This window comes from Mustela nivalis (assembly GCF_964662115.1).
Source record: "Mustela nivalis genome assembly, chromosome: 2".
Classification (NCBI taxonomy): Eukaryota; Metazoa; Chordata; class Mammalia; order Carnivora; family Mustelidae; genus Mustela; species Mustela nivalis.
Window position 1 is genome coordinate 173,918,429 of NC_139021.1, and position 144,179 is coordinate 174,062,607.

Genomic DNA, 144,179 nt, shown 5'->3' on the forward strand with positions numbered 1-144,179 from the left:
TCCTGTGATCCCACAGGCACCTGTGCCTGTCTTAACCAGACTGCCCCCTCCAACCTCCCCTTCTCCTCGGTCTAGCACAAAGTGTAGAGGACTACAGCATACAGGGTGGGGCCAGCTGCCTCCCCAGTCCTTTTAGGAAAATGCCAGGTACCTACCTGGTCTCTAGTGTCCCCTGTCCAGGGGGACATGCTCTGGCTGGCCCCAGAGGCCCAGGACCCTGCTCCCAAGTTCTGAGTCCTAGGCTCTGGGGCTGGAGTCTTCTGTCTCCTCTCCTACTGGGGGGGTGACTGTGGGAGGTGTCCCCTTTCCTCCTGTTTCCCCACCCCAACCTGAGGGGACCCAAGGACCTGCCAGTCAAAGGTTCCAAGTGGCACCCTGCTTCATGCTCCCCGGGGGAGAGGAGAGGAATGGTGGGGTTCTGAGTGGCTTCCCTGGAAAGAGATGTGTCCCTGTCTCCCAACACCCTGTGACCCCTTTCCCTGGCATTCTCATCCGGCAGCCTTCATGTTCTCAAGGCCAATCTCAGGGGCAGTGAGTCTCCAAGAGCAGCTGCAGCCCCTTCCTGGGGGTGAAAGCTGTAATCTTGGCTCTGACCTTAACCTCAGGACCCTTGACCTCTCGCTCTGGGGCCCCTGATCTTCTTCCCTTGGCTCCCCGGCCGCTTCACCCAGGCCACCTGGGATGGCCCAGACGCAGATCCCCGGAGGCCCGCGCAGGTCTGGGCGGGGGCGCCGAGGCCGGTTCTGGAAGGTGGCGCCCTCCCGCCCCCAGCTGCCGTGACGTCAGAGCCGGACCGGGTAAAGTGAGCTGCGGCGGCGGCGGCGGCGGCGGCGGGGCGCTGGGGCGGAGACGCAACCGGGAGCCGCGCGGACGGACGGAGCCCACGGCACAGGGCGGACAGCCGCAGGCGACCCCGAGGTAACGGGGGAGGCGGCGCGGCGCGGGGACAGCGGGGTCCGGCGGCGAGCGGGGACGAACGCCAGCGCCGCGCGGGGGTCTCCGCGGCGAGCCGGGGCGCCGGACGCACGGGGCGCGGGGTTCCGCGGCGCCTCCCGAGCGCCCGATGGGAGAAGGGGGACCTCGGGGGCGGTGGACAGCGGGGCGGCAGCCCGCGGGCCCCAGGTTCGGGCCCCGACGGCGCCCGCGGGCGTCCTGGGCGGGAGGGCGGGTGCCCGGAGGACGCCGCCGCCGCAGGTGAGCCGAGAGTGGGACGTCGGGGACCCGACGGGGCGCGCGGCTCGGGGGCCGCTCCTCCTGCCCGGACGAGGTCGGAGAGCTGCGGGTGCGGGGACCCCCCGGCCGGCCGCGGCCCCTCACCGCGCGCCGCGCCCGCAGCCCCGCCACGGAGCCATGGCCCTGAGCGAGCTGGCGCTGCTCCGCTGGCTCCTGGAGAGCCGTCACTCGCGGAAGCTCATCCTGTTCATCGTGTTCCTGGCGCTGCTGCTGGACAACATGCTGCTCACCGTCGTGGGTACGTACGGACTGCGCGGCCCCCGCCCCGGGGACCCCTTCCCTGGGTGTTCCCCGCCCCACACTCCCATCTGAGCGCGCTCCGGGAAAGTCGGGAGGACACATTTTGCAAAAACCTCTCCTTCCTCCCCTTCCCGAGTCTGCCGCCCTGCAGCCGCGTTTTGTGGCTTCGTTTTTCTGCCTTTTTTTTTTTTTTTTTTTTTTTGTGGCTTCGTTTTTCTGGTGGTCAGGTCAAAGAATGTGGCATCTTGTTAAGACCCAGAACTTGTGTTTCCTCCTGATAATTTCCTGCTTCCCCCTGCCTACTTAGACCACGATGAGAAAGATTCCTACTAAGAACCAGCCAGTCCCTGGTGTTCAAAATAATGTTAAAGTAATTATTCTGCCGGCCCGCAATGTGGGTTAACAATTCAACCTCACATTTAAAGGAACAAGTCAACATCCCTCTCTGCAAAGAAGGAAGTGACACATAAATATACCTTATCAGTGGGTGGCTGGAGATTGGAACGTTTCAGGATCTTTTCAAAAGCAATTTGAACAGTGTTGGTTTCAGTCTTTTCCCTATAGTGGATTTTTTGATAAACAATTAAAATCCAGGTCTCTTAATTAGCCCCATTAATAGCAGAGTGTTTGGTGCATTTTTCCTTAATGTCCAAATTTTTAATGAATATATATATGTATATTAATTCATATTCTCAGGCGTGGGTTATTCCACTCCTCTCCGTTGCCGGTTCTCACCTTCAGGATTACCAGAGTAGCCGGGCTCCTCGGAGTTCAGTAACAAGGACCTCGCCTTTCCTTTGTGTTGAATGATCTGTTGTCCTACACATGCCCACGGCTGCTTTTACATCAATTTTCCTTTGCCTTTATAGAGGTCTCAGGAATTTTTACACTTTCCAGGTTGTATGAGAAATTGTGGACTCCCACTCAAGTCGTACATGAAGCGGGCCTGTTGCAGAATTTCCAAATTATTACTTCCTGTGGGTTTATCTTCCCCTAAGTCCCATCATGAAATTTTGATTTCTATTTCCTGGATTCACGGACTGAAAGGTCTTTCTGAGCCTCTCTCGGAAGAGCTCGCGTTGACCCCCAGGTCAGCCCTGAATAGACTTCAGACCCCGTTTTGCTTTCCTAACCTATTCCTGGAAGGGAACCCCGTCAAGGAGACGTCCCACATTGGCGCAGAATCCCAGGCAGGTCCCTTCTGCACAGGAGCTGGTCCCGAAAGGAGCCGGAGCTCTCACAGCCTCCTGGGGCTTTGTTTTCTCCCCGGAGCTCAGCACGTGGGGGGGGGGGCTCCCAGGGGCAGACCTGTCTGGGCCTCCTGTGGCATTCGATGTGCCCGCAGCTTTGCAGCCCTTTGACCTGGGGAGGGGGGCTTCCTTGCAGCCGCAGCCTCCCCGTTGTGTTTTGTCCACAGTCCCTATCATTCCGAGCTACCTGTACAGCATTAATCACGAGAAAAATAGCTCCGAGGTCCAGACTGCCAAGCCCGTGCTCACGGCCTCCACCTCAGGCAGCTTCGAGAGCATCTTCTCTTACTACGACAACGCCACCATGGTCACGGGAAACAGCACCCGAGAGCTTCACAGGGGGCTGCTACGGCCGGCCGCCACGCAGCACACAGTGACGAACACCTCCACTGCGCCTTCAGACTGTCCCAGCGAGGACAAGGACCTCCTGAACGAAAACGTGCAAGTGGGCCTCCTCTTCGCCTCTAAAGCCACCGTCCAGCTCCTCACCAATCCCTTCATAGGAATGTTGACCAACAGGTAGGCTCCGTTATTTTGGCCAAGGAGGGTTTTTTTGCTTTGAATTTTTAAAAAAGATTTTTATTTATTTGAGAGCACACGTGCGCCCATGTCGGGAGGAGCAGAGGGGGACCCGGGAGAAAGAATCCAAAGCCGACTCAGCACTGAGTGCAGAGCCCCACGCGGGGCTCGATCCCATGACCCTGAGCACGATGCAAGAGCCGGAGCTTAACCGACCGGGCCACCCAGGCACCCCTGGCCAAGGGGTTTTATATTTCTATCGTTCCCAGGTTATTTCTCCCTGGGGTTCTGTTTCTTGTTCACTCATCAGAAGGTAGAAAAGCAGCGGTGGTGGGTGAGCCGGGGAGAGACCATCTCCTCTTCCTTTTGTTTCTTTCCTTCATCACGATTGCGCATTTGTTGCCCCCTCTGTTGGTCAGAAGGTAAGAAACCTTTGAAGGAAAATAAAGGGACCCTCCCCAAGTGGGAGAACTTGGATTCTGTCTACATGCCGGATTTCATTAGTGCAGTTGCCAGACTCGCCCCGGGGCAGCAGGAGCTCTGCAGACGCCGGGGCATCATCATTGGATTCTGTATGTCACTCGGCTTTGTCTGGTCTTCTCCCTCGGGTCATCCACTTCCCTGTAGAGAGCGAGGGTGGTTTGGTTTCCAGCGGACGTGGTGAAGCCTCAAGATGGGGTGTGGCATGTGGGGAATGTGGAGAAAGACCAGTATTCCTGCTAAGTAGATGGAATCTTCTAGAATGCTGAGGCCATGGGAAGTGTAAACAGCTCCCCGGCCCGTTACTGAGCTGGGTCCACATGCACAAAGAGAAAAGCGAGGCTGTTTTCTGGATGAGTCAAACCAGCCAATAATGCCCAAAGTAATACCCCAAGCTAGCTTTAGGTTCATCTGGATGCTCTGGACTTTTTTTTTTTTTTTTTAACCATCTCCTAATTTTGAATAATTGTTCCCATTTCCACTGTCAGTGGCCACCTGGCTGGGCCATCACAGCCAAGGTGGCCCAGCTCTGCCTGGTACATTGGGGGCTCAATGCTGAGGACGGGGGGGCTTGCTGAGAAAAGGGAGAGGCAGCCCCTGCGGACATTGGCTGCAAAGAGGGGGAGCTGGCATGGTGCGAGTGGGGGCCGGTGGGTTGCCATGTGCTCACCGTGGCCCTCAAGGCAGTAAAATGGTAGAGAGGGGGGTGCCCGGAGGCCTGGGGGTGGGGGTGGGCTCTGAATAAGGAAGGCAGGGCAAGCGGGATGGGCTAGGGCAAGGTGGGAAGAGACTCCAAGGGCCAGGCCGAGAGAGGAGGGGGGTTTTGTTCAGGGTTAGGGGACACTTGGGAGCCACTAGAGGTTCCAAAACCAAGTTGAAGAGTCTGGGAGCCAAGCCCAGGTTGCAGTAGGTCAGCCTGGCACCCTGTGGAGGCTGGGAGCAGGGACATCTTTACCTTGACCCAGGCTCTGGTCTGCAGTAGGGGAAACAGGCCCGGCTTTGTTACTCACAGGACTCTTTGTTCAAATATTATTGAGCATCTCGAGACTGTAACGACGGCATTAAAGCAAGCACAGGGCCCTTGTGAGAAGGGGGCCTGCTCTGGGACAGAGAAGAGGAGGTTTGTTGAGTGGGGGGGCCGTGGGGTGGTGGCAGAGGCTCAGAGAGGCGGATCTGACTCCCCCCACCCCCCACAGGTAGCCCCGAGACGCGCACACAGGTTACGGTCACCTACTGGTGGCCACTCGGCTGGAAACCCATTTTAAGCTTTTGCAGCCTGACTCTCTGGGCAGGGTAGTGGTGCCCCTGAATAAATTTCAACAATCCCAAGCCCCACCCCCGCTGTCTGTGTCAAGCAGCGTTATGAAGCTGCGGGTTAACACGGGCTGAGCACGGGAGCCTCGCAAGGACGGGCTGACTGGGAGCCCACCTCGAAGCAGGGTTATCAAGGCGCCATTTGCAGGTGTCCTTCTCCTTCAGGAGGAAAACCAAACAGCCATCGCAGGGTTGTTTTTCTCCACCTCCAAGAGTGCTTCTTAAAATGCATCTGGTGTAATTGCAGAACACGTCTCCGGGTTTTGTGTTCCGAGAAAGCGAACAGCTCAAAGGCTATATGAGCAAAATTGAAGACATTACTGTAATAATGCCTTGTCAGTCACTTGGGCACCAGTCGTCCTAGCTGAGGAGTGTAACACAGTGTTCAGAAACTGGCATGAGCGTTCAATCATCCACATGCAAATGGCAAAGGAAAAGTTTTTTTTTTAAATCCCATTTTTGTTTTTAATGCTTTGCTTACACCCTGGGGAAGAAGCTTGTTTAAAGCCGGTGAGACCTTTTCCCCTATTAAATACTCCAGAGGCTTTGAGACTGTAGCCACCCAAGGCTCCTGTTTGGGGCTCAAAAAAAAAAAAAAAAAAAAAAAAAAAAAAAAGAAAAGAAAAGAAAAAAAGCCTTCCAACAGAAACCTAATTTTGTTTTGTGACCTGTGAAATTCGGTCTATTCTTATGATGGGTAATCCACTTTACAATTTAGAGCAAACCTGTAATCCCTAACGGGTTCCCCCAGCTAGTCAGCAAATTGAAAAGCTTCTCTCGTGCTGCCCTATGATATGGAAATGCAATCGAGTTATAATATTGATGTAGTGATTGTCCCTCCAAAATGACCCTGGTTTTTGTGCATTTTTCAGTATTTTCCAAGCCCGGTAGATACGAATTTTGGGAACTTGCGGCATTTCTGGGTGTCCCACAGCTCTGCTCAGAGACGGATCCATTCCTTTTGCTTTAGAGGACTTGCCCTGGTGAGCGCCTGCAGAGGATATAGTCTTTTGACGTGATTCGTGCCAATTGCACTCTCAATTATGAACAAGTTGTGTCACTCCCACTTTCAGGGTTGTGAACAAATGTGTTTAATACAGCATTTTACGGTTGGTTATTATGTTTCTGATTAAGGAACCAGTGGTTAAAAGCCTGGAGCCTCAGAGCTGGAAGGGACTTGATCGAGGGCTTTGGGGCCGGTCCTACCATTTTGTAGGGAAAGGAGTTTACCACTCGGGAAGAGAAGGCATCCGCCCTGGGCAGCACAGGGCAGAGCCAGTGCCCAGACTCTGTTGGGTGTCTTCTTCCCTTCCTGTTCTTTCCACCTGCTCCATGATTTACAGTTTTTACAGTTCACGTCTCAGGATCCACAGTGCCCGTCAAAATCTGTCCTCCCTGCATCTGTTGGGGCTCTCTCTGATTGTACCAGGCTGAGCCGGTGAAAGTAAAAGCCTAAACAGTGAGTTGTTGATTGATACTTTTTTTTTTTTTAAAGAGGTTTAGTTATTAGAGAACATGTGCGCATGAGCTGGGGGAAGGGTAGAGGGAGAGAGAATGTCAAGCAGATTCCTGGCTGAGCACAGAGCCGGACCTGGGACTCGATGTCAGGACCCTGAGATCATGGCCTGAGCTGAAAGCAAGAGTCCAGACACTTAACCAACAGAGCCACCCAGATGCCCCATGATGGCTGTTTTTAATCATCGAGTGGGGAGTTTAGAAAAAATCAGTGTGGTTTTTTTGGACGTGGAAGAAATCTTTTTCTAGCCCCTGGTGGGATCTGGCACTGCTTGCCAGCATGTCCGCCGTGGGGACATGTGGGGACATGGGGACATGTGGTGACGTCTGACAGTGGGGAAACGAAAGGCCTCCTACATCCCCAAAGACTAGGGAAGCTCCCGCGAGGCTGGTTGGAGCCTCTCCTTTCTGGAGCCCTTTGCTGCAGCTGGGACCCACCCCTCACACGTGTCACGGCCGGACCCTCCTATTCACGGTCAAGATGCCGCTGTCTGAGTGGCTCTAGAGGCCAGTGACACGGGAGGCGGGCTGCCTGTCTGCTGTTGTAAGTATTGGCTAAGAGTCCTCCTTTCAAACCCTGAAAGTAACAAATGACACTTCCTGAGAAATGTTTACTTGCCCATTGGGTTGCTAATATGCAAGTTTTATTCCTGTTTGATTTCATCTTCAGGTGTTAATATTTTTATTGAAAAAACGGGTGCCCAGAGAGGGAACGGAAGACCTTTGATTTTTGGCAAGGGTGGTGCTTGCATATCCACCAGCACACTTTCCAAAGCTCGCGGGTTCCATGCGCCTTGGTTGACTTGATTTTTATCTTTGAGGCTTGTGTGACTTCTGATTCTGTTTATTCATCTCACGACAGCAGCTGTGCATCTAGGGAGGGGTAGAAGGAATTCAGCTGGTAGTATCTGTTGTCCTCTAGCCCCGTGAGTGAAACTGAGGCATATGCAGACCTACCAGGAAAGTTCCAGGTAGACACACACTGTAACAGCACTTTTATGTCTCTCCCCACAAATCGAGTTAAGAACGGGGCGCCATGGTCTCCCCTCGCTTCCGTAGTAGCTGCCTCTCGAGAACCAAGAGCTATTCCAGATGCACCGGATGGCTGGGGAAAGCGTTAACTTGGGGTGCTGGGGCTCAGCGCCCCTGGCTTCCTCCCTCGGTCCTCCTCTGCTCCCTGGTCTGCTTTTTATCAAGCCAGCATCAGTGGCTTATTTCCATAGTTACCTCGTGTCTTTGAAAGCCGGTTATTTGTCCTCACAAATCTTAGCCCACATCTGAATGACAAGAAGGGAGCCGCAGGGCACAGAGTGGCCACAGAAGGCGGGTGATTCTTTTCTCCTTCGCTTCAGCCGCTGGTCTGCAGTTGGCTTTACGGGAATAAGCAGTGACCTTTTCAGTTCCTCCGCGGACAGGGAAACCAGCTCTTCTGGAGAGGAATCTCCTGTCCTAGATGTTGTTAGGATGGGGTGATCGAGTCTTCGCTTCTGAAATGGAGAGAAGCTGCCTGTGAAATCGGGGGCTTCTCACGGGAGCCAATCCCCCACTTGAGCTGTGTGGCAGGGAATGGGGGTGACCCCCACAAAAGTCAGAAACCCCCGCTTGCACCCTCACTCCGTGCATCTCCTAGCTGAACATGACAGACCTAAGGGCTAAACCTAAGAATTTTTTTTGCCTATGAAATGATGGACGTCAGCCGTCTAGTGCGTTTCAGCAAATGTCGGGAGTCCCTCTCTTTCCTGAAGTTTGCTGTGCCACCTTTCAGAAGATCATTGAAAAGGGAGATGCCACGTCTTGTCTCATATGACGTCGTTTGTACCCTTCTGGGTCCCCTACTCTGTGTCAGGCAGAGGGAGCCCGAGTTTTAACAGCCCTGAGAATTGGGCTTGCATTGGTCTCTATGGCAAAGATAAGCTAGTTGTATTAAAGAAAAAGGTATTGATTTTCCGTGATGTTTTAGGGACTGTGGAGTTTCTCCACTGGTGCGTAGGTATATATAATGAACAGAACTTTTATTGCTTTGCACTTTTTCCTGGGGATTCAATATATGACTCTTAGTCTTATTTCGATTGGATTAACTGCTCCCTGATGCCCTACAGAGGGTGGCCGTGGGCTGGGATGACGCACAAGGGGAGAGTAATGGGATATTTCGCCAAAGGTTTGCTCTATCAGATGTAGCTCTGCCGAGCGCTGAGATGAGAGACTGACTCAGATCTTCATGACTAATGTCACTTGAGTCTCTGTTTAGGAGACATTGTGGGGAAGGAGAAAGGGCATTGGTGATCGGCCCATCACTCAGTGACCCTGGGGCCTTGGACAACTTTCCTTTGGAGGTGGGCGTTGGTTGGGGGGGCTGGGGCAGAAGAATCGGAAGGTGGAGGGCTCCAGGATATGCCCATTGTGCCCTGCTGACTTGGGCCTGAGCCCCGGGGCAGAGATGCTGCCTAGTACTTTCTACTGGGTAGCACAATCAGAGGTCTGGTGGGCACTGAAAGTATAGGGGGCATGAGTGTCTGGTAATGAGAAGGAAACGCGTGAGCCCGTGGTATCCGGAATGGTTGGCTCGATCTGTCACCATGGTGAGCCACTCTGTCTTTGAACCTCTGCTCTGTCATCCAGCATGAGGGTTTGGAGTGGCCAGCCTCTGAGTTTCTTTCCAGTTTGACCATGTGGTTATTCCCTATGTGCTTATTAAAATGCCAAAGGGATTAAAAAAAAAAAAACCAAGAACAAAAAAGGCATAGCTGCAGTGGTTTTAAGGCAAATGCAGCACCTGGGTTTGGGATCAAGAATCCTATATAAGCACATACCCCTGTGGGCATGGAGCTCCCTACTGTTGAACGATAGACCAACCATATGCGGTGTGATCCCACGCTCCTGTAACGGACGTCCCCATGTAAGTATATGCCAGCAGGACTGGACACATCCCAGGCACTCAACATAGGCCTGTTATCCTGAGTTTGGGGCAAGTTACTTAGATTCCCGGCCCTCAATGTAGTCATCTGAAAAATGAGGGTCCTGCCAGTGGGAATCACAAGGGACCCTCTCGCTAGCTTCCTACTTATGGCCTTGGGAATGCCAGAGCCTCCTGGTAAGAAGCTACTCAAGATGTGTCCTGCCAGGTGGCCCTGGCCAGTTATCAGGGCTGCAGACTGAGTGTCATGGCCCTGGTATTTCCACCAGCTTTGACAAATACATTGTTTTCCAAGGAGTGTGTTGAAAGGGGGAGAGAAACCTGTGTTTATTCTAGGGCAGCTACGAGCATTGCCATATTCCATTCTTCCCCCAGGATGTAGAGGAGTTGCTGGGAAAAATGAACTGCTTGTGAGTTCTCTTCTCTGAACCTCCTGGAAGTTTTTTAATTCAGTATCCAGCAGAGCTGTGTAGGGCTTGGGATTGTAAATGGGGTTCTTTTGCCTAAGTGAGTAAAGAGCACAGAGCAGCCAGCTCTCAGCTAGCTGAGGTTAGAGACCCTTCCATTTGATGCCCATCTGAGCTGCTGTTGGAGCTGGCATCCTTGCTGTTTGCCTGGTTGGCTCTGAGCCCCACCTGGTGAATTACAAGCTCATCTCATGTCATAGTAAGGGAAGTTTTGCATGGGACAGTAGGAGGAGGGCTGTCTGGGAATCTGGCATGATTTTGAGATGCTATTTGTATTTTTGCTAGTTTCTGGAGCACATGAAGCAGTTAAAAAAAAAAAGGTGTATGTGTGGGGGGTGAGTATGACCAGGAACTTTTGGAAAGATTCTATTTAAAGCCACATACGCCGTTTGGCTTCCTGGGGAGGTGGTGAAGAGAAGAGCCCTTCCAGGCTGCGTGGCTGCGGACTCAAGACTCCTTGGTCGTCACTTGGCTCCTGTCCAGGAGCGTCTGGGGGTGGGAAGGTTTGGGGGTGGGAGGACACGGAGCCTGGAGATGTTCTGGGCTGTTCTTCCTCGAGCATGGCTGCTCAGCCAGCGTTGAACCCCCTCCCAAGGCAGCAGGGACCAAGAAGCTGCCTTCACTCTCCGTTCCCAAGCCTAGGCAGGAACCAAGCGGTCTGCTTGCCTGCCGGCACAGAGAGGAAAGAAGGAAGAGAGTGAGGGAGGAAACACTCTCTGGAGCCTCTTCTGTGTCCCCTGGTAGCAGTTGCTCATCCGTATCTCATTCTGTCCTCCCTCCTGTGCAGGCAGGTGGGCGGTGGCCAGCTCGGCTCCCATGGGTGGGCCGCTGTGATACCCAAAGACCAGGCAGGGTTTTCCCACCACCCCTGTCCACCCTGGGGGTAGAGCCCTGTATGGATTGTGGTCTTTGTGAGCAATCAAGGTGTTGAATTTTTGCACAGAAAACGAGGCCTATTTTTCTAGGCTGGTCTCTTTGAGGTCAACGTGGAGATAGACTCAAATATTTTCTTGCATCCCAGCGCCTCTGAGATGTAGTCCCATTGTCTCTGCCGCCAGTTGAATCACTTGATGAGCTTTTACTGGACTCATTCGGTTGCCACTGTCCCTTTGGAGAATCTCTAGCAAAGACAGTAATTAATTAAAGAATTGTTGTATATTTTAGACATGCTCTGTGTTACTTGCCAATATTGTGTTAACATTTATTGCAGAGAAATTTCTGTTCAGAGTGGCAATCGTGAAATGTATTCACGGTCGAGGTAGTCAAACAAGGAAAGGTCACACAGGAAGCACCAACTATATGAATTTTCAGAAAAGTTGACCAAACACTTATCCGCCTGATCCCAAAGGGTAGGCAGGAGAGACTCCGTATAAAGCCTTAGAAAAATACAGAAGGTTGCCAAACGTTCCCCATGCTTCTCTTTTGCAGAATTGGCTACCCAATTCCAATGTTTGCGGGATTCTGCATCATGTTTGTGTCAACAATTAGTAAGTGTCTGCTGTTTGCCTTCTGTGCGCGGGTCATGGGATGGGCTCCGAGGACCCCACACTGGGAATCGAGGCTGCAGCCCTGGGTTTAGGGTGTTGTGTATTGGCCACAGTTGCAGAAGGGGGTCAGTCGAGCAGTTCATGGCACAAAAGCACCATCAGGTTAAGGACTGGCTTCACATGCCCATGCGAGCTGGGGGTGGGAGGTCCCGGTGTCAGCTTGGCACTGACACGCGGCCGGGCCGCTCCCTCGGCAGTGTTCGCCTTCTCTAGCAGCTACGCCTTCCTGCTCATCGCCAGGTCGCTACAGGGCATCGGCTCCTCCTGCTCGTCTGTAGCCGGTAGGTGTGCAAAAGCCCCAGTAAGTCAGGGCCCCGGGGCGGGGGCGGGGGCATCAGCCTTGCCCCGGCTGGCCGGCCCCTTGCAGAATTAGCTGGAATAATGTAGGGAATCATGAGATTCGCGATGGTGCCTGGGGAGGGGTGCTTAGGGAGGGTACTGGTTTTTCCTTGGCTTCGGCTTGGTCTTCCATTTCTGTGAATCTGGCCAATTTGGGAGATCACAGGTCTGGGTCGGAGAGGGAGGGCGATGAGTCACCGATGATTTATTTGGGTGCTCCCCGGAGAGCTTGACTGCTGACCGTCTCTTCTCCTGTTTAGGGATGGGCATGCTGGCCAGTGTGTACACAGATGACGAAGAGCGAGGCAATGCCATGGGCATCGCCCTGGGAGGCCTGGCCATGGGAGTGCTAGGTGGGCAAGGGCACCTGGAGGCCTGTCTGCTGTGGGAGGAGGGCCCCAGTGCTCCCCAAGTCCACTCGGAGTTCATTTGCTTGTTATCCCCTACGTTCACGGAGCCTGTGAAAACTGGTGGGACCTTCCTGACCTGGGAGGGTGTGGGCTCCCCTGCCTCCACCTCCCAGCCTGCTGGGTGACCTTGGGCAAAAAAAAAAAAAAAAAAATCCCAGACCTTCACCGGTCCAGATGTAAAATGAAGGCTGAAACAGGACAGTCTGCAAAGCTCCTTTCTCTCGGGCCTTCTCTGGGTTAGCATCCCTCCCGAGGACCTTCCCACCGTGCTACCTTCCAAGTCTGTCTCTCCCCCGTCCCGGCTGGCGGAGGGGAGTCTTGGGTCCTCTGCCTTCTCTGTCGCATTCCCGGGCTTCACGTGGGAGCCCGAAGTTCTGCCCATGCTGGTTGATAAGGACCAAGGTTCTCGCTGACCCATTTTCCTGTGCTCCTTAAGCAGCACAGTTGTGTGACCTGGGTCTGGTTTCTCTCTGGTCTTTACTTTTGGGGTGACCTTGATATGCTCTTGCCCATGTCTTGGGTATAGTACCGCTTGGAGAAATTGAAAGGGCAACTTGACCTGAATAGAATGTAGGGTGGCCGGCCCAAATAGTTTTTGGAACAAAGTACAGACTCAAACTCAAGGAACAAATGGATGGTTCTGGTGGAGTGGGTGCGGAGGGGGGGGGGTGCGGGGATCAGTCCCAGGGCCTGGCGCCAGCCTCTCTCTCTTCCTTGCAGTGGGCCCCCCCTTTGGGAGTGTGCTCTACGAGTTTGTGGGCAAGACCGCTCCATTCCTGGTGCTGGCTGCCCTGGTGCTCTTGGATGGAGGTGAGTCCATGTGGGCACCTTGGCCATGACCTTGGCGGCCGTGACCTGTGTCAGCAGGTGACCCACTTCAGCAGGTGCTTGTGCCCACACCTCTTTCTTTTTTCTTTTCTTTTTTTTCCCCTCCCCCCCCCCCGGCCTGTAGCTATTCAGCTCTTCGTGCTCCAGCCGTCCCGGGTCCAGCCAGAGGTAAGCCCCTGGGGAAGGAGCGTGCGGCGGTGGCCACATCCACCTTTCTAACCCCTGTTTTCTGCTGACAGAGCCAGAAGGGGACGCCGCTAACCACTCTGCTGAAGGACCCGTATATCCTCATCGCCGCAGGTGAAACTGCCCTCCGTCTCCCCGAGTCTTCTCCACCCAGGCGTGGGGGGTGGATGGTGAGAACCAGGGAGAACCAGAACGCTGGGCCGTAGAGAGTCATGAGCAGCCCAGGGGCTCTACCTGCGTCACAAGGAATGACTTTCTTCCACCATTAATCTCCGACCCTCAGCCAAGTTCCTCTCCTGGTGTTCATTTGCGGCACAGACGTCTGGGTCACGAAGATGCCCTGACCCAGAGTTTTGTTTGTGTCGGTGGCTGTCACTGTTGGGCCTTGAACTTCAGGAGGGAGTTGGTGGCCTCACTGCAGGCATCGTGGGCGGGCGGTCTGACTGACCTGGCCGTGCATGAGGAAGGGCTGACGGCAGAGCCCCAGGGGACAGCTGCCTTCCCGTGGAGCCGTCACGCTGTGCAGCACTGGCCAGGCTGTTAGGAAACCCCCTTTGTCTATAGAAGGTTCCAGCTTCGGGGGCTTGGCCTAGATGGGCTCAGAGGAAGCCCCGGTTCTATGGTTTGTGGGAGGATAATGGGCCTCATTTATCCAAGAAGCTGTCCTGCCAAGACCCTCTCCGTGAGGCGGGCCTGGGACTGCCTGGCAGGCGGCTGGCCTTTTGCTGCCTGGGCCTGCACCCTGGTCGGCAGCGGCCATTGGGGTCGGCCAGGAGAGGGCAGTCCTGAAGTAGCATCAGATGCGGTTAGCGTGCAGTTGGTCTAAGCAGCGGTCACAGGCGCGGCTGGCGCTGAGCCGGACGGTGCCCTACCTGCGAGCGTTCCGGTTCAGCCTCGTCATGCCCCAGGCCGGCTTCCTGGAGGCCTTCTGCTGCTGGATTTGGTTGGGGGGCACCGGTGTCACCCTGGTCTAGACCCTCTCCATCAGGCTAGCTGGCGCCAGTGCTGCGAACCTGGTGTGACTTCCTTATGCAGGGGATCTCTCTGTGTCCCTAGCATGATCAGGGGACCGTTCCAGTGCCCAGACACCTATGGAGCCCGGGCTGTCTCGGGCGGAGTGAGGAGCTGTGTGGTGAGAGCAGATTCCCTGCAGCCCAGCGCCCACTGCCTGGGGCTTTCTTCGACCCTCACCGCCTCACCCTGGCTCAGGGAGGAGAGAACCATCCCGCACTATTGGGTGACCGCATCTCCAGGCAGCCTCGGCAGAGGGAGCCGGGGGTCAGGCTTATCTTACTTGTTCTGGTGGGATTTTAACTTATGAAGGTGACTGAGCAGTGACCCAGAGGGATCAGTGCTAGTGAAAGGAACATTTTATTACCATGCCACTCAGGGCCCCCTGGGGAAGCAGCAGGTTGCCTAGGCCAGAGGTTGGCGTGGGATGAGCAAGGCGGGGCTGCAGGCTTTGGGGCTTGGGGCCGTCCCCGGGTGCCTGGCGCCTGGCCCTGGGGAGGTTTGGGGCCGGGGTGTCAGTTTGCTGTGTGAGAGGTGGACAAGGAGGGATTCAGAGTACGGGCCCTGGGTCACAGGGGAGACATAGCAACACTATCAGTTTGACCCTACTTCACAGACAGCAAATAGACCAGCTGCGAATCTGGGAAGACAGCAGACGGGTGACGGGAGCCAGTCATGTCCGCATCCTTTCTGTGTTCCATCTCTAACGTCAAGATGCATTAAAAAAAAAACCCTTTCTTCACTATGTGAGCTCCTTAATCACCGTTGCACAATGTTCTTTGACTCAGGATTCTGGCAAATTAGAGGTTCCCAGGGATGCGGCCCAGGAAGCTCCCAGCACCGCAGGGGAGGTTTCTTCCCTGATGGCTCTACCTTTACCAAGGGTTCTGGTTAACAGGGTGGTGATGGATAGTTGCAGAAATACCCTATAGGGTTAGTTGATTTAAAAAAAAAATCCCTCAACAGCCCACCTGTACTGAACGCACTGGGTTTGGGGACATCCCAAGCATCTTTAGAGATGTCTGTGTTCATTGCCCAGTAAAACAGGCTCGGGGGCCTCCAGCTGCTGGGGTCTGGTGTGGTCTGGGGGTGGCCCACACTGGTGGGCGTCCTTAGGCAAGTTACTTGGCTAATGAGTTAGAACTCCTTCATCAATAGGTTGAGATGGGTAGTCAGAGGGAGTCTGAGACTCCCTCCAATTCCTTTATGACTCTGGGATTCTAGTTTGAAAACAACGTTTCTTAATACTTTGTTTAAATTTAATATTTAATTTTAGTTATTAGTATTTCATTTTAATAGATTTAACTTAATATTTGATTATTATTTAGTAACGGTGATGATGGTAATAATAAACCCAACCTCCTCACTCTCCCCTTGACCTGTTATTTATCTTTTCCTCACAAAAGTAGAAGTTCTGGGACTCCAGAACTGGATTATTCTTTTGTGGGCATATGGGGTTGATTTATTTATTTTTAAAAGAGATTTATTAATTTATTTAGTTGACAGACAGATCACAAGTAGTCAGAGACATAGGCAGAGAGAGGGGAAGGGGGAAGCAGGTTCCCTGCTGAGCAGGGAGCCTAATGCAGGGCTTGATCCTAGGACCCCGGGATCATGACCTGAGCCGAAGGCAGAGGCTCTAACCCACTGAGCCACCCAGGTGCCCCAGCATGTGGGGTTTAACTGTGTTTGGCATCAGAGATGCTCAAGACCCCAAACAGAAGCACACTAACCCTCCTCCTCCCTTGCAGGGTCCATCTGCTTTGCAAACATGGGGATTGCCATGCTGGAGCCAGCCCTGCCCATCTGGATGATGGAGACCATGTGTTCCCGCAAGTGGCAGCTGGGTAAGGACCGGAGTGGGAGCTTCTGATTCTAGAACTTTTGTCCCCAGGGCGAGTCCTATCTTTGTAGCCCTGTCAAGCTGCAGGTATCAGGATGATAACATGGTGGTTTCTGTTTGACACTTAATGGGGTCTGTGCTTAGGATAGCAATGCCTTTTGGGGTCTGTTTCAACTCCAGTTTGTTTGTTTGTTTTTTGTTTTGTTTTTTAATCATCCCTGACGGATGCAGAATTAGCGTAGAGGCATCAGATCTGGGCAGAAATGAGAGCACAAAAATACATTCAGCATCTCCCCATGTTTCTGAATTAGACTAGTTAAATGTATGTGAACAGCAATAAAATTTATGTGAAAGAGGCTAACAAGCAGGATTTAAGAGGATTAGTTTTTTTTTTGTTTGTTTGTTTGTTTTAAGAGGATTAGTTTTAACACTATTTTTTTTTTAAGATTTTGTTAATTTATTTGACAGAGATCACAAGTAGGCAGAGAGGCAGGCAGAGAGAGGGGGAAAGCAGGCTTCCTGCTGAGCAGAGAGCCCGACACGGGGCTCGATCCCAGGACTCTGGGATCATGACCTGAGCCGAAGGCAGAGGTTTTAACACACTGAGCTATCCAGGTGCCCCTAGTTTTAATACTTCTAATTTAGAAAGTAGTACATACTTTATTATTAAAAAAACAAAGTATATAGATCAAGGAAGTCGGTCTTAAAATCTCATGTTCATCTTTCCTGCCAGCCCAATCCTCTGTGATATTCATCGTTAATAGTTTTGTGTCTTTTTCCAAATGGTTCTGCATTTATCGCCATGCGTGAGATGCTTAAAAGCCCAACCCAAGTGGGATCTTTCCAATTGTATCACTGGGTGACCTCTTGTTTGTTCATATTTTCATGTCAGAATGGGTTGATGTAATTTTCAAAATTAATTACATTTAAATTTTTATCAGTTACACATGTACTTAATGTTTAAATAAAATAACATTATTAGAATTATAGTGAGAAAGCCAGCAGTCTTTGCTCCATGCCTCCCCATCTCCAACCCACTTTCTCAGATTTGATCACCTTCAGTGCTTTTAGATTTTTCTTCTGCTAATTTATTTCTCTAAATAATATGTGTAACTCCTGTTTTTTTTTTAAGTTGTCCAATATCTGACATTGTCTACCAGCTCCCTAACGTGGTAGATGGAGATTTAATGCCATCCCTGAAAATATCAAACAGCCAACTCACCTGTTTTTCTCAACTTCTGTTTTTTTCAAAGTTATATTGTTTGTTGTTAAGATTAGCATTCAGTATTTCCATTATTGTGACTAGGTAAATATTCAAAGAAGAGCTGCAGAGAGTTTTATGGTTATTTCTTTTTACAGACTTTATGTCCATAAAGACTACATTGAAAACTAAGAAAATGGAAAGACTTTTGTTTTTCCTAGAGTTAGTTATTGCCATGTCTTCCCGTTTTCTTAGTTTTCAATGTAGCCTTTATGAACATATTCCCAGACTCTCTGGCAGAGGGGAAAGGCCCTTTAAATATGGCCAAGTACATCAGCAAGCCCAACCCATTTGTGTTTTCTTGTTTGTGGAGATTTGTTGCACATTACTCTGTGTTGCTCCAGTCTGGACTGACTTACTAGGTCATCCAGTATTTGAGTATCTTTCCCTCTCTTCTATTTCCTGTATCCTTCTCCTCTATATTCCTTTCTCTTGGTTTACTCTATCATTATGATGGAACACATCCTCTAGCTGCTTTCTGAGAGATGGTGAATAGCAGGTAAAGTTTTCAGAGATTCTGCATATCAATAAACATCTTTATTCTCCTATCTGGTTGACTTAGTCTATTTGAGTGTATGATCCTTGGTTGGAGATTTCTTTTCTTCAGTTTTGAGGCCAATGACCTATTGTGCTCTGGTGTCCAGGGTTGCTGTTGAGGAGGCTAGTGTCAGTCTCAGTCCCTATCCTCTGTAAGTGCTGGGAGGCTCTCTTCCTCTCCAGGTTATGTAGGTCCATGATGGTTTTTGCAGTGGGATCTTTTTCATCTGCACTGGACACTTGCTTGGTTAGCCTGTTCACCAGAGAAGCTGCTCCTTTCTGTTCTGGGAAACCATTTTGTATTATTTCTTTAGTTAATCCTCCCCCCTACTCTATTTTCCCTCTTCTACTATTCGTTTTTTTTGATTCAATGTTGGACCCTCTGTGTTTTATCCGTTTCATTTATCTTGCCTTTTCTTATTTCCAGGGATTTCTTTCATTCTTTTTTTTTTTTTTTTTAAGATTTTATTTATTCACTGGAGAGAGAGAGCTCACACACAAGTGAGGGGAAGAGGCAGAGGGAGAAGCAGACCTCCCGCTGAGCAGCGAGCCCGATGTATGGGGCTCGGTCCCAGAACTTGGAGATCATGACCCAGCCGAAGGCAGAGGCTGAACCACTGAGGCACCCAGGTGCCCCTATGCTCATTTCTTAATTTTCATTTTCTAAACTGTCTAATGAATTTTTATAATTGGTGTCTTCATATCTTAAATTTGAAGAGTCCTTTCATATTTACTCTGAGTGGTGTTGTATGTGTGGAAGGGCCATTGAAATAACAACGTCTTACCATTTGGTAGGAAGACTTCCACTCACTTCCCGCCACAGCGTCTCAGGCTATCCCTGGTCTCCATGCTGCCTGGGGCCCCTGGGCTAGTTGAGTTTGGTTTCCCTAACGAAGCGGTCTCCTGCCAGGGTGAGCAGTTGAGAACTGGGGAGTCCAAGTCTCTTAAACTAGCCTTTCAAACATCTTTCCTGTTGACAGCCTCCCTTACATTCATAGTACCTGGAGCCTTCATTTTTCTGAATGTTCTGGGTTCTGAGGCACAAAAGCTGTTGCTTCTTGTTGACTGCCCCATGTGCAAGTAGAAGGTTCCAGTGTTTTCTGCTGTGTCCCTCACTGGTCTCTCTCTGCTTCTTTCTTCTTCTCACTGCATTTTCTCCTTTTTCTTTTCGTCTGTTTTTGGGCATTGAGGGGGAGGGTGTGGAGCTTTCTTTTGTTCCTTTATTAAAATTAAAACAATTTGGGATGGGAATGGAGGAAAAACCTATAGATATAATCTGCCCTGTTTAGCCAGAAGCCTATCATTCATCTTAATGATTGGATATTGTTCTATTTTAAGGTTATACCATAAATTTTCCACCAGCTGCTATCATTGACCATTTAGGTTAGTTTTGGTTTTTGCCATTTAGAAACCATACTGTAGCAAAATATTCTTACATGCATTTCTGTTCATGATTGGAAGTGGAACTGTGTGCAAATTCCTGAAAGTGCAGTGGGCTTTCCGGAATTAGTAACGCTGCGCTAACATAAGAACTGTCAGCCTTTCCTAGTTGCATATGTGAGAAGGTTGTTGGGTGGGGGTGTCTCATTTTGATTTATTTTTTACAAATTCTTTGAGTGCAATTGAGCATCTTTTCATGTGTTTATTAGGCATGCCTATTTCCTTTATTGTGCATTTCTTATTAAGATAGGTTGCCCATTTTTTCTTTGGAGTTGGGTTCTCACTGATTTTAAATATTCTTTGTATGTTTATTAATCCTTTATCAGATGTTTCACAAATATTGCCTTTATTTTGTTGCATGTCTTTTGAGTTTAGAAATGTGTTTTACCGCGCACTCAGAACCTCTAAGATGCTGCTGGTCAGAGTTAGCGGTCTGTCCCCTTCAGGTCCTTGTCATTTCAAGGGAAGCTCCGGGGAGACCTTCCCCACGGGAAGATTATTTTTGTGATCCATATTTTCCCCTAATTTATGATTTATTTTTTACATTAAAATCTTGGATTTACATGGACTTAATTTAGGCGCATGGTGTGGAGAAGGACCAGGGATTACTGTTTGCTGTGTGACCGGCCAGTTATCCTAAGGGCACACCCAATATTTCCCAACTTTATCGTCCTTGAAATGACTGTGTGTCCTTGGGTCTGTCTCTGGGTTCTCTCTTCTGTTTCATTTGTCGGCAGAAATTCCCGTGTCTGTGATTTCCTGTTTGATTCCTGGAGCTTTAGGACATTGTTGGATATCTGGGCAGCTGGTCCCTGCGCACACACCTTTTTCTTTAAGAATTTATTGATTATCCTTCCTGGGGATTTCTTTTCTTTTCTTTTTTTAAGATTTTATTGATTTATTGGACAGGCAGAGATCACAAGCAGGCAGAGAGGCGGGCAGAGAGAAGAGGAAGCAGGCTCCCTGCTGAGCAGAGAGTCAGCCATGGGGCTTGACCGTGGTGGCAGAGGCTTTAACCCACTGAGCCACCTGGGTGCCCCTGGGGATTTATTTTCTATTCATTGTTCTCTCGGCTTCTAAATGTCCACCTTTGGGTGGAGACTCTCAGTTCCAAGGGAAGCTGCCATTTTTAGTGCCCCCAACCTTCCCACAGGCAACTTTCTAGTCCCTCCGGGTGGCATCTCCAGCTTGTCGCTACCTCAGTCCTTCTGGATGTGCCACCGAATCTCTGTGTTGTTTCATCAAATACTCCTTCCTTAAAAAGTCCCAAATTGTTTAGGCGGGGCAGGATGATGTGGGCTGCTGATGGGTGTGGGGTTCGTCTTTGGGGTGATAAAAGTAGTTTGGAAATAAATAGGGCTGATGGTTGCACAACCCTCCGACTCTTCTAAAAACCACTGGACCCTGCGCTTGCAAAGGGTGAGTTTCAGGCATATAAATGATGTCACAAAACAAAATCAAAACCCAGCCCCAAACAGCAGGAGACATTCAGCGACAGTAGAAGGACCGAAATTTAGCTCCGAACCTCCTGGCATGGGAGTTACCAGAGGAAACCTAGAAACTCGAAGCTCCCAGGGAAGGCGCAGCACTTAGCAGAGGGAAGAGCTTTTTCTAACTGGGGGTTAATGGAAAGCAGTTTTCTAAAAGATGAGAAGACGCTCTTCCTGTCTTGTTGCCAATGCTGGCTGTCAACACCGTGGGCGCCTCTTCTCCCCGTGGTGGTTTGGGCTTCCAGGCGTTTCCAAGAGGCGCCCCTCGTCCTGGGGGCACGTGGCTTGCTCACTGTGGGGTCCGATGTCCCCACCTCATTGACTTCTTTTCCTGACCAAGTGCATCTTGGCCATGCGTAGGCTCCTCGGCTGGTTCCTCTCTGGACACAGCCTTCTTTATGAAGTCCTTAAAGCTCATCAGAGGCTCTGGGCCTTCTGGGTCAGATAACAGGCTGGAGGCCTCCCCGATTTTATCAGGAGGTCCTCTCCTAGGGCTTATCTTCTCGGCCAGATGTCTGACGGTCACCGCCCCTTTCCACTGTGCCATGGCCCCCCTCCTGCCTCAGACAGAGATTTGTGTTTCTTCAAGAGAATCTTGTGTTTCTTCAAGAGAATCCCGTAGCTCTGCCATCCTCCCCGGTGGGAGCGGAGCACAAGCCCTGCAGCTTGTGGCCCGGCTCTCCCAGAGCCCCTCAGGCCCTGGGAGCCTTGGGGTGAGGAGGGCCCCGTGGGGGGTGCCGGATGAGGACTGCGGGTGGTGGGGAGAACTGGCTGGTGGCAGGGGGCACTGCCGTTCGCAGGGGGCCCAGGCAGCCTCCCCTCCCTGTGCGAGGCCATGTGTGAGCTCTCCCCAGTCCAGTGTGAAAAGGGAAGCCCTTCTGTCCCTCTGCTTCCCTCAGCATTTCTGGAAAAAGACCTTAAGGCTTGAAGTCAAAGCACATGAGCCTTGCCAGCTCCCTGGGTGATCCATGGTTGTTTTGTTGACGCTGTGGTTCGGGCCATGATTTTTAGAGACAGTAGATGTTGGCTGCCGATGTTCTAGAAGGCTCCCTATGAGCCCATTGCCCAGACACCACTGCCGCTTGGGGTCGGCCCTGAGATTGGGTTGGAAGGGGAGAATGCTTTCACGGCATCTCTCTTTCCCTCAGGTCTGGGGTCAGATGACCTCTCCCTGATGCCAGGAGGCTTAGGGACCCCATTCCTGGTGAGGCCTATAAACACTGAAAGGGAACGTAAGCTCTGGGCAATGCAGCCCAGAGAAGAGTGGAGCCAGACTCTTCTGGTTCTTTAAGGAGGTGTCCTGGTGCAGTGCAGGATGGAGGCTCGGATTCCGGGCTGCTGGGCAGGGGAGCCCCTCCACTCCCAACCGGCCCTGACCTTCAGGCATGTTCAGGGCCAGCCTGGCTGGGTACCCAAGACAAGAGGGTTGCTCATATGCTGTCACTCTGGGATGTGAGGACTGCAGCCTCCTGAGCCTCCCAGGGAGGCCAAACCCGGATCATTGCCCCGCTCTGGTTCTGGACCAGGCCCTTGCGGACCTCAGGACTAGGTGATCGGGAGCTCAGAAGAAGCCCACGGATGCATCCCCACCATCCCTTCTGGGGCTGCATGTCCAGCATTGGTTCCTTGGGGGCTTTGTGGCAGGTAGAGCCTCACCCTCTTGTGCCCGGCGAACCTGTGGTCAAAGCCAGGCTTTCCACGAAAGCCCAGGCATGGGCGGACAGTCCCTGTGGGTACACTTTCTCGTAGGTGCAGGGGCAAGTATGGAGGTACAGGCACCCCAGTTAGGAGAGCAGGGGCCCAGCAGAAGGAGAGGCTCCCACGTGTGGCCCCCACACTGTGTGCAGGCCGGCCGATCCACACGTCTCTCCTGTGTTGGGAAGATGCAAAGACTTCTGGTCGCATTTGCACAGCATACAGGTTTGGGGAGGGTCAAATTGACCCGTTCGTGACAGATCCAAAAAGATCTTCCTGGGCAGAATGAAGGTCTGAAAGGAACAAGAAGGACTCTCTCTGGTGAGAAGGTAGAGTCCTGCCCTGGGGTGGAAAACACCGCCTGGAGGGCGGCGGGGGTGTGATGGGGGTGCGGGTCAGTGTGCATGAGCCCCATGAGGGCTGCATGAGTGGTGGCTCCCCGGGGCCAGAGCAGGTGTGACTGCCTCCGGAGCCCAGAGTGACCCAGGGGCCGGATGGTGGAGCCAGCCCTGTGAATCGTCCAGACCTTCCTCAGATGGTAGTGGTCACTGTTGGGCACCCAGCAAGGAGCTGGGCGGGGTCAGTCCTGGGCACCACGTTTCTAGGTAGAGGAGTTACTTGAACTTGTACACAAGGGAGGCAGCTGGTGCTCAGTCACTGGCCACGACCCAGAGCCCTGGTGGTGGTTCATCAGGGAAGCCAAACCGTGCTGGTGGCCAGGCTGGGGGAGGAGGTGGAAGGTTCTGGAATGCACAGCAGGGTCAGCGGGTGGAAGAGATGGGAAGCTCTGGGCTTGGGGTTAGGACACCAGCCCCTGGCGGGAGCCGTCCTCACAGAGCTGTCTGGAAGAGCAGTGGGCTTCCAGCCCGGGTCTCTGAGCAAAGCCAGGTGGTCTCTTGGGACACCCGGCAGGCTGCTTCGGGAGGCACACTGAGGTTTCTAGGTTTCTTTGAGTCCCTAGAACGGGTTGTCGGTTGTGTGCTGTGCTGGGGCCCTGGCCATGCCGAGGAGGCCGAAGCTGTGGTAGAACAGCTCTCGGGGCTTGGAGCCTGACGTCTGAAGCCGGAAGTCAGAAAAAGAGGGTTCTAGCTCCAGACCACACCGCCGCCTCTCGCCCCCAGGATGCTGCACAAAGGGGGCTCTGCCTGCGAGGGACAGTGGCCTCCCTCAATACCTTTGATTCTGTGAAGTCCGTGTCCTCACACGGGCTTTTTCCCCTAAGTGCTCAGCCGTGTTCCAAGCGCCGCCTGGTTGCCTCCCGGAACAGATGACGTGGTCCCCCTGCCTGCTAGGACCTCGCTGCAGTCTGGGGCCGGCCAGGCCACCAGGGTGAAAGGCCAGTAAGGTGCCCACAGGGAGGGACAGGGCAGGGGGCTCAGACGGGGAGGGTGGGCTGCCCTCTGAACCTCAAAGCCTTCCGGTGAGCTGCGTGCTCTAGGAACGGTCGCTGTTTCCCGGGCTCTGAGAGGTTACGGTAACCTGCTGGAGCCTCCACCAGTCTGTGAAAGGGACATCTTGTTTCTTGCCTGACTTCTGGTGCTTTTTCCTGGAGAGCCATGACACTGCAGTTTGGGGCCTGAGAGGTTCTGCTGTCGGTGGAAAATAAGGGGCGCCCACGTGTGGGTCCCACGGTGAGCTTAGCACCCCACTGGCAAGTCAGGAAGCTGTAGCCTATCTGGGGCTTCTTCTGGAGCTCGCTGGCGACCCTGCCTTGAGGCTTGGCTCCTAGAGTCAGGATTCACCAGGAAGCAGGGCTCCTGGCCGGGTTCTCTGCAATCTGCTTCCACTGGCTCCAGTTCACGGCCATGTCTGTGGACCAAGTTCAGTGCACAGGTGTTCAGCCCTGGGGCGGGGAGCGGGGGCATTGGTTGGCTGCTTCAGTGTCAGTCTGTGAGGGCTTTGTGTTTTTAACATTTAGTCACCAACATTTATGCATCCCAAGAGGTTTCATGTAAGAACCTCGAGTTGAGGCTTTTCTAGAAAAATCAGATATTCCAGTCTGGGACCTTGGTCCTCCTGTCTGGGAAGACGAGCAGCTGCCTTCTCTGAGGGGCTCCAGGCCCTTCCCCCCATGTTTTGTTTCTCGGACACCGGGGCCCAGTGTCGAGGCTATTTCTCACGGCACCTGTGCTCTTACGTGTACTTTGCTCCTCCCGTCATTTACAACCTCCCCAGACCCCACAGACACCTGTCCTGAGACCAAGGCCTTCATGGTTTCTTTCTCCAGACTAACTCTCTGACGTTGTGTTCAAGGTTGGGCTTAGTTAGGAGCTGCTTTGGGGAGCTTCTGGGTTCCGTACCTGTACTGTGTCCGTACCTGCGTCGCTCCCTGACGTTGCCCCGTCCCGGTTCAGTCGTCATCTGATTCCTTCCTTTGGAGACGTGCTCATGGCGACCAGAGCCACATTGTGGCCACTGGCTTCGCTGTAGCCCTGAGCCGGGCCCATGCTCTCAGTCGTGTTTGCTGAATCTGATTGTGCCCAGCTGTCATTTCGCCACCTGTATGCAAGCGTGGTGGAAATGGTTTCCCGGAACACAGCAGTGAGATCGCTCTTTATTCTCATTTCCCAGATCACCAAGGCCAGGATGATTTGGTTTTGGATCATTTTGAAATCCAGCCTGTGCTGGCAGGCTCAGCCTCCTGGAGGGTTTGACGGCCTTCGTGCTCGCAGAGCTGCAGGGAGAGGCTGCTGTATGCTTGACGGGGGCCAGATCCCACCTGTCTGTCTGCGCGCTGCTGAGCTGCCGAGACGAGAAAGGCCGCGGGCCCTGTGCGTTTCGAGAGCAGTGCCCACCTGCTGACTGTCTAGCATCTGGCGTGTGTGCTGGCTTGTTACAGTCGTGGGATCGGGGACAGAGCAGCGCTCACCATTTGTGGGCAAGGCTTAGAATCAAACCTGGTATAACTGAGTCCAAGAAGAACACCAAAAGTATGACTAGTTTGACAAGCCATCTTTCGAGAAGAGATGGTCTATTGTGATGACAGATGGGGACCACACAGAGCTGATCTGGACCAATCCCCGCAGCCAGGCAGTTGGGACTCGAGGAGGCTTTCTGTTCAACGCACAGACGATGTTCAAGGCAACCACTGCCACCCGCAGCTGGAAATCGGCACAGGGTTGGCCCCAGGAATGCCAGGTCTCTGGGAGAGCGTGGAACCTTGGACATGTCAATGTCTGTCACGTGCCTCGGTCACAGAAAAGGACCACATGGACATTTCTTTTTTCAGACATGGAAAGATCTTCATAATGCTAGTCGAAAGAAGCAGGGCGTAGAACAATAACATAAAGCCACGTTTTGTTTTGTTTTGTTCTTACAGTCCCGTGTGGGCGCATTTATCTGAGTGTGTGCGAACTCGTGGGTACAAACTGTCGTGCGCATCCTCAGAGTGAGGGGGTTTGGGATGATTTTAACTTTTTTCTTGGTCCTTAATGTTCCCACGTTTTTCCCCTAATGCCTGTGTCTTCCTTCCGTGGTAAAGTTACAAAGGGGTGAGGCTGGGGGCACGCGTGGGGTCACAGTGGCCCCACTCCCGCGGCGGGAGCCGCCCGTGTCAGGTCGCACGCAGCCACCAGCAGGCACAGATGGAGGGAAGATGGAGCTGTTGATAGAGGAGCGGATTTCATTTCTGGAGCGTCTCAGCAGCTTTGTGAGGACAGATCGGGCCCATGGGGTCCAGTCTGGATCCGTCCGCCACCGGATATTAGCTGCTTGCGTGTAGGTCCTGGGGCTTCTCTCCTCGGTGCTCATCAGCATCGTGGTGTCTGACAATTATTACTTTTTCTAACAGTTGACTGATGATCAATACTGATAAGGTGTCCTTTTCATAAATTTACAGGCATCGCTTTCTTGCCAGCTAGCATCTCTTATCTCATCGGAACCAATATTTTTGGGATGCTCGCGCACAAAATGGGGAGGTAAGATGATATGCGGACAGCGCCCACTCTCTTAGAAAAATGTAGCTCTTTGAGGCAAATTCTGCATGATTCTGCCTTACTTAGCACAGGCAACTGCTTTGATTTCCACTGAAGATTTGACCTGAGGAAAAATTCGAAGTGGTCATTTATTAAAGGTGCTTTTTTATGTTTTGTTTTTTGGCAGGTGGCTTTGCGCTCTTCTAGGAATGATAATTGTTGGCATCAGCATTTTATGTGTGAGTAAAAGATGATATTTGACAAGGGGTAATGCTCTGTAAATAAAACTATTGCTTTGGACTAGACTCCCTAGGAAGCCTTTTATAACCATTTAAAGTTTGTTGATATTTGGTTTTATGACCTCTTCCATTTTCCTCTAATTTTTTTTTTTAATCTTCTTAAATGTTTTGGACAAGATTCTCCAAGGAATAGATTTTTAATTTGAGGTTAATCAGTTGGAGGTCATGTAGCATGTTTTTTGCATACTGTGTATGTTAGTGCCCAACTCCCCCCAACATCTTAAACACTGTGAGGTTTATAATGTATATTATAAATATATTTATAAAATTTTCAAAAAATATATTTATAAATTTATACTTATAAATTTATTAATGAATTCACTTATATTTATAAATTTACCTATAAATTAATTCACTTAAATTTATAAATTTATTTATAAATTCACTTACAAATTTTTTATAATTATATAATTATATATTTTTATATACAATTCTATATTTTTATATATAAAATATAAAATTTTATATAATTGTATATGATCATATAAAATTATAGATTTATTTAAAGTTTATAATAAATATAAAGTTACATACATATAAATTTATATATGTGTGTGCATGTGTAATATATATGTGTACATTTATATATATATCAATAATGTATATAAAACACTTTCAGACTACCAGCCGAAACAATAGCAAGATTGTTTCCTAGAATAAAACACCTTCTACCAATGGCCAGTATCCACCGCAAGTGAGGCCTCCTGGTCCTTGTCAGAAGTAGAGTGAGGTCCAGGCCGATCTCGACTCCGGCAGTCAGCGAGTTTTCCTTGGTGGTCGCGAAACCCATTTCAGCTTCAGCTTCTATAGGCTTGGAGGTCCCGGTTCCCCCCAAGCCCCGTCCCCTTCCTTCTTCCCACTTCCCTCAGAAGGAAACAAGCACACTAGGCCTGAGAAGGCATGTCCTGAAGATTTTCCTGGAAGATTTACAGTTGGATATTGTGAATCTAGTGTAATGTTGTTTCCTCTTATAGATTCCTTTTGCAAAAAACATTTATGGACTCATAGCTCCTAACTTTGGAGTTGGCTTTGCAATTGGTAAGTCACATAACTTTATGCCGAAATTTGAAACTTTGTTTTCTCCATGACTAAGAAAGGTTTCGTCTGATTTGGGCAGAGTCTATTTCCTCAACCTAAAATTTCCGGAAGCCTCAGAGGAGGCTGTGGGCAGCCTGTCGATTATCGACAGATAGACCTGCTTCTGCCTGCTGGTCATTTATTTCCAGAAAATCAGTACGTTGAAAAGCCTGATATTTACAGAGGCAAACAGCTGCTCCGTGGCTGGCCTCGGGCAAACAAGAAAATCCCTCACTCAGAGCCCGTTTCTTAGGGCTCAGGTCTGTGCACGGAACTGCTCCCATGAACCCGGTGTGGGCATAGACCTCACCTGTATTTTTTATAAGGTTTAGTACAGAAAAGAGGAACGGAGGCACTGATCACCACCGAGCTGCAGGACTTCTCGCCTTCAAAGGGACGAGTCTTTGTAATGTGAGGGACAGTCACCTGTTAGGAAAAACCTCCTGAACATTTTTTTTAAAAGATTCTATTTATTTACTTGACAGAGATTATGCGTAGGCAGAGAGACAGGGAGAGAGAGAGAGGAAGGGAAGCAGGCTCCCTGCTCAGCAGAGAGCCCGATGCGGGGCTCGATCCTTGGACCCTGAGATCCTGGCCTCAGCGGAGGACAGAGGCTTAACCCACTGAGCCACCCAGGCACCCAGCACACTTTTGATAAATAGTATACATTTGTTTCTCCTTTGTAATATACACATGGGGCCTAATAAGAGTAAATGCTAAATCTGTCAAGAAGTGAATCTTCAGTGCAGTGGGAAGAGAGAAGGGAGGCTCTGCACACTCCCCAGGCTGGGTCGGGTTTGTCCTCGCGCGGCACCTCATGGTGTCAATGACAACCGTGATGCATGTTTCAACTCCCTGTGGCCCCTCCAACCTTCCATTTCGCTCACCCCATGGCCTCAGCACCCTCCACAGGTTAGGGCATGAATACATACTCACTGAATGAAAGAAACGTCCCTCCCCTTCTTGCCGTTAGTACTTGGTGGAGGGGAGGGAGCGAGCGCTGGAGCACACGCTGGAGGTGTCCACAGACTGTCTCGTCATAGCCGACCGTTATCTGCACCATTTTACGGGTGGGAAAGCCAGTGTTTGGAGAGATAAGGCCGTGCTCACCCGCCAGGGCCATGAGCCCGGGCCTCAGCACACATGCTCTTTCTTTAGGCTGCCTGTCCCTGACTGATGAAGGAATAAAGGATTCTAATACTGGCCTTGGTGTTGGTGTTAGAGCCCCAAATTAGCAGATCTCTTTCAGTCTCTTCCGAGAGCAGGGCAGGGTAATCCCTCAGACAGCTTCATGTCCTGATTCCTTCCCGTCTTTCCCGATACTTTCCAACTTCTTCTTATGGTCCGTGTGTGAGGCTAAGGTGTGAGGTCTGTAGGTGTGACCCCTGGGTGAGGGCAAGGGGCCTGTGGACCGGAAGAGAGTTAATCTGGAAAGTACTGGAAGCAAGTGAGGGGGTCCACACGGCTGGTAGCCGGCAGCCAGCAACCCCCCTGGATGTGAAGCCTGGTCTGGAAGTCACCAGAGGACTGGAGCTCTCCCTTGGAGAATGGGCCCTTCAGACCGTGGAGGACAGGTGAGGTAAGGTGGAGAACAGGCAAAGGTGGCCTGGGTTCTAGTCCCAGCCTCCACGACTGGCTGTCGGTCTTCAGTGACGGTTAGTGACCACTGGGGAAGAACTGGTGAGGCTGTGAGGTTCGGACACGGTCCCTGATATTCCCTGCGTTTTCGGGGTATGTCCGTTCTCCATAGACCATGTTCCCTGACTGTCCGCAGGAATGGTGGATTCATCAATGATGCCCATCATGGGCTACCTGGTTGACCTGCGGCACGTGTCCGTCTACGGGAGTGTGTATGCCATTGCCGATGTGGCATTCTGCATGGGATATGCCATAGGTAAGGGCTCTGGCTTTTCAAAACAACGTTTCAGCTTAATGCATGATCATGGTTGAAAATTATTTAAACTTTTGTGTCTTTCTCTCTGTGAGACATCTGGAGAGAGGTTGATCTAATTCTCTCTTTCCTGAAAGGTCCTTCTGCTGGTGGGGCTGTCGCAAAGGCAATTGGATTTCCATGGCTCATGACCATTATTGGAATAATTGATATTCTTTTTGCTCCTCTCTGCTTTTTTCTTCGAAGTCCACCTGCCAAGGAAGAAAAAATGGTAAGAAAATTTTAGGATGCAGTCAAGTGTTTCTTGATCATTTTAGCATGGTTTTCTGCGTAGTTTCTTCATGGCTTAGTTATGAAATACATTTCTGCTCCTTTTGGGCAGAACACTCAAACATAAATGGTCAGAGTTCTTTTTGAGTGTATACCACATGGACCATATTTCTTTTGCTGTCTCAAAAGTTTTGTTTATAAATGTGAAGAATGAAATGATTTTTATACATATGTTAGCAGTCTGTATAGCTCTTTTGCCAGCCAGACACGGGGTAAGGTAGTTCAGTGTAATTTTCTTCAATTCTTCAAAATCTTGAACATTCTTTCTTTTTTTTTTTTTTTTTTTTGCCTCTTGTGCCAAGTCCCAAGATTAGCCATTTTTGGTGCTGTCTGCTTTTCTCCTAAGCCTTATAGCTTTCAGTAATAGTGTTTCAGTCCTTATTGCAAAAGATTCTGGAGATAACAGAGCATTTTGGAAAACTATCATATATGTACCTCTGGGCACACAGAAGCATGGGTAACCTTTAAATTCACAATTTCACAACCACAGTCATATCCAGATGAAATATACAGAATTGAGTATAAGCTGTTCCTCTTCTGAACAGATTCACGTATTGGTTTTAAACTTGAATTTTGAAATGCAATAGTCATGTTAACCTGACAGCCCTCAGACCTGGTGGTGGGAGTTTTTAAAACCTCACATGGTGACAGATTCATCCCGCTGGAAGAAGAGTGGTTTAGGTTAAGAATGAATGAGATCACCGAGGCGGGGAGAGACGGTATTTGTGATTATGAGGGTCACTTGTGATGCTCTCTTGGGGATACATCAGAAGTTCTTTCTGATGGTCGAACTGAAGTGGGTATTGATGCTTTGGCATTTCTCAAACTGCCCTTTTATGAATTTCCCCAAAGAGTGGGTTTAAAAACAGACGCAGATTCTAAAGTTAGGCTATGGGCGCCTTTATTTGTTCGGAGCATTCTTTCTATTCATCAATTCCTTCAATGTATTTAAGAAATATATTCAGCATTGGGCACTGGCCTTATGGCCTTTATTGAGGTAATTTTGAATCGCTCACAACCCGTTTGACAGAAAGAAAAGGAATGGAAGTTGTGGAAATATCCCGGAAATATCCCGATGGAGACCCCCCCCTTTGTTTCCTTCCTCTTGCTGAGAACCCCCCCCCCCCCGCAGTTCTGAACAACCCGTAGTGCTTTGTTGATCTTCCTACCTGTCTTCTGGCCTGACCCAGGCACTGTGCCTTGCCCCAGCCAGGGTCAGAAAGTTCTGACACTGCAACAGCTAAAAACTGTCATTCTGTTGCCATTGTATCAGTTTAAGGCTGAAGGAAGGTTATTCCCAACCCTTTTTTTTCCAAAACCAGACCTACAAATGCTCCTGTCACCCAAGAGGCTGTTTAAGATTCTTGGGAGATGGTGAAGGGCTGGAATGGCCTTGGAGCCCAACTGTCCCATGGGGGAAATGAAAGCATCTGCCTCATTGCCGTGCCGTGAGGATTCAGAGAAGAATGTTACAGGTTGCTTCGCCCTGTGCTCAGCACACAGTAAATGCTCAATAAATGTGTTATTATTTCCAGTGCCACCCCATACTTCTTGCTTTTACCAAGTGCTCTGATTTACTGTCCACTCAGAGGTCCCCTGCTGTCCTCCCTTTGTCCCCTCTGTGAGGTGAGCACTTCCTTTTGCTACTGAGACCCCAGGATTGCTGAATGGTTTCCTTAGCCAAGCAGTGGACGTTAGTGGCTGTTGGGTTATCTGTGTGTCGGCAGCAGTGTGATGGCTTATCTGGGGCGTCGGAGGAAATGAGCGAGGGCTGAGGATGAATGGGGGATCAGCCCGCCCACCAGCTACTGCTGTGGGGTCCCCATGAGGCCCTGCAGGAAGCAGGCAGACGCCTGGAGCCTCTTCTCTTCCCTCATGTAATTCTGTGCTTTAGTTCACTTTAAAATGCTGAGGGAAGAGGAAGAGACAATCTTGAGAGGCAAAGCAGCAAGCATTGCAGGCTTCCAGAAAGCCACTTTCACTGTAAAATGTCAGAGTCCTCGATACATGCCTAGCAAGAGGAATCATTAAAAACTTGGGAGGAACGTGCATCTCGCTGCTCGTAACTGCTGCCCTTCGTTGAAGGTATCACACCGGGTTGCATTTGCCTAGTGGAATGGTAGCCTTTGAGGGTGGCTGACAGCGGCTGCCTGCTCGCGGAGCCGGCAGAGCAGGAAGAAACCTCATGATCGGGGGAGTGAGGCTGGGCTGGCAGTGTCACTGAGGGGACGGAACCGATTACTGTCCACTTGAGAAAATCCAGTCCCGACCAGTGCTGGCCTTCAGGATGAGCAGTTACCAAATGCAGGGGACGGGAGAGCCGGAAAATGGCCTAGAAACGGGAGCAAATAATTCTTCCATTAGGCAGTGTTCTGATAATGAGACGTTTGGACTTAAGCCGTTTTATATTGGAAGATCGAATGCCGTTTTCATGGGTCCCCAGTCACAGAATCATGAATTAGTTTGTGAGCACTTGAGTGTTTCTTCTGTTTGGTGTATTCGATTTCCTTCTTTCTTTGTTTCCCCCTCCCCTCCCCTCCCCTCCCCTCCCCTCCCCTCCCCTCCCCCCCTTCCTCTTTCTTTCATCATCAGTTCAGTGGAGGAAAAAAAACCTGTTTGCCGCTCAGGTCCCTCTGCAAGTGTAAGAAATAACCACTCTGCCATGTGAGGACAACTGTGTGGTTTTTTTTTTTTTTAATATTTTATTTATTTATTTGATAGAGATCCCAAGTAGGCAGAGAGGGAGAGGGAGAGAGAGGAGGAAGCAGGCTCCCCGCAGAGCAGAGAGCCCGATGTGGGGCTCGATCCCAGGACCCTGGGATCATGACCTGAGCTGAAGGCGGTGGCTTTAACCCACTGAGCCACCGAGGCGCCCCGACAACTGTGTTAGGTACATGACAATGACATGCAGCCCATGGCTCTCAGAATATCTGGCTGAGAATAGCTGTGTGCTGATACGGATATTTTTTCAGATTGAAAAATTATTTTTGAAGATAGGGCACGTTTCTTGCGTCTTACTCTTGAAGTTTCTGGACTCTTGGCTCTCTCATGGTTGTTCTAGGGTCCTTCCAGGGGACTCTGTTTCCTGAATGCAGGGGCCAGGCAAAGACCTGCTTGTATTAATCTATTTATAGAAATATATCCCTTTACAGGACATTTACATAGTGGATATGCAAAACCATCTCTATTTTTTTTTTTTCCTATAGATATGGTAAATAAAACTTCCTAGCATTCAGGCCTGACACCTCTCAAAATTGCCCAGCCTGGGTATGCCCTCCAGTGCTCTGCCTGTCTCAGTACCCCAGCTGGGTATTTAATTTATATACTTCATTTGGTCCAACAAAGCTTTTTGCCACTTCGGAGAGCCTCATTCTGCTCTGTGTCTGATAGGAAAACCAGGCATTTGGCAGAGGTTCAAATCTCAGGCTCTGGGCTGTGCTGTGAATTCATACACCCTCCTCTTCCCTCTCGTCTTCGGTGGAGAGTCAGACACTGTTTCCCAGCAGACCACTGGCTTAAATTACGTGGTGGCTCCCTGAGCCTGGCTCTTTGTGGCCTCTACATACTTGACTTTCCCACTGGATCCTGTTCGCTTCTCTCTGTCCCTGGAACTTTGGGAATATTACATTATGCCATCGGGCTTCTTTGATCACATATAACTTGTTATAAAAGCAGAACTGTCACACTGCCTTTCAAAAGAGGTTCAGAAGCCAGTAAGCTAGGTTGTGAAAGAAATGAAACAGTATTTTGAGAAAAAAACCTTATCTATCTGGAATAGGCTTTGTGTGCAAATATGATTTTTTCTGCATTGGTAACTCCTGACCACTGAAGTCTGTTCCATGCCCCCGTCATCAGTATGACTGAACTTCTTCCCTTGCAACACTGCTGCTTGAGTCCATACTAGGTGCCCAGTGTTAGGTTTCTGGGATTCTTAAGAAGTCTGCATATATGCAGAGTCAGGTCTAATGGAGCGGGGGGGTTGAACCAAGAGAGAGAAGGCAGTTACGAGCAGGATAGAGCGATGGCCATCCTTCCCAAGGCTCTCGGGCCTGTGGTCAGGGATCGAGGCCCCTTGCCTGGCATTCAGGGCCCTGTGGTCTCGCTGTGGTTGGGCTAATTAATGTCCGTGTACCTCATCATCAGAACTCTGTGGCAGCCACGCTGGCTTACTTAGTGTCTTCTGTTTTTATTTTTATACTTATTGTTTTTTGAGAGCACAAGAGTGAGCAAGTGTGATAGTTGGGGCAGTGGTTGGTGTGGGAGGGGGAGGTCAGAGGGAGAGGGAGAGAGAGAATCCCAAGCAGATTCCATGCTGAGTGTGGAGCCCAGTATGGAGATCATGACCTGAGCCAAAAATCAAGAGTCCGCTGCTTAACCGACTGTGCCACCCAGGTGTCCGTGTCCCTCTTTTACCTAGTGGCTTGTCAAGTAGATAATTCAGGCTGTGCCTATAGCTCCTCTGCTGTGCCCATCCTTTCCACCCTTCAAGGTGCTGCTCACATCCCATCTCCTCTGTACAGCTGTCCCTGAGCACGTCACCCATGGCCAGCGTTCCACCTGAGTGTGGTGGGACCGGTCCTCCCCTAGAGGGAAGTCACAGAGCTGCTGCGAGGGAGAGGATGGACCTGGGGGGCAGGGCAGCAGGTGCCAGCCGTCGGCCCTGCTGCGGTTCCGGATGATACCGTGTCACTGGGCTGGTGCTTCTCATAGCATGTTGACACCACTGCCATGAAGGGTTAGGGACCTGAATTTCAGGTTTAACTCCCCCTCCCCACAAGCGATTCCTGTCTATATATATTTTTAAAGATTTTATTTGACAGAGATCACAAGTAGGCAGAGAGTGAGGGGGAAACAGGCTCCCCGCTGAGCAGAGAGCCTGATGTGGGGCTCGATCCCAGGAGATCGAGATCATGACCTGAGCCGAAAGCAGAGGCTTAACCTCCTGAGCACCCAGGTGCCCTCCGTACATGTTTCTTTGAGGATCGCTATTCTGAGGACACAAGACGTTGAGCTCTTTGGGGGTTAAACCTTTCGTGTAACAAGGATACATCCATATGGGGAGAATGGTCCTGATGGACAATGTCTGCTGCCTCAGTGACTGAGGTTTAGAAATTGAGCTCTTTATTAAATACATGTATTAAGTCACTTGGCACGAAGCATTAAAAAAAAAAAAAAATTGCAGCAGACACTTTGAGCTGACAGCCATAGAGGGTCAAGGAAGTCGTTATCTTAACATGTCACCCAGGCAGATAATTTTAGAATTTTTCAGCAAATGATAAATGGGCTGGCACTGAGTGGAGTCACAGAACTTATCAGATGTATGGGGCAAGACCTGGGGGGCTGACAAACACCAAGATAGGTTGCAATAGGCCAACATGAGATAAAAATTTTAACGATGAATGCTTCCATGTAGATTTTCACGCTGTACACAAAGATATTAGAATAGTTTATGTGGAGTAAGACTCTGAAAGGCACAGCTGGTGGGAGAGTCCGTTAGTTGTACCCGGTGTCCTGCCATGCAGGGCTGTTGCCCCCTCACTCCAGCAGGAACAGACTTTGGCACAGGGCTGTCTGGCGCACATCTGCCCCGTTCCAGTACGTTCCTTTACATGCAGTAAAGGTCATGTTCCCTAATTACTGTGCATACACACAGGGTTGTTGGCCCACCTCAGAGAGTGCTCGTGAAGCGGAGGTCTTGCAGCGGGATCGCCTGGCACGGGGCTGGCAGGATAAGGGGGAGCTGTTTGCTCAGACAGCAGGCTTGGTCTGCACATGTTCAAGAGGAAACATGATTACCAGGACTTACTGAGGATGTTTTCCAATTGAGGATCAATGGACTGTTTATTTTTCAGTAACAATGAGAAGGCACAAGATTTTTCTGTTCGTGAGAGTGTTTTTTTGTGTGTGTTGTTTTAAATCCTACATTTGAGCAAGAGGAAGACACCCAGGATTTGGGGAGAGGTGCTCTGGAAATGCTGTTTATGAAAACATATGGGCCCGTGATGTTCAGTGTAGGGAAACCTAAGGGGCCATGGTGGTGGTCTTAAAATACCATAAGAGGAGTCTGTGAAGATGGCTGGAATCAGAACTGGATCCACGTCGAGAAACAAGGGACACAGGTTAGCCGCAGGCACACGTCCAACAGGAGTTCACCTCATTAAGGACAGCATGTGCCCTTCCTGTGTTGCCACAGTGAAATCCGTGCACAGCAGATGGACTGGGTGACCTCCAAGATCCCCCCGAGTCCCAATTCCAAGATTCTAAATAGAACTCTTCCTGAGCGTGACCTGCCGTAGCCCTTGCCTCGCGGCTCACAGGTGGTCCTGGCTGGACCTCACAGCCCGGGCGGAGACCAGGTCCGCAGTCTCTCTTGCCCGGGCCCCTCCTGGTGGAACCCCAAGGCTTCTGGGCCAGGCGCCTGGCAGTGGCACTGAAGGGCTGGTTGACCGTGCGTGGTGCTAGACACAGCTTTCCAGCTAGTAACCCTTACAGATGGTAGGTGAGAGCCATCTTCTCGCTGTGACAGGTTAACGCACCTGCACTTTGCTCTCTTTCAGGCTATTCTCATGGATCACAACTGCCCCATTAAAACAAAAATGTACACCCAGAATAACACCCCGTCGCGTCCGATAGGTGATGATGAAGAATCTGAAAGTGACTGAGATCCTCAGAAGTCATCAAATTTAATTGTACAAAACCGTGTTTCCAGTGAAATGGCTCCTCCGGAACTGTCTTAGTCATACCATTCATCCCTGGTGAAAGCAAAACAACCAAAGGTTATTCATTCTTCTCCGTGGTTGTGATGGATTGCCAACAGCCTTATAAAGAAAAAGCAGCTTTTCTAGGGGTTTGTATAAATAGTGTTGAAAACTTTATTTTATGTATTTGATTTTATTAAATATTATACAATATATTTTGACGAAATATAGTGTAAATCTATAAATATTTGAATCCAAATCAAATATAATTTTTAAAAAAACTTACATTCATGAACACTTGGGCAAAAAAATCTTATATTTTTTCTGAATATTGGTAATGAGTGTTTAAAATTAAAGCACACATTATCTCCGAGACACTTCCAACACTGAGAAACTAGAAGGAAGTCTGAGAAACAGTCAAATAAGACAGCATATGATGTGACACTGAGGGCGGTTACCTTGTAATTACTATGTGTGTATTTATGAGCTAAAAGCTAGTATTCTCAAATGCAGAGGACAGGAACTTGAGTCCATCTCTTTTGGACTTACCCATAAATTGTAGCTGGCATTAGTTTTCTATGCAATCATCTACCTGGAAACAGATGGTTGTAAATTATAAATTCACATGTCATGTGGCCGGCAGCAGATACTAAAGGCAATAGGGAAAAATAGTAAATGTTGTGAAAGCAGAGAAAAGCACCCAGAAGTATGGTTATGAACAACTAGCTTTCCCTTTCCAATATATACTTGGTTGTCTTAGGATGAAAGAAAATTGAGGGTAGCTACACCTTGCACTGTCAAGGTTTAAGCGTGATAAGATACATTAATGTCTAGTTCAACTTTTAGAAATTTAAAAGCCTAATAGCTGCTGTGAGGTGAAAAAATCTGACTATATCTTTAACCTGTTAAGAGGTTATCCAAGTGTCTTCTAGCAATCTATTAAGTTTTGAATCGCAACTATTATTTTTTAGACTTCTGAAGGTTGTTCACATCAATGTGAAAACAAATTTTAAATGAAGATGGAGGAAGAATGAAATTATCTTGAATCATGTTAGGAAAACAGGTAAAAATAATAGGTCAGGACACATTCCCTTCAGAGACAGAAAAACCCTAGAAACATCTAGAAATGTCTGTGTATCCTTCTATCATCTAGTGCTGTGTATAATGTGGTTTTCCTAAGCATGACAACATTGACGTGCCTTTTCAGTTCATCAGCAAATACTGTGTTAGCACTGTCAGTTGTCGTCATGTTTTATGCGAGATGTGACTGGAGTGTGCGGAGTGTAGAATGTCTCAGATAATACTTGTTAATTCTGTAGCTCTGCAATCAACAAAAATTACCCATGTCTGTATTTTGTTAAGCTAAAGTTGTGTTTCTGTTAACTTGGACAAGGAGCAAGGAACTTTAGAACAAGGACTTGACCTCGTCGTTCTCTAAGAGAGTAGCTGCTATTTCCCATCTGCTTTATGAAGCTTCTTGGAGTGACTGGAAATCTGGTGTTCAGGGGCAGTGTGGTGGAAGCAGACAAGTTTCCTACTCACACATTTGCACTGGGCAACTTGCACGAGTCTGTGACTTTGAAAGATGGCTCTAGAAGCATTCTCATATGGCTAACAGCAGGATTGTTTTCTACTCCCACAGGGGAGCGACTTTGTGGCTCTCCCTGACCACAGTACTGTACGATTTACTCCAATTTCATTCTTGCCTTTGAGGCTTCAGTCTCTTCGAGAATGACTGGCAGAGGCATGGCCACTGTTGATCTCTAAAACTGAGCATAAAAAGACATGTGAGGTTTTTCAGAACTGTTTTGGGGAGCAAAAGTATCAGTTTTATCTGGGAGGGGGAAAATCACAAGGTCTTTTATAGAACTAAAATTCTGGGGTTAGCAGGACTGTGAAGTGAGGCTTTTTTCCCCCCTTTTAACGTGTGTATCACTTTAACCGTGAATATACAGCTTCCTGAATGTTTGAGCAAAGATGGGTTTTTATGTTTGTACCTGGCAAAGTAGATACAAAAACACTGAAGTAGCAAAGAATATTCAGTTTTTTCTTTTGACTGCTAAGTGTATGTGCATACATGTTTTAGCTAGTTTCCTTAATAAATCTTCTGAACACTACTGTGCCTGTTTGTATTCCTTTATAAACCAGACATAATCGCTGGAATAAAATGCGTAAGGTATTGACTGTGAATATCTAATTAAAAACTATTCTTCTCTGCTTGCAGGCATCAGGTAAAGTTCAGGTTAGTCTGAACCGTACATTTTGGCTTTGCAAAATTGGCTTGAATTGCAATCTGTAACTAGTCCCATGGTGTCAATGTGGAAAAGCCCAGTAAGTTGCCCCTGCATTTCTAAAGTCACGTTGTTTTCCTGATTGTCGTGAACAAATAACCATATCTGACGGGAGTAACTAAGCTCTTCTGCACGTGAGCCCACAGGGCACAGGGCCCTGAACTCCAGACAACTCAGGGTATGTGCGTGGGTCTCTTTAAGGCGTGAGACTCACAGGTGTGACAACTGCAGTTCTACTCAGATCCTAGAGGGGTTCTAAACCCTTCTCTTGAAGAAAAGCTATTATCTCAATTTAGAAAGAAAGACAATACATTTTTAAAGTGATTTTAAATTTATTCACTTTTAGGGAAATTAAGATCTCATCCTTATAATCAGGAGCCAAGTATTTTCAACCTGCCTTTCAAAAAATCCAGATAAATTTAGGGCTTGACAGAACCCTCCAATCTTCACCTTGTTTCCTCCTCTCAAAATCATAAAATGGCCAATAGTGTTTTAACTATTCTGATCCTCGACTATAGGGCTCGATTTTAGGAAATGTAGCATATTAATTCTGACTCAGTGCTAAAATATTGTTCAGCTTGATTGTTTAACCTAGTTTTTCACCGAAATACCAGAAATACAGAAAATACAGAAAATTCTTAATAAGTAGCAGGGCTGATCCATACATCTGAGATTTCAGTTTAGAAAAACAATAGCGAAACCAGAATTTAATGCTTTTAGGCAAATTTCAAAATAGCAACTTGGTTTAGCGCAAGTGGACTTGGTGAAGAGCTTGTATGCACGGCCCAGCTCTACCAGGCGGTCACTCCAGAGAAGGCAGCAATCATCTCTTTCAGATGGTAGCAAAGGAAGATATTCTTGTTTTCTGTGGTAGTTCTTTTTATTATTTTTTAGCTATTGATAACATAGCATGGCAGCAAGATTACATCAGGAATGTAATAGAATACAACTGTTTCCACGGAGGCCTGAGCCTCACGATCCCCTAGGCTATCTGGAGTGATCCCCCTCCCCTGCACTAAAGCACGGCTGTGAGGCCTCTACTGCCTGTCCCAGTAGATATAAAAATATTGCACTACATTAAAGGTAGATCTTACAAATATCATTAGCAGCATTACTGAGCTTTTCATAATTGTGGTTCTACAGAGTTAAATACTTTTAAAACAGGAGATTTTTATGAAACCCAAATTTTGCGTTATTTCTGCAGCTCTTTCAAATACATCGGTTTCAGCAGCGCGCTCGGATGTCACTGTACCTTCTGTGGTGTCATCCGTCACACGCCAGCCACTTACAGACACTGGCCTTCCAGGTCATCACCGGTAAGTTATTTTTTGTTAATATAAAAGTTGGTGATTACATTGGGCAGATTGTTTCAAGCACATTACAAAACTTTTTTTTTTTTTTAGCTTTCAGAGCCGTTGGTGTATACAGATTTCTGTAGTAGTGTTCTTTCAAAATGCAAGCATGCTTAACAACAAAAAAGGGGATACACAGATCTATTTTTATTATCAACTTGGCCATAAAGGTACTTTCTAATATTTCACTAGTAACAGAAGAATAACTTTTCTACCTTCAAAAATGTTTTTGTCCCCCATTTGAGTCATACCTTTTGTTTGCATCGCTTTTTACTCTTCAGAGAGCTTCTGCAGTTCTGTTCTCCTCACAACAATCCTGTGAGGTAGTTACTGTTTATTCCTACTTTGGAGCTGGGGAGACTGAAGCATGGGACCTCCTGTGGTTATAAAGTTCACTACTGGCCAGTGGAAGAGCTTGGCTTTAAACTCTTGTCTGGAGTCTCCCTGAGCCAAAATCCTATCACACCTTAAACTAACTCTGCCTCTTCCCACCAGCTAGCGAAACTGTCCCATCTAGCTTTAAATTCATGTTAATCTTTACTATATGCCCATTATCACAGGAGATACCTATAAGAGGAAAACAGACATATAAAAGGCCAAAACTTTGATGATACACCAACAGAGGTCATGCTCACATGGTTTCCTTTAGTCACATATCACTGGGGTCCACACAAAGGACCGAGTATCAGAATAGATCTTTATTATCAGAGAACTGATCCCAATTCCTATGTATCTATACTGTTAATTTTTCTTTTTTCTTAAACAAAAGACTGAACTATAAATGGGTTCAGAATGACCACCCTTCCTTCAACCTGCACCATGTAGGAAAAACAATAAATCTATCTTGCGTGATTCCTTTCCTTTACATCCTCCTGCATGAAAATGTTCCTAAAACAAAACAGCCAAACCCAGTTATCAACACTGGGTCATTTTAAGAACTGGCCCCTTGAAACTTTATCCTTGACATGCTTTATTTCCTATGGGAGAACTGAAGCCAAAAAAAAAAAAAAAAAAAAAAAATCAAATGTTCAGAACTTCCATTTGAAAGGAGAAAGCATCAACATTTCAAAAGATTATATTTCAAAATCCTACTGATTACTGGTTTTTTAGTAATCTTCTCTACAAAATTCTTGACCAAATGCATTCTCTATTCCCTATTACATTTTGTTTTTCAATGCAACCTCTTCAAATTAGTAACTATAGTCTCACTAAAACTAAAACTGCACAAAAACTAGAAAAAAATTCACAGGATAGAAAGCAAGCAATATGCGTAAATTATTATTATTATTATTTTTTACTAAATCAGTGTAACTGACTAAAGGTGCAGCACCTGCTTTTACGTTACATTTGGCAAAAACAAAAAACCATCCCCGAAACCCCAAATTAACAAAAACTTCAAGCAAATAGAGATGACAAACTTCCTAACACAAAGATTCAAAAACCTGTTCCCTCAATGATTGCCGTTGTCAATTTGGGCATGCAGCAAACTTGTTGTAACCGTGATGGAAATGAAAAGATTTCAAGGATCTGGACAGTATCCTATTTAACACTCCTTCAAAAACTATGATGAAGGAAAATAACACAATGAGATATCACACGTACATAAACATGGAAAGTTAGCTTACATAATTACATAATTAGAAAAAGTTAAAAATAAATTAGTAAAAATAAATTCCCAGTATAAACCTAAAAAGCAGAGCTATAAATGCAATCTGAAAACAACCAATTTAGTGAGCTGGTCATGTTTTTGCTGGAAAACAACCTTTTTTCACTCTTGTTTTTACATAAGCAAATGGCTGTGGAGAAGCAGGCCGAAGTGCATCAGAAGAGGGCTTACACACGGGTTATCTGTGTTCCTCGAGATGTAACTTTTTCGAAATCACTCGAAAAGTTCAAACGGGCTGTCTGTTAAACAGACTCAGATGGGCCAAATAAGTCCTCTGATATGCTGCTGAATGGCTGGGAGTCTATTAGTTGGGTGATTTCATTATCCAGGTCTTCTTCTGTATCATCTGTGTACTTGCTTATTTTTTTGGAGTGCTGGTCTAAAGACAGACTTTCTAAAGATTCAAGATCTTCAATGCCCGCTCTGTAGTGGATCATGAGAAGTGTTAGAGCTTGTAGTCTTTCACCTGATTTAGACAAAGCAGCAGAAAGAAGGGATTTTTTCCTTGATTCAGTTGCTTCTTTTTCCTCTCTAACAAGGGAATTATTGTGTTCCAGCTCCTGGTCAATTTCGTTCTGCAGTTTATCCAGCATGAACTCTAATTTCTGGATCCTCTCTTCTGTAGGCAAGCCCCTGTAAAGATCACGGCCGATTTCTTTAACTGCGATGAAAACGCTGTCGTCCAGACCTCCCTCCTTCCTCACCAACTTTATTCCTGTGTTGTTTCCTCGCTTAGAAGGACTGTTCGGACCACAGACCTCTGTGTCACTGCCTTCATTATCTGATGTGTTGGGTGTGTGTTTTGGAGAAGGTTCCACTAGATCAGTTCCTGGTTCAGAGAGGCGAGTTTTAGAGACTTGGCGCAAATTTAACAAACGAGAGCTCGTATTGATAATGTGTCTTGTCAAACCTGTTGTTTTATTGACTGACTTGCTAGCTTCAGCATCAATACGAGGAGGCAGGCCTAAGAAGGTTTCTTGTCCTTCCAGCCTGAGGTTTTTCAGAGTCCGGTCTATCCGCCTCTCAGTTGCTCCACAAAGAGGCGTCTCCGCTAGACATTTTTCCTGACATTTTTTATGGCAAACATAAGCACAGAACATACACTGGGAAGCAGCTTTAGTCCACACTTTTTTCTTACAGTAATCACACCAAGTTGGGTTCTGGAACTGAGTATCCTGGAAACTATGCTTATTTTCTGTTAAACCCATCTGTCCAACTAGCTGCTCCTCTTTAGGTAGGGCAGAAACCTCTTCGACCAAATGGAGTTCTTTTTCTTTCTCTGAGTTAGTAACTATCGGGTGGTCTGGTTCTCCTTCTTTCAGGTATTTGAAGTGAATGGTAATGTCACCAAAGCAAAATTTGTCATTGAAGCCCTTCTGCATACTCAGATTGCGCAGCGCGGTTCTCGTCACCATTGCCTTAGGTGAGGGGGCTTCCAGTCTGAACTTGGAGAAGTATTCCATGTTTGATGTAGCCAGGCACCCCAAAGCCACCTCTTCAAGTTTTAAGCTGACATGCCCCAAACAGATAAGACCCCCTAACTTGAAAGGATCTCTGCACCATAGTGCAACGTTTAAGTATCTGTGGCACGCTTCTATGTCAAAGAAACAGGTTGCTCTGGTTCTTGTCCATTTTCCTAGCTTGTTACGGTAAGGAATTTCCGATGATTCCCACGTCTGTGGGTCATCTGAACTGTCCTTAGGAGGGCAGGAGCTTTCTGAAGTAAAATCTCTCGTCACTTCTTGCTTTGCTAAAAATGGCTTAGATGGAGCTACATCTTCTGGGTGATCCATATTTTTCGCTTGCTTTTCAGCAGGTTTATCTGCAGGAGGAGGAGGCAGCACCTTTTCTGGCTTTTCAGGGAGGACCTCTGGTTCTGTCTGATTTGGGGTGTCAGCAGAAGGCAAAGGAACTTTCACTTGTGGTCGTGGTGGCACGGGTGGTTTGAAAGTGGATCCTTGGGTGGGTTTTGACACTTGCGTTGGGTCTGTTATCTCAGAAGCTTTTAGGGCCAAGGGTTTATTTCCCTCTTTACATGGAGGTTTTGGTGGTGGTGGGTGACTTCCTACAATTAATTTACGGTTTAAGACTGGTGATATTGTTCCAAGGGGTTTAACGGAAAGTGTTGTTGGAGTACGTTTGGGGCTGTGACTTACTGATGGAGCCTCATCTTTGAGCTCATTTTGTGCTCTGACATCACTTGCCAGGTCTTCAAATTCAGAATCCAAATCTCTATTTTCAGCATCTACTGCCAGCCCAGTGGTTTCCTCTTCATAATTTGGTTGGCATGAGCTTGACAGAAAGTTTTCTTCCAACTGCCCAAAAGTATCTTGCAGCGCTGCACCTTGACTGCTCTGGCCAACAGGCCTCTCGTAATACACCAGCACTCGGTCCCCCGCCTGCTTGATCAGCTTCAGCACTTGCAGGGTAGATGTGATTTTCACACCTGGTGTAAGATTTTAAAAGAGAAAACATGTAAATTACTGCAGTGAAAATCACTTAAGTTTGCTGGATGCAACTGCCATTAGTTATTATGGAAAAGCAAAACAGAAATGTGGTGAATGATCAAGTTCAGAGACCCGATGCTTGAAGTAAACTTAGCAAAATATTGTTGTTATGAATAGCGGACTCTTTTACATACTCTTTTTATTAGCCCTACCCATCAAACTAATCTTTTTATCAGGACCAGAAAGAACAAGGAAAGCATAAATTGCTTTAAACAAGTTGGTTATTATCCACATTGATAATATCAGCTTAAATTTTCATTTTATTATGTTCTAATAGGTGGCTACATTAACACAGTTTGAAATTCAAAAGGTAGAAAAAAATGTAGAGTGAAAAATCTCCCTTCCACCTGTATTTCCCAACCACTCTGTCTCTTCCCTGAGGCAATCAGAGCTAGCAGCTTCATGGTGGAGTCTTCTAGAGATGCTCTAGGTGTTATCTTTAAAGGCTCTAAAGATGTTTAGATGTTTGTTTCCTGCCTTCCCCCCGCCCTTCCCCCAGTGGTACTTACCCAAGCTAGCCCTTTCTGTAGGACTTAGAAAAAGGTGAGAAGGGGTCTATGTTTTCCAAAGGTCTTAGGGCCACCCTAAATAAATCAGAGTAACGTCAGCCCCATCTAACAACCTGACTTCAGTGTTCCTCAACCTATATCCCCCCCCACCTCAGTTGCCCAGGCAAGATCATGCTTTAGACCCAATTATCACTTGGAATTTTCCACATCAAAGGTCTTTCACTTGCAATTAATCTCTGCTCACAACCTCCTATTTCGCACCTCCTCGTTACAATGCTCTCTGTTACTGAATCTGTTCTGTGGTGATGTCCAGGCCCAATCATTCCTCTTTTGCTGTCCTGTCCAACTGGTCTCCTGACACCACTTGCTTTTCTCCCCAGCCTTAGTCTCAAGATTTCACTGATGTTCTCTTCAAGATTTGGGATTCTTTTGCCCTGGTCCTTTCCTCTTCTAACTACCTGGCTTTCCGATCCCAGCTTGCCAGCCCCCCCTTCCTTGGGCCCACCATCCTCAAACCCTGAATCCCACCCTCCCGACTGTCTTTTATTCTGCAGGGGATCTCTCCTTATTTGCTGGAGATCAACAAGCAGCCGCCTTTTCTCCTAGCCAGTCATTTTTACTGTGAATCTATCTCTGAGGATGAAGTAGCCCTTTACTTGTACTTTGGATCCTATTCCCCATCTTCCTCAGGGCTTTGCTCCATCAGCTATCCTGGCTCATATCTTTATTCCCTTCCTTCTTCTCCTTTAAAACCTTCTTCTTGGTTTTTCACATCACTGTGCTAATTTGGTTCTGACCACCTCTGCTTTCTTTTTCTCCATCCATATCTGCCCCTTGTACCAAATGTCCCCATGGTTTTTTATGTCCTAGTTCTCTAGATCACAACCACCTCAGTGGTTGCAACTGTCAACATTTTCTTTGGTTGGTCTCCCCTCTTCATCCTTTTCCTACATCCGATTACTTCCGGAGATCAGCACCTAGATGCTTTCTCGAAGTAACAAATTCAGCTTAGTTAAAATCCCTTCTCTGATCTTCTCCTTCTCCTGTCCTCAGTATGTGAATCAACTTGCCACTCTCCCAATTAACCCAATCCGGACCCCAGAGACAGCTGACCCTCTAGATCCCAGGATCTCTTAGTTCTGTCAGAGTTCTAGTCCTTTTCCTCCCCTGTTCAGATACACCTGATCACTGGCTTTGGTTACAAGAATCCACAGCTCCTTGCTGTGACCCCTCCGACTGTCCCTGTTTTCATACTGCTCCCCAATTTCCCCAAAGCTTTGGCTCAGAAACCTTTCGTGTTCAAACTCATCTTACTGGAATCCAGAGTTTCTAATGTGGCTCTCTCCATGATTCATCGAGCCTGCTCTTTTTCTCTAGTTCCACAAAACTGTAGTCTGACATATATACAATGAAAAGTAAGTCCCTCTACTGAGCTGTAGGAGAACTTCAACTTAATCTAAACTCGTTCTTTGTGACTTAACATCTGGCCTCATCTCTTCCCCAACCACCAGGAGCTTTGTGGAGACAACCACTGCTCCTCTCAGAGCTAGTTGGCCAAATCTGGGTTCCTTTTCTTTTGCAATTTTACAAATATATACAAAAATAGAGGAAATAGAAGAAAAGTGAACTCCATCATTGAGCTTCAAATATAATAAGCACTATATGCTGATCTTATTTCAATTACCACCAATCCCATTACTAAATATTCAAAATATTATATACCGGTACAAATAAGTTACAGGTATAGAAAATATTATACCTGCTCCTTATCTCAGTGAATACTTTGTTTTTATAAATTATAGCTATAAAGGGGTGACCTTTAGTTTTTCCACTCTGTACACATTTATATTGCTTTCTTTTTGAGAATAGATATTTATTTTGGAGAATATTTACTACATGTGTAACTAAAAACAAACAAACAAACAAAAAAACCTTTTATAAAAGGTCATAAAAAAGAAAATATATCTTGTAGGTAAAACCAGAACAAAGGGATAAGTGGATATAAAGAATTTATACTGAATTCTAGTTTTTAGCTGAGGGGGAATAATTGCTGTGTTTATTTGAAACAACCATGTAACAGTGGGTGTCTGTTTTATGGCTCTGCCATTCTCAGTGCCTATGAAGAGCAGCAGCATCTGGGGGCTTCTGAGAAATGCAAAATCTTGGGTCCCTGTCCAGGTCTGCTGAAGCAGAATCCCTATTTTAACACCAAGCCTGGATGAATAGAATACAGTCAGAAGGTTTGAGAATCACTATTTATGACCCACCAAAGGGATTTCCATGTGAAATATGGACTTAGTTGAGTTTCCAGGTGTGCAACTAAATGTCATTATTTTACTGTCATGATGGTTTTGAATCAAAGGTTCAACATGTTGGCAAACTCCCTGCTTTAGGAACTGATCTACCTTCTTTATTATCTTAGCTGTGAAAGAATATACCATATTGTTTTGGGAAGCTCGACTGGACCAACCATATGTTTAAGAAATCTCTTGACAAGCCTAGAATGGGGGGTGGGAGGGCGGGGCAGGTGCTACAAAGGTCTGAAAGGTTTGGTCTTTTTTCCCTTTGGTGTGTACAGGGAATCCTACTGCTTATTCATAAACATCCAAGCAAATAACCTGCCTATTACCAGAATTTATGTAATCTATCCAGCTGACAAGAAGGCATGCAGGGGACACATTCTTCCAGGGTAATAGTGATACGGGCTGTACTCTAGTGACTGCATGTTACCAAATGGCTGGTCGATCAGGGACAACACAGAGCCATCAGTACGGGGCCACACGACAGTTCAAGTGTACCCTCTTGGACAAGGAATATTAGTCTCCCTCCTGTTCATTATCTAATCCTAAGTGATGGGGGTCATAGTACCAATATGGTCAATTTTGGGCCCAGAGTGGTACAGTGGTTATACAGAAGGAACTACTGACCACATCCACATTCACCAAACACTAGAGGAGTAGAAGGTGGGATGGAAAGGAAAACAAGAGAAGTTTACAGAAGAGTGGTATAAAGATGAAGTATTTTACAGATTGATACCTAAGGACTAAAAATGGCATATGTGTTTTAAATTAAGACTCCCTTCAGATTTTTATTTTTAATAAAGTTATTCTCTTTCCATTATAAAAGTAACATGTGCTCATAGAAAGAATGAAGACAGGGAAAATTCCCACATTTGCTCACTGATTTCTCTGTAAGTGTGAAGTGTGTTGCACAATTACCTCCAATAGCAATCAGTCGGTCTCCCCGCTGAAGATCTGCAAGTGCAGCAGGCGAGTTTGGGGCCACCGTCTCAATTATGACATGCCCAGCATACCCGTCAGTTGACTGGACAAGACGAAGTGTAAGTCCGACACTCTGTAAATTCCCCTTTATTAATTCAACCTTTGATAAAGAGAAAAAAATGAAAACAGTCAATGGGTTCATGGTAGGTGAGTGAGAAAAGAGCTCACTGAGAACAACTGTAGCTGATGCTGACTTTTGTGCCATGATGACTGTTTTTCAGACAAATAAAAGAGGGGGAGATTTTCACTGTGACAATATAAGTTAACATATGCTCAGACTACAAATTGGGGTTCAGAAACATTAAATACTTTCTTATCTTCAGTGTGTCTTATTTAAGATCCATTTAAGATCACTGTAGAATATTTGGAAATAGAGAGGTAAAATGAAAAGAAAACACTCCTAATCATATCATCCAGAACTGCTGTATATTATACCTCCTAATATATGTATTTTAACACAAAATTAAGATCTCATTGTGAATATAATTCTGAGTCTTGCTTTTTTGAAATATAATGGGAAATATCTTCTTTTTTATGATGTATTATTAAATTATCTTTTGGGGAGCAAAGTAAAAGAGTTTACATTCGTTTTGTTAACAGGTATCTTATTGAGCTATCCTTCTCTAACTCATCAAGATCATTTTGTTTTCTAAACAAATATCACCTAATTTATCAAAATATGTGTCCCAGATTCACATCGTCTGTGAACTAAAAAGACAACACATGTTAGGTCCTCATTGAAATTACTGATTTTAAAAAACGGATTAAATGCTACATTCTTCTTGATGAGAAGAATTCAATCTGTGTTTATTGAGTTAAACAAATTACAAATCAGTCTAATTGTATTATCATTCAGCCCATGTTTCTTAGTTCTGGTCTTTAAGAGATCTCATGAGGGACTCCTTCAAATAACTTGCTAATATCCTAATATATCACTGTCTGTATTGCTTTAATAAATAAACCCTACTTTTAAAAGCCAGAAATTTTTATTCTCCTACCTAATGGTGTTGGCCAGTAAAAGAGACCTAACTAGAAATTATTTTTTAATATGGATGTTACTAGATTTTGTAAAGTTGCTTTTAGATTAAGGAAAATCTTAATCACATTATACTCAAGAAATGGGAAATGTAGTCAAGTTTTTGATTATCTAAAGGTTTACAAACAAAAAACCCTTCTAAAAAACATACATATTTAAACCTCTAAAAAACCTCTGTCCAGTCTTGCCTTATGATATAGTAAATAATCACTGTATAATGTTAATAGTGGTTTTCACTTTAAAAAAGCCCTTAAGAATACATTCTTTCAAATCCACAAACATAAATATATTCTTAACATACAGAATGCCAAATCTAAAACTTACAACGTAACATTTTTTAATATGAGAAAGTTAACAGTACCAGATGGGCAAAAAAGGAAACTGAATGAATCTGAGAACTGTAAATTTAAAAAACTAACACTTGGAATGTACTTTTTGTGATTTACTCCTTGTTCTTAACATGGAATAGAAGTTGGGTGGATAAGGTTGAGAAGGGAATTGAGGCTCGTACAGGTTTTATGTAAATGACTTATTTTATTTTCTATATACCAATCATACTATTCCCTTTGCTTTTCTTATTTCAAATGATTCTTGAAGTAAACATTCCAGATGGAAAAGGCTAAGGGTTTTCAGGAGGAACGGTAGTAAGGGTAGATAATACATTACTGCCTGCCCCCTTTTTTACTACTGATTAATACTAAATGCTATTGATTTCATAACTTACACAGGGAACCAAACAAGACACCATTTCTTTTGCCTCTTGTTAAAATTATTTTGTTTCCTTCTAAACTCACAGTGCTGACCTAATTTTGGGATTATAGGTACAGTGGTCTCTGAAACAGAAATTTAAAAATTTAAGTTCTGACAGCAAAAGTTTTAAGAGTATAAAAACACTTCATAATTAAAAACCTGAGAAAACACTTAAAAATGAGTATCACATGGGGTGCCTGGGTGGCTTTGCTGGTTAAGTGCCTGCCTTTGGCTCAGGTCGTGATCCCAGGGTCCCGGGATGGAGCCCCATGTCAGGCTCCTTGCTCAGCGGGAGCCTGCTTCTCCCTCTCCTCCCCGCTTGTGCTCTCTCTTGCTACCTCTGTTACTATCTCTTTCTCTCAAATAAATAAATCTTTTAAAAAAAAAAGAGTATCACACAAAACCTTTTAATGTCAAATTTATGATAAAGTTTACAAGACTATCCAAATGATACCATGACTTCTGGAACAAAACTGGTATCTCCATTGGGATGAACTATTTTTAATTAAGAATAGCCAAAAATAAAAAATTCCCCTCCATACACAGGTATCTGTATTTTAAAATCATATATATGACTACTGGATATACCATGCAACACTAAAACATATGCCAAAATACAATTCTTTAAATGATGAGGTGAAAATAAAAATCCCCAATATTTTTTATATATCTGCATGTGGCATGTACCCCCTGCCCCCAAAATAAGGGACACCTCATTACCTGAGAGGTTTTGGTTTTGAAAATTTTATTATAGAAAATTTAAAATGTATACAAAACCAGAGAAGAGGTAAAATGAACCCTGTGGTAGGTTATAAAATATGGTCACAAATTACTGTCCTCATCGTATGCACAGCCCTCTGCAATGGTTCCCTTACGCAACCTACCATTAGAGGGTTAGCTTGTTGCTCTACCCTTCTCTCAGCAATCCATATAACCAGAAAAAAATAAGGAAAGACAAGACGTTCTGAACATTATCACTCCTGATATATGTGACATTGAAAAGAACGTGAGGGGCGCTTGGGTGGCTCAGTGGGTTAAAGCCTCTGTCTTCGGCTCAGGTTATATTCCAGGGTCCTGGGATCCAGCCCCGCATCTAGCTCTCTGCTTGGCAGGGGGCCTGCTTCCCTTCCATTCTCTCTCTGCCTGCCTCTCTGCCTACTTGTGATCTCTGTCTGTCAAATAAATAACATATTAAAAAAAAAAAAAAAAAGAATGTGATGCCTAGTAATGACAAATACACATTCAAGTGCACATGGTAAGTTCACCAGGATGTGCTAGGTCATGAAGTAAGTGTCAATAAATTTAAAAGACTGAAAAATGGAATTAAATTAGAAATCAACTAACAATGACTAGGAAAATCCCAAATATTTACAAAGTAAAACAGTGTGTTCCTATATAATTCATGGCCAAAGAAGGAATCAAGAAAAATTAAAAAACATTCTGAATGGAATGATGAAAACACAAATTATTAAAATCTGTAGGATATAACTAAAGCTGTGTTTACTACTTTCAGTGCTTATGCTAGTGGCAAAAAATCCAAAATTGGTCATCTTAAGTCCTACATTAAATCAGAAATCTCAAAACAGAAGGAAAGAATAAAGCGCAGAAATTAATGAAATATAAAAACAGAGAAATCAATCATGAGAGCTGATTAATGAAGTAATAAAAGTGATAATCCTCTAGGCCAGACTCATGAAGAAACAAAAGACACATTACCAAAATCAAATAAGAGGGACTATCACTACAAAATCTATAGATAGTAAGAGAATAAGGCGATTTTTAGACTATTTTATGCCAAACCACTTGACAATTTAGATGCATTGGAAAAATTCCCTCAAAAGATACCCCCAGAAAACAGAAATTTTGGATATTGCCATATCTACTATTTATATCAAATTTATAATTCCCCCATTCCTCTTCCCCCTAACCCCCAGACTCTAGGTCTAGACTGCTTCTTTGATGAATTCTCAAGGAAGAAACAATAGCAATCTTATCGGAATCTTTCCAAATTATGTGTTAGGGCCAATGCTATCCCCTAATTCCCACACCCGGACAAATACAAAAACAAGAAAGCAGAACTACAGACTAATATTTCTAATGTTCGAACATAGAAGCAAAATTTCCTAAAAATTTTTTTAGGGATTTCAACCTAACAATGTGTAAAAAGGACAATAATTAAAAACAAGTGGAGCTGATATCCAGGAATTTAAGTTTGATTTAAGCAGCCGAGAATCAATCAACATAATTTACCATATTAAGAAAATACAAACAAAACAAAAAAAGAAAAAAAAACCCAAATCCATTCATGATAAAAGTTCCAAACAAACTAAAAATACAAGGGGACTCTTAAAACAGATTATGGGCGTCTACAAAAATCTACAGGTAACATAATAGTCCATGTTTTCTGCCTGAGATCAGAAATAAAAAAGGATTTCTGCTTTCACCATTTCAATTCAGTATTATACTGAAGGGTACAATCACAGTCATAACACAAGAAAAAGGGAAGCCATAGAGATTGGAAAGAGAGGAGAAAAATGGTCTTTATGTACAAATAACATGATCTTATAACCAGAAATGAGTAATCCTATGAAGGCTACAAAACAACTATTAATAAGTGAAATCAGGTCACAGACTCCAAATTCATTTACAATAACATAAAAGATTTTGGGGTTAAATTTAATGAAAGAGGTGCAGGATCTGTATGCTGAAAACTATAAAGCACTGCAAAGGAAAATTAAATTAGACCAAAATACATGGAAAATAATACCATGTTCACAGATTGAAAAACTCATTACTGTTAAGATGCCAGTTCTTCCCAATATATCTACAGATTCGAACAGAAATCTCTGCAGGCCTTTGAAGAGGCAAACTCAAAGAAAGGTGAAGGACCTGGAATACCCAAACCCATCCTTAAATAGGACAAGGATATACTCTCTGATTTCAAGGCTTACAATATATAGCACACACAACATAGATAAATCTTAAAGACATGTGGAGTGAAAGGAGTTAAACACAAAAGACCATATGCTCTATGATTCAATTTGTATGAAGTTCTAGGAAAGGCAAAATTATAGTGACAGAAAACAGATTAGTACTTGTCGAGGACTGGGGGTTGGAGACTGCAGACTGAGGGCATAGAGTATCACAAATAAAATTTTCACTGTGATGGAAATATTCTATATCTTGATTGGGGTAAAGACTATATGATTGCATACAATTACCAAAATTCACCAACTATATACTTAGTGAATTTATTGCATTTAAATGATGCCTTAATAAAGCTATTAAAAATAAAGCAAAAACAAAACTGCCAATATACCATTTTTGTCTTAAGATAGTTAAATAATTTATTCAGATAGCTCTTAGTTCTCCAATTTACTTAATTTAATAAAAACAATCTGGGATGAATTTAGATGGTCCTTAAGTCAATCAGGAAGGAGAGCAACATTTAGATAGTTTTTCCATTTATGTCAATCAAATGTTTCCTCACTCTTATGTACAGATAACTAGAAATACGACATTGTAGATACTGGATTAAACCAGACATAATTATAAGAAGAACTGTGTCTGAAAAAGAAACAAAATCACTTGAAAATGTATTAAAAGAATATGAATAAACTTTTAATTTTTATCAAATACTTGCATGTGGTTAAAAAAAATCAAATACATAAAATAGCTTATACTAAAAAGCAACAGTCCTCTTTTTCCAAGCCCCCCACTCCTACACCACAGCAACTACCTAGCTGCTTAGGGATTACCTTTCTTCCTGTAGGGAAAACATTATTATCTCTTAATGTATCAAATTTTAGACAATTTGCAGACTTCCTACTGTAAGAGACAAGGATTAGCACCATCTTCCTTTCCCCAAATAGAGTAGAACTCATCACTATTTTTAGTTCTCTTACATAAACTCTTTATAATTTTAACTAGTACACTTATAGTTCTATTTCTTTTTCATCTTTCTTGATATTAGGACTTCTCTCATTCCCTTCACCTCACCTCTTTACCTTCTAAATTCTACTGTCAAAGTTGATAACTATTAGTTTTGTAACTCTAATTATCAAGTTTGGTTCTAAAAGCTAAAGATCAGCAGTGTTTACAACTATCTCAATTACATAAATATTATTTATTGTAAAGCTGAGCATTATTGAAATTTCTGTCTTGTAGAACCTTTAGCTTTTCTTGGGAGTTTTTTTTTTCTTTTTCCCCTCAAACAACATAGCTTTCACTTCAAATGTAGAATTTATGTAAGTATGGCTTCTGTAGTCAGCTCTTAAATTCCTTTATCCATTCGTTTACATATTATTTAGCACCCAGTTGAAGGGTTTTCTTTACCCACCCTGTGCCTCCTGCCGAAAAGCCAGTTAATAAATGTGTATGAAATTATAAGATTACAGAAATCACCTTCTGGGAATACCACTCCCCACAAAGGTGGAGACACTGTTTTAGATTAAATAACAAATAAAACAGGACACAGAACTAAAGAGATGTCACAACCCAATGTTATGTATGAATCTTGATCTGATACCAGTTTAGAAAGAAAAAAAAGGCTACAAAGTATTTATGGAACATTGAGGACATTTTAATTTGGACTATTAGGTAAAATTAGGGAACTATTAATTTTCTTATTATGTGTGACTATTTATTATGGTTATGAAAAATGCCCTGTTCTTAGAAGAGTCATACTGAAATATTTAGGGGTGAAGTATCTACACATGTTGATGTCTATAATAACCCTTGACTATGACTTGAGCAGAATGTTAACGTCTCTTAATGTCACTGGTAAGATGAGATAGCTATCTCAAATGTGGAGCTCTGAAAAGGTTCAGTTGTTATTACTGTTACTAGCAAAACTTAGCACTACTAATCAAAAATGGTAACACAAAAGGAAATTCAAAAACCAGTCTGCGGGGTGCCTGGGTGGCTCAGTGGGTTAAGGCCTCTGCCTTCAGCTCAGGTCATGATCCCAGGGTCCTGGGATGGAGCCCCGCATCGGGCTCTCTGCTCAGCGGGGAGCCTGCTTCCTCCTCTCTCTCTCTGCCTGCCTCTCTGCCTACTTGTGATCTCTCTCTCTGTCAAATAAATAAATAAAATCTTAAAAAAAAAAAAAAAAACAGTCTGCTGGGAATGAACTCAATACATAGCTAAGGAAACAAGGCAAACTATTATGACACAAACATCAATTCAGGATATTAAAATATTTAAATTATATCAGGCAAACATTAGTTTTGTAGGATCAAGACTGAGGGGCTAAGTTTATGACTGACTTAAAAAAACTGTCTTACTGAAAAAGACTCTTTGGTGACTGGTGTCAACAGGTGGTAAAAGAACAGCCAGTTCAAATCAATTAGAAGTTCAATGGGCTCAAGCAGGGTCTTTATTTCCAAAGAGGCAGAAATTAAACTAATGGTGATAAATATCTACCTTTTCACAAAATTCTAAGTTTTCATCTCATAAAGTTTTCTCTATGCAGGAGACTAAAGACCTATCAGATGAAAAGTAAAAGGAAGAGGCCAAAAAGAACAAAAAGAACAGTAGGGTAAGAAAAACTGTACTTCTTATGGACAAATAAAGTACTGTGAAGAAAAAATGAACATGGACCAATACTATGTTGTCCTTTGGGTGCTGAGTATGAAATCTTTTTGGGGGGCTGAGGGAGAGAGAGAATCTCAAGCAGGCCCCACACCCACCATGGAGCCTGATGTGGGGCTTGATCTCACAACCCTGAGATCACACCTGAGCCAAAACCAAGAGTTGGACACTTAACTGACTGAGTCACCCAGGTACCCCTGGTCATGAACTCTTTATTAAATAAAGAGAAAGGGGGGGGGAGGATGAAAGTGAAGGCAAAATGTCTGTGGCAACAAATGTTAATGTTAATGTTAAGGTGGAAGGCCTAGGGTTTATCTCAATAATCATCATGCAGTAATTTTTCCTTTCTTATAAGCAGCCAACTGGATATTTTTAGGTTCTATCAAACTCTTGGTGAGCCCCTACTGTAAAAGATAAGCTAAAATTAAGGAAAAATTAACCTCTAATGAAATTTTCAATCAAAATCTCTGTAGACATGAAAGTTTGCTTTCTAGGTTTCTTCAAGGAAAACCTTCTTGTCCCAAGTAAAGCAATGATAGTAAATAATGAATGGGGCGGTACTAAATGGTGCCACAAAACCTTTTCCCTTTGGAGCAGTCAGCTGGTTAACTTCATGGAATTTGTCTGGAAGTCTCAAGCCAAATCCTCCAAATCCAAATCTGTGGTGATACAAACAATACAAACTCCAGGATCCTGAGACTGTTCAGATCACAAGGATCCTACCTTCGGGTTAGAGGGTTGGAGGCATCGTGGTCAGTGACTAAATGCTCATTATCATTGTTTTAGAGATTATCTAAATGATATTCCAAAAGAAAAGCACAGTGGGCCACAAGACATTTATGGATATGGCATTATGGGAATTCAGTGGGAAGTGAAAACTACCTCTGGAGGAAGGGTCTGGGGAAGGCTTCAGGTAAAAAATGGCATTTAAGTTCTATCTGAAAGGATGAGAAGAATTTTTTTTTAAAGTGATTTGTTTAAAAAAATTTTTATTTATTTATTCGACAGACAGAGATCACAAGTAGGCAGAGAGGCAGGCAGAGTGAGTGAGAGAGAGGGAGAAGCAGGCTTCCTGCTGAGCAGAGAGTCCGATTCGGGGCTCGATCCCAGGACCCCGGGATCATGACCTGAGCCGAAGGCAGAGGCTTTAACCCACTGAGATACTCAGGAGCCCCGGAAGAGAAGAATTTGACAGCCAGTGTAGGGAGCTGGGCCAGGGAGTGTGGGAAATGCTGGAGAGGCTATGGTTCTAGGTCAGAGTAACACTGCTAGAGCAGAGAGATGGAGACAAGAGTTCAGAGCACATCAGAAAATTAGAACCACCATGATGGTATCAGTTGAGATTTAATGGGAGAAAAAATTCTTACCCTGGTTTTAACAACACATTTTACTAGGAAAAAGCAGCAGCATTTCACAGAACATATCACAGAATCCTATGTATTATAATACTAATAGAGAAAAAGTCCTACAATATATCATCTTACAACAAATGTATATAGATTTACAAACATCTACTAAAATCTATTTGCCACAAATATGTTCCTTAAACCTAAATTTTGTGGCATGCCTGATATTTTATAAGAGAAAGAAGAAAGTTGTAGGTTAGTACATATTAAACATTTACAATGTACCACGTTCTCCCCTGCTCTGGATCTGTCTCTGCAGTATGGTTATGGTGGAAACAGCCAGACTTCTATAACACCGGTCCACTACGCTGCCTCCTTACCTGGTCCAGGGCACACACCTGACCCAAGATGGACCAATCAGAGTTCCTTCCTGGATAGTGGGAATTCATCAAATTCAGCGATTCCTTGAATGGGATATATATAAGTGTAGCTAGCTGTAGGCATTGGTATATCTTCCTATGAAGTGGGAAACAAAGTCAGTCTGCAGAGTGAAGAATAAGGCATATAAATAGCCAGGAGCAGAGAAGGAGAGGCCTGACAATGGTTTAGTTTCTGGTTCCAGTTTGTTTCTAAGGCCTAGCTACACTCCTGCTAAAGGTTAAGCAGAGTCTAACCCACAAAACCATGAACAGTGGCCCTCACATCTGCCTGTGGCATCTGTGCAACACCAAAAAAGTACCTCTTTTTTGCTCTAGCTAGTTTTGGTAGACACCCGTTTCAAATAAGCTCTAACTTAACAAATACAGTGTTAGAGACAGTCACAGAAAATACCTCATTAAACTCAAAGTGTTGTATTTATGCAACTGTAAAGTTACAAATACAGCATAAAAGTAGGATGTAGTGTTTTCTGTGTGGCTTAGTCTGTGCTAACTGGCCAGAGTTTTGTTAAAAACCAAAAAGTAGGTTTTAATGGAGTAGAAATATTACTTCTATTATTTTCTGAATTTCATACCAAAAAAGTTTATCAATTGTCAAGAATTGCTGACACATACTAACTAAACAGCAATTACAGGCTCTGAATCACAAGTCAATACATACAAGATTGCAGACAGCTGCATTTAACTTTGCCAATAATGTCAGACACGGGTTAAAAAATTCTAGTTATTTTGTGGAGAGCAATTTAGTAAAAACACCAAGATAGCCTTTAAGAGCTCTCATACTCTGACATCCTTTTAGCCTTTCTTGGACCCAGCTGGGATGCTATATTTTCACCTGGGGGGAAAACAACATATTGATTTTTTAATCCCTTCCTAACATGCACATAATTTTATACAATGGATAAGAAAAGGATATATTTTAATAACACATCAATATAGCTCTTTTACAAACTGTTCTATCCTATACAAGCTTTTAACATGGAGGGAGATTAAAAAAAAACCCCAAACAACCGAGAAGTCCAAGAAAAAGAATCAGTAAGTGAAAGACCCTAAATTACTACGAGCAGGTACACTTTTGAGTATTTCTTCATCAAGTACATTTCTGAAAAAGACACCCTGATAACTATTTCCCAGCTTTTTTAGTAGAGTAGCTGGGCAGGGATGGGAGAAAAGGCACACCAACAATGTGCACACATATGGACACAACACAAGTATATACCGGAACTTTTATCAGCAGGCTTTTAAATGCCAAGTAGCTATTCCCAGTCTTTCCGGTCCATGAGGTAATAAACCAAGACCTTTCTACCAGAATTCTCACTACATTACAATTTCAAAAGACACTCATGATCTTCAGACATATCAGTGTATTCTATAACTCCTCTTCTCAAAATGAAGTGGTGGTAACATTTTTAGAAAATCAGTGTTGATTTAAGAAACACACATTTACCAAAACCTACAGCAAAGCTACCAAGGAAGAAAAGTGATGGGAAGAAATGCACCAATTGATTCACTCACTCATTCAAATGCTTAGGCACTTGCCCTTGAGGTGTAGCTGTGAACAACACAGATGAGCTTCCCTGGCCTCATGGAAGCAGGAAGAACAGGTAGGTTGAACAAATAATTACAATACTACATATGCGATTTAATGGGCGTCACCTAATAACATTTAGAAATCAAGGAAGGCATTCCTAAAAAACAAATTTAATTTGACACTTGAAAGAGTAATAGTTTATCAGGCCAGGTCAGGAGTGGAGGCAATATATCCAACAATGAGAGCAGTAGCTTTGACATGAGGAGATGAAAGCTAGGCATATTTGAAGAAAAGAAGCAAGTTTAGTATTACAGCTAAGACTCTTTAAAGAATGTATTTACTGTTTGGCTTTATATAGAAAATAGATGCCAAATAATGAGTCTTAAAGACTCATTAAAGATTCTTAGAGACGGATTATTATTTTTAATCTTGAAATCATTTCAAACTTATGGAAAAGATGCAAAAATAGTACAAAGGATTTCCATTTTATCCTGAATCCAGCCCTCCCAATTGTTAACATTTTGCCACATTTGGGTCTTACTCTGCATATTTTTTCTGAACCATCTGAAAATAAGTTGCAGACATAATGCCTCCTTTACCTCTAAATATTTGGCCATTTTCAACAAGGCCATTTTCTTAAAACCACAATACAAGTATCAAAGTCAGAAAATTAACACTGAAACAATCTATAGACCTTTTTCTAGCAGGAATGCAACTGTGAAATATGTACCAATAGCCTTTTACTTTTGCACAGTCTCAGACCAAAGAATCATTTGGATCAAGGGTCAACAAACTGTAACCTGTGGACTGTTATTTAAAGAAGTTTTACTGGAAAACAGCGACGCTCATTTGTTAATGTATTGTCTCTAGCTGCTTTAGAGTTAAGACAGCAGAGTTGAGTAGTTGTGAATACAAATATCTGACTTACAAAGCCTGAAGTATTTGCTGTTTGGCTTTTTATAGAAAAAGTATGCCAAACCATGACTTCAACAATGGATGTGCATGAATATATTCACAGTGACATTAGAGATTTCTTTACAACATCAGAAAATAGGAAAGGGCACCTCGGTGGCACAGTTAGTTAAGCAACTGCCTTCGACTCAGGTCAGATCCTGTAGTCCAGGCATCGGTGCTCCCTGCTCAGTGGGGAGTCTGCATCTCCCTGACCTTCCCCCTCTCATGCTCTCTCTCTGTCAAATAAAGAAATAAAATCTTTTTTTTTTAAAGGGAAAGTCTACAGGTTAGTTAATAAGTAATTGGTTAAATAAATTATGGCACATAGTGGAGTATCAAGCAGAAATAAAAATAACACATGTATATGGAAATAAAAATAGGCCCCCAGTATATCATTAAGTAGGAAAAAAGGCAGATTATAAAAGACGTGATCTCTTTTTTCAGGAACCATAAATATAACCTGTGAATAGTATGTATATACTTGTGTTTATAAAGTTCTTCTAAAAAGTTAACGGTGGTCTCCCTGGGTAGTAGGATTATGGTTGGCTTTCACAGTTTTCTTTACAGCTTTCTGAATTTTTTAAATATGGGCAAAAAATACAGCTTATAGCAATTTCCAAACATATCACTTTTATCTTATAGAAACTGCTGATTTTATTGTTTAGTTTATTCATGAGTATAACACAAGGAAATTAAAATTCTGCTTCATGATACCTATGTTGCTTCTTTATGCTCAATGGCTTCCCGCTTAGACTTCCAACAAAATTCTCAGTGTTGACCAATTTACGAAAGCTAATTCACACATCATTTAGAAAGTGAGCCATCGGTCCATACCCTACGAGTCTCTTGATAACGTTTAAAGAAATATAATGAGTTACCCAGAAGTAGTCTTATTTACAATGATTAATAAAACATTCTTATCTTTTCTAGTATAGAGCACACTGTTTATATATAAGCAGCTTTCAATATAACCACTTATTTGTATAGTACGATTCAATATCAATGTAAATTAACATGCTTACAAATGAGAAACACAGCTGTCCTAAACCCACTTTGAACAGGTCATGTTCAATATTTATGTGGAGAAATACACAGCACCTTATGGAAACACTAAGTGAGACTGACTGTTTAACAGGACACAGGAGTTAGGTGTGGTTGTTGCTGCCTTTTGCCCTTGCCCATTTGAAGATACAAAAGAAACCTTCAACCTAGTTTTACTTTTAATATATTTATCTGAAAGTAATTTCAATTAGTAAATGACAGAAGTTCACATTTACAGTAAAATGAAAAAGTCAGTGCTAGAGATCTCAGGTTAGTCCCATATACTACTACTTTCTAAATGTTCTAAAACTACACTATTAATGACAGATAGCTAGGCTTTTTTCTATGCTATGACATGAACACTGTTTATTTCTATGAAAAAATTTTTAAAGATTTTTATTTATTTATTTGACAAACAGATATCACAAATAGGCAGAGAGGCAGGCAGAGAGAGAGAGAGAGAGAGGAAGCAGGCTTCCTGCCAAGCAGAGAGCCCGATGTGGGGCTCAATCCCAGGACCCTGGGACCATGACCTGAACTTAAGGCAGAGGCTTTAACCCACTGAGCCACCCAGGTGCCCCCTCTACAAAATTCTTAATTTATCTTAAACCTTCCTCAAATTTAAATGCTTGTCCATGTTTTATCCTCATTTGAGATGGCCAGTAGCTGGCTGATCTCCACCTTCTTAAAAGAACCCTTATTAAACTTCATTTTTTTTTTTTTTTAAACTTGCTGATGTTCTTAAAAGTCACTATTTGGCTCATAAGTCTTACAAAACAAACGATACTATCCCATGACTGAGGAAGCTATTCCCCTGTCCTTCTCACCTTGTCATAGGAAGGGTTTAAAAGGATGTATAAAATGTCAGCACTAAAAACAAAGGAGCAAAAGAGGTGGGATTCAGGTCAAGGTTGATGGTAATAGTTATCTATTATAGTTATTATGGGCCAGATACTGTGCCAAGTGTTTCACAGGTATTTAACCCTTGTACTGTTACTAGTATGTCCATTTGAGAGACTAGGAAATAACTTGTTCTGCAGGCACAGAATTAGTGTCAAAGGGGCCACATCTGAACCCACCACTGGTAGGATGGTACAGTAATTAAGACCACCAGCTCTGGAGTCACACTGCCTGGGTGTGCAGACTGGGGGACCTGGGTAAGTTACTTTCTGTGTGCCTCCGTTTCCTCCCATCTAAAATGGTGATGACAAGCGTGCCTATTTTCATGAGGCTGCTAAGAGAATTAAATGGCTGCTGCATACAGAGTCTTACAATCATGGCTGGCACAAGAGAGTGCTCAGATCTTGTTACTGCTCCTAATGACTAGGGGACTGAACACCTGTAGGCAGGGAGGTGCATGCTACTGCAGGATCTCTGGTAACACCCAACACTTTTCTAATTGTTTATTCCCTACTTCTGCAACTGGCTTCTGAGGGTATGACTTGGGAAATGAGCTATTTGGCTACATGGGTTTCTGTGGGAGGTGTACTCTGCCTCATAAATAGGATGCTTTAGTGCATGACAAAATATGGACTGAGTGAATGAGTATTACTCGGGCCACAGTAAACTGGAGGGTCATGAGGAACAAAATTCAAAAACAGTGTTTAAATTTTACTAATATTATTTTCTCAACATGTTTTCAAAAGCTCTTCTAAAAATTTTTAGATTCTTACTACTTTTTTGTGAAACCATTCTGATTCTCTTTATTGGAAAAAGAGATCTAAAAACAGAGCACATATAACCCCAACTAAAGTGTTCAACTTACTAGATGTCAAGACTTAAATGACAGCATCAGAAGCATAAAAACAAAAAACAGCAGATCAAGGCAGCATATGAACAAAATTCCATGTCTAGACTGACCTTTGATAACCACTGTACCTCAAACCCAACATGTCCAGAATGAGATCTTCTTTCTCCTCTTCTGGCACCTCATGGCTTCAGTCCTTCTGGCTTCCCGTCTCACTCTCCCCAAACGCCGCATTTCTAGTGGTATCCAAGTCACACTGATTCTATTTTCCACTTTCATTGTCACCATTCTGGTTCCGACTCTTCATTGCCCCTCATCTCTACTGTTTCCCTTCCTTCCCTCATAAATCATGTTCGACTTTATCCATTTGCTGCCAGATTTAGTGAAGTTATTAGTTACTAAATACTGTATGCCAGATACTGAACTAGACATTTTATTTATTTATTTTTAAAGATTTTATTTGTTAGAGAGAAAGCAAGAGCGCATGAACAAGGGGAGTGGCAGGCAGAGGGAGAAGCAGGTTCCCCGCTGAGCAAGGAGCCAGATGTGGGACTCATCCCAGCACCCTGGGATTATGACCTGAGCTAAAGGCAGACACTTAACTGAATGAGCTACCCAGGTGTCCCTTGAACGAGACATTTTAATATAGAGATTTCATTTATCCCTCCTACATCCACGTGAAGCACTACCAGTCCCATTTTATAGAGGAATAAAGTGCTTGTGGAAATGGATTTGAGGATGCTGAGATCATGCTGCCAAGAAGTGACCTAGCGTGACCTAGCTACGACTCAAATTCAGAACCAAGTTGCCTTAAACCAAGATTCTGATGAGATCACTTTCATTCTAAAAGCTTCCATAACTCCTACTGTCTTCCAGAGTAACAGCTAAATTTCTTAGTCTGGTATTTAAAGCACTTCTATAATACGGACCAACCTTTTTATTGCTGTTTTGTATAATCTTCCTACACTACCATATTCTTTAGTCAGTCTGGATAACACGTATCCTAAACATACTCAACCATTCTCATTCTTTATTTGGTTTTAACTCATGTCCTTCACCTTGAAATGTCCTCCCTACCATCTCAAAACACTACATACACGTGGGAAGCTTGGCTCAAATGTCACCTCCTATTCTTTCTCAGTTTTCCTAGCAGAATGCTATCTCCCCTCCATAGTATTTGGTTCTCAAACTCTCTTAGAACATTCAAATGCTAACTATAATACTTACGCTCCCATACTGCTGATCCTACTGTTGATCTTACTTTTTCACTGCTTCACTGCTTATACCTCATATTCATCTTTTTTTTTCTCTTTTATTTATTTGACAGGGATGGAGCGGGGACAAACAGGGGGAGTGACAGAAGGAGAGGGAGAAGCAGGTTTCCCATTGAGCAAGGAGCCTGATGAGGGGCTCCACGCAGGGCTCGATCCCAGGACCCTAAGATCATGACCTGAGCCGAAGGCAGACACTTAACCGCCTGAGGCACCCAGGCACCCCTTGGGCTTCTTTTTCATATTCACAAAGTGCCTTACGTGAATTGGAGTTGATGTTTCTATATTTTAACTTAAGTTCCTACTCTTTTCACAGTATTTCACAATCATATTAAACACACTAAGAAACTATGAAACAAAGAACTGCATCCCTCATTTTTAAGCTAGATGAACTTAAACACTGATATTAGTAGAACTTGAACACTGTTTTTGAATTTTGTTCCTCATGACCCTCCAGTTTACTGTGGCCCGAGTAACACCATTTAGACTAAGAGCAGAAATGCTGCATAGAATTTACAACTAAAGCTTAAAAGGCATTTAGTTTACTTAAGAAGCCAAATTACAGAACATTATATATGATTAAAATTCCACTGAGTCCCTACTGTATTCACAAATATTATCAAATTGAATTAAACCAGAGTTTTCATAAAAACTGGCATTTTCAAAAAAGCTTTATTTGCCCTAATCTTTTTCTTCCTTTTGATAAGATTAAGACTGTAAATGGCAAATGGTTAAATAGGAACACCAAAATGCTATCTGCAAGACATCTGGCCTTAAGCAAACACACCAAAATGCCAGCTCAGAAGCATCTAATGTATTTATAAATTTGTCTGTCTCAGATGTTCTTACTTGTAATCAGAGTTCTTTAGGGAATCTTTTTTGACTCTTTGTATGTATAGTCAACAAACTGTAGACAGATCTGGACAGCTATCATTCAGCAAGACTTCTAAAACTCTCCAAACCAAAAGGGAAGTAAGACAAGTAAATTTCGAATCACAGTCATTTTATTTAGGCTACACTGAACTATATACATAGAGTGGGAAGTTCTTTTAATGTTTTAAATAATGCCATTATACCATTATGTACCATATTTGTAAACTAAAACCAGGCTTTTGGGACTCCCTAGTGGCTCAGTCGGTTAAGCACCTGCCTTCAGCTCAGGTCATGATCCGGGAATCCTGGGACTGAGTCCTGGATCAGGCTGCATGTTCGGTGGGAAGCCTGCTTCTCCCTCCACCTGCTGCACCCCCGATTGTGTTCTCTCTCTCTCTGACAAATAAATAAGTAGAATCTTAAAAAAAATATTAAAACTAGGCTTTTATAAAGTGGGTAGTAAATCTCATTTTGTGACTAAGGCATGTTGAAACCTAGAAGTCTAGAAGAAAAAAGTCCAAGGGTAAATGGAGGCTCACAGCTAGTCAGGCATTTTCAGTATTCCCAAAAACATTCACTGAATTTCCACTAAATGCCAACTGCTATAGGTAAAAACAATCATAGTGTTTGTGATAAAGAAAGACACCGGTGAAGATAACACCAATCAAATTATCATAGAAATGTAAGTATGAATTCCCAACTATGAGAAATATTCCTGGGACACCTAGGTGGCTCAGTTGGTTAAACGTCTGCCTTTGGCTCAGGTCGTGATCCCAGGGTACTGGGATCAAGTCCACATCAGGCTCCCTGCTTGGCAGCGAGCCTGCTTCTCCCTTTCCCTCTGCCCCTCCCTCTGCTCCTGTGCTCACACCACTCTCTCTCTGTCACTCTCGTTAATAAATAAATAAAAATCTTTTAAAAAGATATTCCCAATGTATCTTATGCTCACTAGGCAAAGTTTTCTAGAAGAATGATGACTGGTTGAAGTATCAGCCAGGGTTTGATAAGGTTTGATCAGAAAACACCTTAGTATCTGAAACAGCGGTACGTCAAAATAGGGGAATGATTACTCAATGATAAAACTGAAAACCAAACAGGAGGCAGTGGAGCGACTCAGATACTAGCAAAAGTCGCTACCAACTTTAGGCTGGAAGAACAGAGGGAGGAATTGGTCTTAGAACCAGCCAGATGATAGAGCACCCAGCATAAGCAGGAAATACAGTGGGTCTGTCCTAGGAGAAGCACAGAGCCCTGGAGGAGAGATAATAGCTGCCAAACATGTTTGTTGTCCAAGGCCAAGGGGAACAGGAAGAATACCCCAGCTTCCCCAGTCCACTTCTACTTCCCATCAGAACTTCACATGGGTTAAACACAGCTGAGAGTCAACTGATACTAAAGCCCTGCAAAAACTGCCAGTGGAGGTCAGCCCTGTCATACATGGTGCAGGGCTCAGGCCCAATAATGTGTCTAAAGGTGAACAAGCTAAGGGTTGCCACAGAGATCTGAAGAATGGGGAAAGGCACAGTATGCATGTAGAAAAAGGGGCTGGGGAAGGGTGTGCATGTTCAAAAGCTGTGTAGTACACAGAGTATGGCAAGTCTGAAAGAGTGAAAGATGGTCAGTATAGCTAAAGCCGAATGGAAGGGTAGAAGAGAAGACTGGAGAAACAGAGGCCAGGCCAGGGAGTGCTTTGTGGGGGACATCAAAGAATTTGTCTCATTCTAGGAGCTACATGAAACCATTGAGAAATTTAAGAAGGCAACCGAAAGATCAGATTTGTATTTCAGAATGATCACTTATCCTCCACTTACCCTCCTAGGACACTGACTGAACAATTGGGACATTTCAGGGTGTCCACTAGGTACGATACACATAGCATTACTTGTCTCCCTATAAAGTCTACCAGCAAGTAGGCAGTGTGCAGAATTATCAAAGACCTTTTAAGTAAATTTCTTTTAGCATTTATATCATCTGATCATCAACCATCAGGGACATGATTTATTTTTATTGCCCTAAAGATCTATTTCCTTGCTCAGTATATTTGTTGATCATCTTGTTTCTTTTTTGTGTTTTTATGCTTCCATTAATCATTCACTTACCTTTGTATTTTTAGCTGAAGATCACTAACTTTTCCCCATTCACTTATCTATATATGGCTATCTCACTGCCACATTAACTTTACCTTTTTCTCCCCACATTATCTAGCTCTCATAAATTACTTGTATTATAAAAACCAGGATTGCACAAATAATTAATTCTGTGAGAATTTCACGGTTTTAAAATAAGTGTATTCATTTTGTGACACCACTCTCATGTTAAGCTGAAATTTTTTGTTTGGAGGCACAAAGACATATTTATTTCTTTAAGGATCCTAGAGCTCGTATACTTTAAGCACAGTTTTGAATTCTTATGCAACAGTCCTATGAGCTTTTTCTTCATTTTGTTCCTCTTAACTTGGGAGCATCTTAGAAAAGTTTTGTGCCATGTGTAAATCTGCATATTATATTGTACATCCTTCTTTTTGGTTTGTGCTGTCCAGTAGAATAGCTACTAGCTACATGTGGCTACTGAGCACTTGAAACCTGATTAGGATGAATTGTGATGTGTTATAAAATACGCACCAGATTTCAAAGACTTTAGAAGGAAAAAAAAATCCCCAACTCCTCACTGTTTATGTAGATCATATGTTGAAATAACAATGTTTTGGGTATACTGATCAAGTAAAACATTACTAATATTAAGTTCACTTATTTATTTTTAGTTTTTAAATGCAGCCACAAGATAACTTAAAATCACATAATGGTGTACTATTTATTTCCATTGGATAGTGTGTTTTCAGCTAATTTGTGAAAACCGATCAAAGTCCTAGACTCAATCACTCCAGATATTATACCTGGGCATCTTTGTCGTTAAGGCAGCTCTATCTGTAACAAAGGATACAGATATCTGCTAAAGAAATAATTTAGGAACCTTTCGTATGGTTCTTCATCAAAAACTTTCTGAAAGTTGAAACACATTTACTATTTCCATTTCTTCTATACGGCTGTTTAGCACTGTAATATTAGATTAAGCAGGGAATGAGCTCCCTATTAACTGTATTTTCTTTCAACTGATTACGGTCCCTCTACCAAGTGTTTCCTGGATTCAGCTGCCTCAACCTTTACTTTGAAAGTATAGGGAGACTCGCTGTAATCTATAATAAGGCAGATTGCCTCTGAATCAGGCTCAATCTTGGGCAACTGAGCATGGCTCATTTTATTATGAAGGTCATCCTTCCACTCAGATCCCATCTCCTGAGTTTTAGAGGTCTCCTTGCCTCTGCTCTACACTGATTCCACTACTACCACTCTCAAATGTCTTCTAATTATTAGAACACCACTCAGTCCAATCTTTGTTAGAGTAGTGGGATTTAATGGAACAAGGACAGATCCTATAGGCAAAAGCCTTTGGCTCTTTTTATCTGGGCAAAGTATTTCACAGACCCATGTTATATATTTGGTTCCCATGCCTCTCTCATACTTACAGTTCTTTGAAAATTGGGATCATTTCCTCAGATGCCTCTTTAATTTTAAGGGTATGTTTAAGAAGAAAACTGAGGAAGCCTGATACAAATTATTTATCTTTCAGAATCAGATCCCTTAAAAAAACTGAGGTTTTTGATTGGGAAGTAGCAATGAAGAAAAAGTACAACTCAGGTCAAAACAGATCAAATCTAGAATCTAGGAGGTGAATTCTTCTGACTTCACAATCTGTGGTATGGCTGACCCTCTCTAAAGCCTTTCTTATAGCAGTTGCCAACCCGCGCATTGCCAATGGACACCATATAACCCTCTGAATATACTCATTCTGATTAAGAGTTCGAAATTATCATTTATGGATTCTCCCCAAATGTCAGCAAAACACTCTTCAGGGATTTATTACTTCTTATCTTTCAGGAAGATCTGAAATATCATTACATCTCCTAATGTCTTTAACCACAGTTCCCTTGGGAGCCTGCACATTGGGTTCCATAAGACATGAAGTGCTTCCATTTTTACTGAACACACGACTGTTCCAGAATCTCCCTTCTGCCCATCTACTGTACATTCAGGGACCCAGAAGATTCCTTTCTATTTATTTGTCCATTTCAAAACAGGAAGAAATCCATATTCTTTTCCATTACTCACTTACATCCCAATATATAAGAAAAATTCCCTTAAAAATAAGTTCTCAGACAGATTTGAATATTTTCTGATAGAAGACTGTGGGCTGGGCACCTAAACTGCATTCATAACCTTCACCTGTGCCTTCTACTCTACAAAACCTAAAAAACTAAAGTGATTCTCTGTAGTTCCTTGCTGTTGGGGACACTGAGTGACTCAGTTCTAGCCAATGGATACAAGTGGATCCCTGGGACCATCCAGGAAAGCATTTAAAAAGGACAAAACCCGGCTGACATGTGCATTTGGCATGCTTTAGACCTCACCCCTGCTTTTGATTTTTTTCTTTAAAGATTTCATTTGAGAGAGAGAGAGAGAAGGAGCAGAGGGAGAGGGAGAAGCAGATTCCCTCCTGAGCAGGGAGCCTGATGTGGGGCTTGATCCCAGGACCCTGATATCATGACCTGAGCTGAAGGCAGACTCTTAACTGACAGAGCCACCCCATGTGCCCCAATATTACTTTTTTTCTTGAAAGGTGGATACCCAGGGTGCATTAGACATCTTGCAGTTATGAGGATAAAAATCCCACACTAGGGGTGATGGAGGAGGAAGCCAGTTAAGAGCCAAGGCTCTGTGCTTAGAGTATCACTGAGCTGCCATCCTAACTCACAGCTTCTCATACAAGATAAGTCTTTTTCTTGCTTAAACCACTATTCACTTGGTTTTGCTAATACTTGCAGCTAATGCATTAAGACCGTTCCATCTCCACCTCCCAACATTTGTGCCAACACTACAAACTTAAAGCTTTTCTTTTCTTTCTTTCTTTCTTTTTTTTTGAGATTTTATTTATTTATATTTGAGGAAGAAAGAAAGTGAGAAATAGAGCACAAGCAGAGGGAGGAGGAGAAGGAATGCAGACTCCCTGCTGAGCAGGCAGCCCAACCTGGGACTGGATCCCAGGACACCTGAGCCAAAGGCAGATGCTTAATCCATTGAGCCACCCAGGTGTCCCTAAAGCATTTTCATCTATTGTTATTATTAATGATCTTCCACTATCAGCAACATAAGATACACTATAATGCTTTAAAGACTCAAAGACACATTTAAAATATGGAAAGACTTAAGTTTCTTTCATTCTATATATTCACTGAAACTAGTGGCTCTCTTCACTGAATGAATTTCAACATTTAAAAAATTAATTTAAGCCTGAAAACTGTATTTATACAAAGATAGCTTCTAAACTCATCAAATACCTTCACACACTTATTTTTTAATGATGTTCTTTTTTTCTATCGCAATTTGCAATATATTGCAAATGATCAAATCCTATTCTGTAATCTTTTATGTAGTCCTAAAGAACACAATGAATTCTTCTCCTGAGAGTTATTAAATTCAGTCCTATGTAATTTAATGCCTGGAGACACTTAACTGCTGCTGACATTTTTGACACCAGATGTAATTAGTAACCTAGAATTCTTCTCCAAAACTACCTATGACATATGCGAAGACCTAAAATTGTGACTCAAGATTAAAGTCTTACTAACCTTTTCTGTAAAATATTAAAGCTGTCTAATCTCATACTTCTGCAAATATAACAAGGGAAACTGAAAATGCCATTAGCAATGGCAAGTTATGACCATTTCATACCTGGATAAAACAAAAATGCTTTTTCATGTATTCATGTAATTCAGAACAAACTGGTTATTTTATTCCTCTGAGGAATTGTTTCAAATTGTTTGACATGTAACTTAAAAGAAAGCTGAGGTACGAATGACCACCAAAGAAATGGGAGACTTTCCTAAAAACCATTATTTTAACCATGTCATCCCTGTGCTCAAAATCTTTAATAGCTCTTTACTACTTCCATAAATTCAAACTCTGTGGCCTGTCCTCCCTTTCCAGCTTTATTCCCCCCTACTATCCCACCCTGGTCAAAATTACTCTATTTATTCCAAAAGAATTTCATACTACTCAATTTTTTGTAAGTTATTACACAAAGGAATTATGTTAATTTAGAAACAATTTAAGGTCAAAGGAACATCCAAATACCACATTACCATTAAAAAAGTTAAAAAAAAAAAAAAAAGATGAATCACAGACATGTACCCTGAAGGAAATAATACATTATATGTTAATAATAAAAAAAATAAAAAAATAAAAATATCCTCAACCAGAATTACAGATAACCTCAGATATTTAGAATACATCTAAGTCTGACATATATACCTAAACCTAGATATTCCAGAAAGAGCTCTAGTACCTTCTCTAAAATATGGGGATTGAAGAAATCCCACTGAAGTACACATCCTATTTGTATATATGCTAAAAATGTGTTTCTCCCTTCAGATAATTCGGAGTTCAGAAAAATAAAACGTGGTTCGATTAAAAAAAAAAAAAAAGTCATGTTCTCCAAGAGCATGGAGACATGCTTACAGACCTATTTTAAAAATTGAGAACTGTGACTACTTTTTAAGATGCTACAAAGAATAACAGGTTATTTTAGAAATACTAAAAGCACATCATTACTACTATAAAACAGCTAGGTAGCATAGTTCAGAAGTACATATTCACCATAATGAAGACATAATAGAGAAATAGTATTGGCTACAAATAATAATCACAGAACTGGCTATATTGCCACAAAGAATTATTATTAATATTATTATTGCCACCAAGAATTAAATGTAATAGAAACAATGAAATATTTAAGTTCTTAAATACATCTTTAAAGAATACAATTATAATTTATTCCTGCAAAAAAACTAATGATGTGCTAAATGGATCTTATTTTTCAAAAGACTAAAAAGTAACTCCAGCAAGGTTTGGGGGTTCCAAGAAGCACTCTTGGAATTTTATTACCACCAAACCCATAATATTTCAGTATATACTTAATAAATGAAATAAATTATCTAAAAAAAAGGGGATATTGTTCCTTTAGGACATAGCCTGCCCCCAACACCCCTGCTTCAGCCATAAAATTCTGAAACTCTTGTTTCCATTGTGAAACATCGTGGGCTTAGTATAGATATTCTGTAGATAATTTTGATAAACACTCTAAATCTTTAATAGACTACTAGATTTAAGCAAAACACAAGAAGCACATAATAATTACTATTAAAACTTTTATTCAGAATATTCAGAAACTACCAACTCATTTTGGAAACAAATTAACCAAAAACTAGTGACAATTTTTATTCATTTAAGGGCTCAAAAGAATCCAACCAAGTCTACTTAAAACATGTTGAGAGCAAAGCACTATTTTTTTTTTTAATTCTAGCATTTAAAATATTTTAAAAGTCTTTATAGTTTTTCAATCTTGCAATTTAGGTGACTGTTTGTTTGTTTCCTTTCTTCTTATCAAAAAAGAAATCATGACATTAAAAAGAAAAAAATACACTAAAAAAAGGAAAAAAAAGAAACCAGAACTCTAAGTCCTTCATACACCAAAAGCATAGCCTAAATCCATTCTTTTTTCTATCTCCTCAGCTACCACCTAGTTACAGTAACCAACAATGCCCCTAAATGCCTCCTAACCAACCTTGCTCTAGGTTTACTCTTGTCTTCTATAATCCTTTGTCTATACAAGCAGAACATTTACTGCAAAATGTACACAAGATCATGTCTTAAAACTCTCCCACCACAAATAATGAAATTCAAACCCCTTACAAGATTAAGCGTGACTCTCTAGCTCTCATATCATGCTCTCGCTATACTAGCCTTCTTTTTCGTTCCTCAAACTCCCACGCCCTCACACATCTGCTGCTGCCTTTGCTGGAAATGCCTTCCACTGCCTCATTTCCCCAGACTCTCCATGTGGCTTGCTCCTCTTCACAATTCAGGCCTTGTCTTAGTGAACAGTCGTCAGACTTAGCATATAAAAATTAGGTAAATACTTGAAACAAACAATATTATTCACTATTTATCTGAAATTCTAACTGGGGTATCCTGCGTTCCAGTGTCATCTCTTTAGAGGTTTTCCTTATTATCACCAGCTTTGAAGAATCTGTTCTATCATAATCCTATTTTTTTCACAGTATCTGTCAATCTCTGGAAATTACCTTCACTTTTTTGGTTTACCCATTTATTGTCATTTTCAGTTCTCTCTTCTTCTAACCCTCATGCTAAACCTCTACCCCATGATAACACCATAAAATCAGGGTCTTTTCTTTTTCTGGACTGTTTCCTGAATCTAACACAGCACCTAGTATAAGGTAAGCACTCATAAAACATCTACCCAATGAAAGAAGGCTCTAAATTTTCTTGCTCTCTAAGGTGTTTAGAATTCTTTCTAATTCCATCCCTGTGAAATAACTTTAAAGCTCTAGAAGGAAAATTAGAAAAGGTTTCTAATGCAAGCAAGTGATCTGAACACCACAGTTTTATGAGATTCATTTTTTCACTATTGTGCTGCATTAAGACAAATAAGAGCTGTTCACAATTGCTTGACATGAACAAAAATAACTCTATAAATATAGAAACATTATTAAAGGTATGTTTATAGAACGCAAAAGTTTAGAAAGATGTAAAACTATGCAAATCTACTGTACCGTCTTAATAGAACTCCTTTGTTTTTCTTCCCAAACACCACTGCTCAACTCGAGTGTACAATGAATATTTGCCTCTCTGTCATAGGATCCAAAAATGAGTAACCTGCAATATAAAAATAAAACAGGGAGACTATTACACCAGTTATACACAATAAAATTATTCTGATTATAATACCAAGAAATAATAAACTACTCCATTACTATTTATAATTTTGGAAACAGAAAAAAAATTACGTCAAACACTTAGTACACCCTCTAGTGGAAAAGTGAAGTAAAGCCAAAATTAGGTGAAATTCCAGGACAAACTTTCTTCCCAACGAAATCAAGCAGATAGTAGTAGTATGTATTCATGAGGTAAACAAACTGACCAGACATCTATAGATAGTAGCAAAAGTTACAGATCTTTGAATGAGACTGTTGAATTTAAAAAATTAGTTGCAGAGTGATACACATAGTACCATACCATCCCTATAAAAACACACACTTAAGATAGTACAATATAGTTACTTATAAACATACCCACACACTTCTCCATCTAATAGTGTTTAGTTAGGCAAATTAACTTCTTAAAATCCATCTCCTTCTCTGAAAAATTCAGGGCAAAAATAATACCACTTAGAGCTGCTGTGAGAACAAAAGAAGGTAAATGCATACAAGACATTTAGTACAGCACCTAGCAGACACTAAGTGTTCCACAAGTGTTTGCTATTTCTATTATCCTGAAAACAACTGTCAAGGAATACCTGCATCACCTAATTTTACTGTTTAATACTCAGAACTAAAAAGGAAATCTCAGGCCCAATCTTGAGATGATGTAAGCAGTTTTATTATTGAAGGAAAAAAATATTACCCACATGTCTAGCTTCCATACTACCCGTCTTCTAAATCAGAACATAAGTCTACCAATGTATTTCAGGAGTAAGTTTGAGAATAGCTTTAGCGTTAATCAACATTTTGACTACTTCTCTGTTATTTTATGTCCACACAAAGATCATGGGGGTAAAAGTGAGATATATAAAAAAAAAAAAAAGAAAGAAAAAAAGAGGGGCGCCTGGGTGGCTTAGTGGGTTAAGGCTCAGGTCATGATCCCAGAGTCCTGGGATCGAGCCCTACATCAGGCTCTCTGCTCGGCGGGGAGCCTGCTTCCTCCTCTCTCTCTGCCTCCTTGTGATCTCTGTCTCCTCGTGATCTCTGTCTGTCAAATAAATAAATAAAATCTAAAAAAAAAAAAAAAGGTAAATAAAACATATTAGAGTAATATGAGAAAACTGTGTCCTAAGGTTGGAGACTGCTAGCAAATCATGTCCATACTTCACAAACTAGTTGATGATCATCAACTAAAAACCTGAATAAACTCAGAGCAAAACAAAGACAAAAACAACTCTAAATTTAGATAGTTTTTAATCTTAAAAGTAAATTTAAACTTAGTGCTTAACAGCCTACTGCCAAAAAGTTAAAATTCATAATTATAAAATATTGTTTAGAAAAAAGAATTTTCATTCATCAAAGCTCTGCTGCCACCATCTGTTCAAAAGAGTAAACTACCTACAAGCCTTTACTATCATGCACAGAAGGGTAGGCACTAGCTAATGCTCCTCAATTCCCAAAATATATTAATCTTCAGGATTTAGGAATGAGAAAGCACATTTATCAGAATCCTTCCCTGAAACCATAATACTTCTGTCATACTTTTATAACACCATTTTAATGTTTTTTTAAAAGAATAACACAAAACTTAACAATGATTAGCTCAAAATGAGTCACAGACCTAAATGTAAGAGAATCTTTGTGACCCTGACTTAGGCAATGGTTTAAGACTGAAAAGCAAATGTACAAGTACCAAAGGGGGTAAAAATAAATGGGACTATGCCACTTACAATTCAATCCTGAGTTAAACAAAGGCTTTACATTCAGATTATATAAACACCAGAAATACACAGTTACAATCACTGGCTAATACATATTTAGAATCAAATGAACACTCAATATATGCTGAATAAGCAAGAAGCAGTACAGAAATTTTTTACTATACTACTTTGAAAGGGGGAGGAGTACATACTGCTGAACAAAATGACAAAGGAAATTGTCTTTAGATCCCTGTCTCCTGAAAGAAATATTATTAGTTCTATGAAAGTTCTTTCCAAGTTCAAAAGGTTAACTTTTTTAAAGGCAAAAGTATATTGGAACCTCATGTTAAACATAAACACAGGGGGTGCCTGGGTGGCTCAGTGGGTTAAGCCGCTGCCTTCGGCTCGGGTCGTGATCTCAGGGTCCTGGGATCGAGTCCCACATAGGGCTCTCTGCTCAGCGGGGAGACTGTTTCCTCCTCTCTCTCTCTCTCTGCCTGCCTCTCTGTCTACTTGTGATCTCTCTCTGTCTAATAAATAAATAAATAATCTTTAAAAAAAAAAAAAACATAAACACAAACACTACCTATCAAGAGATAGAATTTATATGACTCAAGACCAAACCACTGAGAAAAGGAAAGTAATTCTCAATGTGCCCTTCTATAACAATCTCAATTTACACCAGAAAAGAAAAATAAAAATTCTTCTTCTTTTTTTTTTTTAAATGATTAATTTGAAGGGAGTCTTGCACCTGTAGGGAGTCAAATATCAACTCACTGGCCGTGAGAAGAATCAAACGTAACTGACCTCCTCCTGTACACGCTTAGGGCCTATACTACCCTCTCCCTTCCCTCTGAAACCATCCTAACTCAGAACCCAACTCTCTAGTCTATGACAAAAACCAAACCTAATGTCCAGTCCTTGTCTTTTTCCTGCTTTACTTCTTTTCTTCTTCTTCTTTTTTTTAAAGATTTTGAGAGAGAGAGAGAGAGAGAAAGTGCACACGTGAGGGGGAGGATGGGCAGAGGGAGAGAGAGAGAATCCGAAGCAGGCTCCACGCTGAGTGCAGAGCCCAACTTGGGGTTTGATCTAATGACCCCAAGACCATGACCTGAGCTGAAAACAAGAGCCAGAAGCTCAACTGACTAAGCCACCCTGCACCTCTCTTCTGCTTTGCTTCTAAAACCCCAAGTTTACAGAACACTTGTATAGGGACCTCTACCATATCCTACTACTAAAGATACATAAAATCACATTTATCACCCTCTGAAAAAATACCTCTATTTCTCCCACTAGTCCTGAAAGGCAGTAGCTGTGTCTTGGTCTTTATAACTTCCAATACCTAGAAAAACAATCAATACTTGATGATCAAATCAAAGTCAATTTTGACTCAATTTTATTCAACTCAAATCTTTAACAGTTTGTTCATTTGCCTCCCTACCTATACTCATCCACATATTCAGCCACTCTGGAAACCCTGTCCTGGTTATTCTATTTGTCCTTTCTTTCTGTCCCTACTGATCCATATCAGTTTTTTAAAGATTTTATTTTATTTATGTGACAGAGAGAGACACAGTGAGAGAGGGAACACAAGCAGGGGGAGTGGGAAAGGGAGAAGCAGGGAGCCTGATGCAGGGCTTGATCCCAGGACCCTCCCCAAAACCCCACTGAACAGGGAGCCTGATGCAGGGCTTGATCCCAGGACCCTGGGATCATGACCTGAGCCAAAGGCAGATGCTTAACGACTGAGCCACCTGGTCGCCCCCTGATCCATACCTTTTAAGCACTCACCTTTACCCTGTAACACCTCTTAATTAGGCTCTGGGGCTTTAACCTTTCTCTCTGTCCAATCTACCTTATAAATAACAAACTTCTTAAAACAAGTGGTTCTTAATGTCACCTTCAAGATACCTTTGGTGACTTCCCTCTGATTAAAGGATAACTACCTTGGACGTCTTCTGCTAGCAAATTTGGCCCTGACTTTTCACATAAACATCTAAATTTCACTCAGACAGGTCCCTGAAAATACAAACTTTCACTTTTGCCTTACTGGCTTTTTCCCCAGTCACCTACATGATTATATTTTGTTTTTGTTTTAAACTTTTATTTAAATTCTAGTATTTAACATATAGTATAATACTGGTTTCAGGAAAACTTAGTGATTCACCCAGTGCTCATCGATAACACTCAGTGCTCATCATTAACAAGTACTCTCTTTAATGCCCATCACCCACGTACATCCCTCACCTTCCTCCCTCCCACATCCCTCAGTTTTCTCTATAGTTATGAATCCTGAATCTTTTATGGGTAGCTTCCCTCTTTTTCCCCCCTTCCAAATGTTCATCTGTTTTGTTCCTTAAATTTCACATGAGGGAAATCACATGGTATTTGTCTTTCTCTGACATATTTTGCTTAGCATAATACACTCTAGCTCCATGCATGTCATTGCAAATGGCAAGATTTCAATTCTTTTTGATGGCTGAGTAATACTGCTATCTACATCTATATATATCTATATATCTATCTTACATTTTCCTTTTCCATTCATTAGGTGATGGATATTTGGCCTCTCTCCATAGTCAATAACTGTTGTTGTCTGTGTTGTTAATTTTAGCCATTCTGACAGGTGTGAGGTTGTAGCTCATTGTGGTTTTGATCTGTATTTCCCTGATGATGAGTGATGCTGAGCACCTTTTTATGTGTCTGTTAGCCATCTGGATGTTTTCTTTAAAAAAATGTCAATTCACGTCTTCTGACCATTTCCTAATTGGACTATTTTTGTTTCTTGGGTGTTGAGTTTGATACATTCTTTATAGATTTTGGATATTATCCCTTATCAGGTCATTTATAAATATCTTCTCCCATTTCACAGAATGTCTTTTAGTTGATTGTTTCCTTTGATGTGCAGAAGCTTTTTATCTTGGTGAAGTCCCAATAGTTCATTTTTGCTTTTGTTTCCCTTGCCTCCAGAGATGTATTTTATAAGAAGATGTTACAGCCAAGGTTGAAAGGTTCTTGCCTTTCAAGGATTTTGATGGATTCCTGTCTCACATTTAGGTCTTTTAGCCACTTTGAATTTAATTTTGTGTATGGTATAAGAAAATGGTCTAGTTTCGTTCTTCTGCATGCTGCTGTCCAGTTATCCTGACACCATTTGTTGAAGAGACTGTCTTTTTTCCATTGGCTATTCTTTCCTGCTTTGTGAAGATTAGTTGACTATATAGTTATGGGTTCATTTCTGGGTTTTCTGTTCTGTTCCACTGATCTATGCATCTGGTTTTTGCCAGTACCAAAATGCTTGATGACTATAGCCTTGTTACATAGCTAGCTTGAAGTCTGGAATTGTTGATGCCTCCAGTCTGCTTTTCTTTTTCAGGACTGCTTTGGCTATTCAGGGTCTTCTGTGGTTCCGAATTTTAGGTTTGCTCTAGCTCTGTGAAAATGCTGGTGGTATTTTGATAGGCGTGGCATTAAATGTGTAGACCTCTTTGGGTAGTGTAGATGTTCTTCCAATCCATCAGCATGTTTTGCCATTTTTTTGTGTCTTCTTCAATTTCTTTCATAAATGTTGTATAGTTTTCAGAGTACACATCTTTTACCTCTTTGGTTAGGTTTATGCCCAGGTTTCTCATTGTTTCTGGTTGCAATTGTAAATGGGATCGATTCTTTGATTTCTTTTTCTGCTGCTTCATTACTGGTGTATAGAAATGCAACAGATTTGCATATATTGATTTTATATCCTGTGACTCTGATGAATTCATGTATTAGTTCTAACATTTTGTGTGTGTGTGTGTGTGTGTGTGTAATCTTACGGGTTTTCTACATAGAGTATCATGTCATCTGTGAATAGTTAAAGTCAGACTCTTCCTTGCAGATTTGGATGCCTTTTCTTTTTTGTTGTTGTTGTTGTCTGATTACTAATGCTAAAGACTTCTAGTGCTATGTTAAATAATAATAATGGAATCACCTACACTATCTTATTGGCTTTTTTTCTAAAATCTGCCTTCCTTCTGTCTGTCTTCATATCCATGAGGTTTTCCACAGCAGTTTCAACTCCAAAATATTTTTTCCTTGCCCTAAATTTCTATAATATTTATTCTCTCAGTCTCATTTCAAACCAGACAGCCTTGTATATCTGGCTTTTTTATATACATCTATTTTTGTCTGTTAGCCCCAACTACATTCTAAGTTTTAGAGCATAGGCACTGGATTTCCCACTTTTCTGTATTCACTACACTATTTACACAAAGTGATAGTATTAGTGACAGAAGAACTGGGAGCAGAGGTGGCAGCTAACAATTATCATGGGGGCAGTTCTAAGAGCTTCTACGTTTATTATCTCACTTAATTTTTATAATTACTGTATGTGATAGGTACTGTTATTACCCTAATTTACAGATTTAAAAATTGAGGCACAGAGAGGTTGGGTAATTTACCCAAGAATACATGGCTAGTCAATGAAGGTCTGGGTTACACATAAATTGAGATGAATGAATTCAAGAACATTTGACAGAAAAAGGAGAGGGGGGAAAAGGCATTTATCTTTTGGTTACTATCATCAATCCTACCTACAAATAAAAAACCCCAAAAGTACTGATTGACAGTTATGGCATAATGGTATAAAGAGAGGGAAAATTAAAAGATATAACATTCTTCTGAATTCTATGTTCTGGCCACAATTCATTTTATAGTTCACTTTACTTTTGTTATAGGTATCATATATGAGTAAATAGCATTTAAAGAATTTTAGAATTTGGCATTTTAAAACACAGCTTTGTTTCTATGTCAGCTAATTACTATTTAATTTTCTTAAATTCATTTACAATTCAGAAATCAGAGGAATTAAACAGTTGTTTTGCTATATAAAATAGCAGTGGATATATGCAACTGCAAAATAAACAATACTCTTTTCCAACACAGTAACTTTAGGGAAGAGGAGCTAGGGGACGAAAAGAGAAACCAAGGACAGATGAATTCCAAATTTGCAATCTTCTGAAAAATCTGCTTATAGTCAAAAGTATCCTAATTATAGGGAGGGTTATTTAACTATAGCCTAGAGAAATGTATAGAAACTAAGAAAATAACTTTTTTTTTCTCCCTGAGAGGAACTGCAGCAGCTAATAAATACAGGTGTAGTCTCAAGATCTCTATAGGAATTCAGATCACCTGATAGGGTTATATCAAATTCAGAGTTACAGACCTTTATTGTTATAGATGTATGTAGCTTTAAAACCTGAAGGGATAATATTCAACAACAATTCCAAGTAATTCCTCCCAGTTTTCAACATCATTCATACAAATTTAAATATCTCATATTTGAGCTAATTTCCATGAAGGAAAGATTTTGGCCTTCATCTAAATGACACTTCATTATTAGTTCACAAGATCTTTCCCAAGTAACATTTAAAAAATAATGACCTGTCCTCAAATAGGTAAAAAATTTCCAAATCTTATATATTTCTAACATAAAATGAAATATTTTAGGGCTAGATTTTTCCTTGATAATATATTTTTTAAAGGATATAAAGATAACAGAATGTGGGATTTTGGAGTCAGAAAAACCTAGGTTCAAATTCTAGATAGGGTGTGTTGGGCAAGTAATAATAAACATCAGTTCATCATTTATAAAATAGATATAATAATACTAATTTCATAAAGATATTCTGAGAGCTGGAAATATTTCATGTAAAGTGCCTACTACTTATTATATATTGCAGATAATAAATGCTATTAATAACAATGTAAGTATTTGCAGAATCATGCTCCCAAATATCTTCAAATTTTGCTAGATGTTTGCCCTTTTTAAAAAAGATAAAATATCAAACACTAAAGTAAATACAGATAATATAACAACATCCATTTATCAACTACTCAGGGAGAAAAAGAGGTTAAGATTTAGCCTTCTTTGCTTCAGAAAAAAAATTTTTTTAAAAAGTTAGCATTAGAGAAAAAAGTTACCAAGTGAATGCAATCAAACATTACTATAAGCTAAATGAAGGATTCACAAACCAATGCAAGGTAGAAATTGCAACTTCTAAACCAGCCTGTCCTGTAAATGAATTTCAGAATCCATAATGTTAACAGGCTTCTCCACATTTTGCTATATAATATGGACATAGTGCTATTAGAGGATTAATTCCTTTTATCAAACTGTCACCTTGAAGCTGTCTCCCTGAATACAGAATAGTTCCTTTTATTGTGCTTCACTTTATTGTGTTTCAGAGATATTGAAGATACTTTTTACAAACTGAAGGTCTGTGTCAAGTCTAAATTCTAAAAATATTTGATTTACAAAACAGGAAGAACAGAGAGAAGGGACAGAGGAGCAAAAAACCAAATTGAATCAAACAAATAAGACAAAAAATAAATGGCAAAATGACAGACCTAAATATAACTTAATCATTACATTAAATGTAAATGAACTAAACACTCTGATGAAAAGGCAGAGATTGTTAGACTACACATAAAAGAACCATTTATGGGGCGCCTGGGTGGCTCAGTGGGTTAAAGCCTCTGCCTTTGGCTCAGGTCATGATCCCAGAGTCCTGGGATCGAGCCCCATATTAGGCTCTCTGCTTAGCAGGAAACCTGCTTCCTCCTCTCTCTCTCTCTGCCTGCCTCTCTGCCTACTTGTGATCTCCGTCAAATAAATAAATAAAATCTTAAAAAAAAAAAAAGAACCATTTATATCTAAACATAAAAACACAAAAAGACTGAAAGTAAAAACCTGTAGGAAGAAAAATAGAAACCATACAAACAATAAACAAAAAATAAACAAACATAAGAAAACTGTAACAGCTTTACCAATTTAAACATAATAAATATTAAGACAAGAAATATTATGAAACAAAAAAGGACCCTTTGTAAAGGCAAAAGGGTCAGTATATCAAGAACAATTATGCACCTAATAACAAAACTAAAAAAAAGAGATAAATTCATAGTCCTGCTTGAAGATTCAAACACACTTTCATTCAGTAATAAACAGAACTAGACTAAAAGAATCAGTAAAGATGAAGAAGATCGGAATGACTGTACAGGCAGTCCTTGCTTTGAGTTACAACATATGAGAACTATGTCCCTGCTTTGCATTGTTCTGATATGCAGGGTTTTGGTTAACATAGTTCCATGTGGAGTAAGGACTGTCTATATAAGTTTTTGTATAGTTTTGGAAGTATGTTAACACCCCACATAATTAAAATAAGAATCAATAAGGATGGAAAGTCAGGGGAGGGAGGGTGGGACACTGAAACCAAACAGAAAAAAATAAACCCAGCTATATTTCAAATGAATAACATAAAACACTTAAGGGGAGAATTACTCTAATTCATGACTATAGTACTTGACCATATACCCTTAATCTTGGGTAGAGTAGGTGAGAACTGAGAATAAATCCTGATTTTTTTTTCATAAGTATGTTTTCTCTACTTATATAGACAAAGCAATTCTGGAACTATCTGAGAGGTATTATGGGATTAAGCAAATGAGTAAACTGGTGATGCTACTGGGAGTCAGGGTTCAAGGGACAAAAATATGAAAGGAGCAAGAAACAACTCTATAAGAATGAACTGTAATCGGAAATATTGGGTCAATTCATGATTTCTAAAATATGTATGTGTCATATATATCATATACCTGTAAGTGTCTACACATGTATATATTTGCTAACTGTCCAGTAACAGGGCGTATGATTATATATGAGTAGAAATAAATACACCCAACACCCAGACCTTGATTTTTAGTATTATTTTCTATCAAAAGGAACTAAGGCTTTTTGGAAAAAAATAGCTGATTCTAGGAGTGTGACAGATAAGATACAAAATGATCCTAGAACAGCTGTTATACCACAAAGTGGTAAAGACCTTTAAAAAAAAAATCAAAAAAAGAGAAAAAAGACAAGTTTATGTCAGATGCAGCATTAAGGAGCCAGTTTGAAGAAGCTCTTAGAGGCCAAATTTAGGAAAACTTAGGCATCAAAATAGTTAAGGAGAGTAAAGAAAAAAAAAAAGAAAGGAATCCATGCATCCATGCTGGTAACAAATAATTGGGAAATAAGGGAAGACTCCTGGTAATAGAATAGAACGTCAACTTCTGTGGTTTTCTGTCTTCGTGTTAACATCTGAAAAATTTTTAAATAATGTATTTTTGAAAACCAGTAAAACAAAATACTTAAAAGGAACTACTGACAAAACACAGACTTTAGAACAGTTTGACTCAGTGAAGAACTGACCTTAATTAGAATCTCCTATCTCTAATTAGGACAGGCTATCCTAAATATACTGCTTTGGAGTAGAATTCTCAAACAATAAAATTTCATAGGCTTTGCCTTTACCAAATACAATCTTAGTTTGTTTAATATGTAACTGGTTGATAAAATAAACCAAAAAAAAAAGAAAATGTATCTATTATATCAATGTCTTTTAACATAAAGATGTATATGACAAATCCCATCTAGAATTTGGTGCCAGAATTTCTTTTCCCCTGGAGAATATGTACAGTATACCAGAAAATAAGAGCTAAGTAACCCATCAAGTTTCCTTTGCTGCCAGAAAATTGATCTTTTCTTCTCTATATGGTTATTTTTTATGTAATTTATCTTCTATTTAACTGTACATGGGCATATATTTTCTCTGCAAAATACTCAAATCTTCTAAGATGGAATATAATTTATGAGATAAACTGTAAATCTAAAAATAATCTAAAAATGTGATTATAGCACAAATGTGAAATAATTTAGTCTTCTAATAGCAATGCTATGAATACAGCAACTGAGTTCATCTATGGTTAAAAAAATCAGTTTTAGTTCATGCAAAAAAATCCAGAATGACTTTTTAAAAAAAATTTAACAAACTGTTAAAACCAATTTTTACAAGGAAATTTCTGTTATTGCTGCCAAGATTGTAACTGGGAAACTCAAAACTGTATTTTAGATAATCAGAAAATAACTTCCCTTTACATGTGAGACCCTTCTAAAGTAATAAAATTCAAATTCCAGGGGGCACCTGGGTGGGTCCGTCAGTTAAGTGTCTACTTTCAGCTTGTGTCATGATCTCAGGGTTCTGGGATCAAGTCCTGCATCAGGATCCCAGCTCAGCAGGGAGTCTGCTTCTCCTTCTCCCTCTGCCAACTTGTGCTTTCTCTCAAATAAATAAAATCTTAAAAAAAAATTTCCAGTTCTCACAACCAAATACGCAAAGAAAAATATACTTTTGTTTAAAGATTTGTTTTCTTCTTGATAAATACTATGATTATATTAAGGCATAATAATAGAGACTACTGGGGCTCCTGGGTGGCCTGGTCAGATGAGCATGTCATTCTTGATTTCAGCTCAGGTTATGACCCCAGGGTTGTGGAATCAAGCCCTGCATTGCACTCCTCGCTCAGCAGAGTCTGCCTGTCCCTCTCCCTCTGTTCCTATCCACCCTGTAGCTTGTGCAATGGTTCTCAAAGTAATAAATAAATAAAAATCTTAAAAAAAAAAAAAAAAAAGAGGCGACCCTATCGAAGGCTTGGTATGCAGCAGGCACTGAGGAGTTATGTACCTATCTCTGATCACAATTACCAACAAGGCAGCAAGCATCCTTGCCTATTCTAGAGAGGCACAACTTGTCTAAAGACATACAGAAGTAAGAGCACATGACTAGGATATGAACACAGCACTTTCTAACTCAAATGCCAGTATTATTTCCACTTCATTATTTCCATAACTTCAGTATTTTCTTGGATACTTCTGATTTGATTCCTCATTGGCAAAATGCATTTTAAAGCCTTACAACAGGTAAGTTTGATAAAAATCTTCAGGCAGACTCTAAGTATGAAACTATACTAAAATAAAGTTAAAAAAAAAAAAGTCCTCAAACACAGTCATTACTCCAAATTAAAAAGCTTAAGAAAGAAAAAGAAATCCTCACAGAGAACTATGGTTGTCTGGGGATAATGAGTTTGATGTTTTATTTTATAGATTTGGGAAAAAATTACTAAATTTCCATTATTTTTACCAATTCAAGGACAAGTTCTACATGACTAAGAAATAAGCATTTCTAAGAATGTTAACCTAAAACTATTAACAATGCTAAATGACACATATGCTGTTATAATAACTTGAACATGTAGGTCTCTTTTCACCTAGAGAATGTGAATATGTATGTCTAAATGCTAAAAACCCAGGAAACTTTTCTCATGACAGCATGCTAATTCAAAATAAATTTATCCACATACATATGGTCCACAGAAATTTTTTAGCTTTAAATATTTATGTTCTTGGGGGCCTAGGTGGCTCAGTGGGTTGAAGGTCAGGTCACGATCTCATGGGTCATGGAACTGAACCCCAAGACTGAGCTCTGTACTCTGCTGGGAGTCTGCTTGAAGATTCTCTCCCTCTGTCCCTCCTCTCAGCACATGCTCTCCCTTCTCTAAAATAGAAATAAATCTTTATTTTATTTATTTATTTATTTTAAAGATTTTATTTATTTATTTGACAGAGAGAGAGAGATCACAAGTAGATAGAGCAGCTGGTGGAGAGCAGCTGGTGGAGAGAGGGGAAAACAGGCTCCGTGCTGAACAGAGCCTGATGCGGGGCTTGATCTCAGGACCTGAGATCATGACCTGAGCCGAAGGCAGAGGCTTAACCCACTAAGCCACCCAGGCAGCCCATAAATAATCTATAAAAAAACGTTTATGTTCTCTTAAAAATTTGATCATTCAATAATTATCTTCTGTTTGCCTCAAACCTTTTCATATCACTAAATGAAGTAATCATGGTAACAAATATCTCAAGAGTCTTAAACCTTTAAGTTTCCAAAATTGAAATAATAAGCATTTTTTTTTTGTCCTCCCTTTGAAAAGAGGGCACTTATTTTTTCTTCCACTTTCCTTACAGTGTCACTTTTTTTCTGCTTTAGAGTTTACAATATATCACACAAGATCAGAGTACATTCAGGAGCAGGAAAAATTACTTAAATATAAATGCTTAGATTATAATAACATGTCCTTTTTAGTTTAAATAATACAAATTTGGACTCTATCTGACCTGAGAGTTCTACTTTTTATATTAAGAAAAACATTTAGAAGAAAAACAATGTAAATAAGATTTTTTTTTAAGGTGTGGTAAGTCAACCCGTTCTTTTATTTGTTTATTTTTAAAAAGACTTTACTGATTTATTTGACAGAGAAAGAGAGCACAGGGGGAGTGGCAGGCAGAGGGAGAGGGAGAAGCAGGCTCCCCATGGAGCAGGGAGCCCAATGTGGGGCTTGATTCCAGGACCCTGGGATCATGACCTGAGCTATAGGCAGATGCCCAACTGAATGAGCCACCCAGGCGCTTCTATAAGTAAGATTTTAATGAGAAGAATATGAAAAGAATGTTTAGAATTCAATTCGAAGACAAAAAGGGCAGAGATGAGTAGAAAACAGCAATTTATTCTTTCCTTCATAAGCAATTTTAAGTAATCCTTAAATTGTGTGAAAATAACAAAGCACCATAATACTAGGTAACTTTACATGGCTGGGTTTATAAGGATAGTGACTGGAAAACTAGTCTGCTTCCTCCCAAGGTTAAGCTGTCACCTGGGGGAAGGTGATGGCAATATAACCCAAGTTTACAAAAGGAACTTAGGAACAGACTATTGTCCCTGCTTTCCCCTTCAACTTTGAGAAATGTGAGAGACTTAAGAACTACTGTCCATGCTTTCTGTATCAAATCCCTAGAAATAGTGGTCTTTACTTACTAATCTTTTGACCAGTGATACAGTAACAAAAATCAAACAAGATAAAAGTTTATAGTGAAAAGTCTGACTCTCACCTTCACCCCCCATCCATCATCAATCCAGTTTCCTCTCTTATACCCTGTAAGAATTTTTACTGGTTTCTCATGTGTTCTTTCAGAGATTCATCACACAGTTCTTCATTAAAACAAAGTAAGATACAAACACACACTGTAATGCTTTTCTTTGTACCAGCTATCTCAATCCAACACGACCTAAATAATGCCTGACTACACTTGCTCAGTGCCTTCATGAGCTCTTTGGCTCAAGGCTGATAGCAAAGCTTTAAGCAAGCAGTATCTCAGATAAAGCAAAAGAATGGTGAACAAAAGAGACAACAATAGCTATAGTTAAATAGCCACAACCAACAGACATATAATCAATCTATAACCTCACCAGCAACATTAAAGCAAAAGAACTAGTTTTTAAAAATCCCTAGCACACTCTCAAATGAATAAATAAAATCTAAAAAAAAAAAAAAAAAAGAGTTGGGGGGTTCAGATGGTTAAGTGTCTGCCTTCAGCTCAGGTCATGATCTCTGGGTCCTGGGATCAAGTCCCATGTCAGGCTTCCACCTTAACAAGGAGTCTGTTTCTCCTCCCTCTGCCTCTCCCCCTGCTTGTGCTCTCTCTCTCTCCCAAATGAATAAAATCTTTAAAAATTAAATAGAAATAAATAAAAATTCCTAGCACATTACCTCTTTATTACACATCATCTACATCATAGTAAACAAATGTATGCTGAATAAATGAATAATAAATCTCCTTCAAGGCTATCTTTGAAGGTTTGGGAAAGGGTAGATGACTAGGTAGATACAGAAGAGTTAAGAAATTTTGTCCAAAATTGCCCTTTCAGTGTTTAAAAGTTGCTATGACTATTTTGGAAAAGATAATCCAATGGTATGATTGTGAGTCTACAAGAAATGTGAATCTACAAGAAAATTAACTGAAAGAAAAAAAGAAAGATCTGGTCAAAATTTCCTTAGACACAGATCACTTGAAAAATGTCCTTCCCAATGTTAATATGACAAACCCTAATTATAATTAGATGTTTAATACTCATGCTTACATACCAGATTAGCTTTAGCCAATTCAAATTCAGACTTGTGTAGAGCTGTGTTTTTACTATATATGTTATTTTACTGTATACTACAGTCCCTTTTACAGAATCTACAGCATATTTAATCTTTCTTTGCTAAAAGAATTCCTTTTCAGTCTTTCTGACACGAGGATGTACAATACTGAATCACTACAAGACAAAACAAAAAAATCTTTAGCACACTATTAGTATGCTTAAAATTAACCTATTAGCAAGGACACAAATATATTAGGTACAACATATAACTGTGTACCCAGGCACTTGTTTTTATTATGGGCTGGAAATAAAAATAGAAGTGATAAGAACCAAATAAGTGATACAAGCAAGAGTCATAGAAATGTAGCACAAGGACAGTATACTTGAAATAATCAGGAGACGCATTAGAGAGGCAGCTACTGAAGTGGCTCAAGGAAGTCTGGTTTCAAGAAGCACAAAATGGGGTAGGGCCTTCAGCCTGGAAAACAGTGGGGAGTCAAGACAAGAAGCTTGGTATGGTAAAATATCTAAGGCAGGGAATAGTGAACTCTGCTCCATGGGCCACATCCAGCCCCCTGCTTGTTCTTGCATAGCCTATAAACTACCAAAGACTTTTACATTTTTAAAATGATTGAAAAAAATTATGACACACAAAAATTATGAAATTCCTATGTACAGTTTTATGGGTACACAGCTATACCATGTACTGTCTATGACTGCTTTTATATTATATGGCTGAGCAACAGAGACTGTGTGAATCATAAAGCCTAAAATATTTACTATCTCTGATCCTTGAGAAAGAAAGTTTGCCAACATCTTCCTTTCGGAAAGCTCATGTGGCTGAGGCACTATGAGTGAGGGATCGAGAGGACCAAGAATCCAGGGGCAAGAGTTGCATGCAGGCCACAGCAAGGATTTGGGTCTATATTTTAGTAACAGGGAAGCCATGAAAGTAAACAGGAAAGTGACAAGAAGGTTTGCATTTTAAAAAGTTAGTTCTGGTGATTATATTGTTAACCAGTATTAGAAAAGTAAGAAGGTTAGCGCAATAAGTAGTTTAAGCAAGATAATGAACACAGTTTAGACTACAGGGCAGGCAAAGTAAAATAAGGAGGCTGGGCAAGATTATTTCTGAGATCCCTTTCAGCTCTAAAATTTTAAGAATCACAGAGGTTTCTAAATATTTCTAATTGGTATTTCCAATTATCACATACAAGTCTCAAAAATATTATACTATAAACAGCTCACCAATGGTTAGTAAATTATAAATATGCCAAAAGAACATAAAGCATCTAACAAGTTTAGAAATTACTGAGGAACAAACGATCCCCTCCATTAGAATGCTTTCTAAAATATGGTTTATATTTTATACTTGTTCTGGAAAGGACAAGTTTTATAAAATTTATGATTAAAGATTTATAGATCATATGTAATAAATAAACACAAACATGCTTAAATATATTTTCACTGCACTTTTCCTCCATAATGTAGCAATGAGGAAACAAAGAACATACCTGCTACATTCTAACAATGTAACTTTAAGGCGGCCTTCAGTAAGTGCCCATTGTTGTATATGGATTTGCTCTTCTTCATCTTCTTCAAATCCTGGCGAAGTTTGGAATGGAAAAAACGGCTTAAACCTGAGGAAAGTAAAGATAAGTCTAAATTTTTGGACAATGAACACCACAGTTTAAAGAGTAGTAGTAACAAAACCTACCTGAAACATAAAACAAAAACCTAATACTGCATGAGTTTTAAAAATCCAAAGCCTACCATACCTGTTCCCCTACAACTGGCAGTGGATGGTATCTCCTCTATGGCACCCAGCCCTCCTGTAGTTTTTTTTTTTAGTTGTTGTTGTTGTTTTGTTTTCTTTCTTTCTTTTCTTTTTTTTTTTTTGGCATCCCTTCACTGACAAGGCACGACACATATAAAAAACAAAAAGAAAATCAAAAGACCACCATTAGGCCCTGAAACTTGGGTGGGACAGAACAGTGATTCTTTCTGGTCCAGAAGGAAAGAGTGTTTGTACAGTGTAAGATCAAAATTCAGAATACTGTGTTCCTGGAAACAATATAATTCACAGTAATTTGTACATGATAATGATTAATAACAACTAATGGTGGCAAAGGTATTCGTCAGAATTGTCTACTACTTGCCAGGCAGTGTGCTAAGAGCTTCCCAAGCTTTCTCTCATGTAATGCTCACAAACCTGGGAGGATGACAGAATTAGCTTCCCTTTCCAGATGAGAATAGTGAGTTCCCTAAGTTAAAGGATTTGTTCAATGTTACACAGTGGGTGGCAAAACCAAAATTCAAGCTAGTCTGACTCCATCAAAGCCTAAACACTTCTGTTACCTATGAATAATTCAGGCCTATATGTGCTGCTTCTTTAATACTCTGAATTTCATGGAGACACTTCTGTTGAGTTATGAACTATAGGCTTTAAAAACTTTAATTTGAAATATAATCCATACTCCTTCATTACAGCAAAGGACAAGGAAAACGAAGAGAAAATTGGGCTCAGGGGTGGGGAGCCTACAATTTTCAATTTACCTTACACACGGTCACCAGACACGGCAGCTTCAATGGCTTCTCACCAACCACACAGAGTAAGAGACCATCAAAGTTTTTGGTTTCATATTCAAGGTCCACCACGATTAATCTTTCTAATGGCATTTTTCCTTATGAAACCTTCTGGGGCGCCTGGGTGGCTCAGTAGGTTAAGCCTCTGCCTTAGGCTTGGGTCAAGGTCTCAGGGTCCTGGGATCAAGCCCTGCATGGGGCTCTCTCTCAACAGGGCGCCTGCTTCCCCTGCCCCTCTCCCTGCCTGCTTCTCTGCCTACTTGTGATCTCTTTCTCAAATAAATAAATAAAATCTTAAAAAGAAAAGAAAAAAAAAAACCTTCCTATCTAGAAAGTATAGTCACCTCATGTACCCTGAAGATATTATGCACATTCCTGCTTTCAGGCCTTTTGAACTAACTGAATGTTTTCCCTACTTCTCAAAGCCTAGCCAAATCCTAAATGCTTTCTATAATCGGCTTTAGGTCAGCGCACACACTGCTTTCACTCTTCTTTATTTTGTAGTCATTTAAATTGCTGTGCATTTATGCCTTGAAATCTCAAATGTGACTTACACTGTTTGTAACCCTCATGCACACAATCAGGACTCAAGTATGTGTTGAGCTGATTTATAAAAATCCAACACTAAAAATGAAATAAACATTTAGAATATATTACTAGCTTACTATAGTTTATACTGAAAGACATTGATAGCGGGGAGAAATACTGTTTACAGTTTCCTAATCAACAGGATCAAAGGAAAAACTTTAGGGAAAGATAAATAGGTATATAAACAAATGTTCAGTGCTTTTATCCTGCCTCTGAATTAGCGGGAAGGCAGAAAGTCCTTCTCAATTCCTGAATTTGCATTTGAAGTAATTTGATTCAACCTGGCACCGAATTTTTAAAAGGAAAAAAATTAGGAACTAAATCCATTATTACTACATTATTGTAATTGAGTGCTTGTAATACACACGTCTTATGGCTCCTACATCAATGTCACTCATACAACATTACAAAGATCACTATACTATATACAACCAACTTTGAATATAACAATCCAGCTAAATCATAGCTGCTCTATGAATCAACTTTTCTTGTTATATATAAACTTAAAATTCAATAAAAACATTTTCCACAGGTGTGTGACTTCAAGGTTCCATGGAATTAAGTCTAACTTGATTTATTAATGCCTCTAGCAGCGTTTGCTAAAAGTGTTTATGCACAAAAGTACACTAAAATCACAAAACTAAATTCCATTTAATAATAACACACTAAGATAAAGCTATTTGTTCACCAAGCTACTAAATAAAATCCACATATTCACATTCTCTAAGGATACTTTGCTTTTCAAAACTTTTAAGTCCAAGGCTTTAAGATCCCCAAACCATAGAACAATCTAAACAATAAGGCAGGCTACCCCTTCCTTTTACCTCCCTATCCTACCACATTATCCTTCCTCAGAATTTATAAACCTTTCCTCCTGTTAACCTATTAACTTAAAAATGTCACTGTTTCTCATTCAAGTTCCCTGAACAAGCTACTTGTACTTCCTCCTGCAGAAGCCTTAGAAATCCAACCCAGAAAGATCAACTTCTGAAATGAGAGAGCTCCACAGACCCCCTCTTCAATAAAACTGGTGGAAATTATTAAAATAAAAACAAAACCAGAAAGAAAACACATAACGCTTCTGAAATGTCCCTAAGGGTAAACAGCAAAGGAAGGAACTTTAATTCAAGAAACTCTACAAAAATTTGGTAAGAATTTGGTGCCTACACCAAGATCGCTCCCTCCAACGAGCTCAGCAAGGAAGAGATTCTCTGTAAACTGCTGCAGCCAGTGAGCGGTCTCACCCCCAGCTCCCAGCCGAAGGGAGTCACAGTGCCTTCCTAAGACCTCCTAAGAGCAAGTTCAGCAGTGTTTCTCATTCGGCCTTCTGCTACCTAGTATTGAGGCTGAATTCCAGGCAGGTCTAGTCAAGGGATGGGAGCTCCCTTCCTTGACCCTGCCCCCATCTGTGGAAAGGAGGTTTCGCCTTGGGCACAGCGCCCTGATCATTTTGCTCTGGCTCATGATGCAATGGGTCTATGTCAAGAGAGGCTGCTGCACCCCCCACCTCACACCTGTTTCTAGAGTGGGGGTGTCACAGAGAAGCTTGCCACTGTTCCCACCCCTATCTCCAGAGCCCTGGCTCAAAATATTTGCTAAGGGGGCTGGAAATGGAAAGGCACACTGTAAAACATAAAAAAGCTCCTGATCTCTTTCCGAAGGAACTAAACCTAAACCTAAGTGTGCTCTTAAGAACAATGGAGGTTATGATGTCAGGCAACTGGAGGAGATTCATGGATTTAATGAAGATATAGCCTATAATAAAGGCTGCCTAGTTTACAGGAAATAAGACAGCTGGGCGATGTCTCCAGGGATCAGAACAAGTATCAAATTCAGACCTCAGAAATTATTCCTTCAAAGAAGCCATAATTTGACTGGATTAGATGGTAGAACAATATATGCCCTAGGGTACTGGTGAAAACAATAGGCACAATGGGGGTGTAGGGTAGACTTCACTAAAATAACCCAGGCAAGCACTAAAAAACAAATAAATAATAAAGCCTGAGGGGGAACCAGTGCTCAAAGTTGTTATAATATTATCTAAAATATTTAATTTCCAACAAAAATTGTGAAAAATGCAAACAATCAGGAAAGCAGATTTCTTTCTGACCCATAAAGCAGAAAACAGGCAAAACAAACTGCCAGTGAAAATGACCAGGTGTTGGATTTAACAGAAAAAGATTCAAAACAGCCATCACAAATATGTTCACAAAAAATTTTAATACCATGATTAAAGAGGTAAAGGGAGATGTTATGCCAATGTCATATCAAATAGAGAATATCAATAAAAATATAGGAATTATGTATATTAAAAAAAAAGAAAGTGGGAATTCCAGAGCTGAAAACTAACAACTGAAATAAATTTACCAAAAGGGCTCTCAACCATAAATATGAGCTGGCAGAAGAAAAGACCTAGTGAATTTGAAGACAGAGCAACAGAGGTTATGCAAGCCAAAGAACAAAGAGAAAGAAGTATAAAGAAAAATGAACTAACCCTTAGAGAAATGTGGGAGATCATTAAGTACACCAACACACACATAATGGGAATGCCAAAGAGACGGAAGGAGAGGGGAGAGGAGGAGAGGGAGGGGAGCAGAACAAATAGTAAAAGAAATAATAGAGGCTGCCAGTAAGCCCTAAAGCCACAAATTATATGATTCCATTCATATGAAAATCCAGAATAGAGAATCTATAGAGACAGAAAGTACATGAGTACTCACGGTTGGAGTGATATGAAGGTTAGGAAGAGAATAGCTGAAGGAGAGGGGGTTTTATTTTTGAGGTGAATATCTGTGAATATACTAAAAATCATTGAATTGTAAGCTTTCAATAGGTGAATTTTATGGAATATGAATTATACCTGAATAAAACTGTAAAGAAAAGTCCCAACCCAGTTTACCCAGAAAGAATTTCTTTTTGTACCTTTGGTATATAAATATTTGGTTAGAATTATCTAATTAAATAAGAAAAAAAGGATAAAAAAACTTATAGCCCCTTTTAAGGCTTACGAAAAACAAAGATTTATTAAACAGTTACCAGATCACATGTTGACTAAAAGCCACTTATTTGCTCACTTAATCCTTACAACCACCCCAAAACTGGGCATTCTAAGGTCTAACTAGGTCTTAGAGGTCTCACAAATACTATACACTGAAGCCAAAACTGGAACTTATATTAGTCTGCTAGGTCTGCTGAAACAGAGTATCACAAACTGTGTGGCTTAAAAAATAGAAATTTATTTTCTCATAGTTCTGGAGGTGGAAAGTCCAAGGTACCGGGTTAAGGTACCAAGAGGTATGGTTTCTGGTAAAGTCTCCTCCGTTTGCAGACAGGCACCTTCTTGCTGTGTCCTCTCGTGGCTTTTACTCTCTGTATACACACTCCCGATGTTTCTTCCTCTTCTTATAAGGACACTGGTCCCACTGAATTAAGGCTCCAACCTATGACCTCACTTAACCTTAATTACCTCATGAAAGGCCCTACCTCAAACACCATTACACTGAGGGTTAGGGCTTCAACACAGGAATTTTGGGGGACACAATTCAGTCCACAACAGAACTCCAATGTAACTCCTGAGCCTGGTCTATAGTTCCTGAGATTGGTTTGACTGCCACCCAGTTTTCTGCAGGAATAATGCACTAAACCTGGCCTGAAGGTACCCAGCAAGGACACTCATAGTCTCACATATATTATTGTTCTTGATCCATAAAGCAACATGGTGAAGCACAGCTGCAAACTGTTTCTTCATATCACACAGATAAGGAAACAAGTTCAGAAGAAAAGAGACTGCTGGAGACTGCATCCTTTATTACAAAGTTGCATGAAAATAAATGCCAGCAAAATGAGGGCATAAAGCAAGAAAGAAGAAAATTATCCAGAAAACAGTGTATCCAAGTCCAGAAAGCAAGGACATCCTACACTTCGAAGACAGGTATGTGCCAAGCCATGAGATTAGTCTGGTCTGGAACAGCTGAAGAAGGCTCCAAGAAGATCTCTAGGAAATAAGGGGAATGGACAAGAGAGGCAGAAGGAATGAGAGGGGAGGTTAATTTTTTCATTTAAATCTTGAAAATTTGGCTAAGGCAATTAGGTAAAAAATAAAGAATCCAAACTTAGTTTTAGGGACATACTGCTTTGAATGGCACAAAGACTTTTAAATTAGAATATAGACAAGAAAACATAAGCCTGCATATTAGGTAGCTCTGCAATAAAGAAAAATTATACAGAGTAACAATGTAAACACACAGACTGGTCAAGGAAGACAACTCTGAACAGAACATAAATGTCATCAGTTACATAGAAATAAGCATGTAGTTCAATTTATGTATTGAAAACAATGATATAACTAGCTTAAGAGGGGTGCCTGGGTGGCTCAGTCAGTTAAATGTCTGTCTTCAGCCCAGGTCATGATTCTAGGTCTCGGGATTGAGCCCTGCATCGGGTTCCCCACTCAACAAGGAGCCTGTTTCTCCCTCTCCCTGATGCTTCCCCTACCTTGCTCTCTCTTGTCAAATAAATAAATAAAATTCATTAAAAAACAAACAAACAAACAAACAAACAAACAAACAAACCTGGATTAGGAGAAGGTAGAGGGAAGGTAAGAGAGGGTTTCACCTAGCTAAATCCTTACCTACCTCAGAAAGAAGTTAATCAACAGACAATGTCTGAAATTGTTAAATCAAGAACCGCAATACAACACTGTCGAGCAACAAACCATAATTAATTAGCAAAGCTAACTTTACCAAGTCCTTACTGTATAAAAAGCATGGCATTTATTAATTATTATAAGTCTATGAGATGAATACCATAATTCCCATTTTGTAGATGAGGAAATGGAGATGCAGAAGTTAAGCAGCTTGCTCAAGGTTATACAGTTAGTAAGCAGTGTAGCTTAAGTAAGAATCTAAGCAGTCAAGCTCCCAAATCTGTGTTCTTAATCAGAGCCTCTTAAAAGCTGTTAAAAACAGAAACAGTGGGGTGCCTAGGTGGCTCAGCCTCTGCCTTCGGCTCAGGTCGTGATCCCAGGGTCCTAGGATGGAGCCCCCACATTGGGCTCTCTGCTCAGTGGGGAACCTGCTTCCCTTTCTCTCTCTCTCTCTCTCTGCCTGCCTCTCTGACTAATTATGATCTCTGTCTGTCAAATAAATAAATAAAATCTTAAAAAAAAAAACCAGAAACAGTTACAAATGGTTGCTTCTGAAGAGTATGACTTAAGTGGGGAAAGTAGGGGGTTTAGGGAAGTGACTGCTGACTTTCAGTTTAAGTCCTTTTTTATTCGATTTTTTTATTCGATTTTTAAATTATGTACATTAACTAAAATGAAAAAAAAAAAAACAACAAGTGCTGGAGAAGATGTGAAACTGCTAGTGTAGACTATCAGAACTACTCTGAAAACTCTGTGATAATATTTGCTAAACCTGAAGAGATACATAACCTGTGACCCAGCAAACCTACTCCTAGATATAGCCAGTAGAAATGCCCACAAATGTATAACAATAATCATAACAGCACTATCCAACGGTTCCTCAAAACCAGAAGGGATAAACCAAGGGATAAACTAAGGTACACAGTGGAAGACTCCACAGCAAATACAACGAACTACCACCATACACAATGACATGGATTTATTTCACAAATATACTGCTGCACTACGTAAAGAATCTAGAAAAACAATGAGTGCATACAGTATGGCTCAATTTATATAAAGTTCAAAAACAGAAAAATAAAACCAACCCTAAAGCAATGGTGGTAGATGTAAAGATAGCAGTTACTTTTAGGCACAACAGGGAGGGTAGTGACTGGTAATATTCTATTTGCTTGTTCTGAATGCTCTTCTGTTCACTTTGTATCTTCTGTTCACTTTGTAAAAATGCACTGAACTGAATTTTATAATTAGTGCACATTTTAAGGGGTTAGTTGTATTTCTATAGAAGTTTAAAAGAAATACGTTTAATTTAAAAATGTACATTACTTTGGTAACATTTTAAAAATATGCAGTATTTAAATTTTACACCTACAAGAGAAGCCAAGCCTTCTTCTGCAGATCTGAATCTTTTTTAATGTCTAAAACACTTTTTTTTCTCTAAGATGTTTTTTCAAGAATGCTCTAGAAGCACCCTGAACGCCAGCTGGTGACATCTCCATCACATGGCAGAAGTAAAACTGTTTGCAAACACTGTGATCTTTAGAGAAAGAGGGTTTACTACAAACCCAATATAAAAATAGTCTGAGGTCTAAATCTACTCTTGACTTCAGCATGGGCTTGTGTGTCTTTGCCAAAATAATAAATCTGCTCGTTTTCAGCTCAATAAAAGGAAAAATTTACTAACAATTAGAGCAAGTTAAAAAGAAAAAAAAAAAAAAGGCACAGCCTTTCACTGCACTGCATACTTTCTATCTCTAGAAATACTCAGACCGAAGCTGGACAAGACCTTGTCAAGGAGGGTGTTATGAAAACAACACAAAAGTCAGAATCACAGAATCCCAACTCTTAGAGATTTGTTTCAAAATAATCAGGGGAGGGGAGTGTGGGGACATAGAGGTGGTCAAAAGTGGCCATAAATTAATGACTGCTATGGATTACGGGGGTTTACTGAACTATTCCCTTAATTTCTGAGTAAGTTTGAAATTTTCCATAATGGAAGAATTAAAAGGGCTTTTTTTCTGCACATTAAAACAACTTCAGTTCTCTCCTCCTGTTTCCCTTCTCTTCTATACTTTAAAAAAATTTTTTTTTTTTTTTTTTTTTTTTTTTTTAGCAACGTCATTTGCTCTCACTGGTTCTCCAAGTTCTACATATTGATGCCTAAAAGTAAATTAGACACCTTTTCTTCAAACTTGCTCCCTTCTGTTTTCTTACTGGCACTGTGGATTTCATAGACACTGGGGAACCTGCAGTTACACTCTACTCTTTCCCTTCTTACAACTATCAGTTCCACGTCCATTCCTCTCTATGGAATTGCTAAGATGTCTCTTCCACTGTTGCCCCCCTGGCCTGGCTCAGATTTTCACTGGTTACTTAGAAGATTGTGATTTCCCAAATTAGGTTTCTTCTTCTTAAAAAGAGTATTTTTAAAATCCCAAACAAAAGCCTGCTGTTTTTTGTTTTTTTAAATAAAAAACTACCTCATAGGACTATTACAAGACTTAGAGAATTCACACATGTGAAACACTTAGTGGAGTTCCTGTCATGTAACAGACACACAAATTCTGGTTTTCTTCCAAGTCTTATCAAACTGGCTTCCCCTTTGCCTCACTGGATCCCTAAAGATAAACATACAATGTCCTGATTCCAGTTCCTTTGCTATTTCTCCCACCAACACTATACTTCTATCCCATCCCCCTGTGTCCAAAGATAAACAAACTACCCTTTAGCTGGTCAGCTCCAATGTCATCTCATCTCTTTCCACAAATGTGCTTACTTGAGAATAGAGAGACCAAAGTCAGGCATTCAGACTAGAGTCTTATTTCATGCTCAGGTATACAAACAACACTACATCCTGCCTGAGGAAGAGAGCAGAGCAATCAGCTCTCAAGAGGCAATTGGGAACTCTGTGTGGTTTTTACCTTTCAGTCCAACAGTCTTGTCTCTCTCAAATTAGGAACTAAATAATCTAAATGTGCTTCAAATTCTCCTAAACAAAATACCTAAACTAGATAAAGCAGGGGTGATCATTTTCAAAATGTTTCATTCATTATTCTTCATAGTATTCTTTAAATGATGAATTCCCCTGCTGCATATAAGTATCATTACAAAACCTCAATTCACTATAACTTTTCTGGCACACATTATTATACAAAGTATGGCATACAAACACAAAACTACATACAAGCTAGAGAGAAAACAAAGTATGAGTGGTTCAAAATACTCTTAATTTTCTGTATCAGTAAACCATGAAACTAAATTGCAAATTTTTAATTTTACTTAATTTGATTGATACTACATTACAAATTCATGCACCAAATTTCTCCATGTTTACCAAGGCTAGTACTGCCATATTGTTTCTCCTGAGAGACTGTTTGCCTCCTAACCATTGTGATCCCATAACTAGTCCCCCCATGGTAAGCTTCTTCCACCATTCAAATTCTACTTCAAAGTCACCTCTTCTTTATAAACTGTCCCCTCCACCTGGTATCGCTTCCTCACCTGTGTTCTAAAAGCCCTATGTGCTAATCACCCTGTTCACCTATTTCTCTTTAGCTCTCCCTCACGCCAACCTTTCCTCCCAACTAAATTGTTAGCTGCCGGAAGAAAAGAAACATACATGACAGCTACTGGAGAATAGTGGGTAAGAGCAGACTCTAGAGCTTGAACAGTTTGGCTTGGAATCCTTTCTGCCTTGTCTTAGCAACATAACCATGGGCATACTCTGACTTTAAGCCTCAGTTTCCTCATAGGAAAAACTACAACCAGCTGGCAGAGCTGTTATAAAAATTACATTAAAGAATAAAAAGCAATCAGCATCCCTTACTCCTCAGCTTCTTTTTGACAAGGCAGTTTAAGGCACTGTTGAGCACACAAGTTTTAGAGTCAGTGCTGGGTTTTGAATTTTGTTTCTTACATCTGCTAGCTTTATGACCTTGGGCAAGCTACTTCAACTTTGAGAGCCTCAGTTTCTTCATCTTTAAAAGTAAGATAATAATTACTACCTATATTATAAGGTTACTGTAAGGATTAGATTCACATAAAGCATTAGGCACAGGGAGGTGCTCCAGAAATATTTCCTACCAAACTTTCTATTTATCTATTTTAAGGTTGGTCTCCTAGAGACATACCACAGAAACAACTCCTTCCCTTCCAAAAACAACCATTTCAGGAGTCTGCATTCACCAAGTATGATGTTCAAGGTCATAGCTGTTGGCCTTCCTTGGAGATTAGATTCCATATGGCCATAATTTCAGTCATTACACCAGTTGATTTTTTAAAAATTGTGTTCTTTCTGAGAATATCAACTTGCAAGTGCAGAGAAACTAGTAACAGCCAGCATGCCTCCCTACCTCAGGCATTACTCTTCTGCCTCTCCATCATTAAGCTTTATAACTGAAGCATATATTAAAGCTGAATATAGTAAAAGACACTGACTTATGGAAACCTATGGAGAATTGTTCTATTTATGGAATTCCTAGATGTGTACCATGCTGACAGAGTCTATACTTGGGAAAGTGATTTTAATTCCTGTACTTGTAAGGAGAAAAAAGTACCCATGAATAATTATGAAACTAATAAGAATAAGGACAACAAACACAGTTATAAAAATTTCTTCCCAATCATCCACCTACACTCTACTTAATACGAAATATTCACTTTTATCCAAACTCCTAATTCTGCACAGAAGAATCAAGATCTAAAATGCCTCACAATTTTCTGATGTGGTTTTAGATATACACTATATACACTGAATAAAAGAGTGGTAACAGAGGCCACAGGTCCCTCATAATAGAACTCACCTTTGAGTTCAATGGTAACTGATATCCGATGCATGGGAGAGATACAGTGTCAAATGAGATGAACCACTCAGCAACCAAAGTAATTCTCCTGAACATATATGATAAATCTCCTGTCTTTTTATGCTCATCGCAACTCACACATGAGGGTCCCTTACCATAGCCTATGATCAATAAAAGTGAAATTCTCAGCTTTCACAAAGCAGGGGGAGAAAAGGCAGAACCATTAGAACCGTCCTCAAGTCCAAACTCCTACTCCTCTCTACCAGCTCCCCCAACACCATACCTTTGAATAAAAGAATACAAAAATTGCTACTTTATTGATTTCTAGCATGTCTGTGAATGATATAATACTTTTATATACATCCTTGATTCTCATGACTCATAACAATGTGTAACACTGTAAGTCTTATTTACATATGAAGAAACAAAGGATGAGGAAGTTCAAGTGGCTTTCATAATCATAACTGCAACAGATCCACTCAAACCTGTGCTCCTTATAACACCAAGATGTAAATACTATAAATCAATTGAAAATAATGTATGTATGTAATGTTCATTAAAGCTGACTCAGAGAGTGATATAAGAGGGATATCTCCTTCCCATATGGTAAAAATAAATAACATTAAAGCAGCAGTTTTTTGTATTTTGCTCACAGGACCCCTACACATTTTAAAACATTAAGGAATATAAAGATCGACTGTTTATATGGTTTATACATGCATTTACCACAGTAGAAATTAAAAATAAACACTTTTAGGGGTGCCTGGGTGGCTCAGTTGGTTAAGCAACTTTCTTTCCAGGCTCAGGTCATAATCCTCTTCCTGGGATCAAGCCACATCCCACTGACAGCTTCCTGCTCAGCAGGGAGTCTGCTTGTCTCTCTCCCTCTGGCACCAAGGTGCCCCCCCAAATAACATTATTTTAAACAGAAGAATACACAAGCTCACATTTCATTTGCTGTCAGGGTGATAAAATCATCACACATTATGTAACTCCTGGAAAACCCCACTGTACACTTGTGAAAGAATAAGGCTAAAAAAGGCAAATAGCACTTTTTCTGAATTATTATGAGAATGGTTTTGACATAGTAGACCCGTTCCGCAAGGGTCTTGGAGATCCAAAGTGGTCCCCAAGCCACACTCTGAAAACCACTTAAGTTAGAAGGTTAACAGCTATCATGGCAATTCGTAAACTCTAAGTTCTAACCCTCTATCTTACTTTAAGTACATTGTTTCTCAGTACTAGATTAAAAGAAAAAATATCGAAGGAATTTTATTTGTTTTATTTATATTTGTTTTATTTATTCCCTCTTAGCACTAATTCTCTTTACAGTATATAGTGCGCTGGACAAAGTTTACTTATGAAGTAAACTGAGTCTCTTCTTAAGTCTTAGTGGATGCATAAAGAGAAAACATCTTAAAGCAAAAATTATCACTTCCCAACTACGGTAAAGACATAACCAATGACCTACGTAATACAGATGTCTGATCTTAAGCCAGTTAGATGTATCAAATAGACAAAACTCCATTAGAGACATGAAGGAACAGCATAAAATCTAAACAAGAGAAATCAGGAGAAAAGTTAATTCTTTAAGGTTATATAAATGTCCAGCTTTTCCTAATTTTTTCTCTATCCAAATAAAAGTAGCACACCATATCCTGAAACATAAATGGTTTTAGTATTATCTGTATCTCTGGTTCTCTTACTAAAGTTGGAACTTACTAAATTTTTACTTACTACTGTAGTTGCACATTTGAGAGACTCTATACATGAGACCTCTAAACAAATAAGGTAAGTGAATAATGCCACCTCATAATTACATAATTCTCTTTTCTACGAATTTTTAAAACTTTTTATTTTCATTCAGTTTTAAAAATAACAAGTTGCATGACTTGCCTAAAAATACACTAAATCAACAAATCAATAGTAATTCTAGAAGTAAAAGAGAAATTCCCAGCCATCTAATACTGTTGTTGCAGGACAAGAGGCTGAGTTACTTTCGAAAGAAACCTTAACTGCACAAAGTATCCCCAAGGCTCCAACAATTATTACCAGAAAGCCTGGCCTAGTAAATGCTTGTTGGCTGGCATGATTTTCGAAATAACAAGTCCAAATCCCAAGTCTATAGCACTAAAAAAAAATCCAAACATTTTGAATAATTTACCCAGCTATTTCAAATAAACAATTACTAAAAAAAAAAAATGGCCTATAACTTAGATTAATTGTATTCATGGGCTTTATCACAGACTAAGACTGTCAGGAATTTTCTCCTTAAATTTGATTAATTTCAACATGCCTGGACTACATAAAATCTGTGCTATCTACCACTTCAGAATTAGTAAATATAAGGACATGTGGTTTGCTACAAACGTTTAAATTCTTTCCATGTCAAACTTTAGTCCTGTTTAAAACCCAAAGTTAAAAACTTTAACTGAGAACTAATGATCTTTCCAAATATTAAAATAACATCACCTGCCCTAAATCTTACAGAATATTATACTTATGATAAGAACAAAATGAGGTTTTCAGTGCATTATAAAAATGATTATCATACATTGAAATTAGTTATGACAGATGGCTCTTACTTTAGCCACAGCAAGTTTCACAGAACTAAAAGCTTTGAATTATTTACTTGCTTGACCAAATAACTAATGTAGCAAGACTGTGTAGTCAGCAACCACGATCATCCTTAGTAATGAGTAGGGGTATAACTGAGTATATATGAAAGACTATTGTGTGGAAAAGACAGTAAGCACACAACACAAATACCAGGTGCACTATTTAGTAGATGTTGATGTCTGCATGAAATAGGCTGTATTTAAGAACAGAACACAGTTAATTTTTAAAATACAGATTTCTGTAGCCAGCTACTAAATAGAAATATGTTCTCATTATTATTATTTAAGATTTTACAGCAAAAAACAATAGTTACTTATAATTGCAGATTATACAGGTACAATATGGGAGTTGATCCTATAGGAAACACCATTTCTAAACATACTGAGGTCACAAATACCTATTTAAATATCTGTATGCACACAAATACTTAATACAAAGGAAAAAGCCCAAACAAAACATTTTTATTGGGCTAATCACAGTATTCTTGTTTGTCTCTTTGTTAAGTAGGCTCTAGGCCGAGTGTAGAGCACAGTGAGGGGCTTGGACTCATGATCCTGAGATCAAGAGCTGGGATCAAGAGTAGATGCTTAACCAGCTGAGCCACTCAACTGACGAACCCCTAGTCTTCTGGTTTTTAAGTACATACCAATAAGGACTAATTACGCTGGGCAGAGGACATTTCTAGCTCTTTTCTCAAAGCTATGCAAACCAAAGCACAGACATCTCAGTACTCCACCCACCATATCGTCACCTCCATTCTCCCAACAATACATGAAGAATTCATGGGCATAAATACCCAATGTTTTGATTAGAGAAGAAAAAAATACCTGTACTAACCATTCTGCTGGTTTCATGAAAATTGATAATTATGTACCAGATTAATGAAAATTAGTTTTACTATTACTCTATATCAGTCCAAGGAAAGGATCATCTATAGTTTACACTGACCTTTCCTAAGAGTGTGAAATTAAAAGCCACAGCTTCTGGAGTGTCAGAGAAAACTGCAAACACATTCGTGTTTTGTTTTTGTGGAAATGAAAGGAGAGCTGGTGCCCCTAAGGTGCCCAACAGACCTTAACTCAGCACTGTGGACACTTACAATCAGCATAATCTGTGTGTGTATGTGTGTGTGTGTGTGTGTGTGCGTAAAGGGAGGAGGTACTCCTCATCAATATTGATTTTACAATCAGAATTGGATTACATATCAGCAACCTAACTTATAATGTTTTTACAACATTGTAACATAACATTATTTATAACATAACATTTTATAACTTATAATGTGTTTATAATAAAGACCTTCTACCCTTTAAAAAAAAAGGTTAAATATGTTACATGTATCTGTTTATGAAATTCAAAGAATTTCAAAGAATTCAGAACTCTTTAGAATGAATTCAAAATTCCAGTACTTAAGTTACATAGCTGAGTTCACTTTGTGAAAATTTACCAAGGATACACTTAGGATTAGGACAGTTTCTATCTGCATAGACAGACACACACAGACACACACATGCACACAAACACACACATATATATGTCAATAAAAAGTTAATACACAAAAAAATTCTGGCATTTAAAGGGGAATGTGCTTTCTCATATAGAATAGTCAAAAGATGATATTTCAGCAGGGACATGAAAAATGATGGTGTGAGCTCTCTGGCTATCTGTGGGGAAAACATTTCTAAAGAAAAACCAGGAAAACCCTTGTGATGGGCGCATGCGTGGAGGGTGAGAACAGCCAGGAGGCCAGAATAGACTAAGTAAAAGGAAGAGTTATAGAAGATAAGGTCAAAGCTGGAGACATGGCCAGGAGTGAAATAAAATGGCGAATGGGATGGGCCTATACAAACTGCCAGGAGGGATATCCATGTCATACTCTTACAAACCGATCTGCAGGGTCCCATTTATTATAATGCTCCCTCACTGTATTGTTAAGGAAAGAGGGATAGAAGATGGGAGAGGAAAAGAGAGGAACCTCCTCAGCATGCAAGAGGCCTGAATACGTATCTGAGCAGAGTTATGTGTATACATCAAACTTAACACTGGATATATTGTGGGATGGAATTAAAAGAGAGAGGAGCACATTTTCAATTTTTTTATGTTCCTAAACACTATTTGTGCATTTGCAAAAAATACAGCAAACAAAAAACAAAAAACAACCTGAAGAAACCATCAGAAGAAAAAACTGATTATCTACAAAGATAAGGGTAGAAGATGTTTATGGTATCATTATTTATATTAGAAAAATGAAAAAAATGAGTAAGGAACTGGTTAACTTATAGCACTTCTGATCAATGTATTTCTAAGAAACTGTTAAAATAAATGAAGTGGCTATATTTGGAAAAGCAGAGATACAGTAAGTTTTAATAAAAGGGCAAGATGCTAAGAAAGGGATGATCCTGTTTTTATTAATTAATAAAAAATTATCCTATATTTAAGAAAAAGTATGGGAATTTAACCATTTTAAGATATTAAGTAGATTTCTCACTTTGATATTTCATATTTTCTATCTGAATTTTTACAACGAGCTTATCATTCCTTTAAAAGGGGAAACAAGTGTCACCTAGCAAATGTCTGACACATCTTGAGTAATGTGTCTGACAGACGCAGGATAATCAATAAATATGTACATTCAATTAGTTACTAAAGGGAAGATACTTTTATTCAGCAGATATCATATATGTGGCATTTAATATTGCCAATTAGATAGATATTATTTCCATTTCCGTTTTACAGATACGGAAACTGAGACTAGGGAAGATAAGGCCTCTTGTTCAAGGGCTCTTGCTTGGGAGAGTGCTAAAGTCAGGTACATTTTACCCCCAAAGCTCTATCAACTGGAATATACAATTTAAGTACTTTCCTATAGCCTCAACCCAAAAGGATAAAATAATTTCAATAATAGTGACAGTCTCTACTTAGCACGTGTAGTTCCACTCATCTGAAGATAAATAATTAGCACATATTCCTCCATTTTCACTGGTACAAGTACAGTAGGTATGTGGTTTTATACAAGTCTTAGCAATCTGACAAGAAACATTTTCAAACTAAACTTCTTTAAAACTTGTACTAATAACTAGGTAGTTGCTTTATGACTTTCCAGTGAGGTATGATGTTCTTTGATGCCATGCCAAGTGTTGGTAGGTCCTATGACTCTAGAAATGGAACAAAGGGATTTAATGGCACTTGTTTCTTGGTGACACTGTTCTGAGAAAAGAGAGAATCTGATAGGAAGAAATGTCAGGTCAATATTTAACTTCTAAACATGGTACTGAGTGGTAGAAACTCTATCTTTGAATGTTGAGTATTCTTACTGAACAACTGATTCAAAAAGCCTCTGCCTGCTATAGGGAATCTTACTAAGAGGAGAAAAAAAGAGAGAAAGAAAGAGTGACTGGTTACACTTCCTTGGATAGAGATTTTTTAGGAATGCCTGAGCCATATGAGTCCCGTATGCCTTCTAAGAAGGCCAACAAAATTATTAAAGTGTTTAATATTTAACCATGTTAGTTTTAGTTATACTTATGGAAACAAAGTTGTATCCTTCTGTCTGTGCTTATTACTCAACTTGGAATCTAAGTACCCTGAGTATTCTATAAATTTCATGAAATCACATGAAAATTTGTTTATGCATTTTTCTGCAGAGAGCCACATTTCCCATTAGCTTTCCAAACTCCAAAAAGATAAAACGTTCAAAAAAAGTACCTTTCAACACATACGTACCTCTGCTCCTTTTTTGTAGGCATTTAAGCATAGTTTATTTAAACGTTTAGAACTTTTTTTTTTTTTTACAAAAGGCCAGACAGTAAATATTTTAGAATCTGTGAGTGCATATGATATGTCTCACATTCTTCTTCTTCGATTAACTTTAAATGTAAAGTTTAAAAATGTAAAAACCATGCTTAACTCAAAAGGACTAACACCAGCTTGTTTTAAAGTAACAGTTGTTTACTTCTACAGAAATAACACAAACTGTTTTTTTGAGAAAGTCACTAACCTCCTCTGAGTCTCAAGTTTCCACATCTGTAGATACTAAACTCTCCCACACAGTAGTTTCAAGTATTGTGGCAGCAAGTGTACAGAACTGCCCACACAGTCCTTGGCATATAGTTAGCAAACTGATTTTATTATCCTAGCCTGTGCCTCATATGATAGATCATTAGTGATATTTATAACTCAATATTAAGTGTTTGATCAGTGGGTATGCCCCTCCCATATAATTTACTTTATAATGATCGGCTTTGGTTATTTCCAGAAACTAACTGGGGTTTTCCTGGACAGCCAGCAGACATGCACGTTACTCATTAGAAACTAATAGTCTCCTCATAATTACTCTTCTTCCTTCAATGTGTGAATCGTTTCTAGGGCAGAGATTTAATTTATCAATATGTTATTTTCCATCTAAAGTGTTATAAATGTCCAAATCACAAAAAAGCTTAAGAAAATCCCACTTGAAAAAAGTAAAACCAGAATTAATGGGAGTATATTTAGGTGTACCAAGGACCTAAGGTCACAAAATATTATACGACACATTCATCAGCAGAGATACTGACCTCTCCTCTTTCTGTTCCTCACAAAACGGAAGGTCTCAAATATATCCAAGATGCCATTATAATGAGGTTCAACTGTTCTGTTTTCTCCAAAAAGACTAACCAGCTTAAAAGCATGAACTACATTATAACCATTTTAATCCTTCACCACACCTACCATAACACTAGGTATGCTAGTCTTTAGGGAACAGTTATTGAAAATATATATTTTAAAAACAATTTTATTTATCTAAGACAATGATCTTTCAATTCTGTTTATATAGATATTCATCTGAGAAGCAGGAAAACCAAAGCACAACAGATTAAAAAACTAGCTACTATTACATCATTACTCCAGAACAGCTACAGTGATACAATAATGTCCCTATCTGTACTCTCCCAAAGTATCAAAGGTTATATTTCCTACCGATGTTAGTAAGTAAAACTATAATTCCTACAATCACTAAGGAATTTGGAAGCTATTGTAAAATATTTTCCAACCTAAGACACCCTTTAAGAGTTGTCCACATAAAATGTATGGAAGAGTTAAGTGAATAAATATACTACAGGACACTTACAAATGATTTTGTCAGCTTTCAGTAGATTCACTTTGAAAGCTTTTTTTTTTTCATCTATACAGGATGGCTGGGTGGCACAGTCAGTTAAGCATCTGACTCTTGGTTTCAGCTCAGATGATGATCTCGGGGTCCTGCGATCAAGCCCTGTGTCGGGCTCACACTCAGAGCCGAGTCTGGTTGAGCTTCTCTCTCCCTCTGCCCCTCCCACATATGTGCTTGCACTCTCTCTCTCTAAAACAAATAAATCTTAAAAAAAAAAAAAAAAACACAACTTTACTTCAAATAATCAGTAAAATGAGAAAGCTATAATTAACAGTATGAGTAAATGTTTTTCTTCCTCATCTCATAAGACAAAGAAAAAATAATTCAATTACAAACCACATTATACAGTATGAGGCTTTCCAGACCAAGCCTAATTTAGTTCTCTGAAATTAATGGTATACTTAGAGAAGACACAGGTAAATAAAAACATGTTAAGAAGCTCTACCTAACTAAATACAGTCCAGTCCTTGCTTTTGGTGGGACAGTGGTCCTCCTTGATCTCTAGTCAGCAGGAATATTCAAAAAGTTTCCACAAGTAAAGGAACAGTTATGACAAAAATAGCCATATTCAGAAGATATTCTATGAGCCTGAAGAGTGAAGTTTCCCCCAAATATTTGTTCCACACGCACTCATCAAATTCAAAAATCAACAAGTAGATGTCTCCTTATTTGTAGATCAGAGAAGTATTTGTATATAGTTAATGACCCACTTGACATCGAAGCAAAAATCCACCACACTCAACTGAGAAACAGCTACTGTGCACTTACTACCAATGTACTGCAGAGAATGGAAAATGTTTCCAAGGATTCTTAAAAAACTTCTGGTAGAATGATTTTTTAAAAAAAATTCAACATTATATCAAAGTCTTTTATAAAATAAAATTGCTCAATGAAAGTCCCTTGAAAGATAATAATGTTTAAAGAAGGGTAATAATTATCGCCCTTTACTATCCAGTACTCCCCATTTTCACTGATTAGCAACAGTATTACTCCCTATTTAGGAAGGATCTCAAATTCATATGATGCCAGGCCAGACAACTACCATTAGCAAGTAGGTGGGGACTATAAACCGGGCATAAGAACTTCCTGCAGCTGCTACCAGACCTATTTCTCCAACCTGTTATTGCTATAAGGAATGCAGGCCTGGTGCAACAAGATTATCCAATGTCTTCGAAGAGAAGTCAGTAGTCCAAATCATGCAAAATCTTCCCTTTTAAAGTACTGGCAATTACGAAACAAACAAAAATACCATGAGGCCGAATAAAAAGTACCTGCAAACAGAATTTGGCCTTTCAGTATGCAACCAGGGGTAAAACATAGCAATAACAGACTAGGAAGAGAAGCATCAGTAAGAATCTCAAGTAGGTGACTCCGAAATTCTAAACTTCCCCAGACTATTACTCAGATTTCATGTAATCATAAATATTAGTGGTAAACTTACTTTCCTAAGACTAATTTTTGGGTTAATTAAAAAAACAAAACAAAACTTGGTAGCTCCCCCCCAATACTAGTACTTTAATTTACTATTTTAAAGTATACATTTTAGGGAAAAAATTCAAAACAACATTTGAGGGAGATGAACTTAGAATTATATTAATAAGACTAAATTATAATATATGGGAAATGTGTACTATAATAATTCCTTTAAAAATATTATAATGTTTTACAAACTATGTTAGTTGGATAAAATGAAGTGTTAATCATCATAATCCTTAGAAAGCAACCACTTGACCTCCTTGAATCTCTAGATTGAGACATCAGTAACTGGCATTCCTCATAGGCCACCTTCACTTTAGCAACATGAAATGGAAAAATAAATAAAGGGTAGGGAGAAGTAACAACGTTAACTGGCAAGGTATTTCTGTTATATAATAATTAAAGTGCCAAAGGATCCCAAGACTCGATAGAATTTTCTTTACTGCTTTAGCTCTAAGTAGATTAGATGGCTAAAAAGGATAAACTAGCAGACCTTCTATTTGGAAACAAAATCTGCTGGATTAAAAAAGAAATACTATGTGGGGCAGCACCCAAAGATTTAACCTTTAAAGGATCCGCTCTCAAAATTTCCAATGTAAGAAAAAAAATCTTTAGTTACACTCTTCTCAGAGTTCTCAGTTGATTTGTAAAGTTACCTCCATATATATATATGTTATATTGATAGTGTACTTTTAAAAAACAAAAAACAAAATGTTAAGAACAAGGTGATAGAGTTGAATGGAAAAAGGCAGCTCTGGCTTTATCAGGGCTGGAATTCACTACATAACAGCTGTGTGACTTTAAGCAAGTTATTTAACTACTCTGAGCACTACTCCCCTGTCTATATAAAAGGGTAAACAACAGCTACTTTAATTCTCATTAAGAGAATTGTGATGCATCTTAAATGTATTTTAATTCATTCTCTTAACTGAAATCTGAATCCGCTCCACAACATCAGTAGCTTAAAATACTTCTGGCAAAAGAGCTACATAGAGAAGAGAACTCAACACTTCCTGGAGCAGCCCATTTCATCCTCACACTCCTATTATTTTCCTTTACTTCCTAAAATCAGCTGCCTAGTTACTTCAACCTTCTATTAATCAATCACATTCTAGTTAAATCATATTAAGTACTGCTAACTCAGTTCTCATTAAACTTTAGGCTCCACAATGGTTGAGGCTGTTCAGTACTGAAGCCCCAACACCTAAACAATGATAAGCACATAGCAGGTGTACAACAAACATTTGCAGATTAAGTGGTAAATTCTGTTAGTATTTACTGATTTACCACCGAAATGCCTTCTAATATAAAGAGCACAAACGTGCACATTTCTGGAGGTGACTACTTAATGTCTGAGGTTTAAAATTTGAACTATCATACATAACCAGACACAGGCTGTTTTTAAAAAAATCTCTTTGGACATAGTAAATGAAAGCAATTTTGCTGTATGTTAAATGGTGATGCTATTCAATGATAAAGTTCCTTCAAAGCAATAAAACCCACTAATGTCTCCATACCTGCTATTCATAATTTCCTTCCGATTTAATTGAATTCCAAGTCTACATTAAAAAAAAAAAAAACAAAAAAAAACAAGAACCCTCAAAATGATACCCAACCTAATTGCCACCTAATTGTTCTTTGCAGAATAATCAATTCTGCAAATAACCCCGCAAATAAGAGCATACTCAAATTTTATTACCTGAAAGTTACCCAGAAAACAGAATACCAAAATCTGTAATTTTTTCTCATTATTTTCCTAGCAACACATTACTATAAATAAACATCTTACTGGTTAGATACCAGAACTCATTTATAATTTAGTCACTTACATTCCAAAGCTTGAAGCGTAGGTTTCGCAAAGTATGTTGTTCTTCACAGAATGGGAAATCAAACACAGTGAACAACCAGTTCACCACCCTCTGCAAATCTATGGAACTATATCCATTATAAAGTAAATTTCTCCTGCCACTCAACAGTTTTAAGCTTTCACTCTATGCTATTAGCCTAAACAAAACATAATTAGGAAGGCCTATCTGCCACATACACAAGTCAATAACCCAAATATAAAATATCTCTGGATTACCTGGGTCACTGTTGTTTGACACTTTGGTAGAAAATTAGTGATCCAGAAATATGCAACTAGAGGACACTAGGTAAGGCAAACACCAGACTGACACACTTCTATAAGGAAGGACAAATCCAAGAGTCAAGCATTTTAATGAACAGAAAATTAGAGGACCGAAAGTGACATAAGAAATTCAGCTGATTTTGAAGAAACAGCCATGTAGGACCCTTTTCCACTCCAACAATTCAGACTAAAGTAGATGAAGCCCCATCCCTACAAAACTTCCTTTCCCGTTCAAACAAACAAACAAGCCACCCAAAACCAAAAAACCTGGACCATTAATCAAAACAGTATATTCAATGAAAATGAAGCCACCACATACAGGAGAGCTTTAGAAAGTTGCAATCACTACCGATCATTAACATTCCATCTGCAGGCTGATCTCAGGTACTGTGTGAGAAACTCGCAGCCAGAGCCGACACACCAAGGGCAGCATCTAAGTCTGTGCTACAGAACCTACCCCAAAGGGGAAGATGACATTAACACAAAACCTACAGAGAACTACCACAGGTAGAGGCTCCCAACCGGCTTTCAATTCGCTGTGGGAAGTATTCCTTTACAACGCATACTGCATCTCTGCCCTGAAAGTTGCCCAAGCGCCAACTGCAAAAGTGGCCTGCAGTTGCAAAATACAACAGCCTCGGGCTCCCCACACTTCTTTCCCATGCCTGTACTTTGGGTCCGGCAACAATTTCTCAACGTGGTCAAGGTGATGCTGCAAAACCGCCCTCAATGCCGCAACCGCAGACAGGACCCGTTTCTCACCAGTCCCAAAGCCGACTAGGGGGGCCGGCCGCCCTGCCATTTTCAACGTGCTGCTCCTACCCACGCCGACAGCACCCTGAGTGCCCACGAACACGCGAGAAGGCTTCTGGCTCATCCTGATGCCCTCTGGCAGCGACGAATGTATGCGCTACTCGCCTCCCTCCCCGGGTAGTGTCCCGCCAGGGTTGGGGAGATCCCTGGAAAAGCAAAGGCTGGGGAGGAGCCTCTGCCCTTCCCATTGCACGCAGGCGGCAGCACCCCGCCCAGGCCCGGATCCCCCGCGCCTAGGTCCCCGCGCCCGAGGGGTGTCCCTCCCTCACCTCCCTCCCTCTCACCTGATCTTGTAACTCGGGAGAGTGTGCTTGCGCTTGATGATCTTCTTGAGCTGGTTGACGATGATGGAGGTGAGCTGGGGCATAGGCCGCCCTTCAAACTGGGAGCGCACCTCAAAGTCGATCAGCGGGTCCTCCACGAAGGAGAAGAACCAGTGGGTGAAGGGCACGCGCGTGAGAACGAAGCGCAGCCTCCCCACGACCCGGGACAGCTTGACGAACAGGTAGGCGGACTTGCCGAAGACCAGGTCCACGTCGATGGCCAGGTGGAAGCCCCCGTTGTACTCCACCTCCGCCTCGAAGGCCAGCTCCTCGGGGGAGGTGGCGGGCAGGGTCTCCCCCTCGGGGCCGTCCGACTCCCCGCTGGCCGAGGGCACCACCGGCCGCAGGAGGCGGATGGTCTTGATGAAGGGCACCGTCTCGCCCAGGAACACGTCCCGCAGACTCAGTCCCTCCAGCAGGCGCCCGGCCGTCTTGGTCTGCAGCAGCTCCTCGAACTCCACCTTGATCTTCTTGGTGACCCAGCGGCGAGCCAGTGCGGTGTCCCGCAGCTCCCGGAACAGGAACAGGATGGTGGCGTTGAGGAAGTAGCAGGTCTCCCGCGTCGGCGGGGCGGGGGTCTCGAGGGCGGGGGCCGGGGTCGCGCCGCCCTCGGGGGGCCCGCCGGAGGGCTCCTCAGCCCCGCCGCCGCCATAAAGGTACTCCCTCAGGGCCAGGCCCGGCACCGGCTTGATGTAGCGGAAGCCGTCGCCCGCGCGGGCCGCCTCGTCCGGCGGCGGCTCGGGCTGTTTGCGGTACAGCAGCAAGAACTGGGTGAGGAGCGTGAGGAAGGAGCCCAGCACGGCCGACGCCAGAATCATGAGCAGCAGCCCCATCCCGGCACCGCCTCCGCCCGGGCCGCCCGGGCCCCCGCTCCCGCGCCCACAGCGCCGCTCTCTTCACGTCGCCGCCCCCGCTGCCTCCATCTTGAGGACATCGGGCGGCGGGGTTGGGGCAGGCGGCTCCCTGGGCCTCGTTCGGCGGCTCCGGCAGGCGCGGTGCGACGCCCGAGCCCGCAGCGGCCCGCAACTCCTCAGACACTCCGGGACGCGGCTGCTGTGGCGGCGGCAGCCGCGACGGCGGCGGCGGGGCGGAGGGGGCGGAACGGCACGCCCTCAGGCCTGTGCTCATTGGACGAACGGCGCGTGACGTCAGGGGCGTGCTCGCTCCCGGCGGTGTCGCCTGGCATTCTGCGCCCGGGCGCGCGTACGCGGGTCCCTCTTCACCTCCCGGGCGCCCTTCCAGCCCCGCCCCCCACGCCAACATTCCATTCCCCCGCGGTCCACGTGGCTGTCACTTCTGGAGTCGCCGACGGGATCCGGGGAGATAACTGGGGCCGCTGTTGGTGGATAAGGAGGCCGGGCGTAGGTGGTGTGGCGCGTTCCTGATCCCGGTCCTCCCGTTACCTTCTGACGCGCCTGCTCCCCACCCCCCTTTGGCCGCGGTCCCTGCCTGTTACCTCTGCTGCAGTGTGGTTCTTCCACTCGCACCCCTGAGAGATGGGCTGGCAGCGGCTTTCCCTGCAGGGCAGCGCCGCAGAGGAGCTGAGCCGGCCGTTCGGAGACACCCCAAGCCGAGGACAGGACTGAGCTGCCTCAGAGACCGCCGTCGCCGACCGACCGTCAGTCCAGCCAGCAGACGCTCTGCGTCTGCGAAGGGTGGGCCTGGGAAAGAGGGACGGAGAAGAACGGCGTAAGATGCAAACGAACTTTACCAGCAAAGTGGCTACTCGAGATTTAAATGAGAAGGTAGGAAAAGAGCCGGGAGGAGCCGGGCTGATGAGTGAGATGAATTTGCCAGATGATGAGAAGATGAATGGTGGCTCACCGTCCGGCTCTTGCAGTGTGTGCCAAGTCCATCTTAGAAGACTTAGCCCCCACCCATTTTACAGATGCACACACTGGCACAGAGAGGCAAAGAAGTTGCCTAGGGTCACACAGTGGAGGCTGGTTTGTCTAAAACTAACTCCCAAGCCCTTCGTTACTAATCTGTTCCGTGACCACGAAATTGCTAGAGTTGGAAGGGGGTTTCCTGGTTCCCTGGTGCACAGAAAGTGTGAGCTGGGGAGGAGGGTCAGGAAGAACTTGGGATTTTGCACAGGGTAGCACCTGAACCAAAGCCACAGAGTTAATGAATCCAGTTTGCCCAGAACAGTGTTGACTCTCATGTCCTCTGGCTACTTGGTTGTTACATCATAAATGCTTATGTGGCTCTTGCCGCTTGGACACCACAACAATTCTACCTCTAGTCCTACAGAGGTCAGACAGATGTTCCCTACTTAAAAGTCAGGAGGACCTTCAGTGGCCCTAAGGGCCAGGGCACCGCCTCTCTCTCTGGCCCTGGAAGATCTTCAAGCTAGCGATCGTCTCAAATCTGGGTGATTCTAGAACAAAGACAGAGTTGCATCCCATTTTAACCCAGCTGGAGCAGGCACAGAACTTTGGAACCAGGCCTTACTCCTGTCCAGGTGAGACGAGAATGGCTCCTTTACTGGGAGAATGTCAGACAGGTGCTGGCTGAGGAGCTGGACTTAAACCCCATACTCCACATGCTATGGAAGTCCAAGGCCCTGTTAAGATTTCTGGGAACTCCGGCAATGTCTTTACTTGTGATTGCCTTTGACTCCTGGCTTCTGCTTCAGGACTCCTGTCTCAGTTCTACATGGTTTCAACCCAAATGGGAATTGTAGACTTTATCTCAGTTTTGACCCAAAAACCTTATTCATAACTCATGTGCCATGGTGTGGCACTCTATCTCACAGGCTCCTCCCTCCTCTCCCGTCTTCCGGTCCCTTCTCACCCCTCAGATTGTCTCTGGAAATCCTGAATCTTCTCAATCCATTTTACAGAGTCCCTCCATTCCCCAGCAAAACTTGTCACTCCAAATCCATGAAGGAGCTCAGCATGCCTTTTGGGAAGATAAAAAAAAAAAAAATGTTTCCCTGTTGTTAAAAATGGCTAACACTTACTAAACACCTCTAATGATTTTATTAATTACAGTGTTATTATAAATAAAAATATTTCTAGAGAACAGTCTGTGTGCCAGGCTCAGTGTTAAACATCTTATGTGCCTTATTCCTTTTAAAAATCAAAATGTTTGGGGCGCCTGGGTGGTTCAGTTGGTTAAGTGTCCCTGCTCTTGATTTCTGCTCAGGTCATGATCTCTGCGTTGTGAGATCATGGGACTCTGCGCTGGATGTGGAGCCTGCTTAAGATTCTCTCTCTCCTTCTCCCTCTGCCCCTCCCCCACTGTGTGTGTGTGCTCTTGGATTCTCTCTCTGTCTCTAACAACAATAATAACATCAAAATGTCCATAAGTGTTGGCCTTATCCAGGTCTGGGGTAACGAGTCTTGCCCCTGACTTGCTGACCCCATCACAACCTACTTGGCCAACCTACTCCATGTCGCGCCCTGCAAAGGTTTACCCGCTTGGGACCTTTGTTTCTTTTGCCTTTTATTTTGCTAGGTCATTTAGCCAACCCAGGGTTTCTTAACCTCTGCAATATCGCTGTTTGGAGCAAAAAGGTCCTCTACTATGGGGGCTGTCCCGTGCCTTGCAGGAGATGATGTTGTGCTAATAGAAGCTTATTATTTGTAATGGAGTTCCCTGGAAGAACATAAATTCAGCAACCTTTTAAAAAAAATCAATCCTAGTTCATAGAAACTCAAAAGTCTAAGAACCTTTGGCCCCAGCTCTGAAAATCCATGATTCTGAGTAGGTTTTTGATGGAAGAAGTTGCATTTAGCCTGCCTGCTGACCTTTTAATGAGTTTTAAGTGACATCATTGAAATTAAGCTGCCCCAACAGACTTCATGGGAAGTATCCATTTCGTGGGTAAAGGAGGTTGAATCCTGCAAGACGGGATGCTTCTAAGACTAGCATCCTCACTAACTAGAGAGAGGCATGGACCACTTTCGCTGTTCAAGTCTGAATTCTTTATACTGAACACCAAACAGGATGAGAAAGCCAAAGCAGGTGAATATGGAGAATTTGTGAGTAGCATAAAATATGAATTTGATAAAAATGATGTAAAATGACTCAATATCACAAAATGGGGGGCGGGGGAAGCAGAGAGAAAATTAGAATGATACATCACACCATTTTAGAATGATACATCACACCATTCTGTGAACTGTCACAGAATTCAGTGACTGTGCTTCAGCATCCAATGTGTGCCTGGCTTGGGGTCTGGAATGAATCGGACAGAGTCCCGGAGTCCCAGAATCCCAGAGTCCCAGCTCTCAGGGCTGCCAGGGCCTGGTGGAAGAAGACACATACCGACATAACTGATGTGAAGAGATGGAACCCAGTGCACTGTCAGAACAGAGCCTTACCAGTTCTGGGATGGGGAGAGTAAATCACAAGGAGGAGAAACTGCCCCAAGCTCACTTGACTGAAGTTGGATTCATGTAAACAATACAGGAACTCAGCTTCAAGGTGCTCAGCTCTTGTGGGGCTCTCTCAGAAACCTAGGACAGAGAGGGCTGTTTCTCTAGCTCGTATTCTCTCGCCCCACCTACCCGGTACCATGTTGCTACACCTCTCTGCAAGTCTCTGCCATTTTCCTCCCCAAGGCTCCCAACTGCCCCGTTAACCTCAGCATGTAGACAGCTTAGGAAGACACCAGCTCTGCACCCAGATCTAGAGGGTCCTATGTTCCTGGTGCCTAATGTGTCCTTCTGTTTCAATATCAAGCATTGGGAGAGAAAAACCCAGAAAGGACTATACCAATCCAATCATTTATGCCCAAGGAGCTTGCCTCTTCTGGTTGGTGGTGTGTCAAGCAACTTAGCCAAGAAAGTGGAGAGGACTGAGAATGACAATTCTAGTCCAATAGGGGGTGAACAGTTCATTCTGGCTGAAGAATTTTTGTTGGCCTTTGATGACTAGGAGGGCATTCTAATCAGAAGGAGGCCAAAGCTCAGAAGCTGGAAATCCAGCAGTTTAGAGAAATTGGGACCAGGATGGCTGGAGAGTGGTGTAAATAATTCTAGTGCAGGGAGGTGAGGTGGTGGAGGTGAGATGGTAAAGCAGGCTTGAGCTGAATTAGGGAGAGTTTGAATGTCAAAGCAAGTTTAGATTCTGTTTTTCAGTCTTTGTAAAGCTCCAAAGACTTTTATGCCAAGACCATGGCATTTTCCTTTTTCTTTCCATTATCTCTACCTGCAGAACCTCAGCCCATTCAACTACTTCCTCCCCTCTGCATCTTTAAATTTACGATCTTCATTCTCATTTGGGCCCTCAAAGCAACTGAGCATTTTTCTCCATCACCATACCCGGTATCTGCTTGGCACCAATGCTCATTTCTAGTTGGTTCAGAATTCAGGTAAGGCAGAGAAGTGTTATTGATCTCTAAAAATCTCTGCATTATTTTGGACCCCAAGTGATTCAATAGGATTCAACTTAATTCTCCTTGTGCTCCCCTTCTGTTTTTGTTTGTTTGGGTTTGATTTTTATGGCTCCTCCTCCTCCTCTAGCCTATAGAGTTTGGAGTGACTCCACAATTCTCTACTTGGCCCTCTTCTTTTTTTACTCCACATCCTTTACCTGAATGATGACCAGTTCTGGAGACTTCAACTCACACCTCTCCAACCACCCTTCTCTCCCGCCTATTCTCAAGATGTCTTCATCTCAACTTGATCAAAACTGAAGGTCTCCCCCCTGGCAGACACTGCTGGTTGCCTGCCTGTTGTCTTTCTCCCCTTCTTTCTCAATAAGAGAACTCCCATTTTATCACAAATGACAATGTACCTAGATAAAAGACTCCTATTCCCCAGTCTCCCTTATGCTTGGATGTGTCCACATGACTGATTTCTGATCTGTATGAAGTATGGGGTGAGGTCCTTCTGGAAGTCTCTCAAAGGGAATTGACTCAGCTGTAAGTGATACTATTTTGCTCTCCTCTCTTGTTCCATCTTCTGGCTGTCTGAAATAAAGTCAAGATTTGGGGAGCTCCAGCAGTTCTTCTGGACCTTGAGATAAGTTTGATGATGGAAGCCATCTGCTAAAAGATGGCAAAGCAGACAGATGCCTGGGTCCTTGATGACTTCTTGGAACTACCAGAGCAGCCTTGGGTTTTCTGTAGCATTCAGTCAAATGGAATCCTAATGGCTTCACCTTACAACCAGCCTTCTCAAGCTGGCTCTTCCTCTGTGTTCCCTACCATTCACCCACATGTTCAAACTTTACTTGCCCTCCTTACTCTCTTATGTTCTTTATACCCCTTAGTATATCTCAGATGTGTCTCCCTGTCTCCCTATCACTAAAGCCCATTTCTTGCCCCCTTCCTCTCACTTGCCATGACTTTACTTCTTCAGTTATGCCCTACCCAGTCACTCTGCCCATCGTGCCTCCTATAACTTGTCGCTATAGTGATCTTTTCCAGGACAAATCTGATCCTGTCCCTTTGTTGCTAAGATTTCTCCAATGGCTTCCCACAGCCATATTAATAGAAATGTCCCTCTTTCATCAAGCACACTGTAACTGGGAAGCATTGAGCTTTAGAAGCATTGACATTCTCTCAATTGCCTTTTGGGGTAGGTAGTATCATAACCAGTTTATGGGTGAGAAAACAGACATTTAATGCAGATGAGGTACTAAGGATCGCTAAGTGGAAGAGCAGAGATTTGGACAAGCTGATTAACCTCCAGCCTTTCATTTTAGGGCAGCACCCCTTTAGGATGCCCTCCAAACTCATGAGCAAGGTCAACAAGTGGCTTTTGTGGTCTGGCCTTGGCTTATACTTCAGCTTCTTTTTTCACCACTCCAGAAGTAGAATTTGAAGATACTATTGACAAATTTGGTTCCATTTAAATCCAGGAAAGTAAAATTATAATAAACTTTGTTAGGGGTACAAAATGTTTAGACGATGTAAACTTTAATGTGCCTACTTTTCAAACTTCTGATGTATTTTCAGCTAGTTTAATGTTCTGGAATACATTAGCCATTACAAATACATAAAAATGGGGCAACTGGTCAGTTAAGCAGTTGACTCTTGATCTCCGCTCAGGTCTTGATCTCAGGGTTGTGAGTTCAAACCCTGCATTGGGGTCCATGCTGGGCGTAGAACCTACTTAAAAAAACAAAAAACATAAAAATGTATATGCAGGGATTCAAATTTTTCCTTTTGTCCTCGGCTCCACTATATTTTGGCATGTCATTGTCAAGGCAGTCTTTATTTTAAATCTTAATATTTTGCTTATCATAGATTTCATATTAATTTTTACTTTTTAAATGCTATACTAAATGTTGTTTATCTTGAAGATTGGGTTTTTGGCACCCCCTTAAGTTTTGTGCCCAAGGCGAATGCCTAATCCTGGCTGTGTTCATTAGCCATATGAAATCCCATTTGCAGGCTCCTGAACACACAATGACCTTACTTTCCTTAGTTTTGTCATTCTTGCCTAGCACACTGTAGGTACTCAATGAATATTCGTGAGTTTGTGAATAGAGACGCCTGAGTGGCTCAGTTGGTTAAGTGTCTTCCTTCAGCTCAGGTTATGATCCCAGAGTCCTGGGATCGAGTTCCACATCGGGCTCCCTGCTCAGTAGAGAGTCTGGTTCTCACTCTCCCTCTATCCCTTCCTCCTCCCTGCTCATGCTTGCTCTCTTTCTCTCTCTCTCTCTCTAAATAAGTAAATAAATAAAATGTGAATGAATGTTTTTCCTTCTGACCTTAACACCCTTTCCTCTGCCTGCCCATTGCCTGAATAACTCTTTCTTAGGCTCTTTTTAGACTGAACTGCAGTATCACCACCACCAGGAAGCTTTCCTGGACTGTCCACACCCCCTTCACCTCCTCTAAACTGGTTAGAAGCTTTTCTGTTGCCTTCAGTGCACTTGGAGCGCAGCATGGATAAAGCATTTCTTGCTATGTTCTGAGGTACTTGTTCAGAATCAAAGTCTGCCTGTGAGCTTTTTGAGAGCAAAGACCATCATGGCTTTCTTTCTTTTATTTTTTTTGTCTCTATATCCCCAGCCCCCAGATCGCCTAGGAGGATCATGCTCAGAGGACAGAGGGAGAGAGGGAGGACTGGAGGGAGAGAAGAATGGATGAGTGAATGCAATCCTTTTAAAGACATAACCAGTAACAGGCTGCAAGGTGGATTGTACTGAAGGAGAGCAAGACTTATGAGGAACTTTTGCCTGAATCAAGGCAAGAGTTGATCAGGGGTTAGACTGAGGCCATGAGAGTGGGTTGGATTTAAGAGACATTTTAGGCAAAGAGTCAATGGAATTTGGTTGGCAATTAAGCGACTGGGGAAGTACTCAAAAGCAACTGAGGTTTCACCATTGGGTGAGTAGGAAGATGTGGGTTCTGGGAATGGACGGGTAATGCAGGAGGAACAAACCGGAAGCCTGTCACTACTTGAAGGCATTGGCCCAGAGAATGGACAGATTTCCTATTAGCAGATTCTTATTGGATAGATGAGGCTTAATCAGCATTTACCCCCCTCCTAAATTGTTCTCTACAGCCTTTCCACTTCCACTTTCCTTTTCCTTTCCACTTATCGCCTGATGCTTCTCTGGTCTGGGCCACTGTCCTCTCTCACGGAAGTTCGTGCCACTGCCTCCTATCTGGTCTACCTACTTTCAGGTTTCCTCCCTTTCCTTCACTCACTACTCTGCAGCCAAGCCAAATTGAGCTACTCCCTGCTTAAAGTCTTTCAACAGCTCTCCACAGGCTTCTGGGTGAAGTGTTAATTCCCGAGTGCAATCCCTTAGGCCTGTCCCCATCTAGCCCTTGCCTCAAGATTCCACGCCATCCCTAACACTCTCCCTGCTCATGGCTATGCAACAGGCTAACTGCATTTGTTGTGATTCTTCCTTGAGCCTTGCTCTTTCTCTTATCTCCGGGCCTTTGCACATGCTACTTCTTCCACCTGAAGCTCTCTCTCTTTTCTCTTTGCAGGGCACCACTACCTTTCAAGTCTAGACTTGAACATTCTTCTCTAGAACTTCCTCTGTCCCTAACTTACTTAGGCTTGGCCCCAGCTGTATGCTCCTAAAATACCCTGTTCTTGCCTTATTCACATGCTTGTGGCAGAAACTGTTAGCTGCCTCTCCAAAATCCATTCATTCCTCCATTCATTCCAAAGAAGAATTTGAGGGGTGCCTGGGTGGCCCACTTTGAAGGGCGTGCAACTCTTGATCCTGGGGTCATGAGTTTGAGCCCCATGTTGGGTGTGGAGATCATGTAAATAAATAAATAATAAAAAGAAAAAAACAAGAATTTGAGAGCAGCAAATAGTTCAGCTTAAAAAAAAATCGGGATTTCTCAAACTGCCTAGCAAAAAAGAGCTATTGGCTGTCCTCCTCTGGCAAAATGGAAAGGTGACCTTGGGAGAAAATAACAGGTTGTAGCAGCAAGAGGCTTAGTGATGGTAAGTCCTTGAGACCTGCCAGGAGAGCCAGACTCCCTGTTTGGAGGTCATTGTGACTGCTGGGCCCCCAGGCCACACTCACCTCTTCTCTGTTTACATTCATTCCTTAGGTGACTTAATCAGCCTCATGGCTTTAAATATTATCCATATGCCTCTGCTTCCAGATGTATTGATTCAGTCTGGACCTCTCCACTGAACTCCTTTAGGGAACCCATATATCCAAAAGCCTAGCAGACATCTCCACTTGGGTGTGGGTGTGGAATGACTCACTGTGTGTAAAACGGAGCTGATGTTCACCCCACACTAGTTCCTTGGGGAGGCCTCACCATCTTGGTTAATGGCACATCTGTTCTTCCAGTTGCTCAGGCTGAAAAGCCTTATGTTGTCCTTGACACCTTTTCTTTGTAGCCATGTGTGCTCTGTTAACAAAAATCTTTTGGTTCTACCTCCAAATATATTTGGAATTTAACCACTGCCTTAAAAAAAATAAGATTTATTATTTTAGGGAGAGAGCGTGTGAGCAGGGGAAAGGACAAGGGAGAGAGTGAGAAGCAGACTCCCCACTTAGTGCAGAGCCCCATGCAGAGGTCCATCTCATGACCCTGAGATCATGACCTGAGCCCAAATCAAGAGCCGATGCCGAACCGACTGAGCCACCCAAGTTCCCAGGAATTCTACCACTTGTTAACACATTTGCAATCCTGGTTCCAGCATCATGTGGGGCCTGGATTATTGGAGTGATCTCCTCCCTGGCATGTCTGCTTCTGCCCTTACCACCCCAATGTCTGTGCAAACACTGAAACCAAAGCAACTGTAGAAAAGCACAAATCCAATCGTGCCACTCACCTGCTCAAAAGCACTAGTGGTTCCTGGGGTGGCAGAAAGAGGGTCTCCCCAAAGATGTCCCTGTCCTAATCCCCAGAATTTATAAGTATGTTGTGTTACATGGCAAAGAGGAATCAATGTTGCAACTGAAATTAACATTGCTGATCAGCTGACCTTAAAATAGGGAGATTATTCTGGATTATCCAGCTGTGCCCAGTGTAATCACAGGAGTTTTTCAAAATGGAAGATAGAGGCAGAAGGGAAATCGAAGTGATGTAATGTGAGAAAGACTCAACCACCATTACTGGCTTAGAAGGTGGTAGAAGGGGGCTAGAAGCAAGGAATGGGACAGCTGCCAGAAGCTGCAAAAGACAAAAAAAAAAAAAAAAAAAAAATTCTCCCCTAGAGTTTCCAGAAACTCCATAATTTCAGTCCAATGAGATCTGCTGGAAGTCAGGCTTTTCACCTCCAGAACTCTAAGGTAATAAATTAGTGTTGTTTCAATCCATAAATTCATGGTCATTTGTTACAGCAGCCATAAGAAACTAATACAGTTCCCTCTCTCATGCAAGAGAAAAGTCAAAGTCCAAAGCTGCAGATGACCTAGTCCTTGTTACCTCGCAAGCCTCATCTCCCACTTTGTACCTTACTCACTCCTCAGCCACACTTCCCTCTTGCTCCAGGCTCACAGCTTTGTGGCATGAATGAATGATTTTGAAATCCATCATTTTCCAGAAGAAAAAGAGGAGAGGCAGTTTGCCCACGGTGCCCCAGCAGGGACTTGAACCCAGCATGCCTGCCCAGCTACCAGCAGGGAGCTATTTCTGTTGTGTTTAACTTTGACTTCGGCTTCCTCCCCAGAAAGTCTTGTGGTTTTATCTCCCCTGGCCACCTACCAAAGTGTTTAAACTCTCAACGAGGGAAGCTTTATGTTGGTCATATTGTTCCTTGCCAGAAGAGTGGCTCATTTTTTGCTGTGTGAAATTCAGCGACAGAAACATTTTCCCTTTAAAAGGCAGAGGAAGAAATGTCCAGGACCTCAAATTCTACTGATCAATACAGGCCAATTTCTTAGGAGGAGAATACAAGCTTGGCTCTTTTCAGCCAACTGGGTTTACTGTATGGAGCCCTGTTTATGCCCCAGGGATATAGAGAGTGAGTTTCATGGAAAACTGGACAAATTGCTAAGGGTTGTTGGCAATTTCAATCTGAGTGCAAAACGGCTTTTCTCTTTTGCCAACTTGGTATTTATATTTCCAAATGAGAAAGTGTGATGGGCTAGCTTGTAGCCACCTAGTGAAGGGCCTCCACTGGCCGGCTGTGCTGAGTCACCCCAGAGCTGATCAATGTCCTAGTGTCCGGCCAATACATGCTGCAGTCTGTTGCGGGACTCATTTCTGGTCTGGTCAGCTCTGGCCACAAGGGCAGAGGCAACTTCTCCTATAAAGCTTGTGGGTACGACCCAAGCAAATAGAACAGCCTCTTCTGTTGTTTGGGGCTCTGTTTTTGTCTGCCCAGCACTCCTTTCTTTTGGGAACCCCCACTTTTAGGTGGTTCTCCTGGAGTTCTCAGTTCCTTACCCCTGATCACAAGGATAGACACGTGACCCATGTCTGGGCCTTTGCAACAGTGACTGTTCTAGAAAGGGTGAACATGGATTGAAGCAGGGCCCATTAGAACCCAAACCCAAGAAGAATGTATAGACTATAGGAAGGAGACTCTTCTTTCTGCCTGGGGTGGCTAATCTTGGGAGAACATGAATCTGGAGTGGCCCAGTAGAGAATACTTGTTTGTGCAGGAAGCTAAGCGTAATCAGGCACAGATGAGAAGTGAATAGAGAGTTGGTTCCTGAGGTGAGGAATCCCAGTTCAAGTGGTGGGGAAGCTTCAAGTTTGTGGTGGTCAAATGGTCTGAATGTTTAAAAATTAGAAATTGATGGGACGCAGTTGGTTGAGCATCTGCCTTCGGCTCAGGTCATGATCCCAGTGTCCTGGGATGGAGCCCCGCATCGGGTCCTTGCTCAGTGGGGGTCTGCTTCTCCCCCTGCTTGTGTTCTCTCTCTCTCTGTCAAACCAGTAAAATCTTCTTAAAAAATCAAAAACAAAAAATATATAAAAATTAGAAATCAAGCTTTTATTTGTTGTCTACATGGACAAATCTAGCCTCATAATGGCAATTTTTTTTAATTGGAAAACTATAGTTTTTATATGACTAAAAATTGGAAAAATATGAAGATAACTGAATTTATTATTGTGCATGTGCTACTTATGGTCCATGATAACTGGATGAAATATAAAATAAAGACCCATTTTAGGAATTATCAGATATTCCCTAAAAATCACTAGTTAGGTAATTATATAAAAATAAACACATAGTTTATGTGCCATTGATAATAATGATCTAAAGGATTAAAAAGAGGATATAATTATCCTCAGAGTATCGAACTGAACATATTGCCATCAAAAATGTAAATGAAGATAAATATAACAGTAAGAATTAAATATTTTAAAAGAAAACTTATTTTGCAAAACACAAAAATAGTAACATTAAAAGGTAAAGCAGAAATTCTAATCATGAGCAAAGAATTATCAATAAAATTGTTTAAATCAAGTTGCAGTTTTTGACATTTGTCCAAAAATGGAATAAAATCTTAATATTTTTACAAAAATAAAACTATTCCTTCTAGGGAGACAAACCATAAGTGACTCTTAATTTCACAAAACAAACTGAGGGTTGCTGGGGGGAGGGGGATTGGGAGAAGGGGGTGGGATTATGGACATTGGGGAGGGTATGTGCTTTGGTGAGTGCTGTGAAGTGTGTAAACCTGGCGATTCACAGACCTGTACCCCTGGGGATAAAAATATATGTTTATAAAAAATAAAAATTAAAAAAAAATAAACTATTCCCAATTCTAACATCCATTCTCTTAACTTTGTTGCTGGTGTAAATAATCAGTATCACATGTCTCTCATGTTATGCCTAGACTTACAAATATATTTCAGAGTCATATAAATTGTTTAGTACTACAGTACATTCTCAGCTGCCCGTGTGCACTTTTGTTGTGATTTTGCTAATTCATGAGTTTTTTAGGAACTGCAGTTAAGACACAGGTAAAAGGAAAATAAAAAGAGGTAGCATTTTGCGTGAAGTCCGCTTGTGGCTCCTTCTCTCTCCTCTGCTGCATTCCTCTCTCTCCCCTCCCCTCTCTAACATAAATAAATAAAATCTAAAAAAAAAAAAAAAGAAAGAAAGAAAGAAAATACTCACCATTACAAGGAATGACATTGTGCTCTACAAAAAATCTACTCAATTCAGGCTGAGAGGAAGAAATCGACAAGTCAGTTAATTTCCCTTTTCTAATACTAAGGGCTCCTACCACTTCAGTCCTCTGCTCATGCTGAAGCAATATCCATTTCTGATGTTTGCAGCAGCAACTTAAAGCCTTCATGGCCTTTGGACCCAGTAGCCTTTGTTTTGAGGACAAAGGCAAAAAATGTAAAAAGATTTTTCCCTGGGACCTAACCAGGATTGGCTCCAAGAGTGAATATTTAGATTTAGGGGTAGTGATATGCTTGTGTTGAGCCCTAAATCCCAAGTGACAGAGTCACATACACACTTTTTAATGTGTGTGTGTGTGTGTGTGAGAGAGAGAGAAAGTGATATGCTTGTGTTGAGCCCTAAATCCCAAGTGACAGAGTCACATACACGCTCTTTAATGTGTGTGTGTGTGTGTGTGTGTGTGAGAGAGAGAGAGAGAGAGAGAGAGAGAGAAAGAAATAACGTGGGGTCCTCTAGGACATGGCCTCTCTTCTCCTGCCCAGGTCTAAGAATGGATGGAAAGGAATTCCCTGGATGGTGGACTGATAGGTCATCTGGGGTCCGTGCATTGTAAGGAAGACTTCCGCCTATCCCCTAAGAATCCCTGGGATGAATGGAGCCTTAGAAGGCGATCTGGAGCCAAGAACAGGTAGGGTACCTCTTGCCTGTTCTGTCTCTTGCTTCCCACCACACCTGAGAAGACTGGGGTTGGTTCTTCAGTTAGGCATACTCAATCGGACTCTGCACTCCATGTGCTCTTGCTAAGCAGCCATACCACTCACTTGTTGAGGAACAAAATACTTAAGAGATCAAATGTTTGGGAGCACTTGGTTGGCTCAGTTGGTTGAGCGTTCGACTCTTGGTCTCAGCTCAGGTCATGATCTCAGGGTTGTGTGATGGAGCCCTGTGTCTGGCTCCCGGCCCAGCAGAGAGTCTGCTTGGGATTCTCTCTCTTTCCCTCTGCTCCTCCCCCCGATATAAATAAATAAATCTTTTAAAAAGGAAATCAAATATTTTAATGCCATATTTCCTAATTGATAGCTGAGTTTCAGCAAGTGCTTTATTTAACAAGTAACTGTAGGGAACAAGGGCCCGCTGACCCAGAATGTGACACCTTGACATACTAATTATTTAATTTTGTTTTCTTAAAGGTTTTATTTATTTGAGAGAGAGAGAGAGAGACCACACATGAGCTGGGGGGTGGGGAGAGAGGGGGGAGAAGCAGAAGGAGAAATAGGCTCCCTGCTCATGCGAGTCTAAGTCCTAGGACATGACCGAAGGCAGATGCTTAATGACTGAGCGACCCAGGTGCCCCATATCCTGATTATTTTAAATAAAAGTTATTTAAGAGGCAGCCTGGGTAAGAAGGACACTCAGACTCACCTCTGTCCTACTGAAAACAGGAAACAAATTTCCTGTGTGAAAGTTCCCCTCCCTGCACCAAGAGGTAAAGAGCCATCCTGATGTCCAGAGATAGGGAATTTAGAACTGAGAAGGCTCTTTAAACAAACCTTGTCACTTTTTACTAATTTACTACCCCAGCCCAAATTCCGTTTAAAATTCCTTACTAATCGAAGCTCCGGAGGTTGTTTTCTTTGTCCTGTCAATTCCTCCTCCCTGTCTCTTTGTCTAAAAAGTGTAAAGACTGCCTGTCTTGGTCATTTCTCTAGGTCTCAATTTCACTATTGGGCCTCTGTGCATTTGCAATAAGGCTGCCTTTTTTTTTTTCCTCTCTTCTGTTAATGTTTCATGTAAATTTAATTCATAGTTCAGCTGGGAGAGGATAAAAGGTAGAGTAAGAATTTTTCCTTGCCTCCATAACTCAATAATAAACACATCAAAATAAAACAGATCTCATGAGTGGATAAGATACTGATCTACGAAAAAAATGACAACACTATTTTGTTTTCAAGTCAGGAAAAAATTGCCAGGATGTATTGCTCGTAAGTGCCTACTAAGAGTCTTTTAAAATAAAGGTACTCTTAATGGGCACCCTACTGTAGGATAAGCCTTTAAATAAAAACAGAGATAAGTACAGAATTCCCTTTTTACAGAGAGCAAATGAGGCACAGAGGACCAAGCACGTTGCATAAGGTCACACAGCTATTAAGCGTCGGGGGCAGTAATCCAAGCCAGGTTCATCTGTGTCCGGATTCTGACCTGGTGACCACCATGGCATATCAGCTATCTGCTCCCTTTCACCTCACATCCAGAAGAACCAAATAATCAACATCAGCAAAGAAAAATTTGGGAGGGTCCCTGACCAAGCATCTTTCTTTGTCTTACTCTTCAGATTCCCCCCAACAACAATAAGTCTTATTATGACTATGCAACAGCTAAGCATGTGTTAAAGTGTGAGTTATAAGATGTGAAGCAACACTTGCTGACTTATGCTTTCCTATTGGGTAACACCTGACCATGAACTCTGGATTACCTCTTCCCTCCAACTCCAGAATGTTGACTTGTCTTATCTCACTTTTGAAAAACCAACGAAATTTACAAGGTCACTACAAGTCGAAAAAGTGCCAACAGGGCCCTGATCAGGAAGATGAGGAAACACATTGGAGTGCTATGAAGATATTTACAATATGTTTGCCTTTTGCCAATATCGTTATGATTAATGAGATTTTGGCTTGACTGAGATATTTTTCACATACCGTAAAATTCACTTGTTGAAAGTGTATGGCTGGTTGGTTTTTAATGCATTCAGAGTTGCGTTACCATCACAATAATATAATTTAAGACATTGCAATACCCTAAAGTGAAACCCCATACCCATTTGCAATTATGCCCCATTTCCTCCCACCCCTGCCCTAGGCAACCACTATTCCCTATCTTTACATATTTGCTTAATCTGAGTATTTCATGTGAAATAAATCATATGTGGTTTGTTTTTTGTTACTGGCTTCTTGCACTTAGCCTGATGCTTTCAAGATTCATTTGTTATAGCTCAGCACTTCATTCTTTTTTATGGTCAAATAATACCCCATTGCACGGATATACAGTTGGCGTTACGCAGTTGTCAGCTGTTAGACATTTCAATCATTTCTACTTTTTGGTGTGATGAATAGTGCTGCTATGAGCGTTTGTGTACAAGTTTTTGTACGAACATATATTTCCATTTGTCTTAGATATATGTTTATGAGTTCGATAGCTGGGTCATACGGTAGCTCTGTGTTCAACCTTTTGAGGACCTGCTAGGCTCTTTTTAAAGCAGCAGTCGTGTCATTTTACATTCCCAACAGCAGTGTGTGAGTGTTCCAATTTCTCTACCTGTTCACCATTATTTGTTGTCCTGATTTCAGTCATCTTAGTGGCTGTGAAATAGTATCTCATTATGGCTTTTATGTGCATTTCCTTAATGTCTAATAATGATCTTCTTTGCAGAAATATCAGCACAAAATTTTTGCCTATTTTAAATCAGATTACTTATCTTTATTAAGTCGTAGGGATTCTGGATGCCAGTCTTTTCCCAGATAGATGATTTGCAAAATATTTTCTCTCATGCTGTGAGTTTTCTTTTCACTTTCTTGATGGTGCCCTTTGAACCATAAAAGTTTCTAGTTCTGGAGAAGTTGAATTTATCCATTTTTTTTTTCTCTGTTGCTTATGCTTTTGGTGTCATATCTAAAAAAAGGGACGCCTGGGTGGCTCAGTTGGTTGGACGACTGCCTTCGGCTCAGGTCATGATCCTGGAGTCCCGGGATCGAGTCCCGCATCGGGCTCCCAGCTCCACGGGGAGTCTGCTTCTCCCTCTGACCTTCTCCTCGCTCATGCTCTCTCTCACTATCTCTCTCTCTCAAATAAATAAATAAAATCTAATAATAAAAAAAAAAAAAAAGAAAGAAAGGGGCGCCTGGGTGGCTCAGTGGGTTAAGCCGCTGCCTTCGGCTCTGGTCATGATCCCAGGGTTCTGGGATCGAGCCCCGCATCGGGCTCTCTGCTCACCAGGGAGCCTGCTTCCTCCTCTCTCTCTGCCTGCCTCTCTGCCTGCTTGTGATCTCTCTCTGTCAAATAAATAAATAAAAATCGTTAAAAAATCATGACCTAACCCCATGTCATGAAGATTAACTCTTATGTTTTCTTCCAGAAATTTTATGGGTTTTAGCTGTTACATTTAGGTCTATAAGTCCATCTTGAATTAATTTTTGTGTAAGATGTGGGGTAGGTGTTCACCTTCATTCTTTGCATATCGATACCAGTTGTCCATTTTTTGAAAAGACTGTTCTTTCCCCCACGGAACTGTCTTGTATTCTTTTTTAAAAAAATCAATTGACCATAATGTGGGACTTTATTTCCGGACGTTAAATTCTACTCTATTGATCTAGATCTCTGTCCTTATGCAAGTCCCACCCTGTCTTGATTACTGCCGTTTTGCTGATTTTGAAATCAGGAAGTGTGAGTCCTCCAAATGATCTCTTTCAAGAACATTTTGGCTCTTCTGGGTCCCTTGCGTTTTCATACGAATTTTAGGATCATCTTGTCAATTTCTGTCATGCAGTAAAAAAAGTATTTTTCCTTTTCCTTGTTACTTTTCCTTTTCTTTGTTACTTTTTATATTTATTCGGAGTAATTTCTCCGTTTCATCGTTTCCTTAGCTTCCTAAGTACTTAACACTAATCGAACACTTATCTCTCTGCCAGTTATCTCCACTGCCTCTCAGTATGTTTGTTCACATCATCTTCTTGAAAGTATCTGTACCAGGGCCTTCTGGTGGGCTCCGATCAGAACTAGTCACGCTCTACATCCATAGGGTCACCCAGAGTCCTGTCCCAACCAGCCTCTTGGATTGCCTTCACCTCTCCTACTCTGGATCTCCTTTTTCCCATCTTTCATGTCTTTCTCTTTACTCCCTCATTTTGATGAAGCACATTTCTAGGACCTTCCGAAGACGCTGTATGGGAGATAAAATTTTGAGAACTTTCATATATGAAAATGTCTCTATTTTGTCCTCATACTTGATTAATGTTTTAACGGGGTAGAGAAATAATTTTCTTTCACAATTTGGAAGATATTGCTCCATTCTATTATGGTGTTGTTTATAGGAAATCATAGGTTATTTTTACTGTTTATTTGCATGTGACCTGCTTTTCCTCCCTGGGAGCCTATAGGATCTTCTCTTTGCTCCTGGAGTTCTGAAATGTTACACTAATGTGATCAGAAAGAGTCTATTTTCATCCTTTGTGCTCAATACTCCTAGGCTTTCAACCAAAAGCATGTCCTTCAGACGACGGCTTCCTTCCCTTAAGTTTCTTTGTTTTCTCTTCCCGGAACTCCTGTTACTCAGATATTGGAACTCCTTGTGTGCTCAACTAATTTTCTCCCCCTTTCCCTGTAACTTTATAAATTCTTTTTACTTTTCTCCTCTCAATTTTATCTTCTCAAGAGTGCTTCTCCATTTTATCTTCCAAACTTTCCGCTAAGGTTCTAATTTCTGACTCGGTGCTTTTAATTTCTCAGAGATTTTTCCTCCTGTCCTTTGAATACTTCTCCTCCCCCATTTTAATAGACTCCAGTTCTCATATCATGATTGTGATATCTTCTTACTCTCTGAGTTAGGGTCATTTTTGAAGTTGTCTTCTCTCTTCATAGTTCCCCTCAAGTTTTTTTGTTTGTTTTGTTACTATTCATTTTAGGCCCTACTTTTATTTATTTTTATTATTTTTAAAGATTTTATTTATTTATTTGACAGATAGAGATCACAAGTAGGCAGAGAGGCAGGCAGGGTATGGGGGGATGCAGGGTCCCTGCTGAGCAGAGAGCTCCATGCGGGGCTCCATGCGGGCTTGATGCGGGCTTGATGCGAGGCTCGGTCCCAGGACTCTGAGATCATGACCTGAGCCAAAGACAGAGATTTAACTCACGGAGCCACCCAGGTGCCCCAGTCCTTCTCATTTTAATCTCCCCACCTTCACCCTCATTTCTGGTATTATTGATGCCACCACTTGCTGAGTTTTTTGAATTTTCTTCCTATATTCTATTCTGTTGTGTTGGCTCTTAGCTTTCCCCACTGCCAGCTTAGCACTTGGCTTCTCTCTGCCTTTTAAGTTATCTGTCTGCTTTCCAGATTTTTTATGTTGTCTTCCAGCCTGCTCTACCTGTCCTTGTGGGTTTAGGTCTAAATAAAAAAATAAAAAATAAAAAATAAATCTCTTAAAGCAGTTTTCAATGAGGTTTGAAGAGGAAGCAAATTAGATGCTTTGGGTCAATCCATTATCTTAGCCTGGGAATCTGATAACCATTTATTTTTCCAAATACCAAATGAAAAGTGGGTAAGGGTAGTAGAGGCTTGTCTTCTCTTCATACTCCTTTTTCTCCTTGGATTTCATTGCTCTGGCTTCCCAACTTACATCTTAAATCTTTATTCTTGGTTTTCTCTGCTGCCTCCTCTTCCTCTCTCTGTGTCCTCTCCATAATAGGGACCACCAGATTTGGGGCCTCAGTACTCATCTCTGGCCTCTGCATCCTTCAGGTCCTCCAAAGCCCTCATCTCTATATGGTCTTGCAAGACCCTGCTTTCCAAGCTGCTCCTTGACCCCGTCACTGTGTCTCATTTCCCTGATTGTCTCCTTCATAGCCCTCATCACTTTCCGAAATGGTTTATCAACTTATTTATTCTCTATCTTTCAGCAGAATGCAGACTTCATCCATGAGGGCAGGAATTGCTTCTGTCTTGTTCACTGCTGCAACAAATAGTATCTACCAGATACCTAATAGGTTCTCATAATATTATCTGAATCACTGAGTGAAAGATCTGGGCTCTCCCTACATTTCTTCACCTTCGTCTTACATGTCTTCCCTCTCTGTTCCTATGCTCCTCATGTCTAACCATGAGTAGTACACTGAATACTAAGACTTTATACCTCAGGGCCTTTGCATAAGCAGTTCTCTCATAATGGAGCGCACTTGCCTTCCTGCCAGACTCGCCCTTCATTCTTGAAGATGCTCTATCCCCTCCCCAGGCATTCAGTACATACTTCTGTCCTTGACTGTCACTCTACAGGGTCCTTTAATTAGCTGGTACACCTGTCACTCCAACTAGACTGTGCTTCTAGAAGGCAGAGACTCTATCTTAGCTGTTTTTATTATTCCAGACACAGGAATTCAAAGTGTGTTGAATGAATGGTTTACATACATCTCGTATATGTGAACTCGTGTGGGTAGAAGGGCACACTCCAGCTTCCAACCATTGGCTTTGAAAGGCAGACCTGTGTGCATGCTTTTCTCGTACAAACTAAACAAGAGCTTTGACCATTATTGGATTCATTGACAAGTAATGGTGTATTAAGAGCCTTGTCAGGGTTATACAGACGTATTTAAAAGAAGTCCATTTGAGGACCTGAACACATTGATCAAATAAACCAATGATGGTCAAAACTCTTTTCCTGGAAGTCTGTAGGAATGGACCTAGATGCCCATTCAACCCCCAAGGAAATTCTGTTCTCATTTGTACTGACGCTACTTTCCTCAAACCACACTTGGGCCCATTACACCCTCTGATACCTTTGGATCAATTAGTGGAAGACGCTCATGTCTTTCAAATGTTTTTACCCTCACTGTCTCACTTCCTGTCTCAGACCAAAATAGCTCTGGCCTGGAGACAATTTATAAGCTGGATGAGAACAGCAGTCCTGGCCAGTTTAGACCACATGCATTTTTATAGTCTATAGTTCCCATCAGAGTGAGAATAATTAAGACTCTAGACGGATGAGTATATGGTTCTTCCCACAGAATTGCTTAGCTAGGCAGCCCTTTTTTCTTCCACGTTCCTCAGTGACCTCAAATATTTATGGGGTTGGAGATCAGGGGTGGAGCCCTTTCTTAAAGAAGAGAAGCCAAATTGAGTGTGACCAAGAACGCTTTCCCACCCCCACACTTCACTCTCTTTTCATGTATCCTAATGAACAAAACCAACACATAATTCCAAAGTAAAGTGAAGGTTAGGGATCTTCGACTCTGAAACTGTTTCACAGGTCTTTACTTCGCAAAGGACCCTTCAGAGGATTTCCTATTCCTTTTAACCACAAGGCCACTCCCAAAGGCCGCGCACAGCCCCCCTTTATTTCAGAGCTCAGCGGTCATAGTAAAGCTTGAACGAACTGCGCTCTGGTTGTGAAATCGAGAATTCTCATGCCCTCCACTTCAGTCATAAACTTTTTAATGAAAGCGCTCCTGAGTGCTCATTCGCCTGTCAAAACCACAAAGTTTCGGAAGCAACTTTAGAGCCACAATCTGTTAGAGGCAACAAAAATGAACAAAACGTTTCACTTAGGAGAAGGCTGCTTGAAGAGAGGCGGGAAGGGCCCTAGTCGCACCCCCTCCGACTCCCCTCTGCAGCCGGTCAGTCCTCCTCCTCCTCCTCCCAAGGGGGCAGAGAGAGGAGTTTCCTTCACCTGGAAATATAAAGAGAGCGACCACTTCCAAAGGGTGTTTTCGTCAAATAACTTCAGGAAATCAGTCTGATTTTCCTCCCGCAGATCTGGAAACCTCCAATACGCTCATATGCGCTGGGATTCTCAGTGGAGAACGTGGGGTGCGGACTTCCCTCGCGCCAGTGGATCAGGGAACGCTTTCTTTCCAGACCCTCTCTTTTCCGGGTTAGTGTTCTGTGGAACACACTTTGGGAGACGCTGCCTGACCAACTTTACAAGAGTCTGATTCTGGGTCTGCACATGAATTCATGCTCCTTTATCCCTACACGGGCATGCTCTCTCAAAGAACAATCACTTTTCAAGAAGGAGGGATGTTTGTGCTGCTCAGAGCATCTGTGGTTCGATTCCTGCTGTTTGGCAGAAGCTAAGCCATATCCTTCCATGTAGTTTTACAGTAATAAAGGAGATATTTTATTTTTTTAAAAGGTTTTATTTATTTATTTGATAGAGACACAGTGAGAGAGGGAACACAGGCAGGGGGAGTGGGAGAGGCAGAAGCAGGCCACCCACTGAGCAGACAGCCTGATGTGGGGCTTGATCCCAGGACACTGGGTCAGGTCATGATCTGAAGGCAGGTGCTTAAAGACAGCCACCCAGGGCACCCCAAAGGTGATATTTTCATTTCCATCTGTTGAAGCCCTGTATCTCTCAAAGTGTTCAAAACTCAGGCAGAATTTCATTTATTGGGTTCATTAAAACCTCATCAAGACTCATTAAACTGGCGTCCCTCCAGACACATTTTGAAAACCGCTGCTGTAGGTTAATGGGGGGACCGCCACAGAGCAGAAAGCAAAAGAAAAGCAAGACCAAATCAGGAGCTGATCGAGGTGAGGGAGACCTGACCGAGCCCAGGAAAGACATGCTGGAGCCCTCATCCAGGGCAGTGATGATTCGAGGAGAGAGGAAGCCACGGAGGGTGTAGAAAGGAGGGCAGGACTTGACGGTTCATGGCCCTGGGCAGAGAGGAGCTGAGGACGGCATCCTGATGGCTACCTTGAGTTACCGTGGGGTCGGAGCTGAAGGAAGAGGAATAATGGGGGGAAGGTTGGTGGTGAGCTTTAGCTGAGCTGCGTGTCCCCAGCTCGGAGGGGGAGAGGAGGAATAAGGAGGACAGAAACTCTGAGTCTAGGGTGACGCTTTGGAAAGGAAATCCTTTCCTGGGATTGGGGCGGAAAATTGGGAAGACGAAACATGTGCCAAGAGAAGCCTCCTCTTGGCACTTCCCAGCCAGACCAATAGCTGAGGAAGTGATATTAGTGACTTTGCAAGCAAGAAGAGATTCTAGGGGCGCCTGGACACCTCAGCCGGTTAAGTGTCTGCCTTCAGCTCAGGTCATGGTCCCAGGATCCTGGGATCGAGCCCCGGGTCAGGCTCCCTGCTCAGTGGGGAGTGTTTCTCTCCCTCTCCCTGCTCATGCTCAGTCTCTCTCTCTCCCTCTCTCTTTCAGATGGATGAATAAAATCTTAGGGGGATTAAAAACAGATTCTAATTCAGGAGGTACTTTCTTTTCTTTCTTTTTTTTTTTTAATTTTATTTATTTATTTGAAAGACGGAGATCACAAGTAGGCAGAGAGGCAGGCAGAGAGAGAGAGAGAGGGAAGCAGGCTTCCTGCGGAGCAGGGAGCCCGATGCGGGGCTCGATCCCAGGACCCTGAGATCATGACCCGAGCCAAAGGCAGCAGCCCAAACCACTGAGCCACCCAGGCGCCCCCAGGAGGTACTTTCTGACCTTATGTTTATACCTGCCCCTCTGGTGCTACCTGTGTCTTATTTCTGGAAATTATTCTGAACAGATCTGTAGAGGCTCATGGCCCTTGGCCCTAACCTGCAAGAATATGTTGTCCCGGGGCGCCTGGGTGGCTCAGTGGGTTAAGCTGCTGCCTTCGGCTCAGGTCATGATCTCAGGTTCCTGGGATCGAGTCCCGCATCGGGCTCTCTGCTCGGCGGGGAGCCTGCTTCCTTCTCTCTCTCTCTGCCTGCCTCTCAGTGTACTTGTAATTTCTCTCTGTCAAATAAATAAATAAAATCTTTAAAAAAAAAAAAAGAATATGTTGTCCCACTGACTCAGCAGGTTATGTTTGCCGGAGACCCCGGCTAAGCACGAGCAGCCTTCATCTCATTTCTGTACCCTCTGTCTCACAGAGGAGCTACAAAGATCAAATGAGACGACAAATAGGAAGCAGCAAACACCGCTTGGCACAGTCTAGGTCTGTCCTCATCCTTCTGATATCCACAGCCCTCAAATGGGCCGGACTGCCCAAAGTGTCACCTTAATAGGGAAAAACGTCAACTTGATCCCAGACCAACTTGGGTATGAGTTCTGGGAGTAACAATTCTGCCCTCAGAACACCACGGTGAGGATTCAGTGTGATTCCTCATGAAGAGCCAAGTACAGAGCCTGGTACATAACATGTGCTCGATTCACGACAGTAACCGTGTAATTATATTATCATTAATAAAGGTCCAAAAAGAGGCTAAAGAAGACAGTCATTTCAGACATGATGGACTAAGGCTTAACTCCAACTCCAGATTTTCAAAACCAAAATGTCATGAAACACTTTTCACACACAAAAAAGGGAACTTGCTTTTTATTTGCGTATGTATCCTTGAGGCTCTACAAAGAGTCTGTGTTGTGTGCTGTGTATCCGCTGGTCACCCACACTTTGCACAGCTCATCAGGAATATCTAGTAAACTTGGCCTAGAGTTCAGCACGTTACAAGGTAGGGTGAGGTGAGTGGTGACCCCCCCACACAAAAATATGTCCAAGTCGTAATCCCCAGTGCCAAAAACGTGACCACATTTAGAAAAAGGGATTTTGCAGGTGCAATTAAGTTAAGGATCTTGGGATGAAGTCATCCTGGATTAAACAAGTGTGCCCCAAATCCAATGACAATTGTCCCTAGGGGAGAAGATGCAGGGAGAAGGGAAGAAGGCCCTGGAAAGGTGGAAGCAGAGGTTGAAGGGACACAGCCACAAGGCACAGAATGTCAGGAGCCACCAGAAGCTGAAGGAAGCAAAGATTCTCCCTTCGAGGCTTGGAGGGAGTGTGGCTCTGCTGACACCTTTCCAAACTTCTGGCTCCCAGGCTTGTGGTAATGTGTGATGGCAGCCACAGGAAACGGACACATGGAGGACAGAAATACACTCGGGCTAAGTTTGGCAACAGGAATGGTGGAGAGAGGGCACCTGTCAGGAGGACATGGGGGCTATTGTGGGTTCCGAGGACAGGAAGTTCAGGCTGGCCTCATGAGGATGGAGGACCAGGATGCAGAAAGGCGGGAGTAGAGGGACTCTCTCTCCACTCCTGTCATCTTCTCTCTCAGCCTGCAGACTGGCTCTCTCTGGTTCTCCATGCGTGTGGCCAAAACCATCCCTGTCAACCTGACCTGTCCTCGGAGCACATTTGAAGCATCTGATGCACCAACATGTGTCTCCGTAGCTTGATTCTAAATGGCAGGGACAGAATCTCTCAGCCCGGGTCCAAATCAACTCTTGCCCAGGGGTGAGATCCTGTGTTTCAGGGGCCCTCGTTTGAGGGTAAGGGGGCTGCTGGCCAATACCCTGGGAGGTTTTTATTTGAATGCCAAAGACAGTGTGAAGGACAGACAACTTCCATCCATCCACCAACTTGATAGGTCAGAGAGATTCTGACCTTCTTTCCAGATCTTCCTTTCTACATTTAGACAATGTTCTGAGCCTTCAACCTTCTGTTTCCTCAAACCCCTTTCTCTGGCGTAACCACATCATATTATTGGGGTGGGGGGAAGGGAGCGGGAGAAAAGCTGTCCATTAGATTCTCTTCCTGCTTGAAACATGAGGTTAATCTTCTGGAACAAAAGCATTATTGATTTTTATCTATTGTAGTCTTCTCCTGAAACAACAAATGTGTGCTACTATTAGTAAACTATTTGGTTTGTTTTGGACTCAAATCTCAATTTTTTAAAATTCCTGTTTATTATTTTTCTCATGTTGCCTTGGAAAGGCTCCTTTGGGCCAAGTCGCACAGGAGGGATTTGGAGGTTGAAGGACTTTGCTCACAAGGCTTTTGATCCCCACAGCAAAGCTTCAGACCAAACAGAAGTCCAAGCCAGGCAGGAGTGTGGAGTCTGGAGAAATGGGGTCTGCGGAGATTCCCATTCTTTGACCTTCATTCACGACCCAGAGAGAATTAGTTGAGTGCATCCTAGGGGTTGGACATCAAGCCAGAGCCATTGCAGACTATGCCAAGGTCATGGAGGAAAAGGACCTGGCCCGTGACAGTGAATAACTCAGGCAGTTAGCCTGAGGGGTCAGGGAAAGGCTTCTCCAGGGGAGGCACATTTCCAGAGATCTGAAGGGTGAGTGGGTGGTTAACCAGGGGAAGCTGATGGGGGTGGGGAGGCGGGCGATCTTCCAGGCGAAGAGAACCCTGCGTGCAGATACTTATTATGCCATCTAGCTAGAAACCCGTCAACTGTAAATGAGAGATCTGCGTACACACGCGGACCCACGGACTCATGTGGATGGCGACATCAGGCAGTGATGCTCTAGTTCTTTGCTGTTTGCGGGGGCCAGAGGCTGCATGAGGTTCCCACCATGTCTCTGACCCCGTGCAGGTCTCCCCAGAGTGTGGTCAGAGACTCCGGCCTCCCTGGCCCCCTTGAGGGCCCCCAGAGGTCTCGGTGTCCGCATCATCTAGAGTGTATCAAGGAGCTCGCAGGGTAAAGGAGCCCAGACAGACAAGAAACAGGAGATTCTATAAGAAAGAAAATGCTGAAAGCAGGAACCAATTCGTTTTCTTTCATCTCGTCTCTAGAGGGAGAAGAGGGAATCGGGGGTGTGGGGAGACGCCTACCTGGGATTCTCCCATTGGGCGTCCGCCAGTCCTCCAGAACGGGCCCCCTGGAGGAGTGAGTTTCTCACCCCCGGAGCAGCAATCATGTTGGGAAAAGCAGAGGACGTGAGTAGGGAGCCCGTGGCTTCTCCCCAGGATCCTCTCTTGACCACTCGCCATGGGCCACTCCTTGCAAGTCCCGGGAGCCTGGATGCTTCTCTCTCTCACGGCAGCTTTAGAGTGCCTCGCTCCCCCTCGCTCTCTGTCTGTCCGCCCCCTGGATGCTGTGCTTCTCGAGGCACAGGGTCTCTCCCCGTGTTTGTTGTGTGCCTAGCACCCGGCATTCACGTGCAAAGCATTCGATCAATATTTATTAAAGGAATGAATACATGGCCCTTATTAATTTTCGACTACACTTTAGTCCTCAAACATTCTAAAGCTGAACCATGTTGCTTAGAAATAGATTGGGGGCGGCGGGTGCCCGGTTGGCTCAGTCGGTTAAGGATTCAGCTCTTGGTTCTGGCTCAGGTTCTGATCTCAGTGTTTGGGATCCTGCTCAGCACAGAGTCTGCTTGGGATTCTCTCCCTTTCTTTCTTCCTTCCTTTTTTTCTTCTTTTTAAGATTTTATTTTTTATTTGAGACAGAGAGAGAGAGAGACAGAGCACAAGCAGAGGGAGCGGCAGGAAGAGGGAGAAGCAGGCTCCTCGCCGAGGAAGGAGCCCGATGGGGGACTCGATCTCCCTGGGATCATGACCTGAGCCGAAGGCAGACGGTTGAACAACTGAGCCACCCACACACCCCAGATTCTCTCCCTTTCTTTCTCCCTTTCCCTCTCCCTCCACCTCTGCTCCTCGCCCTCTGCTCTCCCCCTCCCATCCCCCACCATTCATGCACAGGAGGAAAATAAATAAATAAATAAATACCTTTAAAAAATGAAATAGATGAGTGGGACTCAATGACGGGTATTGTTCGCACTGCCTTGGACTTGGTAGGTGCTCAGGAACTCAATGGTGACTTAGCAGCTCGGTGATTATAAACATTTCCATGCTAATGCTCTGGGACTCACAGGTAGCACAGCTCCTTTCTTACTGGCACTGATTTTGTGACAAAGCAGCCCTTGGGGGTAGCGTTCACACGCCCTTGAACGATTTACTGCAGGGAGGCCCAGATCTCCGGTGGCCCTTCTCTCTGTACACAGGAGTGTACACGTCTGCCCTTCAATGAAAGATAGGACATAGGCTTTCGGGTCCCCTTCCTAACACCTGTAGGTCAGGACAGCTGGTTTCTCTACGTGTGTGCGTGCGTGCCCGCGTGCGTGAGTGCATGCGTTTGTGCATGTGTTCGGAAACAAAAGTTGTACATTGTTCAGCAAAGGCCGTTGGGTTCCTGTATCTCCTCCTTGCATAATAAGTGCTGTCAGTTATGGCAGACAAGGGTGGCAGAGGGTGGCAGCTTGCCAGGATGGTCTGTGACATTTGGATAAACAAGCATCAATATTTATCAGAGCTGCTTCTGTGTGCTTCCTCAGCTGCCGGAACGGGGAGCCCTCCCTGCGCTTGTATATAGTTTTCTGCTTGTGAGATAAATGTTTGGGGCCATTAAGGGGGGAAAATATTTGTACTCCACTCCCCAGTTACGTAGGCTAATTTATTGCATGAGGAGACCTTGTAGTTCATTAATAATATACAAATACAAATCAAGGGAAGAAATTGCCTTCCTAATTGACTTTGGAGATGCTAATCTGAGATTCTCCAGCTTTAAATACGACCTAGCAATGGTGCTTGTACCGTACACCTTGGAGAAGACAGAAAGCCACCTAACACCCAACAATGTCAAGAATCATTGTGTCTGGACTTTATCTACAAGACACTCAAGACACCTCTCTCGAGGCATCTGGAAGTACCAGACACGAAGGAAATAGACAAACAGCTGCTGGGGATAGACTCAGCCGTCCTAGACTCAGTAGCCCAGATGTGCTGCCAGCGAAGGCCAACCAGGCGGTGCAGAGTGTGCTGGACTGGGCCAGGTCGGCCAGGGTGTGGCTGGGTCACCTGCTCCCACCCAGATTGCTGTGTTGAACAGAGAAAGTAGCATTAGGCTCCGCTGACTGGTCAAGCAGGGAGCCAAGTTCATCTTAAGAAACCAAATCTCTGGGGTGCCTGGGTGACTCAGTTAGTTCACTGTTTGAGTGCAGTTCAGGTCACGATCTCGGGGTCTTGGGAGGGAGGCCTGAGTTGGGCTCCATGCTCAGTGGGGAGTCTGCTTCTCCCTCTCCCCCTGCTGCTCCCCTCACTCACGCGCATGCTCTAACTCTAGGAAATAAATTAAGAAAAAACCCCAAATCTTCCCCGTTGACATCCCATGAGTCTCTTGTCCTCTCTGACCATGCCTCCGGAGAACACATGGAACTTCTGTCAGTTTATTCGTAATGGACTGGGAGGTAGTAGAGTTGAGTGGTGAGGTTTCCCAGACCAGTCTTGATGGTCACATGGTCCAGGTTTGAATGCTACCCATTCTCTCTCCCACTGCAACCACCAACCAACCACCTACCCCTACAAGTCTGAAGCTGGAAGTCCAAGTTCATAAAAGTGACCTAGGCATTAGCGACCTTGTCACCCCCTTTGAGTCTGCAGGAACCTCCAGGTGATGATCTTGGCCCCTCCTGGAAGAAACCACTTATCCGTGGCACAAGGAGCCACACAGAACATAGGGTAGACAGAACAGAGCCTCTAAATTGCATGCCCCACCATGCTTACTTCTGCTTTACTTATCTATCTCCCCAAGGTGCTCCTGGAATGCTTTGCCTCTGAACTTTTCCTTTCTGACCTTGCCCTTTGGAGTCCTCTAATCCATCTCATTCTTGTCTTTCTGGATTGAAAGAATAGAAGAAAGAAGATCAGATCTAGTATGTGAAATTCGGATTCATTTTTCTGTTCTGTAAAATGGGCATAATAATAATTCCTATCTCATAAGGTAAGGAGGAGAATTAAATGAGATTTAGTAAATGTGGACCTTAATGTTTTCCCAACAAGACCCATGAAGTCAGTTTAACGGGCTGTCATCAAAATTTTCAAAAATGGAATAGAAAATATCCGAGGGCTCTGCTTGTAGGAGGGGCAAGTTTTATTTTGTGAATGTTTTGTTTCAGTTTAGTGTGTGGATGTGCATGTGTATGACCACTGGTAGATATAAAATAAATATTTTACTGTAAAAAGGTACTGGTAAAAAGTGCAGGAAATATGTGTCATTAACATTTACCTTCAGTCTTGAGGAGATGAGCTCTGAGACTTAGGCAGCCACGACCCTAATGTTGGAAAGATTGGAGCCAAAGATCCAGCCCCATTCCCCTGCCCCCACCAAGAAGCTATGACGCCACACCAAAGGCCCATTCTGCCAGCCCAGGGACTTAATTCTGTTCACAAATATTTTTGTTAGGGACACCTGGGTGGCTCAGTCATTGGGTATCTGCCTTCAGCTCAAGTCACGATCCCAGGGTCCTGGGATCGAGCCCCTCATTGGGCTTTCTGCTCTGTGGGAAGCCTGCTTCTCCCTCTCCCACTCCCCCTGGTTGTGTTCCCTCTCTTGCTGTCTCTCTGTCAAATAAATAAATAAAATCTTAAAAAAAACAAACAAAAAAATGGAAAACCTCAAATATTTTTGTTAGGCTTACATGGAATTTATAAAAGCAAAATTTGAATTCATTACTATTATTTAAAAATCAGGAGATAGGACAGAAAAATCTAGATTCTCAGGGTCTCTGAAAACTTGGGGAGATTTGGTCATATCCAGTATCTTTCCTGTAGTCTCTGTCCTATCTGCGTCCTTAGTTGTCTCCTACCCGGGCCCTGGAAGCACAGAAGGCTTGTTCCCTGACCCGGAGGCTCGATGTTTATTTTAAAGAATTGCAAAGCTGGCACGTATCCATGAGCTCCTTAACTTCAAACCCTCATTTGCAGAGGGAGGAAAGAAGCCAGTGAAGAAGGAGGTGACTTACCCAAGGTC

General features: G+C 42.3%; 2 protein-coding genes and 1 long non-coding RNA gene across 4 annotated transcripts in view; 1 reads left to right on the forward strand and 2 right to left on the reverse strand.

Moving 5' to 3' along the window:
• The first annotated feature begins 625 nt into the window (after nucleotides 1-625).
• SLC18A2 (solute carrier family 18 member A2) lies at nucleotides 626-38,845 on the forward strand. Of its 2 annotated transcripts, none has more exons than XM_082719192.1 (16): nucleotides 626-918; nucleotides 1,336-1,471; nucleotides 2,891-3,242; nucleotides 11,361-11,419; nucleotides 11,677-11,760; nucleotides 12,079-12,171; nucleotides 12,949-13,038; nucleotides 13,181-13,224; nucleotides 13,296-13,356; nucleotides 16,005-16,100; nucleotides 26,358-26,436; nucleotides 26,621-26,672; nucleotides 27,707-27,770; nucleotides 29,584-29,703; nucleotides 29,838-29,971; nucleotides 36,588-38,845. In XM_082719192.1, the coding sequence occupies exons 2-16, from the start codon at nucleotides 1,351-1,353 to the stop codon at nucleotides 36,690-36,692; spliced, it is 1,554 nt and encodes a 517-aa protein (XP_082575318.1). In that variant the 5' UTR covers nucleotides 626-918; nucleotides 1,336-1,350; the 3' UTR covers nucleotides 36,693-38,845. The 2 variants fall into 2 exon arrangements, with proteins under 2 accessions (XP_082575318.1, XP_082575319.1); XM_082719193.1 differs by lacking the exon at nucleotides 36,588-38,845 and adding an exon at nucleotides 31,353-31,570 and having other exon boundaries at nucleotides 825-918.
• A 486-nt stretch (nucleotides 38,846-39,331) lies between these two features.
• PDZD8 (PDZ domain containing 8) lies at nucleotides 39,332-116,385 on the reverse strand. Its single transcript, XM_082719191.1, has 5 exons — nucleotides 113,369-116,385; nucleotides 89,793-89,918; nucleotides 73,599-73,701; nucleotides 48,272-48,434; nucleotides 39,332-44,483 (listed from the first exon to the last, which is right to left on the reverse strand). The coding sequence occupies exons 1-5, from the start codon at nucleotides 114,238-114,240 to the stop codon at nucleotides 42,280-42,282; spliced, it is 3,468 nt and encodes a 1,155-aa protein (XP_082575317.1). The 5' UTR covers nucleotides 114,241-116,385; the 3' UTR covers nucleotides 39,332-42,279.
• A 25,674-nt stretch (nucleotides 116,386-142,059) lies between these two features.
• The window catches only part of LOC309858876, a 10,207-nt gene continuing 8,087 nt past the window's right edge, over nucleotides 142,060-144,179 (reverse strand). The window contains exon 3 of the long non-coding RNA XR_014308401.1: nucleotides 142,060-142,246. This is a non-coding gene — a long non-coding RNA (uncharacterized lncRNA). The remainder of the gene's footprint in view (nucleotides 142,247-144,179) is intronic.

Coding starts and splice junctions, on each gene's coding strand:
- SLC18A2 (XM_082719192.1), top strand. CDS start 1,351: ATGGCCCTGAGCGAGCTGGCGCTGCTCCGCTGGCTCCTGGAGAGCCGT. Junction 11,761..12,078: donor CTCCTGCTCGTCTGTAGCCG/GTAGGTGTGCAA, acceptor TCTCCTGTTTAG/GGATGGGCATGCTGGCCAGT. Junction 29,972..36,587: donor CTGCCAAGGAAGAAAAAATG/GTAAGAAAATTT, acceptor GCTCTCTTTCAG/GCTATTCTCATGGATCACAA.
- PDZD8 (XM_082719191.1), bottom strand. CDS start 114,240: ATGGGGCTGCTGCTCATGATTCTGGCGTCGGCCGTGCTGGGCTCCTTC. Junction 73,702..89,792: donor ACATTGTTAGAATGTAGCAG/GTATGTTCTTTG, acceptor TTTATATTGCAG/GTTACTCATTTTTGGATCCT. Junction 44,484..48,271: donor CCGACTGATTGCTATTGGAG/GTAATTGTGCAA, acceptor ATCTTACACCAG/GTGTGAAAATCACATCTACC.